Below are 102,366 nucleotides of genomic sequence, written 5' to 3' on the forward strand. Positions count from 1 at the left end.
GAATCGACTGTTAAACACTTAGACCATAGAAAAAGATATTTAGACCTATGGTTTTCAGATCAATACATTGTACTTCTGCTCAATTGATCAATAAAACATTACATTGATCTATTCCTCGTGTTCTATTGCACAACTTATGTTTTCCATAGTATAACAAAGAACCCTATTTTATTTTACCCTATTAGTTTGGCGCTAGAAAGAGAAGGATAACCAATATTATATGACGATGACTAGAAATAAGCATGAGCAAGCTTTAGCCTTTTCGGCCGACAACGACTTGCGAGTCTAGATTAAGGCCATGTAGAGGCAAATCATGAGATGAGCACATGCCAAGAAATTAATAACACCCCGCGGATATTCCCAAAATCATCTCAGAGGTCCAAACCATAAAAGAGAGGATGGAAAAATGCTCCAAATAGTTGGAGTAGAGCTAGAGAAGCTATCACAGCTCAAAGCCGAGAACTTAGTTTTTAAAAAGGAAAAATCACCCCTAAACACTGTAGGAAAGAAATGGAGAAGGTTCCAAATCTGTGTTTGACCTATGCAGCTTCTAGATACTCATTTTGGACGGGATAACGCGACTCGATTGGCACAACAACTGAATACAGAACCGGATGAAGGACCGGTGTTGCGGTCAAAACCATGTTAACACGACTGAAGATGATGATGATTCCAACTCGGATACAGATATGGAGATGCAGGAATCAGCTGCGGTCAAGAAATCAGAAAAAAATGGTTTACTTGGAAGAATTCTTCTTTAAGAAATTTGAAGCATTCCGATCAATGATAAAAGGTTTCCTGGTGTCACCCCTCACATTAGAAGAATTCCTCCTGATTCCTACGCTGACACTCCTTTCATGGGCAAGATGGCTTTGATTAAGATGCCGAGAAAATTTGATTTCCTGAATATGAGAATGTACGATGGAACCAGTGATCCAGACAACCATGTGCAAGGGTATCAGCTCAATTTTGACGAGACCAACCCTGCAATGGTATCACCTCAACTTACCAAACCAATCTATATACTCTTTCACAGCTCTAATCGATCAGTGCGTCGAACAATTTGCGAGAAACATAAACGTAGAAAAGACGGCGACGATCTATAGGAGATCTTCCAACATCCAGTTGAATCCCTTTTTCGCTAGATATCACATTTCAATCAAGAAAAGGTATCCATCCTCTGCTGTAACGCCTCAACAGCTATCTCCTCCTTCAAGAGAGTTCTATTGCCTGATGGCGACCTGAGCTGGTGAAATATCAATACAGATCCATAGAGGACGTATTGTCCCGGCCATGTGCACAATTTAAACGGGAGGAAGACTCTGAATACTGATCCAACCACTCACAAACGCATGAATTTAGGGCCACGAGGAATGAGAAGGTTGACAAGGACGACAAACCATATAATAAGCCCCAAAAAGAAGCAGGAGGCTTGAATCGTGGTAGATACCACAATCGACTTACATATTAAGCCAAAAGAATGGCAATGTCAACATGGGTCACCTCTGGATCCACGACAAAGGAGCCGTGCCCTATACCCTTCACCAGGTCATTAAATTTTCTATCCTATGGGGCATTAAGAAAATAAAGGGAGACAAGGAAAAATTCCACTCCTGCTACCAGACAACTCTAAAGGGTAAAACCGCGGTCTTAAAGAAATTACAGCACAAGACTCTGACCCACAACACATAGAGGAGTCAGAAGTTAAAGAACTATACAAGGTGCTTTTGATAGAAGAGACTCCAGCAGGAATCTCATGATCGAGTCCAAACTACTAAAAACTCTGAGGCACTTTGGCTGGTCCCATGTGGGCATGCCTAGCATAGATGATTTGTTGTGTTATAATCAGTTTTAAACTTCTTTTTGGAAAATAATGTTTGGATTTTGAAGGTATTTTGGCTTTTTTTTTTTTGCTAACCGAGTATCCTGGCCTCACCATGGTGGTCCAGACTAGAGACCGAAGTGAGCATGTATCCGAAGGTCACCAGGTGGCTCACCGTGTAATGGTCTTCGGTTTTGGATGCTGCAGCCCATATGTAAATTCCGCAGTGGCCAAGGCTCGAACCCAGGGGCGGGCACTCCAGCTGGAGTTCCTATACCACCAGACTAAAGCAACTTGGTTAGGTATTTTGGCTTTATGGGCTTCTTTGTTGTTCTTTTATTCATATATGATATACCATGGATTTTACCCACTTTCATCCATGGTATATCGGTGTTTTAGGAATTATCTATGTTATTTTGGAGTCATTTTAGTACTTTTATAGGTTCATAGACGTTTTAGAGAAAAGTGATGATTTAGGTGTATTTTGGAGATAAAATGAGAGGAAGCTCGAAGGTGGCCATTGAACAAGTTCGAGTTCGAAATTTTGATTCCACCATCGATCGATGCACACTATGTGCTATCGATTGACAGCGAAGCATGCAAAGTCCATCCGGCTTAAAATCCAAGTCAAGATATAAATACGTTAATCTATTTGTGAATGCCTTTATGTTATTTGCTATGAATTGTTTTGATATGTCCGAGTGGTTAATCTTCTTAGATTTAGGGTTCAAATAAGATTATGAAGAATCAGCCCCAAATACAGATTGTTGAGTTGTTTGTTATATCTATCATTTGAATTGTTTCCATTGCATGTGTTCTAGAGTAGTTAACTAGAACCTTGATATTAGGATAATTAGGCGCAAGCGGAAGCATGGTCTTCCCTTATCTTCCTTTAGTGCACCTTCTTTAGAAACCTTTGATTGGTAAAAAGCAGCCAAATAGGTTTCTATACCAGAATCATATACTCTTTGATTGTACATATATAAATTTATGTGTATATATAAATTATTTATTTATAGTTTTAATAAGATTATATATTTACATAGAATTTTTTAAAAATTATTATCTTGTTATATATCGATTTGTGTCATATTTTGAACCGGTTTAATTTAGGATTGAAAAAAATTATTAATTTATAGTGTTTATTAATTTATCTAGCATTAATATATAGAATTTCTACTGTTATATTTTTAGGATTGGAAAATCATTATATTATTTCTTTTATATACAAATAATTTTTTTGGCTCAGGTCTGGTGCTGATATAAAAGAAAACATTATCCTTCAAAAGAGGGTTGGGTGTCCGCTATATTACTTTTTTATGTTTTTTTTATTTGTTTATTTTGTTTCCAGAAGTGGAATCTAATATGTTATGATAATAAAGATAACTATTTAGCTATCAATATGACGTCAGCCAGCCGAAGATTATTTGTTTTGAACGTGTTACGTGTCATTGCATGAGGCTTCACATACATGCAAAATATATGCTCGCACGTAATTATCCATTGGGTTAAAATTTTCAATATTTTAGATTCGAAACACACCTAAAGGCTAAAGTCTAAAATGACTTTGATTAGAATATGTAACTAAAATAGAAGAATGGATTCTTTTGAACAACCACCCTCTCGCAAAAATTAGTTTTCACCCAAAAAAAATACAGAGAGATCAAACCACACGATGCATGGTGATATAATGACAAATGAGTTTAGGTTGATAAATAATCTAAGTTTAAAATACTTCACTATATTTTATGGTATATCATTCAGATAAAAACCAACCGTAACGATCTATTTGAATATATGAAAATATCTATATGTGGGCTGCAATTTCACTGAAATTTTCCATAAATTTGAGCTATTTTTAGATTAAAAAATTTATTGATGTTGTTAAAATTTGATAAGAATAACTATTGATGTTGTTAAAATTTTATAAAAACATTAAAAATTAAAATATTGATAAGAATAACTATTGATGTTGTTAAAATTTGATAAGAATAACTATTGATGTTGTTAAAATTTATAAAAACATTAATAATTAAAATATTTTTTTTCATAAAACTAAATCTTTTATCTTCTAGAGGTGATAACATATTAATATATATATTAGTTTATAAGAATTTGATGTTAAGCCTAATAATAGGTAGAGTATATATGCAATATATGCCTTTTGTGTTTTTAGTTCTTCTTGTTAAAATCAGTTTATATGTTGCAATCGTTAAATGATTTTTTTTTATAAGCCCTATCGGTTGATCATGTCATTCTCGAGAATAATGCACTTAGTGTTACAGAATGGATTAACCCGAAAATGTATCACATTGTCTGATCCAAGTTTAGGATAGCTTCCGATTAATACCATGAAGTAGACCAATCATCTGTTACAGTCCACCATGTAAACCACGGGAGCCAAATAGTCATTAAATGATTTTTGGAAAAACTAGAATTCCTTTTTTTTAGGAGAAATTTTATTTTTACCACTTTCATGGTATCACTTTTCATTTTTACCACCACTAAAGAGACATTTTCAAAAATATTTTCTTCGTTAAGTGGCAAAAGACTCTTATACAATTGTTATCTATATATATATATAATTAATCATTATTTAAATAAATAAATAAATAAAATAAAAAATATATTTTTTTTACGTTTTCGAATTATACTTTCTCAAATTCGACCTTTTAAAAAAAAAATTTTGAACTTTGTTTTTATTTTTTTTTACAAAATTTCTTTTTGAAAATTGAAATTTATGTTTGAAATTATTTTTATATATTTTAAATATTTATTTATATATTTATTTGAATCCTAAATTTCACATTTCAAAAATCTTACCCCACCCCTCAATTCTAAACCCTAAGTCTAGATTAGTTAACCCTAGGGGTATAAATGTTTTTTACCCTTCATTAAAAGTGAAAGGAAAAGTGATTAATGTAAATATGAAAAAAAAGTTAATATTTTTTTCAAATTTTTTTTTATTTTATTTTCTAAATTTCTTTTTGAAAATCGAAATTTATGTTTGAAATTATTTTTTATATATTTTAAGTATTTGTTTATATATTTATTAGAATTCTAAATTTCACATTACAAAAATCTTACCCCATCTTTCAACTCTAAACCCTAAGTCTAGATTAGTTAACCCTAGGAGTATAAATGTTTTTTACTTTTCATTAAAAGTGAGGATAAACGTGATTAGTGTAAATATGAAAAATGGTAATATGAATGTGATATTTATGGCAATTTTCCCTTTTTTTACCGAAAGAAATGAATTTGTAACATATATTTGTTCAAAACCTGATTTTTCTTTGATCAAAACGAAAAATTCATAACAACACAGAAAATTGTAAGCTAAAATATATAAGCAGATTGTGATTTGATTAGAAATAATTTATCTGATTTTCCTCCCATAAACTTATTTATGGCCATATGCTTGTTTAACCTTTTCTTTGTATTTTTTTATGTTAAAATACATACACTGGTTTTACAGACTTTGAATATAAATACATCGTTTTTTATTTTTATTTAATCTTTTGGGCTAACTATGAGGAATTTGTCTATGCTTGTTGCAAACTTAGATAGTGTCTGTAAAAGAGGTCGTCGCGGCCGAGGGAACCACAACCACTAGTTAGTGTCTTTCTGTTTCTGTCCTAAGATTCAAATGTGAATCTTCCTCTAGAGTTTCTCTAACTCTATGCTTGTTGCAAACTTTTCCAAACTTATGAGTTAAACCTCATACTTGTATTTTCTTATGCATTTTAATCGAAAGCCCTTTTTCAAAAAAAAAAAAAAAACTATGAGGAATTTGGAACTTTGAGTCGTAGTCTTTTCCATAGTCTAAAGCGAACATTTACTGATACCATTTATGACGTAAGCATTTATCCACGAAATTTCAAGTAGCCTAACAGCACCAACACATGCAATTAAACTAACTAGCCTAAATTTATAAATACATAAATTGAAGAGTTGAATTCTAGATAGTTAGTTGACAAAAAAAAAAGAATTCTAGATAGTTAAATATTTTTTCCTACCAGTGATATTTTGGAGATTTGTTTTGGTTATAAATTTCATAAATAGGGAGACGTTATTATTTCATATGTGAACAATTATATGATTTAATCTTAAGATAAATTTAATTTTTGATGCAAAATTAATAGATTTTTAACTATGTATATTTTGTAGATGATTTATTACTAATTAAATTATGTTCAAGTATATGATAAATGATGTTATAATTTAGAAAAAGTAAATAATTTTTAAAATTTTATTATTTATTGTAAAAGAGAGAAAGCATCTGACAAAGGGGGAATGAAATGAGAATTTTAGTTGACTAAAATAAAATAATGGAAATAATTTGAGTGTTCGCTAACAAACATGCAACGCTTCTCTCACAAGCGTAAGTTACGTTCCTGCATGGGACAAAACAACACCATGTTATATTATTTTTTTGTATAATGTTTTCATATTCTATTTTTTTTCTTAAACTAGTATTTTTTTTTCTTACGACTATTATATTACTTAAAATTAGGATGGTGTAGGTAGCCAGATCGGAATAGAACAATCAATAAAACAAAGATTTTATAAAAAGATCTTGTAGTCATAGTTAAAGAATCTGAAATCTGATTTTACGCTCATGGAATACAAATGATCTTGAAATCCGGGAAGCATATCTGCTGATCTCTATCTTCTCTAATTCTGTTACAAAGCTTGACCAAGTATGAGGCTCCATTATCATGGCGATTAAATCCTTGCAATATGTCCCGAAGCCTTGACATGTAGAATGCATACTCTCCATCGTCCATCATAGTGCTTCCGCTTCTGAATGTAAGGCATACTCTCGTCTTGGATAATTTTGTATCCCCATAAGTTGAACTTTTTCCAAGCTATCCATCCAAACCCATCCACAACCGCTGAACTGTGCAGTGGCTTTCCATGACCCATCTATCATGAAGATTTTACCCAAGCTTAAGACTTGAGGTTCCTCAATACATTGATTTTCCAGAATAGGTGGCACACTCTCGTTTGCATTGAACCAGACTTGACACTCACTCTCTACATAACGAACTAGCTCCAATGGATCCATGTCTATCCCCCTAAAGAGTTTGTCATTTAGGATCTTCCAAATTATCCAAGGATAAGGATCCCTGTCTAATTCTGGCTCGACAATGTTGTTTTTCTCTATGTTAGCATAAATACTTGATACCGGAAGATATATGAACTTGTTGGTGTCGCTGATAGAGACCAAGCTTATAAAGCTAGCGGGCATTCGAAGATGACAAGACTAATAGACTCTTCAGGTTCTCCACATTGTGGGCAACAGTTATCGCATCTCATATTACGACGTATCAAATTCCTCGTTACTGCCAAATGAACTGTTACCAATTGTCATATAAGATGATATATCTTTTGAGGCGCATTTATCGTTCAAGCAAAGGCTTGAAGCTTAGTCATACTTGGCTCCATTACCTTCTTCTCTTCCTCATACTTCAATAAGTTTTGAGGAACCCAATATCCAGATTTAACCGTATACTGGCCATTTTTAGTGTAGTTCCAACAGAAGGTGTCACGGCGATGAGTTGAACTTATGGCGAAACTCCTTATGAAAAGTATATCTGCAGGGGCAACGTAATCCTCCAGTAGCCGAACGTCCCATTCCTTTGATTTCTGATTTATAAAATCGATGACTCTCATGTTCTGGTGTAAAACTAGGGCTAAAGGGCGAGCCGGCATAGCTGGTGGTGTAGAGATCCAAGGATCTTCCCACACTTTGACCTCATATCCATAATATATCTTTTGACCTCATATCCAGAATGTATCTTTTTTTGATTCTCAATAGCAATAGCTTTCATGCCGCTGCGATACTAGTCCACACATATGATGGATTGCTTAACAAAGATTGTTTGTAAAGGCGAACTCATTATGTAGTATCTTCCCTTCAATACTCGAGCCACTAACAAATATGGGTTTTGAACAAGCCTTCATAGTTGTTTTATTAAAAAAACCAGGTTGAATTCATTGATCATATGGAAACCAATCATGCCCTTCTCCCTTGTTAAACACAGCTTTTCCCACTTTGCCTAGTAAATTCTTCTCTTTGGGGAGTTTGAACTCCACCAGAATTATGCAATGGCACTGAGGAGGGTTTCACATATCTCCAACGGGGATAAGAAGGTAGACATAACATATGTCGGTAGAGCTAGCAGGATAGATTTAATCAAAACTTCCTTGTCTCCTTTGAAAGCTATCTTCATGTGTATCCATTCACTTTATGCATTAATTTGTCCTTTAGAAATGCAAAGAATTTGCATTTGGATCTGCTCATATCTTCTCGAATTCCTAAGTACCTCCTCATTTTTCCTTCGTTCTTAATTCCAAGTGTATCCTTAATCTGCTATCTGACATTTGCATCGATCCTCCTACTAAAGAGTGAAGAGGATTTCTCAAAGTTGATACATTTCTCTGATGCTTTTCCATATTTTTTAACTACTTTCATCACTTATTCACACTCACGGAGTTCCGCCTTACAGAAAAAAAAGGCTAGCATTAGCAAAGAGAAGGTGGAATACCAAGGGGCATGTGCGTGCAACACACATCCTTTTTTTCCTCCCTTGGTTCTCTACATGATTAACAAAACTAACGAGCGCTTTCGTGCATGAAATAAAGATGAAAGGAGACAAATGATCTCCTTGACGTAGACCTCTCCGGGATAATATTTTCCCTTGGTTGACCATTCATAAGCACTTTGTACTTAATTAAAGTTATACAGTTCATAATCCATCCAATCTATGTATATGAGAATCCCATTTTCCGCATTACTTCTTTAATGAATGACCACTCCATCCTATCACACGCTTTACTCATATTTGTCGTAATGGTTATCCTTTTATTGCGTCCACTAGGTTTAGTTCTCAGGACATGGAACATCTCTTGGACAATCATAATATTGTATGAAATCTATCTTCCAGCAACAAAGGCTGACTGAGTTTCTGAAATTCAGTCTTGTAGAACTTTCTTTAATCCCTGGCATAGGACCTTAGAGATTATCTTTTATCTAACATTGCACAAGCTTATGGTTCAAAACTTAGAGATATCATTCGGCTAAGTTGTCTTCGGGATTATGCAGATATATGTATCATTTAAGCCATTTACCATCAAACCTTCAAAAAAGAATTGATTAAACATATGAGTTAAATCCTCCTTTACAATATCCTAGAATTTCTGATAGAAGAGAGCTGTCATCCCATATGGCTTTGGCGCGTTCTCGAGATGCAAAGCAAAAAGAACTAATTTGACCTCCCATTCAGTGACCGGAACTGTAAGGTCATCATTAATTGAATCAGTTATCGTTGTGGATACCTCTAATAGTGCTTCCTCTATATCTTCTCGGTTAGATGACTCAAATATTTGCCTAAAATAATTAGTAAAAATGGCTACCAGTCCTTCCTCATCCTCTACAACTTTCTTATTTGTATCTAAAAGCTGTGTGATATTATTCCTTGCTCTCCTTTGATTTGTCAATGCATGAAAAAACTGTATTTATGTAGCATTCTCTTAGCAAGAAAACTCAATTTTTTGTACTTCTATTTCCAGAACATCTCTTCTACTTTAAGAGCATCTGATAGTTCCTTTAATGCTTCTGTTATTTTCTCAGTTACAGCATCATCATTTGAGTACATACCTTCCACCTTCTCTTTTCGATCTTCCTCATGCTTTTCTGAGTTTATATTGTGCTCTCTCCTCCATTAACTCAAGGCTTTGCAGCAGCTCAAAATATGCTCCACAATATTTGCATCAGGTGGAAGATCTGGAAATTTTCATCCCTCAAGAATGACTTGCCAAAGTTCCTCATTATCCAGCCACCTTTTGTCCAATTTGAATTTTTATTTATTTATTTCCTTATTAGTTTCGTGAAAATGTCCGCTAGGATTTGATGATGATCCGATCCCCAGAGCCTCATATACTTTACCGCAAAGTGAGAGAATTTCTCATGCCAGTCTTCATTTCCAATAGCTCTGTCTAGGCGACATCTAACAGTTGTTCTTCCTGCTCTCTTTCCTACCCATGATAACATGTTCACCGTAAATGGGAATTTCAACATCCCACAATCGCTTAACATCTGCCTAAAAAGTAAAAGTAAGCTGTCTGAACGTTGTCTTCCTCCTTTATTTTCATTATGGCCAGTGATTTCATTAAAATCTCCTATCATAAACCAAGGTCCATTTTTTGTTGTTGCGAAATGTGTAAGACGTTCTGAAACTTGTTCTCTTCTTTCTAGTACAAGGTGTCCATAAACAAACGTCATATAACTTTTATTCCATCAAAGACTGCCTCAATGTCAATCATTATGTTATTCGGAAATAAAACATTAACATGAAATTCATCCATAGAAAAAAAACTAAACCTCCGCTCAGACCAAGTGGCTCAACGATAAACAAATGATCAAACCTAAGTCAGCATGAATGTTTTGCAACAGCAAGCTCATGTTCTTCTTCTCATAAAGGAACACAAGTCATGGGTGATGCTTCTGACACATCTTTGTAAGGCATCAAACTGTGAGGTTGTTCACAATCCCTCGACAGTTCCAACTGATTGTCCTCATATATGATTTTTGAGAGGGTTTTTGGACCCATCCAAACCATTATCTTTGAGAGAACAGTTGCTTGCTTTACTCGTACCTATGTGTCGATGCCACTGGCTTTTACTTACCTCATATGAAGGAAAATTCGCTGGAGCGATTGGCGTGTTCTTGGTGAGCCTCTACGCAGGAACGCGGCCTTTTTGATCTGCAATATGAAAGGCGCACCAGCACATACACCCAATTGTGTTCCACTTCGGCTTGACGACTGACCTCTAGGTTTGCGACCCACCTTTGAACCAGAACTCTTCGAACTCACAGCATTTATCTCCATCTACTTAAGATCTTCTCCAAGTAAATCATTACCTTCATCATCACATACCATCCTCGAATCATGATCAGCGAACGCAATACTAGAAGATCCAAAAATATCCATATCCTGAAGCGCATTAATCATTTGGTCTTCATTATTAAAATTCTCATGATTCTCTTCCTCCATAGGAGAGAAAGTTATCGCCTTTACAACTTCACGACCACATATCATTACGTTCTCCTCGTTATGAAGATCAATACGAGAAGGAGTAACTATGGTGCTATTCTCCATATCCCACATCGTTGGGTTTCTCCCATAAAGTATCATTAATCCTTAGGGATACATTGCTAGACGAACCCTCTGAAATGAGAAACGGCTTTTGTGGTTTAAACCTACCAGCTTCCTCAGCTCGGTGCTACTTTTCTCGCCATTTTTGATATTTCTTATGCTCATATGGAGCATAAGATCTCTATACCGTGCAGTAAATGTCCTCACCGCACCATACTTGTCTCCATATCGATGTTTTCTCCACCTCCATCCTTATTAGTGAAGCCATGTCTATCATCTCAGACGTACCTATGATGGTCTGTACATTGTGCATTGAACGGAATAGCTTCACTGTGGTTCAGTTGAGAGCTCTGATCATTATATCTCTTGTCATAACGATCGTATCACGTCGCCCATTATGATCCGACAACAATTTCTGAGGAATACTATTATACTGAGGGAGTTGTACACGAGAAAAGAGATCAGTCTTAGCCAGCTGAGATTTTGTCTCTTCTAATTTCTTGGAGCAATATGACTCCTCATGAGTCATCAGACCGCAGTAGTTACAATGCCTGAACAACAATTCATACTTTATCTTGCTTGTCACTTCATCTTCGCTTGTGGATTGTACCTTTCTTGCAAACACAAGAGGCTTTCTTTAATCAACATCTATTAGCAGCCTACCCGCAGATAACTCCATAGTATCAATGTGACCAAGTCTCCCACCAATGTTCTTCACAGTCCATAGATGAAGAGGTATGCCGGTGATCTCCACCCAAAATGGGATGATCCAAGGATAGTCATCATGCACAATGGGTTCCCATCGCACCAAGCCAAACATACAAACGTTATAGTGAAAGGACCTTGCCTTAGAACTTCTTGAATGTCATCCTCTGATGAGAAATTAAACAAAAACTTCCCATTACCAAGATAATTTGCAGTGATACAATCTTCCATTTTCCATTGAGTGGGCATAAATTGTAACAGTTTCTCAACATTCTGATTTTTAGGATTGAGAACTTTTCCAATGAGAGACATACGAAACTTTCGGATTGTATGAGAATCATCTTGTTCCTCCAACATAATAGGCTCATCGTCATCCTCATAAATAATACCTTTCCCTTTTGTATCTTCCATATGAGCAGATCTAACACGGTTTGATGGACCCATACGAGGATAAGGTTTCACAAATCTACGTACGTAAGAGTCTTATGGAAAGATCCAGTAGTTGTATGTTCGACTAAATTAGTGAAGAAAACTCGAGATTGCGGTGTCGTGATGATGAAGACAAGATAACTAGATAGAAACGATGATCTGCTGCAGCCAAAAGGTGAAATCTAACGCCAAAAAACGTTTATATCAGAGGCCGCCATCTTCAATCTCACTTCTGTCGAGCATAGCTAGGTCAGAGAACCTGATTGATAGGGTAGGCCTGATGAAACCTTCGAGGTAGTGATACCTTCGATAGATCAATTAAAACAAGTAGATTCGATGAGAATCAGGAGATCCAGCAAAATCAACCGAAAACGTAACCAGAACAAAATGATGAACTGGTCGTCTACAAGCAACAACAACCGTAATACACCAATGAATGTAATGAACCAATACACCAAGGAGCGTATTGATCTGGAGGAGATCAAAATTTCAAAGAAATTTTGATCTAAAGAATCACCATTCCAGTCGCTGTAGAAAACCCTAGAGCGTTATTATCTTTGATTTTGTATTCTTTTTATTCAGCTTCGTACATTCCGTGAACCTATATACATGCATTACACTATTTTAATACAACGTCATATTGAACGCCGTAGATCGTATGTTTTAAAACATTAATTAATAACAAGATTAGTAACTAGGGTTATTTTCTGAAACCACATCTCTGACCCTCTCTATATATATTGGATGAATTCGTGTTCACGTGGTTAAAAAATTGAAACAATTTTGAATAGTGATCATTGGACACAACGTAGTGGCAATTTTAAACACATCGCTTTGAATCTGCTTTGAATAAGTATATTCCCGAGTTACGATGTTACTCTTTGTCATTTTGGAGAGAATTAGAAGGACCAAGTCGCGTCAGTTACACAAACAATAATATTAAATTGAAATTGTTATTAATTTCTGTTTTCTTGTGTATGAACTTTTGTTGTACCTATATAGCATCTTAATTACCATTTATGATTATTCTTGGTATTGAAATTTCTGTTTTCTTGTACAATATTTCTTTATGTTCTCCCTGTTTTAGTATAAATAATGTTTTCATTAATGCACTTGCGTTTGCGGATGATAATGATTTTTGGTGTTATATAACAATTACAAAAAAACTCTGTAATCTGTTTTATATTGTTCTAAAATTTTCAAAATCAAAAAATAAATTTCGACTAGCAGTTGCGGTTGTGATGGTTGTAGGAAATTAAATACAAATATATTTAGTTTAAAACTATAAATATAAAAATAATAATATTTAGTTAATTGTTTAAAAGTGAGATAATATAAATACTAATATATGTATTATATTTAAATTTATATAAAACTTTGAAACATCATATTTACTATATTTTTAACATTAATATATAGATATATATAAACCCAAAAACAAAATTTAAAATATAATATTAACTTTATGTTTAGTATAGTAATATCATTTTCATATATTATAATTATATAAAATATTAATATTGTTAATTTATTTATAAATCGTTATTGAACGTACTAATTTCTAACCGATGTACTAATCATACAAATCACTTAGTAACATTCAAAACTACAAGCATCCATAAACTCCCGCAACCTATGTGTTTTCACTAGTCATATCCTAAGTCTCTTTCTTTGGCTATTTAGCATAGCTCTTAGAACTATTTTATTATTGTAAATATAAATATAATGGAAATCTAGATAATCCATATATATTACTCTTTTAACTCCGCTGCAGTAATTTTAAACATTTTAGATTTATTGAAAATATTCTAAATTTATATTTCTAACTAGTACATAATAATGATGGAATTTTAATTTTACCACAAATTTAATATCAAATTAATGTTTAAAGATAACCATTTTTCTAAATAACTTATGTTTATGATAATCCTCCTAAATAATTTATATAATATTTAAAAATAACTTACAAAATATTTGAAAAATTGTAGTCAAATTATGGTATTTCAAGCAATTTCTCCATGATATTTAGATATCGTTCTTTATTTAAAACTAACTTTTGTTTTAGTTAAGTAGTAGATCATTTGTCTTAGTTAGCATGTTCGTCATTATGTTTAATGCGAATTTAAACCATTTAGTTTTCTTATATATATTCTTGACGAGAAGATGAATATTGATCAAGTGGAGTCTTCTGACCAACATTTTGTCATGATATCAAAGACAATAAAAATAGTCAAGGAATTGATGCAAAACCCTGAAATACCGTCATTCTTTATTTTTATAAACTTTTGATAATTCACTATATTATATGACTTATTTTGTTTTTTAGAATACTATTTGATTATCTAAATCATTTGGCTCAAAATAATTATATATGCTACATGAGTTTTACGTCATTTAATTAACCTGACTTTCTTTTTGGCTTCTACCATTGTTTAAAAAAATAATAAGAAGTACTGGTTTATGGTTTGAGTGTTTTAGACGAAGTTCTCATACATATTGTCACAAGAAACAAGACTTGAGGTGTCGAGTAATTCTTTCTCTCGGATATACAAAGGAATTCACAGAAACGGAAAATATATTGACGAAAAGCACCGCAACATGACAAATCACAACAACAAATTTAAAATAATTTAATCTCCTTTTTAAGGTCTACATTTCCCGTTTTTCCCCACTAAGAAAAATGAGAAAGTAAAAAATAAGACAGGGGTTACGAAGACAACTAGTCCAACATACAAAATTTGCCTATCTGAAAATAGAGAATTTTCTAGCAGTTGCCTTCGCCCCTTTCTGATTTGCTGCAACCATATTGAATCGACCGAGAGTTTTCGAACAAATTGTAAGCTTATTAGGAAAAGAAACGATGAAGACCCCTATCGTTAGATCATATGTTAGGTCAAAAGTGCCGCGGCTGCGATGGAATTCTGATCTTCACAACTCTTTTGTTCAAGCCGTTGAACAACTAGGTGGAGAACATAGTAAGCAGTTTTCTTTCTCTTCTAAAATTATAGTTACTAATTATCTCAAGAATGAAGAATTTCTCAAATTCTGTCAACAACATTTGTTCTAGTTCTAGTACTTAAAAGAAAAACATTTTTTTAAGTAAAGTTTATCAATCATGGAAATTGTATTCCTTTTGAGGTTATTTCTTTGGCTTCTGGCAGTCAAGACCCTTTTCTATTTCGTTTCACTCAAAATCAAGATATTTACAAATTTATTATCCTGGGTTGTCACATGCGTCTGAATTTCATATTTTTCTGAAAAATGCAGGAGCAACTCCTAAGATGGTTTTACAGTTAATGGATGTAAGAGGACTCACAATATCTCATGTGAAGAGTCATCTCCAGGTCCTAAAATTTGTATACATATAGCTACTTATAGATAACCTACCTATATCATTATACGTGTATTTATGAACAGCATCTTACTTTATAGATTTTTTTTTTTGTAAAACCATAGTTAATAGATTTTAGTTTGGATAACCATATCTCTTAGTTACTCTCCAACAGATGTATAGGAGCATGAAGTTGGAAGAATCCATGCAAGGTAAAAATTACATTTCAATTTAACATTATAGGATGATGTACGTATTGTATGTATTTGTTTAGGACGGTAGGACCGTACATTGATGTTCAACATAATGCTTGCATTTTCAAAAGAAAAAAACATAATGCTTGCATATACACATGCAATATTTGGCAGACGAGATATTAGCAAAGAGAAGTGTTAGAGTGACAGGAGAAGTGACTTGGTGGCAGTTTCAACAGTACCTTCATAATTATCAACGTCTCCGAGGCAATGCCAACCTTTTCCAAAATCAACTAAGGTATCGTCTAGTTATATATTAATTGAAAAGTTTATTAATATACATCTGGGGTTTTTTTTTGTCAACACTTCTTGGTTTAAATGTGAACCACAACTATATATGTATACATTTTTTATATGAATTTATTGTAGGCGAGAAGACGAAATGTATGAAAACATAATAACATTTGGAGAATCAAGTAATGGAATTAAGGACGTACCAAGTGACTATTTTACTTGCACGTCTCTCTATGAGTCTTCAAGGGTAAATTTTCGATGAATTTTCTGTCACTATATATATGGTTTATCGAAAGAAAAGAAATCATTGATATATACTACCAGATTGTTCTTTTAGTCATCACTAGTAAAATTTATCTCACTATACATTTCTTACACTATCATAAATGATATATATTATACACTAACATATACAGTTGAAAAATATATATATAAACTTGAATGATATACATATTTATATATAAGTTCAACATGCCATATATTATTTCCAAGTGTATTGCTCATTATATATGGTTTATCGAAATTTGTCTACCCTGTTTTTATAATTTTGTTTTTTTTATCAATTGTATTTAGTGAATAGTTATTTATTTTTGTTAAATATTTTGTGAGTTGATAACAATATAATGCTTATGCAGCTTGTAAGTCTAGTATAAACATGTAGTTAAAAGTGAAGCGTATATATGAAATTTAATTTCAGTAGATTATTAATTAGAAGCTAAATCCCGCGCGGATGTTTGATTTCATTTCTATATAGTAAAAATCTTATTTCTACATTTTAATAGTAAATATTCTTAACATTAACCATATTTTCAAACAAAATAATGTTATAGTCAACATGTATGGTTTTCTACTTTTTCTTCTACCACCATCTTTGCAGATAACTTCATGATTTTTAAAATCATATATTTGTTTACTCTAACTCAATAAAGTTTTGTAGTATATATTTTGAATTATTTTCACAGACACACACGTATATCACAAAATAAAGTTACACCTTCGGTTTATAAATTTAGATCAAAATCTAAACTATGCAGTTATAACAAAAAATAAAATAGTATAGGGGTGAGTCATAATTATTTCTAATTCCAAAAAGTTTAGCACCCCTGACAAATAAGTGAAATAAATTTTATAAATCCAAAAATATATAAAAATATTTGTAATGATAATTTCTATTAAAATAAATTTGTTCAAGAAAATTATCATGCACTATTATTTTTTATTTCTAGAACCAGGCCGTGACCGTCTGAATATTTTTTTTACTTCAAAACTTTTTTATACTAAATGGTATAATATATTAACAAATTTTATTAAAAAAAATTTTATATAACATTTTAAAACATAATAATTTTATTTATTAGTTTGAATATATTTCTAGAGCTTGTGACCCGTTGGCTTTAAATGTATTAACAAAAATTTTATATTACATTAAAACATAAATTTTTTTTTTACTTTGAATAATTATATTTTTGGGATTTTAATCATCAATTATATCACAGTGTAATACAATATTTTTAACTAATTGGATTTATATATATGAAAACACTATGCCAATAAATTATGAATACTTTATTTTTATTTATATATTATATAAATTGATTATGATGTGTGGTTTTTACTTTATTATTTATTACTAATAAATATTGAAAAATATTTATTATATTAGTACAAAATATTTAGGGAAATCTTTTTTGAATAAAATTTGATTTGAAATATATTATTTAAATTAAGAAAATATTGGAGGATTAAATCTATTGTTTAAATTAGGAAAAGATAAGCATACTTAGATATATGTTCAATAAATATCTCAATGGCATTCTAGTGTAAATAAGTAGTAAAACTAAGGGGATTTCTATTTTGTACTTGTATTTTAATAATATAAATTTTTGTGATTTTAATCGTCAATTAGATCACAGTGTACCATATAAGTAAATACAATATTTTTAAATAATTGGACTTATATATATGAAAACATTATACCAATAATGTATGAATAGTTTATTTTATATTTTTATTTATATATTATATAAATTGATTATGATGTGTGGTTTTTACATTATTATTTATTACTAAAATATTTAAAAAATATTTAATATGTTAATACAAAATAAATAGGGAAATCTACTGAGAAATCTATTTTGGTTAAAATTCGATTAAAAAATCTATTATTTAAATTATGAAAAATATTGGAGAATTAAATCTATTGTTCAAATTAGGAAAAGACAAGCATGCTTAGATATATGTTCAATAAATATCTCAGTGGGATTCTAATGTAAATAAGTAGTACAATTAAGGAGATTTCTATTTGTACTTCTATTTTAATAATATAAATAATGATATTTATAACGATGAAAACATGAAAAGGATTTTGATATCATCTTAACCGGCATGTGTCCATCTCAGCTTGCAAAAACAGAGATGTTAGTTTAGAAATAATTAGTTATATACTTTTGCTTTAACAGGTCCGAGTTAGTAAAAGTAAAGCTGATGATGACAATGGTAAAATTGTTTGTGATATTGGAGATGATGGTAATGTTGTTACTGTGTCAGTAAAATCAACAAAGGCTTCCAAAGGTGAAGAAGAATCGTCCCTTGAGCTCACTCTTGGTCTCAAGCCTTAAAACAGGAATTCGATATATGCAGAAACCGTTAGAATGTATCTTATTAATGCATGTATTTAAAAATATGTTTTTAATAATTTCTGTATACTAGTGAACACCATTGCACGTTGATGTCTTTCTACTGAGATTTTAAACCGACGACTGTATGCCGTTTCTTTGACTAAATCTGTACGTTGTCAATGGTAAACCAATATAAAAATTTTACATCTTTATTTTAGTGATTTCAGTAATTAAACTCTATAATCTATCTATCTTTTTTTTCTTCTTTTTTTGAATTATACAAAAATATTCCGACCTCATAGAAGTGGTCCAGACTAATCATGTGTTTCCACGTGTCGGTCTCATGTATTTGGTGATGCCGAAATGTTAATTCTTTAGTGGTCGGGACTCGAACCTTGGTTGCTTCATCGTATTGGGCTTTAATAACCCTAGGTTTCAGACGTTACCATGGAAAGATGTACGATAAAATCAATTCGAAGGAGTGGAGAGAGTGGTTTAGTAGTTGTTATCGCGATCATTATATGAGACTCTTGAATGCTAAAGAAAAACGTTACTTTCAATCGTCCGTGTGATTTTTTTTTCCTGCTAGACAACATTAGGTCTAGAAAGAATGGCCAGATTATTTATATGGGCTTTAGGCATACAGACCCTATAAAACCAGGTTAGTAAAAGGTCGTAAAGAAGTAAACGAAAGTTTCGTCTTTTCTTCAGATATATAGAATTGGATAGGTGTCCTCTTTTGCTCATATTTCGTGAAGATGTGGCAGCATAAGAGAAGAGAATTTTCTCTTTTATATATAACTACTAGTGGTATTTCGGTGCTACGCGCTGAGTTCGTATATTTTATTCTGAAATAAATTTACAATTCATCTTATGGTTTTAGTGAAGAAAATATGTTTAAAAATATATAAATGAAAATATGTTAAAAGAGAATGATATTTTTCCGATCCATTTGATAATGATTAGTGACTGTAATGTATTGCTTTGTTTTGAAGTTGCTTGGTGTAAAATAGAATAGCATAAGTGGTTGTGATTAATCGATTCAATAAAAGTATAATAAAAAGTAAATAATCGTAACAAAGTTAATTTAGTTAGAATTTAAACATAAAATAAAGTTGATGTTTTGTTTAAAGAACATACTTATAATGTTAAAGTACTATGTGAACAGTATATAGAAAACTAATCTGAATTTAAACGTGTGTAACCTGTTAACTATTAAATTGAGTTAATGCTTTGACGACTCCAATTTTTTTAAACATATGCATTTGTGGTTGTGGAACTCAGTCTGGCCGTGAAACCTTAAAATATATTCACAATATGACACCATATAATGAAAGAGTTATTAATATTTTATAGGTGAGAAAAAATCTTCCTTTTTCTTTTGTAACTGCGTGAGAAAATTTTGTTCTGGCAAAGGCAAATTTACCAAATGAGGAAAAACAATTAAATATATTGTTTTCAAAAAATGTTTTGACCAATCTCATCATTTGTTTATATTTTTTTTTCTTTTTTTACTAACATTGTTTATATATTATGCTATTTTATATATTTTGGAGAATTATTAAAGTCTGAAGAATGCACCGTTACCACTCACCAATGTATTTTTATTCTTTATCAATAGTTTTTGATATATAGGTACGACATTACATTGGTACATGTTTCACAAAAATATATAACTTGGAAAGCATGCAAGTTCATATAAGTGCAAATGTGTTAAAATAAAACGAAGCCTTGTTATAATAAAACTTGCAGAAATAGTTCAAACAGCCACAACGACATTAATGTAACAATAAAATAGAGAGTTTTGTTTTTTTTTTTTGTCACAAAGAGAGTTTTGTTTAGTAAGTATAGTAAGTGGGGATATTGCTTCGGCAACTATAGCTATGCCATGCGGGACTTCTTTTTCGATTCTCATGTGGGTCAAGTATGGGAATTGGGAATGGTAGATGCAGAGCGAACTAATCCTGCAACAATAGATGAGGATGGCTGATGGTTGGCAGTTGTAGTTTCACCACCTTCTGCTCGCACACCACTTGCTACCTCTGCCAAAGTGTTATCAGCACCAAGAAAGCCATTAGATGCTACCAGTTTCTCCATAGGCACATCATCACTAGGTTCCTGACCATCTTCCTGGTGATATCAAAGTGATTAAGATGAATATATAATTCAAAGAAATGTAGAAAAAATCTCAGTATTAGGTACCAACATGTATAACAAAGTCTGGGAATGGTGGATGCTGATTCTCACTGATGATACGGGGTATGGTGAAGGTCTAGTGCTTGGATGTGAAATTGAACTTGACTAACTTGAGCTGAAATATGCAAGTTTTTTCCACAATATCAGAGATAATCTGGGGGATCTCGTTGTATACATGAGCATTCACACCTGTACCTTGAACTCAGTGATGGATGAAAACATAATTTAATAATTGATATAACATAAATATTAAGGTGGGTTTCATTGCTATACTCAGATGTAAGAGAATTAATTAAAATTAAATGCTTGAAAGAGGGAACCTATACCAAAATCTGAGCAGCTTCAAATGCTTGAATGCTTGTTAACTTTACAATTTCCATATCAAAGGCCACAAACACAGCATCATCCTTCAGGTCTGATACAGACAGCTCCACGCGGTGCCTGTAGTGAGTGAATAGACACAAAGTGTATTGTAGAGTGAGGAAAATTTGGAAGGTAGCTATAATATCATGGATAGCAGAGCTTAAGTATTGTTACCTGAGGGCAGTCACAAAGTTGGTTTTATCACAGAAAAGGCATGTGAAAGAAGAAATCTCTCACTGTAGCTTTGTTGAACATTTCGAGCTTCCAATATAACACCATCCTTTATCTGTCTGAGTACCATTAACTTTGGCGGTACACAGAATAATCTGTTATAAGTCAGAGACAATTACAATTAGAAGTGATAAATGCGAGAGTAACATGAGAGTGTTGTAAATTTGACCTGAGGCTCAGATGTGATAACATATTTGTTTAGCTCAGGTATGGTGAGTGGTTCTATTTTCTGGGCGTGAAGCAACTTTGATGAAGAGGGTGTCTGGTTAGAGCCATCCCCAATCAATCTAAAGAGTTTTAATGTGGTAGCTTAGTTAAAGTGAGGCAAAATCATATGGTAAGATATTTAATGAACTAACCACTATGTAATCTGTTATTAAAATTAGAGATACTTACTTTTCATAGTTTTCTTTTCCGGCAGCTGCTCAGTGTCAAAGTAGAGATGGTTTCCAGATGTCCTGTTGAGGAATAACAGGCTTCATACTAGGGTGTTTGATTATTAAAAAAAAGGTTAATATGAGAACACAATATATACAATGCAGTCGAGAACATGTAGGGATTAATGCATGAGAGATTATAAATATTCAGATTTCTCACCTCCTACAAGCTTAGGGTTTATGCTAGTAACCAACACAACTTTTGGCTCAGAGCCGTAGCTGTCCAATTTGCTATGAAATGCGAAAGCTAAACCGTCAAACAGGCTAACACATACATTCACGTCCCTGTGTAGATTCAATGTTAATAATATTCATAAAATCTAAGTTCAGATATACAGTCAAAAACGATTAAATCTACAATTGAATTCCATGTACACAAAGTACCTTATGTAGCGTAAGCATGACACACTATGAACCGTGTGTTCCATCATTGATGATAGCAATTAACTCACCAAGTATATCTTGCAAGCAATGTTTTTAAATCCGACCCGGACACTGAACCGGACGACTTACCGGATTGCTGGGTTACTGGGTCGACCGCGGATGAACCGCGGGTTAATAAATAAATTAATTTTATTATATAATAATATATCAGCTATGTAAAATAAAAAAATAGAAACTAAAGTTTAAATTTTCTAAATGTTTTTTAAAACATAAAATAATAGTTTGGATATGTATATATTTTATGTTTAAAAACTTTTAGAAAATACTTAACTTTTATTTTTATATTTTTATTTTTATTTGACATACAAAATATCAAAAAGTAGTTTAGACTATTTAAAATTTTTTCCAACAAAGTAAGATTTACGACATCTAAAAAATCAAGACATAAAATTTATAAATATTTAAATGTCTAATTGAATAATAAATTAAACTTCAAATACAAAATAAACCAAAAATAAAAGATCATTGTAATAAAATGTCAATAACGGAAATAAACTAACACCAAATCACATCAACTAATTTTAGTTATCTCTACCATCGTTCACTTCATTTTCTTCAGGTGGCATAGTGAAACTGAAATCTTCATCAAAATCTAAAAATCACAAATATAAAACTGAAAAAGAAAAACTTAACTTTTTTTTGCCAGCACCTAACTTCTTAATTGTAAACTTAGAATATAAAACATAATCTAAAAACTTAATCAAAACTTAAAAAAATGAAGTAAAAGTTATTTATTGGTTCGACCGGTGGTTCAACCGTTATCAGGTTCCGGGTTTTACTGGATTTTTACGGGTATTTACGGGTTTTTAAATATTGGGTTTTTCATAAAATCCAAACCGGATTTTTTCTTGGTTACCGGGTTTACCGGTTCAACCGCGGGTCCGGGTCGGGTTTCAAAACACTGCTTGCAAGTTTACTAGTCCAATGGGGTGAATAATACGGTTACAACTTGTTGAGCAGTCAGATATAGAAGATCCAAAGCATACATGGTAGTTGTTTATTGGTATTTGCCAGTGCCAATAGATCGTTGTAGCTGTGGAATCTTCACCATATTGGACTTTTTATCCTCAAGTTAATCACCACCCGGCCATAAGTCCTTGTTATCTATCTATCTATATCTATTATAATAAAGTAGGATTGTCTATCTCCTCCTGCGTCCACGTCATCAAGGAAGAAGGAGCATTTTTGGACATGTGTCCTCTCTCTTTTACGTGATCTTTGTAATTGTTATTTTAACTTTTTGGGCTACTAATGTTTTTTTCGTTTATGGGCTCTTCATAGATGGCCCATCTCTTTCTAGGGTTTTTGCTTGCTGCGACCAGGACTCGGCTCCTTCTCCAAATCTCTTCGTCTTCTAGAAACTCAGACCATCACCTCTGTAACGTCATCCGTTTGTGGCTTCGATCTCATCATTTACTGCTTACCCATTACTCATTCCACTCTCTCTAAATTAAACATCGTCATTATCATCAAAAGAGGCCGCCTGAGACTCTTCACTATAAAATGGTACCTTCTCAGAGATGAATAGCCACAGTTGTACGAGATCTCTGCTTACGCGTTTAGTGACGTTACACAGAGCGATAACAAATTTCGGCTCTCTGATGCCGGAATTACAATGGAAAGATGTCTGGCTGCACCACCATGGACCGTCGTATGATATCCAAGCTTGACAGTACTTCTTGCTCTATCTTGAAGATCTCTTGTAAGTCTTTCTACATTTAATCTGCATAATTCTGCTTTCTCCGGGATTTGAAACTCAGATCTCATGATGTAGAATTATTAATTAACCCTTAGTCAAACCACTGGATCAAGGGAGCTTCATCTCATAGCTATCTCATTAAAAAGATGTTTAGTGAGTTATAGATAATACACAAATAAGGAAATCTAGATAAGATTAAGAAATTTGGATAAGTTTTTTGTTATCATATTACATTACATGTAGAATAAGAAAATAGTTTATATATAAATAGTTAATATAATTGTTCTATAAGAAAACCATAAAGAGTTTTAGTTTTGACTGAGTTTCTAAAATGATCAGAAAATTGTTCTTATAATTTTGGGAAATTACTCAAAATGACTCAAATTATATATGTAATGACTAGAATAACTCTTATAATTTTGTATCTACTAGAATAACTCATAAGGGAAACAAAAATACCAAAAAACCAGTCTAAGCTGCCATTATATTTTATTAATAGGAATAAATTTTAATTGTGTAAAAGCAAAAAAAAAAAATAGAAGGTCGACTTCTCTTTCTCTTTCGCAGCCGCATGGGACGACACCAAAGGAGATTTTTTCTCCGACACTTCCATCTCCGATCTCCGACACCTCTTTCTCCATCACCACCTTCGAAGGTCACGGCCGTATATCAATTTCTAACACCCCAACCCCATCTCGTCTTCCTGTTTGTTGTCGTCGACAAACCCTAACCCCACACCACCGATTTAAGTCACCACCGCATTCAACTCCCAGAAACTTGAATCCGTAAGTCATAAATCCATCCTAATCATGTTTGATGTTCCTTGTTGTTAACATCATTTGATTGATTGCATTTTTAATTTTGAAAACCCTATTTCACAAATCCCCTTTTCCTCTGAAGTTGAAATCCAAAAACTGTTTATTTGTAAAATAGACTAAGCATTGAATTCATAGATTAGCAATACGGTATTGGGTTTCTTGTTTACTGAAAAACCTTTGTTTCTATATAAGACAACAATGACTATTGACACTTTGTACTGACTGTAGCCGATTGTGTTAATTGTTTATTGCAGATACGGTATTGGATTATGAGGCCAAGGTTAAGACACATAGGATCAAATTCTCAATTTTTCTCGTGTGGGTGAAACTGACTCAAGACAAGACAAGAGAAAGAGACTGAAACATGCTCAAGACGGGAAATGATCAAGAGTGTGCTGAGATGGGGATTGACTGATCTGAGTTTTTTTCTCTATTGTAGTTGTGGGGCTTGTAACACTTAGCATCTTGGAATGAACGAAAGAAATTAGATACCTTGTTGTTCCCTAAAAGTTTATTGGCATTGTAAAGAGTTTAAATTGTTGATGTCATCCACATCCTCTTTTGAGCACACAGTGGGGTAGTAATAGATCACATCTTCATTTCCTTTTTACACTAACAAAGAAAACAAATGCAAGGTTTTTGGCTGAGCTGCGATGCATTGTGATTTCCATCATTGTGAGTGGAAGGGATAATACGAAAAAGAAAAATTGTTCATTCTTTGTAGTTTTTAACTTGGAATAAAGAAGGCTGATGCTTTTAATCTCTCACCACTTGTAATAATAATTTCGTATGTAAGAATGGATGAGGATCCATTGAATATGTTTTTTTATATTGTTTGTGATCCATGTTTCTCCAAGCAAAAAGATTGCAACAAGTGATTAAACCACCATGAAAAATAACAACTTGATAAGGAAGAAAAAAGATGAAAGAAAAGAAGACAAGTACCAAAATTTACCTAATTCTGGATCTTAATTATCCTAAAAATAAACCAGATTCAAAATTAATATAAAACAGGTCAAAATTCAACATTAAATTAAGTTCGGTTTACACAAACCCAAACTTTCGTCAATAAATCTACTACAACATAAATTAAAAAGTCTTTCACCACATAAACAAAAAGTCTACCAACAATTTTAAATCGAATATAAAACTCTGCCGTAAGATAATAAGTCTAACATAAAAAATAAGTCTGTACATAAGAAAATAAATTGACCACAAAGTCTATTTTCTATTCAAATCGGACAAATAACTCTGCCGTAGAAACAAATCTAACGTTTCTAAGAAAGTCTGACACCACTTTAACAATAGATTTATTTTTCTATACAGAGTTTATAAACAGACTTATTATTCGATAGATTTATTTTTTTGAAAATACATCTGCCAACGATCAAATGTTAAGGGTACTTTGGTAATGTTTTTTTTGTTATAACTATGGACAAGGGCAATTTCGACCAGAAAAATATTCTAATAATTTTCATCTTTTTTACAGAATTTTAGACTATTGAACTAGATTCTAGGACCAAGTTGGGAGTGGGGTGAAACCCACCTCCAATAACCACTTTACTGTCGATTATATCTGATTCACAACAAGAGCACAATTCTTTGTTTTTCGTTTGGAATGTTTTCCAAGCAACATTACATGGTCTGCGGAGAAGACAACTCAAGAAGGCATGGAGAAATCCCAACTCCTCCATTACACATAATCATGATAAGCAAGTCAGAAACAGAGCATTGTCCATTAGAGGAATGAAGAATGAGAACTAAGAGACTTGCCTCTCCGGATAATTCTCCGCTCATAGCTAATCAGCCGCAACACCATTTAGAAATTTCATTTTAGTCATCAGATAATGAAATAAGAAGTCCCACTCGCTGAAGATGATGATTTTGAGTATGAATAAAATTTATATTAGTTTCAAAATAAAATTTTTTTAAGCTATGAATATTATGGTATATATGGAAAGGTCGGAATAATAAAGTGTTTAGTAATCTGGATATTGATCCAAAGGAAACACTTAAATTAGCAGAATTGGAATCAACACTTTGGGCTGAAGCACATGTACTCACTGATCAGAAGAGAGAGCATCAGGTACAGACCAACCATATTAACAACTTCAGGACAATGGTGTTTTATAGATGGTTCATGGAAAGATAAGGAACTATTTTCGGGACAAGGCTAGTATAGTACCTTACCGGGCTTTGATGGTTTATTAGGAGCAATGAATGTAAATGCATGTCTTTCACCTCTTCATTCGGAGGTGGAAGCTTTGATTTGAGCAAATGAATGTATGAAGAATTTAAGACAGTTTCATGTTACGTTTGCAACAAATTGTTCTCAATTGGTGAAGATAGTTTCGGAATCAGAAGAATGGCCAGTATTTGAAAGTTATCTGGAAGATATCAAGCTTTTACGAAGAAGTTTCTTCAACTCAGACATCGTTCATGTACTTCGGACGGAGAACCTACATGCGGATAGCTTTGCACGCAGTGATAGGAAACAACCGTCTTTCGTCGTTCACATGGATGCGGAATTACCGATTTGGTTTCCATAGTCAATCTGAATCTGTGAATGTCTTGTTGTCAAAAAAACAAAAGCTATGAAATGATAGTCCGTCGACACATCTCATAAATGAGGAAACAAAAGGGAGGCAATATCCGTTTTCAGGTGACATATACAGTATATATATCTTGAAACAACTTTTTGATTCACTATTTTATAACTCAACGAGAACTCAACTCCGTGAAGACATTGCTCATTGACATTGTACCGTCTTCAGATTGACATTGACTTCCCGTCATAGCAGGAGCTTTAGGTAAAGGAATGATCATTGTTTCACTGCCAAACCAAAGTATTACCGAGCTCATAGTTGGTCTCTTTGCTGCATTCTCTTGAACGCACAATAAACCAATCTGGATCAACTTAATGATCTCGTTTCTCGGTTCATCCATCAGTAAAGGATCAATTATAATCTCAGGCTTTCCTTCAACCCATCTCTTCCATGCCTGCACCAAAAAATATTTGTTTTACATACTGTACATAAAGGCTTGAAGATAACAGAAAAATGGAAGAAGAAAGCTTACAAAAGCTGCAAGTCCTTCTCCTTCAAAGCTATTGTTTCTTTCCCCACTTATCATCTCTAGAAGCATAACACCGAAGCTATATACATCAGACTTAGCTGAGATTTGCCCGTGATTCAGGTATTCAGGAGCCATATATCCACTACATATATGCAAATTAATTCATGAATATTTAATCCAAAATTGTCTAAATATCCATATATTTATATGTGTGCTGATTGATATGCTCTTACCGGGTTCCAGCTATTCGTCTTGTTTCAGCACGAGTCTCATCAGCATCGAACAACCTCGCGGTCCCAAAGTCTGCAACTTTAGGGTTCATCTCTGTATCTAACAGGATGTTGCTTGCTTTCAAGTCTCGGTGAATAATCGTCAGCTGAGAATCTTCATGAAGATAAAGAAGACCTCGAGCAATGCCTTCTATAATTCGGAATCTCACATCCCATGTAAGAAGTGAACGTCTCTCTTCATCTGCACAGTTTAAAGAAACATTTTTTATAAAAGTTTCTAAGACTAAACAAAATGGCAGCTTTCTTTCGAATTCTCACCAAAGATAAAGTGGTCAAGACTTGAATTATGGACAAGCTCGTAGATAAGAATTTCTTCATCTCCTTCACTACAGAACCCCAGAAGCTTAACCAGATTCCTATGTTGGAGTCTTGTCAAAAGTGAAACCTCATTCTTAAACTCTGTATCTCCTTGTCCTGAACCTTTAGTTAATCTCTTCACCGCTATCTCTTGCCCGTTTGGTAATATCCCCTGAAACCGGTTTTCAAAATTTATTACCTATACAATATTAAGATCAATCATTCATTATTACAAAAATGTTATTTATACCTTATGTACAGTACCAAATCCACCTTGGCCAAGCTTATTTTCAGACGAGAAGTCATCGGTGGCTGTCATGATCATATTTAGATTAAACCGTAGCATAAATTGACCATCAGCCTCAGAGTACTCTGCACTGCCAACTAAAAGAAAAAAACAACAATAAGTCTTTCTCTCTTGTCTCAGTATTATAAAAATTTATTGGTCCACTATTGTTTATAAATAAAAATCTAATCACAAAGAACTTATGAATCAAGGTACACTTACTATTATATCCGTTGTTTGATCTTCTCCTCCCAGCAAAGAACTTTATGAGACCGATAAATACCAGAATATTGATCAAAGTAAGAACCACAAATATCGCTATGATAACCCAAGACCTTGTGCTTCTTCCTGAAAATTACAAACTCTTTTTAGTCTGTAAACTTACATATCATACTTTTACAAATTTTAGCAGTGCTTGAACTTATTTGAAATACCTTTCTTGTCGGTTGCAGAGCTCTCCTTTTCCTGAGCCGGAGGTCTTGGAGGCGCAGGAACTCTAGTAACATTACCAAAAGCGCCATGGAATGTATAAAAATCCCACCTGAAAAAACAGCTCGGACGATTGACCTCGCCTCCTTGTCTTCCCCAAAACTGGTTTTTATATAACGTCACGCATTCTCTTAAACATGTCTTGCAATCTTTAGAAGTTATGTCCGGTGTACACTGCATCAGCATGTACACATTCGGAAATTCGGTAAACTCGGCTTTTACGGCACCAAAGTACTTTATTACCGAGGAAGTTTCAGCATCTGTGGCAGCCTCGACAGTCCCGTTAACCATTCCATCCCACTCTTGTTCGAAAATGGTCATGTTGTTAGATGCTTCGATACTAAGTGGACTTGGGTATATAATAGCGGGTCTAAGCTCGAGTTTTCCGAAAGTTGAGGAGTTTGAGGTACGTACAAGACAAGAAACATTGTCTTCAACGTCTTTGTCCCACGTGAACGAATCCATGCGGTTCAGACAGTTAGTTTGTATACCCCGAGTCGCGCTTTGGACGCAGTTGGAACAAGCTTGTTGGTCATAGCCTCTTTGGCAGAGGACAAGAGCGTAAACTCTGTTGGGACTGTTGCCGAGTGAAGCGTTGTAGAATCCACCGTTAGCAATGACTTTATCAGCAAGGGTAGAGAATATATCGTCCCGGTTCTGAAGGAAGGTGCTGTTTGCATTGAAAAAGCTTCCGGCACACCCGACGGCGCTAACGACTTGGAGGTTTTGAAGGACAAGAAGAAGAACAGACAATAACAAGATCATCAACGCACAGCATTTCCCCATTTTTTTTAGTAATTACATCAACTTTTATTTTTCTTGTATTTTCGTGATTGCCAGGAAGTTATCGATTATTAGAGCCCCGATATATTTATATAGATGACATGAGAAAACGTGTAATGCTCGACTTCCTAAGAGCATCACCAACCAACTTGTGAGTTTATTAAAGTGAGTTTCTAATCTTTTAAATAACAATATTTAACATAGTACATTAAATAATTTTTAAATTAACTATTTAGTAAAGGACATATGACACTGGACTTTTTATGAGTCAAATATAAATAGTTGTGTATTTTTTAATTATTATTAATATTTTTGTCCTAGTCAAGAAAATGTTCATCATTGGTGGTCCTTGGCGGCTTTAACAAATATGATTTTGTATGGTTTGTAGGGTCAGTTGCAAGCCTGCAATCATCTAATGGGTCAATAATATACATATGGATATGAATTGCAGTTAGAAACATTACTACGCAATTCTGATCCTATGTTAATTATCTTCTTAATCAATTAGCTTCTTGTTTCATGTTCAGTAACGTTCATGATTAGACCAAAACTAAGTTTGTTTATTATTAATATGCAACTGTAGTATAGGTACCGTTGTCATTGTGTAATAGAAGGCAAACTTCCTCACAGTGGATGAATCCCTTAATTTATAATCATGTCCGCGAGGTGAATCGTCATAATTTAACTATAGAAATTGATGCAGCGGCGTGGATTGTATTTCTTTTTCAGCTTTGGCTTTAGTTTTCCTTTATTATTCTTGTTTTAGATAAAGTTGAAGGTTAGGATCAAGACTTTTGGATAGAATATTAGGTCATAATCTTTAATGACTTAGGATTTTTCCTATGCCTATATATATAGTGATCTTTAAATTTTGTAAAGAGACAAATTATTATTGATTTTATAAAATGAAACTTTGCTTTCATATATTGTTTACGGCTAGATCATAGGTAGGTGATCTCAACGTATTGAATTTCATAGGTTCTTTTGGGCATTCTTAGACTAAAAATTTGTTCCTACAACTATCGGTTACTCTATCAGTTGGTATCAAAATCAGTCCATTTGATTTCTCAATCAAACAATCGATCATGAGACCACACAAGACAATGACAAACAAACAGCAGGAAGAAGTTTGTCGGATGTTTGAAGCGTTTACAACAGGTATGCAAGCAGCGTTACAAGCCGCGGTTAAAAACATCCTTACAACGGTGCTTCAACAGCAACAAGAGTGCGACCAACGGGATGCCCCTGCTGTGAATCAACGCCAATCACCCTCAGCAACACAACGATCAACATATTGAATCAAACAACAAGGAGATACTGGACAACGTGTTCGCAGATCAAGGCATTGAGCAACATTGACATCGTGGTGTTCACTAAAACGATTGTTACCATGCTCAGGGCGAAGAGATCGACAACCGTTTCAACCCTCCAAATTGTTGGGAATCTAGTTTCCACTCGGATATTCCCGAATTGCATGGTACATTAAGCCTGGAAGACTTTACCGATTGGCTAAATACGGTCGAAGAGATTCTCATGTTCTGACAAGTTCCCGATGACATGCAAGTCCCTCTTGTCGCAACACGCTTCAAAGGACGAGCTATGGGTTGGCGGCAACAACTCAAATAATCACGCAGACAGCATAACAAGCCGCGTATCAACTCGTGGGCTTGTTTAACAAAGCACATGCGTCGAGCATTCCTCCCATACAACTACGAACATACCCTTTACAAAAAAAATCAAAATTTACAACAAGGTACACAAGATGTTGAGGAATACACAACAGAGTTTCTACATGACTTCTAGGATGACGTTAGGTGAGACCGAGAAGCAACTGATCTCACGATTTATCGGGGGGGGGGGGTGTTACACTCTCAGTTACTAGTCGCACTAGAACAGTTCATTCCCACTTCGGAGTCAGAAGCATACCAACGTGCGGTCTCCTTAGATCTCCAACTATAACCGTCTTGGACATCTTCCTCTCGTTCTCGTTTTCAACCTTCAGCAACGACAATTAATTCAACGCAACAAACGGACAGCACTACTCAACGTGCGATCCTCGCAAAAACATGAACCATTAGCGACACAATAGCTTCATCACGACCAGCACGTATGAATGTTCTACATTGCTTCTCTTGTAGTGAATGTGGTCACATACAAACTGTGTGTCCTAAACTAACTTGTGTACCTAGACAACTTACCAGGAAGTCTTCTCAGGTATTTTCGAGAATTTTTTTTAACAAAGAAAAGTTGGAAGACTTCCAGAGAAATCTCTTAAAACACACATAAAGTCAATTGCAAAACTAACCTCTATATTGACCAGAAGACTTCCATATAAGTCTTCTACGACCATAAGACTTACACAGAAGTCTTCTGGCGAACAGATCTTGAAAAAAAAAGAGTAAAAGACCTATTTACCCACCAGAAGTATCGTATAGTAACAAATCCACACAATCTTTCATGCTTGTCTTAATTACACACATTTTATGTATATGAACTTATTTACCCTTATTTTCAATGATCGAAACCCAAATCTACAAAATGTTTTAGATGAGAACTAAAACCGACACTGAGCCGGTTTAGAAAGGTTTACTATTTCTCAATTTGAGTTTTAACCTGTTTTTTTAACCAATTAGTATTAGACCAGTTAATACACTTTTAAACCTAGTTTTAAATTAAATTAACTCAATTTAATCAGATTAAATTTCAAAAATACCAAACCATAATTAAAAATGTCTTCCGTAACCCGACCCGATCTCCATCTTCTTCACCGACCATATCAATATGAAAATAAAAAACTAATATGTCAACTCCAGTCCTTAATTAAATCTGTCTTCTGAAACGTCTTGGTTGGGTGAAACAGAGGATTTGACATGGAGTCCATTTTTCCGATGAGCACTGGTTATGATCAATCGCTACATAAACAGAAGAAGAAACAACCGTCACCACCACCGTCTCAATCGTCGGTTCAGTTACGGAAATTAGAGAAGAAACAACATATATACTCCACCAACATCATTCAACCTCTAAGAGAACTCCGGATTAGCGCCGCTGCAGATACATAGCATCCCCACCTCCTCGCAGCAGAGGTATAGCCGTACGCTTGTGAAAAAGGCTCTGCAACATTCAAATTGCTGATTTTTTTATATAATTTTCCTCCTGTTTGGTTAATTAATTTCATGTATACAATTTCATTTAATAAAGGTGGTTGTTAAAAAATGGCGATGATGAGAGGAAGAAGAACATGAAATTGGGTCATTTATGAATTGAATTTTAGTTTGGTTTGGTTTGGTTTGGTTTTATTCGGATTTGGTTCTCTTTGGATTTGGGTTATTAATTTAGTTTGGTATTCAGTTATGATGTAAACCAAGAAAACCAACGGTTATGTGGATTTGGGTTTTGATCTTTGAAAATGGGGGTAAATAAGTTTATATACTTAAAATGTGTGCAATTAGGACGAACATGAAAGATAGTGTGGATTGGTTACTATATGATGCTTCTGGTGGAGAAATAGGTCATTAAGTCATTTCCCAAAAAAAGAAATCAACTTCGTACTTTCAACAAATTAGATTACTTGATTAGCTTTTCCTATCACACATAACTTCACCACGAAACAGACCCGCTTGTTAATGACCAAGAATCATGAGTTTGAACCTTACAAAGTTTAGGATCATAATCTTGAGTTTTTTTTGATGAATATAGAGAGAAAGTGAAAGAGATGTAGTTTCAAATTGCACTTGGATGCATTAAGAGCTTCAAATTGGTTGTTCATGGTGGATTGGTGGCAATTAAAATATTGTAAATACCTGATGAAGACGATGATGTTAGAGTAAAACACTCATTTCAAAAAAAAAAAAAGTAATGGTATTTTCGTAAATAATCCAAAATTCTGGAGTAAAATTAGCAAATGAAAGTTCCAAAAAAATCATGGGTTAGTTTTGTGTTTGACTTTTTGTTTTGAGTCATATTTGAAAAAAGCCCATTTACATATGATAATTTATATACATATGATAATTTATATTATGGTATTTTATCTCTTAATTATAGTATCATGTGTATACTATATTTTAAAAAAGAAAAAACATAAACAGTATTTAGAACAATTTAATCATGAAAATATATGTATAAAAATGAAATATATTGTTACATTTTTACTATATTTGGATGATTTCTCATTAGAAACATTTAAATTATATAAAATACTAATAAAATAAACTAATATTTTTATTAACTTGTTTAGTGTTACAGTTATAATAAATTTTATCTAAGATATAAATTATTTTGCTTACAATTTTTAATTATGGTAATTACCATATAGTTATTTTTTATATTTGAATATTTACAACTGAAATTTGTGTCATAATTTTATTAAGCCATGTTATAATTAGATAGAATATATGTCACCATTTTTAATAGGCCTTTTCACCATTTTTAATAGGTCCTGTAAATAGGTCCTGTCAGTTTTTTTAGAATGATTGTGGTAAAAATACCTAAAAAGTCAATTTTCAAATAAAATTCATGGGATTGTTTTCATTTGAAGTGCAATCAATCTAGATAAATGTTTCAAGTTAAATGTCTTAGCTAAGAAATTAGTACATGTGGTATATCGAAGCTAGTTGTTCGGATGATTTTGATAATGTAAGGTTAGTTTATTGCCAATAATGTAAACTAACTGTTGTATATTATGTATATTATTTTTTCCGTTAACAACATGTATTATAGTACGTAAAGATTTGTGTGTTTTGTCATAATGTATATGTCTAAAAACTATGGACTGTTTTTTTTTTCTTGTAAACCATGAGGTGTCTAGGCTTTCGCCCCAAATGAATTCTCCATATCCGAGATCGGCCGATGCTAATATCGATGATGTGGCGTAAACTATCCTAAGGATACAATAGAGCCTACTCCAAACATGCTTAACTGCAGAGTTCTGATGAAACTTATACTAAGCATACTTAACTGTAGAGTTTTATTAAAAAAGTGCAACACAAAGACTTTCCGAAAGATTATCTGTTATAGTACTATTCTCTCGTCCAAGCACATGTTTAACTGCAGAGTTATGATGTGATACATGCATTAGTGCTTTAGAAAAAAATGTATATTTTATGTCATAGTTGCATGCATTCTAGAGGAAGCACCATCGACTTCACCGGACAAAAAACAAAGCAATAGGAAGCATCTTGTTACTTTCATGGAATACCAAAAAAAAAGAAAGACTAAGACCTTTTCTGAGTTTATATTTCATATTTTATATATTTATATTAGTTTGTCCTTCAACACCATGCAATATAGTAATTAAATTTTTTACGTTTTGTCATAATGTATATGTCCACCACAAACAATGGGCTGTTTAGAAAAAGAATGTATATTATATGTCTAGTTGCATGCATTCTAAAGGAAGCACCATGGATTCACCAGTCCAAAACAAAGCAATAGGAAGCACCTTTTTACTTTTATGGAAAACCAAAAAAAAAAAGACTAAGACTTCTTCTGAGTTTATATTTCATATTTTATATATTTATATTAGTTTTGCGTTTTAGTTTCTACTTTTATGGATCAGAAATTGAAACTTAAGAAGAAGATACCCAATATTAATCGAAATTTCTATTGCAGCTTCGTTGACCATGTTTTCTACGACTTAAGTTGTGGTCCATTCCAACTTATCTTGAGTCATCTGGGTGGGTTTAACAAGCCATTCCTGCCAATTTTGTTGAAAAGATTTGTGGATATTTCAGTTAAGGTAGCAAGGGATCGCCCGCAGATAAAAGAAGTAAACAAAGCTTAAACCAAGCCAATACCTCACGAATCTCTATCTTTACATCTAGTCATCCTCTTCCCCAATCCTTAACTATGACTACACTGAATTTTTTTGTCTACCAATTTTCGAACATCTTTTGAATTTATTCTATGTGTATTGATGTACCTCAAATTTGTTAGTGCAAGATGACACTACAATAATACTGCTGAAACTAAACCAAAAGACAAAACAATTACAAGCAACACACTATGATTTATTAGAATTTCCTTTAAACAATATATTACAAAACCTTGTTTATTCAGCTTTACACGTCTAGTGTTAATATCCTAACACACGATACTGAAAGAATCTTAAGCTACCCGCTTATGTCTCTCTTCCATCAATTATTTCAGCCACTGCTTCAGCACGACCCAAAACACTTCCAGGAGCTTTTCTCTCTATATAATATCAGCCTCTGTGTCTCTGTCTCTCTACATACGACCCATATCTATCTTATATTATTCACCACGTTCCTGAAACCCTAGTTTCCAAGGCAACATGGATATGAACATATTCCATAACATTAAATGCAACTTTCCATTTCTTGTAATGCACTTATTCCTCTTCCTTTAAGTCCTAAACTTGCTCTTCAAGTTTATTCATCTTTCCTTATTTCCAAGATACTCTTTTGCTCTACAAATCTACACGATTTCAGCTCAGCACCCTGACTCCACATGGTCTTCACCACTCACCACGACGTCTACTTTAGCAACTACGTCAGTGAGTACTTCAGGGTAGACATCTTAAATCTTCAATCTCCCCCTTTTAGCTTTGTGTGACGATCAAGCATAACAATCTTCTGATTTATCAACCACGTTGCAACCATGTTCCTCACCTGGAAACTTCCACACCAAATGTGTTTTTCTTCCCCACGAGATGTGTACCACACCATGCTTTTCTCCCCCATGAGATATGCATACTCTGGACCAGAACATCACCATTCTCCCCCTGCTTGATTGCATACTAAGCTAAAACACAGATGCTTAGATGTCAAGTCTTACAGACCCATCCGTCCGTTTCTTCATGTATAATCATAACACAGCCCCTGCTGCAGCGGAATAACAAGTATTGCATCACGATCTAACGCACATGTCGAACTACCCTTCCACCAGCTTCTGTTGAGGACCTTGCTTCTGTCATGTGTCGTCTTCTTGACCATGAGCCCTTCCCCATCCACACCGAGTGCACTATGCACTCGTTGTTATTTTCTTGGAGTGATTTCACTATCACCCTCCTGAAGATCATCTCACATCACTTCCTGACGAACTTCGATCTCCTTCCCTTTTGTCCCACAAGCAACCTCGTTTCCTGGCTCCATGCTTGATGCTTCTTGATCAACCTCAAGATCACTTTTAACAGAGCTGCACCCTTCTTATGACGTCTCTTCCTTGACCTCATCAAGTAAGTCACTCTTGGCTAAGAGCACCTCTTCAACCTTCTTTGATTTAATGAGCGTCTTCTTCACCTTCTTGGCCATTTTTTTGCTCTTCTCACGAGCAAAAAAGTTCACCTTCTTGTGTCCAACCTTCCCACATAACCAACAACACATCTGATTTTGCTTCTTGCTTGGCCTGCATAGTTGCTGATGCACCGATCAGTCTCCTTCCTTGTACCAGCTCCACAACCATGCTTCAGAACCTCCTATCTGACCTTCATGTTGTTGCACTGATGTACTACTTTCAGCTTGTTACTCATAGCTACGCGCTGTAGAACTTCCTGTCTTACTCCTTATCGTACTTCATGACAAACTTCTTCGGCTCCACTTTTTGATGTGCTTCCCTGCACGAAGTGTGACAGCCCCTTGTGATGTACGTCAGTACTCTCAGCTCCTCGGTATCCCAGTTCCCAATTCGCCTTGGCTGGTTGTCCCATCGAGAGTATATTATCCAAGTCCGCTGTTGAGCATCCTGATCTGTTTGCGATTGTCGGCCAAATCACGTTCCAGCATCCTTGCTCTTTCTCGTTCATCAATAGCAACCTCTCTCAGTTTGCTAACCTCCTGCTCCAGAGACATTCTTCTCTTTCATAGCCGCATATTCTTCATTGGCTTCTTTTAGCATCTATATTAGCTTATGAGTCATATCCTCCCGTCTCAGTTCTGATCTTTGAGATTCAACCACTTGTTGTACATGACGTGATACTCCTCATCGTCTGACCAACATTTGAATCTGATTCCTCCTTGTGTGCACCAAATGCAACAAGATTTCTCACCACCTTTCCATTTTCTTCAGATTCTGAATCATAAGACGACTCCAATGAAACTCCTTTTCTCTTTTTTTGAGTTTGGACATTCACGCTGTGTGTCCAACACCTCTACACTCAGGGCACTTGAGTTCCCTTTGTTGTTCAACATGACAGCCAGTCCTCACATGACCAACTCCTTAACACTCGTAGCACTTGAGACCTTCTCTTCTTCTGAACTGTCGTGACCACCTCCTTGGCGACCATACTGATTCCTCCCACCAGAGGGATTCATCCTCTTACCAATATTCCTAGAAAACATACCCATTGCATCTTCAAAATGCAAAGATCTATCTCCATCTTTGTCAGCAACAAGCGATGTACTCCTTTATGCACCAGCTGACGTAGAGACTGAACTACTGTCTGTCTCCATCTCTTATGCCTTCAGCATTCCCACAAGCTTATCAAACTTGAGCTCATCCGTGTTTGTAGTCATCTGCAGAACCGCCTTGTGAGCTCCAAACTTCGTTGGAAGACAGCGTAGTAACTTCTTTAACAGCTTTTTCTCCTTGTACTTCTTCCCAAGTACACATGCTTCATGCGCCATAGCACTGAGTTTGGCACTGAAGCTTGCCATAGAATCATTGTTAGAGCACCTAAGATTCTCAAACTGCGACCGAAGATGATCGAGACGTGTCATCTTGACACTCTCATCTCCTTCAAATGAATTCAGATGTCCCACGCCTCTTTAGCTGAAGTACTCCCCTGAATCAGCTAGAACTGTTATGCTTAAACCGCTCCAAAAATCACCGACAATGCCTTTGCATTAAACTTAGGTGCATTGCGTTCTGCCTCTGACCAATCCTCTTTTGGCTTAGGCTTCTTCTCATCTCCTGTGACTATGGTAGGCTCCTCCCAACAAATTTCTACAGCTGTCCACACATATTCATTGATTCCTCGAATTATCTGCTTCATGCAAGCCTTCCAATGACCATACTGGTCTGCGTTCAACATGATTTCCTTCTGCATCAAAACAATCGTGACCATCTTCACCTTCAGGATTACACCGATAACTTAGGTGCCCCACTCTGATACCACTTGTAGGTGCAAGATGACACTACAGTATATTACTGGAGAAAGTAAACCAAGAGACAAAATAACTACAAGCAACACTTATGCTTGTATTAGAAATCTCATGAAACAATCTATTACAAGACCTTGTTTATTCAGCTTTTACACGTCTAGTGGTAATGTCCTAACACACGCTACTGAAGAATTCCTAATCTACCCAACCATGTCTCTCTTTCGTCAAGTACTTCGGCAACTGATTCAGCACGACCCAAGAACACTTCCAAGAGCTTATCTCTCTCTATAAGATCAGCCTCGGTGTCTCTGTGTCTATACAGACGACCTCATAAGTATCTTATAGTTATTCTCCACGTTCTTGAAACCCTAGTCTCCAAGGCAACATGTATGGACATCTTCCATAACAATAAGTGCAACTTTCTTTTTCTTAGAATGCACTTATTCCTCTTTCTTTAAGTCATAAACTTACTCCTCAAGTTTATTCCTCTTTCCTTATCTCCAAGATACTCTCTTGCTCTCCAAATCTATACGGCTCCAGCTCAGCACCTTGACTCGTCTGCTTCAGCAACTACGTCAGCGACTACTTTAGAGCGGACATCTTACATCTTCAATCTCGCTTTTCTCGTTGGATTTTTTCTCCAGTAGCTGGCGGCGTCTGTGGAAAAAGTTGTATTCCTTAATCACTTAAGTTGTAAGCACAACAATGTACTTTTTTGTCAGCCACAACAATGTAATTGTAACAGTTAATGTGTCAATCACACCTAAGTATTTCAAGAACAAAAGAATGCAAATTCATAATTAATCTAAGTCAAAGATGGATTTCTGAAGTAATAAAACAGAAAATAAGCAAATGAACTCAATCTCGATCAATTACTAAAAAAATAAATAAGCTTTAATTAATATTTAAAAATAGACTTATGGAGTTTCACAATTGATTAGGTGATCTAATGGTCATCTAGGATGTTAGTCAAACATTCAAATGTAAATCCTTAAGTCTAGAAACAAACAATTAGATTAACCCACTTCCTAATTTTAATCCTTATACTAATCATACAATTAACATCAATTCTCACTGGGTAAGCACATTCAAGTATGCATTAATAACTAGTCCATGCAACCACAAATCATATTAAGCATTAACTAGATCTGAATCTGCTCGGGTTACATTTTCAATTTTCTTAAAATAATTATATTAGATATAATACACCCGTAGAACATGTGTTGATTCATAAGGAAATGATAATTAATAGATAGATCCAAAAATCATGATTCATAAAGATGTATTAGATTTTGATCTAAGTTTAGAAAGCACGAGTTTATTTTTGAAATAAAATAAATTCTTTTAATATAAATTCTATATAAGATATTTTATAGGGTTGAGTACATTTACCCGAATACATTGAAACGTACCAAACTTAAAAAAAAAATCAAGTTTAAGATGAATTTCATAAATAACTGAGCATATCCTATATCTTTGGAACCAAAAAAATAGAAACCGAACTGAGAACCAAATGAATACATAAATTTTTAAAATATAAATTATATACCTATTAAACATAACTAAACCATTGTAAATTTTATACTATTAGTAGAACTATATGTGGTAATGATCACGTCATGTGTAAAAATGTTTGAATAATATGTCCTAAATTCATGGAAATTTATTGTTAGGGTAATTATATAGTAGATTATGGGAGAATAAGAAATGAGTTCATTTAAATTATGTAAAATATTTATATAGTTAGAAAAATATAAGGTAAGACCAAAAAATAGTTAAGTCTAATGAAATGGTCCAATAACCTTGTTTAAGTAGATTTTTTGAGAATCCTTCCCTTTTAATAGTTAAGTCTAATGAAATGGTCCAAAAAATATTTATTCTAAACATAGATAAGTTGTTAAGTAGTATAAAAATTTTAGTACATTTTTAGTATGTTTACTTAGTCCATGTTTAGAATAAATATTTATTCTTTGTGATTTGATTCAAAATTCGAAATGAATAAATATTAAATAACCGCTCTTGTATTTGGTAAAATACCATACTGACCCATTAGTGTGGGGTAAAGTATAATTAATTTGGTCAATTTTATTGTTAGCTTAAATGTAGTTAAATCCCAAAAACCAAAAGAATATTCTACTATTAATGAATGTTTTATTCTCTGTTAATATTATTGATATTATATAAAAGAAGACATGTAATCAACTTCGTATGCATTATAGTTATTAACATACATCCTTTGTACAGCTTTATAGAACCTACGATTGTATTTCCTCACACTTTTTACTACGCTCATTCTCAATCAATACAATTACAATACATGGTATTAACCTAAAAACACCATCGCTTGATTAATAAAATTATAACTCAACGTGAACTCAACTTTGTGAAGACACTGCTCATTGACATTGTACCATCTTCAGATTGAGATTCATTCCTTGTGAAAGCAAGATCCTTAGGTAAAGGGATGCTAATAGTCTCACGGCTGAGCCAAATTATTAAAGACCTCATGGTTGGTCTCTTTGTTGCATTCTCATGAACACACAACAAACCAATCTGGATCAACTTAATAATCTCGTTACTCGGCTTCTCTACCAAGAATGGATCAATTATAATCTCAGGCCTTCCTTCATCCCATCTCTTCCATGCCTAAACCAAAATATGTATTTATATATACAGTAGAACATCTATAAATTAATAATGTTAGAATTTTTAAATTTTATTAATTTATAAAGATTTTAATTTACAAACTTTCATTATTTAGATTTCTTATTTTAAGATATATTTATTTTATGATAAAAAAAAATTTGATTTTAGTGTATAAACATTAATTATTATTTATTGAAACTTGACATTTATATTAATTTTATTTTAGTATTTGGTGTATATAATATATATTGCATAGAACTTAAATTGGGTTTCAGATATAATATTATTAAATTTCATCAAAAATATAATAAATGTTAAAAAAATATAAAGATAATTTCATTGTGAATATATGATAAAAAAATATAATAATAGGTTCTTACTTATATGAAATATGTATACACAATTTAAAATTTTAATGGGACCATATATTTACATAGAATTTTTTGAAAAATTATTATCTTATTATATTACCGATTTGTGTTAAATTTTGAACTGTTCAAAGTTGAAACCGATGAAATTTATTAATTTATAAAGATTATTAATTTATCGAATATTAATTTATAGAGGTTCTACTGTATATTCTTACTTCGACAAGGGTTTGAAGATACGAAAGTAAAGACGAAGAAGAATGATATGTAAAGAAACTTACAAAAGCTGCAATTCCTTCTCCTTCAAAGCTATTGTTTCTTTTACCACATATCATCTCTAGAAGCATAACACCGAAGCTATATACATCAGATTTAACTGAGATTTGCCCGTAACTCAGGTATTCGGGAGCCATATATCCACTACATATATGCAAATAATAACGTTAATTGATGGTGCGCACATATTAATGTGTCTTTAAAGTTCATTAATATGTTTTTACCGAGTTCCAGCTATTCGTTTTGTTTCAGCTCGAGTCTCATTAGTGTCGAACAACCTAGCCGTCCCAAAATCTGCAACTTTAGGATTCATCTCTGCATCTAAAAGGATGTTGCTTGCCTTCAAATCTCGGTGAATAATCTTCAGCTGAGAGTCTTCATGGAGATAAACAAGACCTCGAGCAACACCTTCTATAATTTTGAATCTCACCTCCCATGTAAGAAGCGAACGCTTCTCTTCATCTGCAGATTTGAAATATAGTTTTTATTGTTAATAAGATCTTTTGTTGGAAACGGCTTCACACCTCTCTTAAAGTCCTCTTTAACTAAATATCGGCTCAGTCTCACTCATCCTGGTAAAAAAGAAAAAACTTAAAACAAAATTAAATAAAGCCAACTTAAATATCTATAAATAAATAAAAAAGGCATATCATTACAAAAAGGGCAATTATCAATAATAGCACCTTTGAAGTTTATGTCTCAAAAATATCACTAGAAGGAGAAAGTCACAAAAATGACATTCATTAAAGGGTAAAATATCCCTAATACCCTTGGTTTAAAATTAAATAAACAAACAAAAATAAATAAAAATAAATAAAATAAAAATAAAAAAATGAAAAAAATAATTTTTTTTATAGTTTCAGATTATATGTTTTCAGATTCGAAATTTTTATAATTTTTTTTTTCGAAATTTTTTTTTTATTTTTTTTTTCAAATTTTCTTTTTATAATTTAAAAATACTATTTGAAACTGTTTTTAAAATTTTTATTTTTTTTAGTATTTTTTTTTTATAAAATTTTAAACCCTAATTCCAAAACTCCACCCCTTAACTCTAAACTCTAAGGTTTGGATTAATTAACCCAAGGGGTATAAATGTATATTTACCTCTTTAATAAAACGTATTTTTGTGATTTTGAGCCTTGAGTGCTACTTTGGGAACATAAACTTGGTTTGGTGCTATCTTAGTCTTTTTCTATTACAAAAACGAATTTACAGTTTTCCAACACAGATTCCAAGAAGACCTAATTTCTACGAGCGGCTTGATACATTTTCAAAGGATATGTTGGAAGCTTTCGTATGATCCTACACCCTAGTTTCCTTAATATTGCCGAGATTCACTCATCAAATTTGAGATTCTAAAATGCAGCTGAGTTTCGATGTCTCACCGAAGATAAAGTGGTCAAGACTTGAGTTGGGGACAAACTCGTAGACAAGAATCTCTTCATCTCTTTCATGACAGAAACCAAGAAGCTTAACCAAATTCTTATGTTGGAGTCTTGTCAAGAGTGAAACCTCATTCTTAAACTCCATGCATCCTTCTTCTGAACCTCTGGTTAATCTTTTCACTGCTATCTCTCTCCCGTTTAGTAATATCCCCTGAACCCGGTTTTTAAGACTTGTTAGTCATTCAAGACAAACATCTAAATATATAATTAATTCATTAGGAAACATATTGTTACTACCTTATAGACCGTACCAAATCCACCTTGGCCTAGCTTGTTTTCAGACGAAAATTCATCGGTTGCCATTAAGATCATACCAAGATCAAACCGTAGCATATATTGACAGTCCGAATCGGAGTACTCTGCTCTACCAACTAAAAAAAGAAATAAGTCGTACCCTCTCCATGTAAGGTTGATTGATGCAAGAAACAAGGTAAACAAGGTACATACCCTTACCATATATTCCCTTGTTGAATTTTCTCCTCCGAACATAGAATTTTATGAGACCAATAAAGACCAAAAGAGTAATGAAAGCAGGCACAGTTATCGCGATAATTCCACCCAACCTAATGCCTTTTCCTGAAAATTATAACCATTCTTGTTCTTATCCCTCTTATCATTTTAAGTGACAATGCTCGAACTCATTTGTTTTACCTTTCTTGTCATTTTCAGGTGGCTGAACTCGAGGAGGTGCATGAAATATTGTTACATTATCAAAGGCACCATGGAAACGATATAGATCCCACCTGAAAAGACAGCTCGGGCGACTAACCGAGCCTCCTTGTCTTCCCCAAAACTGTGTTTTAAAATAAGCCACGCAGTTTTCCAAACATATCATGCACTCTCGAGAAGTTATGTCGGGCGTGCATTGCATCAACATGTATACATTTGGAAACTCCGTGAACTCGGCCTTTACAGCACCAATGTACTGAAGTAGCGAGGAAGTATTAGCTTCCGTGGCAACCTGGATAGTCCGATTGACCGTTGCTTCCCACTGCTTACTGAAAAGGGTCGTGTTCTTGGATGGTTCGATACTATCTGGACTTGGGTGAATGACGGCAGGTCGAAGCTCGAGGTTCTGGAAAGTTGTGTGGTTTGAGGAACGTACAAGACAAGAAACTTGGTCATCTACATCGTCATTGTTCCACTGGAACGAATCCATGCGATTTGGACAGCTCGTTTGTATATTCTGTGTTACTTTTTGGACACAACTAATACAAGCTTGCTCGTCGCCTCTTGTGCAGAATACAAGAGCGTGAACTCTATTGGGATTTTGGCCGAGTGAATCGTTGTATAATCTACCGTTGGCAACGACTTTTGAAGCAAGAGTAGAGAAGAGATTGTGACGATTCTGAGCGTAAGTGCTGTTAACGTTGAATAAGCTTCCGGCACACCCGACGGCATGAACAAGTTCGAGGTTTTGAAGGACACGAAGAAGAAAAGAAGCGAGGAAGATCATCAAAGCAAAGCATTTCCTCATTTTTAGAAATGATTAAACAAAAATTTTTTTCCCTTAATAACTTTGTACTACTTCGTTATGTTATATTATTTATATATGTGAGCAAAACCAATGACTAAGAAAATGTGTATTAGTTAAATAACTAGGTCTTGACCAATCTTTTTGTGTATTGACTGACCGTAAATAAAACGTTCATGTTTGACGGGATTTGAATGTATACAATAATTAGGAGGGATTACTAATAGGTTCAATTAGGCGTCTTACTTTGATGTGAGGCATAATTTTGAAAAACTACTCAATTTGCAGAGATTATTAATAGGTTTATGAACTGACTAATTCTGATTACGTTTTGATTATTGAAAAATCTTCGGCTGACTCACATATGTCCTAAACCCTAAATCCGAACTCTAAACCAATTATTCCCGTTTACTCATATTGATAGGGTTGCAAAATATCCCCTCCGTTTCAAATTACTTGTTGTTGTAGGGTAAAATTTGTGTTTTAAAATAATTGTCGTTTTATAATTTCAATGTAAAATTTATTTATTTTATATTTTAATATATTTTTTAATTGGTTGAAATGTGGTTAGAATGTATTGGTAATGATGTTTCTATCTAGTAAATATACAAAATTAAATGTTTTCTTAATCTGTGCGTCGAATCTGTGCGTCGAAGTCCAAACGGATAATTCGAAACGGAGGAATATGAATTTATTCATCAAATTTCATTGTAGGAGACATTATCTCTATCAATTTAGAGCATTCCGATAGGAAGGTCGTTATTGTCTAAGTAAATGTTTTTAAATCTAAATGTAGAAGATAGCGTTTGAACTTTTCATTTCATTCATACCTTTCAAGTGACGTGAGAAACGAGAAAAAGTTGGCTAAAAAGGCTGGAATTTCATTATTGTTTCTAAGCTAATGTAAGCCGTTGTTGACCAAAACATAGTACAACAAGTTTTTCATACTTGGCAAAATATATCAAAACCGAAATTTGGATTTTTTTTGCTATCAATAATTTATAGATTATATATTGTTAAATACTCCGTTCTTACAAAAAGATAGAAATTTTTAAGAATATATAAATCATAAAAGTCTATATTTATATATTCTTTAATCACAAAATTACAAAATTTAACTTTTAATCAAATTTATAAAATTACTATTGGTTTAACTAAAAATGATAATCACATAAAATAATATAATTATAATAAAACGTAATGTACATAAAAACATAAAAGTATATTATCATAAAATCGACAGAGTAAAATTTAACGTTCAGAGAGAGAGAAACTGAAAGAGGATTCCCGGCCGACGGCGAGGCTCCTTTAGCCACCGTCGGTCCGGTCTTTGTGTTTTAAGGTTTTCTCAAGCATGGGATTCAGTTTTTAGGGTTATAGATAGTATGGGTTTAGTTTCGGCGGCGCACCTCTCTACAGTGGCCGTCCGCTTTTGTTCCGGGAGGTGATGGCTTTCTCAGCATCTTCTTCGCCGGTCTCTGTCTCCGGGAAGCGGTGGCTTCTCCAGCACCGAGATCGCCGGTCTTGTTTCCGGGAGGCGGTGGCTCCCTTAGCACCGCTAGCGCCGGCTGGTTCTCTCGAGTCACCTCGATCTACAAATCCGAGCTTCTCTTGTTACTCTGCCTCTCGTTCTGAATCTGGTTCCGCATGCATGAATGTCGGAGATGATGAATCGATTGTAGGCGGCGTTTACTCTTCGAGAAATTCGTAGATCTGTCTACTGATGAGTCTCGGTAAGCTTTGGTTGGTTACGAGCTGCCTTGAAAAGTTGGTTTTGAATGGTTTCGTCCCAGATCCGATGACGACGTCGCGGTTAGCCGTCGTATCGTGGATTCCGGTGCCGAAGAAAGACGGTTGTGAGGCTCGCGCTCCGTGCGGTTTGAGCGGCGCCTATCTTTTTTTTAGGGTTTTCGGATGTTGGGCTGTTGGGCCCATAATTTTGATTTTGTCTTGTGCTGTTTGTAATTGGGTTTCTGGAATTATTTTGTAATGCTTGGGCTATGCCCTTTTGGATTTAATCCCTTAATGAAATTCAGAGGAAAAAAAAAAAAAATTAACGTTCACTTTTTTATTGGTTTTAGGAAACGCACATGTCTGTACTTTTCTTTGCTAGAAAAAATAATCATATGTATAGATGAGGGGTAGAGCCTTTTCTTTTACAATGAACATCTATAGGTGTTATTAAGTACTTGTACAATAGTTGACAAAAAAAAGTACTTGTACAATAATGATAATAGTATAATATATATTATGTTCAACGGAAAAGAATAATAGTATATTATATATTTTATTCAACAAAATATGATATATTACACATTATAAAAAGTAAGGATAATACATCAGAGCTAGTTGAGTACAATACGGACGTTTTTGATAATGTAGCAGACAAGTCTATTGCCAATAATGTAAGCTGGTAGTTGCATATAATCTATTTTATCTCTCAAAAACATGCAATAGAAGACTCAGACCTTTTCACTAATACCAGAGAAAAGAAAAAAGAAAAGAAAAAGGAAGCATCTTGACACTTTCATGGAAACCCAAAAAAAAGGAAGACCAAGACCTTTTTCACTAATTTACAGCAAATGGACTGATTCATTTTTTGGTCAATTTTCTTTGATTCACCTTATTTTCTTTCTTACTATCATGGTGTATGGTATACTTACCGATTTCGACTAAAAATCACCAGAATATACATGTTTTTTTAGTTTCAGCCGTTTTTTACTGATTATGGTATAATCGTGGCGGTGGAGCTCCGCCGAACGTAGAACCGGCGTGTAATCAGCCGCTCTGATAGCGTTTTTGAACACCGGTTTGAACTATTGAAGAGTTTCCCACGTTGCAAAAATACAAAATTTGCCTTAGGCCTTTTATCAATAATAAAGTGTATTTTATATGACACATCCTCGTTTCGCCATAGTTCCTCTTCTTTCTAACGCTATTCCCGAGGTGTCGCAACCTCAACAGTTCTCTAACGCCTGTTGATATACCATTGATTTTACGATATTTTTACCATAGTATATGTATTTTATTGAGTCTATTATATTTATTTGGAGTCTATTTTTGTGTATTTTCAGGTTCATATACGTTTTGGGGAACTTTGGTGATTTTTGAGCTATTTGAGTGTAGAATTGCACAGTCACGTCAGACGTTTATCTATGGATGGAGAACCTCCAACAGTGCGATTGAGCTCATCTTCTAACACACGATATAGATTTTAGTTAGCTTTCCAGTGCCACCAATATGAGGTCCATCTGACGGTTAGAACAAAAGTTATGCATGTTTTACTGAAGAGTGGTATGTGAGTACTCGCAAGAAGAAACTGTCGAAGATTAGAAAGAGAGTTGATCGACACTATACCCTTAGTGTCGCACGACATTGATACCAGAAAATGGGCCAAGTCTATTTTAAAACAGACTTAGGCCAATACTGCTCTTGGCCGACTTTAAACCCTACATATGTGTTTCTAAACAATTGTTTAGGCTAAGTTTTTTTTATTAAGGAGGGGTTATTGGTAAATGAATTCTTATGAAGTTTGAAAATTTTAAGAATCCATTGTTATTGGTTTTTATGTTTCAAAAATCTTAGTAGAATCTATTGTTATTGGTTTAAGAATTTTCAAAATCCATTCAAATCTCTTGTTATTCAAAAAGTTTAGTTATTATTGATTCCCTAATTCTAACTAAATCTAATGTTATTGGGAAACAAATTTTATTCATTTTTACTCATAAGACTCAACTTTCAAAATATCATATGTATCCATGTGATTTTCAAAATCCTTGTGATAAAAAAACTAGAAAACAAAATAATTATTCTTACCAAATATCTGCTACACCTTAAATCCAATTATATGTTCAAAACTATAATTCAGTGAAAAACATATTTTTAAGAAAAAATAGAATAATTATAAAAATTATAAAAATGCTCAAATTTGATAACATATAATTTAAAATTATATAATTTTTTTTAGTTTTGTTACTTATACATCTATACAGCAAGGGGAAACTCTCCAGAAATCGTAAGTGGGCTTCGAGCTGCATTTTAGGTATCTTTGGGCCGTCTTTGACTCGAAAACTTTATTACGGTTTCTTCGATAAAAACAAACTTTCCGCAGTTTTTCTCATAAAGTTTGACTGATGACTTCCAGTGATGAGAAACAAAGAACGGTTTAGCCATGGCCTACGGGAGATAGCATTAAAGAGTATACGAGAATGCATGGATTCGTGTCGTATCGACATTTTGGGAGAGTTAGCGACCGAGCTTGCCCGAAGCTCGGTCGCTACGTAGCGACCGAGTTTGGCTTGAGCTTCGGGCAAGCTCGGTCGCTTACTCTCCCAAAACGTTGATACGACACGAATCCATACATTCTCGTATACTCTTTAATGCAATCTCCCGTAGGCCATGGCTAAACCGTTCTTTGTTTCTCATCACTGGAAGTCATCAGTCAAACTTTATGATAAAAACCGCGGAAAGTTTGTTTTTATCGAAGAAACCGTAATAAAGGTTTCGAGTCAAAGACGGCCCAAAGATACCTAAAATGCAGTTGGTGATCTGGAAGCTATATTTGGTGTCTAGGAGTTGTGTGGCGACTAAGAGCTGTGTTGCTTGTTTTCTTTCTAAAATCTCATCAGAAATTCAGATTGAGACGAAAGGAAAGACAGTTCAGTCGAGGCCTAAAAAAGGAGGGCCGGGAAGGGATCGTGCTGGTCGCGATATGGCGAGCAGGGCTTGCATCAGACCGGTCACCATATGGCGACCCGAGCTTGCATGGAGCCGGTAGCCTTATGGCGACCCAGGCTTGTATCAGGCCGGTCGTCATATGGTGAGCCGAGCATGCATCAGGCCGGTCCCCATATGGCGACCAAGTTCAGTAGTCTCAGTCGCCATATGGCGACCTAGGCTTGTATTAAGCCGGTCGTCATATGGAAACCCGAGCTTGCATTAGGCCGATCGCCATATGGCAACCTCGGCTGACATCATCTTGGTCGCCATATGGCGACCTGGTTTGGTAATATCCCGGTCGCCATATGGCAACTTGGGCTGATGTCATCTCGGTCTCCATATGGCAACGTGGGCTGATGTCATCTCGGTCTCCATATGGCGACCTGGTTTGGTAGTGTCCTGGTCGCCATATGGCGACCTGGGTTGGTGAAGTTCAGGTCACCATATACTGACCCAATCCTGGGGTGCCTCAATCGAGTTTGTTGGGAATTTCTAATTCGGTTCGCTTCTGAAAGGTTTTTCGAGAAGATTTTTCCAGAGTCGTGATCTTAGACGTTGATTTCGAGATTGCCAAAAAAAATAATTCCAGAACTTGTGGTACAATCTGTTCATTAAAATTGATACGTAAGTTATGTTTCGAGAATCATTTTTCGGGTACTTTCAAGCACTGGTTCCGTCGTGACCGATTTTGACCTCAACATTGATTTAAATTGATTAAATCAAAATCAGTAAATAAAAAAGTTCATATCGGATCAATTAAAGTACGAACCCATGACCTGGATTTTAAAATAGTGCTTGGCGCTCAATGGTGAAGAGCTTTGTGCCTTGCACCATGCAGACGTCTTAAAAAAGACGTTAGATTTGTATACAACACGGAAAAGTGATTAACATAATAAACATGAAAACAGCAAGAAGCTTTAGAGAGAGATTAAAATAATAAACATGCACACAACATAGAACTTTAGAGAGAGTTTACTTTATTAAGAAACGACCAATATCTTTTTGGTACAAGACCAAAGTTTTTTTTTTTTTTGACGTCAACGGCCATTCTATTAATCAAGCTTGAGGTTGTCTGGGTAACCAGACCGGAATATAACAACCAATGAAAAGTAACTCCCTACGAAAGCTCCTAGCAGTCTTAGCTAAAAAATCAGGAAGCTGATTGCGCACTCGTGGTACATGGGTGATTTTGAAATCCGGAAAGCAAATCTGCAGCGTCTCTATCTTCTCCAGCTCTGTCGCAAATCTTGGCCACTCCTGGGGTTTATTTATCATTGCAATCAGCTCCTTGCAGTCAGTTCCAAAGCTCTGGCACGGTGAGTGTTGAAGCATGTTCTCCATCGCCCATCGCAGCACTTCTACCTCCGAATGCAACGCTGATTCACATCGAGTGAAGTTTTGTGTTCCCATAAGTTGTATGTCCTCCCTACTATCCATCCAGACCCATCCACATCCACTAAAGCGATCATAAGCTGTCCAAGATCCATCTAGTAGGCAGATATTACCCAAGCTTAAGACTTGGTTTACCTCATTTTTGCTGGCCTAGACTTGTGGCGGTATCATCTCATTAGCGTTAAACCAGGCTTGACATTCACTCTCTGCGTATCGAACGAGTTCCAAAGGGTCTCTGTTTATACCCCTGAAAAGCTTATCATTGCGAGCCTTCCAAATATACCATATTATCTAGGGATAAGGATCCATGTCTTGGTCTGGTGCAATGATATTATTTTTCCTCCAGAAAAGATAGTCCATGTTTGTGTAGACGCTTGCAACTAGGAATATACCTGGACTTGTAGGAGTTGCCGATAAAGACCATACTTGCAAGGCTGGAGGGCATTCAAATATTGCATGAGTTACAAATTCCTCTATTTCCCCACACCTTGGGCAATAATTATCGCACCTCATATTACGCCTTACTAGATTCCTCGTTACTGCTACCTGACCCGTTATCAATTGCCATATAAGATGGCACATCTTCCTTGGCGCTTGCAACTTCCAAGCAAAGGCTTGAAATTTAGTGATACTTGGCTCTAATATTTCCTTTTCCTCTTCTTGCTTCAATAGGTTCTGAGCAACCCAATATCCAGATTTGACTGTGTATTGGCCATTCCTCGTGTAGTTCCAGCAGAAAGTATCTCGACGATGAGTAGAGCTTATGGCAATACTGCGAATGAGTTGCGAATGAGTGGTATATCATCAGGATGGACATAATCATCTAGTAGTCTGATATACCTTTGATTTGACCCATTTTCATCCATTTTCATCCATGGCATATATGTGTTTTACTATATATATATATATCTATGTTTTCTACTCTTCTAGGTATGTTTACAGGTTCAGGTGCATTTCGGAGTAAAGCTATGACTTTGGAGCATTTTGGAGCTTAAAGGACAGTTCACCCGAGCTGACCACGTAGAGGTCGACGAGAAGAAGATTAATCGATCGATGCGCATCAGTGCTATCGATCGATACCAGGAGATGCCTCGACAGATGAAGATTAATATCGATCAATGTACACAAGTACCATCGATCGATGTCGAGACACCAGACACACGACATTTGGACTCTGCAGACTTAAAACCCAAGGCCACGCCAAATTACCAAAATGCCCTGACGATTTTGTAACCTAGTAGATTATATACTGCCTAAGTGTTTTGACGGCATAAGAGCTTTTTTAGACCTAGTTTTGTTACAAGTTTCATTTGGGAGAGAAGATCACTTGTGATTGGAACTCCTTGTTTTCATTTCTTTTCATCTATACTATGAGTTTCTATTCCTTTATTGTTATGAATTGCTTTGCTATGTCTGAGTAGTTCAATTATTAGATCCAGGGTCCAGATAGGTTTATGGGATTATCCCCAAACTATAGATCTGCCTTGTTGTGATATTCATGATAGATTTGTATTCATTGCTTGTTTTAGCCTTGCTAACTAGAACTTGATCATAGGATTGCATACTCAAGCACCCTTGTTATCCCATCCTGACATCTATCTATCATATTAGGACTGCTAGAGAGGGCTAACCGCCAATTTAGTATCTTAGTAGGGCATATCATACTCGCGCATAGGCCTGGCTAGAACCCGTCGATCGATGTCCTCAACTGACTATCGATCGACGTTGGCAAAGGTGTATCGGTCGACGTCTTAATAGACCATCGATCAACACTCTCTCGTCGTCGACATACTAACCGTTGAGACACGATATCTAGTCTGTTAACCAGTGAAACATGCGACAGCTGATCACTGAGTTAAGCGATTGAGCTCTAATATATCATGCATGCAACAGTTAGGCATCTATAGGTATTATAATCTCCAACACCTGAATAGTGGCACTGCATCTAATATCATTTCCAACCAAGTTACATTGTTACTATTGCTATTTCATTTAAACATTTACAACCTTTAGAATTAATAAACACTAGATTTAATTGTTCCCTAGCTCCTTGTGGATTTGATCCCTAAGTACTACATCTGAACCTCTTTTGATGAGAGTAACACTCCTTAGGGTAATTTGAGTGGTATCATAGTCCTGCATCCCACTCCTTTGATTCCTGATTAATGATGTCACTGACTCTCATGTTTAGGTGCATCACAGGCGCTATAGGTCTAGCTGGTCTAGCAGGTGTCGTTGGAATCCACGGATCCTCCCACACCCTGACGTCATAACCAGAGTGAATCTTCTGTCTGATCCCTAGCAGTAAAAGCTTCCTTGCTGCGGAGATGCTTGTCCACACATATGATGGGCTGCTAGTAGAGATCGCTCTCAATGGCGAGGTCATCCTATAATATCTCCCTCTTAAAACTCGGGCAACCAGTGAATCAGGGTATTGGACCAGTCTCCATAATTGCTTTGCCAGTAGTGCTAGATTGAACTCATGAATTAAACAGAAACCAATACCGCCCTCTTCTTTTGGTAAACAAACCTTTTCCCATTTCGCCCAGTGTATTCCTCTTTTTGGTGGATTCGAGCTCCACCAAAATTGTGCAATGGCACTAGCGAGGTTTTCACAGATCTCCTATGGGAGCAGAAACGTCGACATAATGTATATCGGAAGAGCGAGTAAAATGGATTTGATCATTATTTCCTTTCCCTCTTTTGAGAGCCATCTACCAGTCCATCCATTGACTCTATGCATAAGATTATCCTTTAGAAATGCAAAAAGTTTACATTTAGAGCCACTAATATCCTCTGGGATCCCCAAATACTTTCCCATCCCTCCATCATTGTGTATTCCAAGTGTATCTTTAACCTCTTGCCAGGTGGCTGCGTTAATCCTCTTACCAAAGAGTAAGGAAGACTTGTCAAAGTTTATACATTGGCCAAATGCTTTACCATATTTCCTGACTACTTTCATTACTTCTTCACATTCACGGAGCTCCGCCTTACAGAAGAAAAGGCTATCATCAGCAAAGAGAAGGTGGGATACCGAAGGACATGCGCGTGTAATACGCATCCCCGTTATCTTCCCTTGGTTCTCTGCATGATTGAGAAGGCTAACGAGCGCTTCCATGCACAGACTAAAAATGAAAGGAGACAAAGGATCTCCTTGACGCAGGCTTCTACCTGGAACAATATTCCCTCTTGGCTGCCCACTCATAAGACCTTTGCATTTGACCGACGTAATGCACCTCATAATCCAGGTGATCCATGTTTCAGAGAATCCCATCTTACGCATCACAGCTTCGATAAACTTCCATTTCATCCTATCATATGCCTTACTCATATCTGTCTTGATGGCCATCCTCTTATTACTTCCACTCGGTTTGGTTCGTAGGACATGAAACTTTTCTTGAGCAATCATGATATTATCTGAAATCTGTCTTCCAGCAACAAAGGCTGACTGGGTTTCTGATATCAATCCTGGCAAGACTTTCTTAAGTCTCTGGCATAAGACCTTCGAGACGATCTTGTGGCTAACATTACACAAGCTTATGGGTCTGAACTGAGCCATATCATTAGGCTTAGTTGTTTTCGGGATGAGGCATATGTTTGTATCATTCACACCATTGGCTATATGTCCTTCAAAAATAAATTTATTCACCATAAGAGTTAAATCCTGCTTGACTATATCCCAAAACTGTTGGTAAAAAAATACAGTCATCCCATCTGTTTCCGGCGCCTTATATGGATGCATAACAAAGAGAGCTAATTTAACCTCTCATTCAGAAACATGAACTGAGAGACTGTCATTCATTGATCATGTAATCGTCATAGAAACTTCAAATAGCGCCTCTTCAATGTCTTCTGGTGTATTCCTTTGTTGAAAGTTAAAACATAGAACAAAAAATAAAAATACAAACAATTTGAATCATCTTTAGTTAAACTAAAACTATAGTTAAAAGAAAGCAAAATAATAATCTTCTATTAAAATTTTAATAATTAAATAAATTATATTATTTGTTTTTTATTTACCCGCCCAACCGTTGGGCGGGCCTATCATAGTTTTAATATAAATATTTGTTGTTAAAAAAGAAGAAGTATATTTTATATATTTATTTAAGTTTTTTCCATTTAGTTTCTAAATCACATATATGAACCGATCGAATTAATTTGATCCAAATTTGGCGCAACAACATATTGATTGCAAACAAATTTATAACTCAGAAAAGTTATAACTCAACGATCCTCTTTATTCGGTCAGATGGACTTCCGTAGTAATTCTAAAGCTTCCCTTTCTAGGGAAAAAGAGTTGTATGAAATGTTGAATATTTGTGGTTCAGTCAGAACATCTCGTAAATACAATATACAAAAGCAGGGAGTAAACACAAAAGCAGGGAGTATCCGTTTTAGATGACACATACAATATATCAATCTGAAAACAACATTTTTGATTAACTATTTATAACTCAACGAGAACTCAACTCCGTGAAGACATTGCTCATTGACATGGTACAATCTTCAGATGGTGACTTAATCATTGTGAAAGCAGGAGCCCTAGGTAAAGCAATGGTGATATTCTCACTGCCAAGCCAAACAATTACAGAGCTCATGGTTGGTCTCTTTGTTGCATTCTCTTGAACACACAACAAACCAATTTGGATCAACTTAACGATCTCATTACTCGAATTCTCAACCAAGAAAGGATCAATTATAATCTCTGGCCTTCCTTCAGCCCATCTCTTCCATGTCTGAAAACAAATAAGTAAATAAATATATGTATCTAATAAATATATATAGTAAAACTATAAATTAATAATATTGAAAGAGTAAAATTTTATTTGTTTATAGAGTAATTAGTTTAAGAGAAAAGTTATTATATATAAAATATTTTTTATTAAAAAAAAAATATATATGTTTTCAAAATATTATACTCATTGATCAAACTTTATAAACTTGGCTTTTGTCTCTTTGTTCTTAAACTATTTAATTTTTTAGGATACTAGAGATATGTATCTTAGAAAATGTATGAATTTTTAATTCAACTCTAAAAATAACACTAACATGTTTTGTAATAACTAGATGATTCTCTTGTGATGATGCACATGATTAAATATTTACAAAATAATTAAATCATAATAATTGGTAAATGTTTGATTTCGTTGCTTATAATTTTTAAGTAGTTTTATACTTTATTTCAATGATAAATAAGATCATATTAGTCATCATTATGTTTCATTTAGGATATGAATTTCTATGTTTATTTATAAGTTTCAAGTCACTATAATTTATATTATCAAAAAATAAATTTGTAATAAATATAATTATTCTCCCATCTTAATTAGAAAAATATAAAGTAAGAAAAAAAAAATTCGTTTGTATTTATAAAATATACATATATATATTAAAATATTTGCTTTTATTTTTTATATTGTATTCTAAAAATTAATTTAAAATTTAAATGATAGAAATCCATTTTTAGTAATGACCATTGGGTATAATCTTTAATTCATCAAAGGTATTCTTGTAATTGAATTTTGTGAAAATTAACATGACTGTGAAAAGTAGGAAACTAGATTCTAAAATAATATTATAGAGATAACAAAAATAGAGATAAATTTCTTTTTATAGAAAAAATAACAATATAACTTCTTACTTATGTTTATACAAATTTATATAGTTTTATATGAAAATTTATATAAAATTCATATGAAAAATTATAATTTCTGATAATGGGATTATTTATTTATGTATAATCGTTTAATATTTATTATCTTATAATCTTATCAATTGGTGTTATCATCACCAAATAAATTTATTAATTTACTGTATTTATTACTTTGTTGAATATTAATTTATAAAGTTTCTAATTACATTCTTACTCTCCACATAAGTTTGAAGATAAGAAAAAGGAATAACCAAGAAGACTGATTTGTAAAGAAACTTACAAAAGATGCAATTCCTTCACCTTCAAAGCTATTGTTTCTTTTACCACTTATTATCTCTAGAAGCACAACACCGAAGCTATATACATCAGATTTAGCTGAGATTTCCCCGCAATTTATGTATTCGGGAGCCATATATCCACTGCATATATACAAATAATATCGTAAATTGATGGTGATCATATTTATGTGTCTTCAAAGTTGATTGATATGTTCTTACCGGGTTCCAGCTATTCGCTTTGTTTCAGCTCTTGTCTCATCAGTGTCGAACAGCCTTGCTGTCCCAAAGTCTGCAACCTTAGGGTTCATCTCTGCGTCTAAAAGGATGTTGCTAGCCTTCAAATCTCGGTGAATAATCTTTAGCTGAGAGTCTTCATGGAGATAAACAAGACCTCGAGCAACACCTTCTATAATTTTGAATCTCACCTCCCATGTAAGAAGCTTACGCTTCTCTTCATCTGCAGAATTTCAGTGAAGGATATATATGGGTAACTTTAGAGTTTATAAAAACTATAAAAATGTAGCTGCGTTTCGAAGTCCCACCGAAGATGAAGTGGTCAAGACTTGAGTTGGGGACAAATTCATAGACAAGAATCTCTTCATCTCTTTCATTACAGAAACCAAGAAGCTTAACCAGATTCTTATGTTGGAGTCTTGTCAAGAGTGAAACCTCATTCTTAAACTCCATACCTCCTTCTAAACCTCTTATTAATCGTTTCACCGCTATCTCTCTCCCGTTTAGTAATATCCCCTGAAACCGGTTTTGAAGATTTGTTACTCATCCAAGACCAAGATCTAAATAATTAATTATTTTGAAAATGTTATAAATACCTTATGGACGGTACCAAATCCACCTTGGCCAAGTTTATTTTCAGAAGAAAAATCACTGGTTGCCGTTATGATAATACCAAGATCAAACCGTAACATAAATTGACCATCCGCATCAGAGTACTCTGCACTACCAACTAAAAAACGAAAGAGGTCTTACAATCAACATTTGATGCAAGAAACATGGTACACACACTTACCATTGATTCCGTTCTTGGATTTTCTCCTCGGACCATAAACTTTGATAAGACCAATAAACACCAAAAGATTAATGAAACAAGGCACAACTATCGTGATAATTCCACCATACCTAATGCTTCTTCCTGAAAATTGTTAACAATTTTTTTTTAATCCCTCTTATCATTTTTCATATTGAAACAATACTCTTAACTCATCTGTTTTTACCTTTCTTGTCATTTGTAGGTGGCTGAGCCTGCGACTTAACTCGAGGAGGTGCATGAAATATTGTTAGATTATCAAAAGCACTACGGAAAGAATATAGATCCCACCTGAAAACACAACTCGGACGACTAACCTCGCCTCCTCGGCTTCCCCAATACATTACTTTAAAATATGCCACGCATTTTTCCAAACATGTCATGCACTCTCGAGAAGTTATGTCGGGCATGCATTGCATCAACATGTATACATTTGGAAATTCCGTGAACTCGGCTTTTACAGCACCAAAGTACTGAAGTAGCGAGGAAGTATTAGATTCCGTGGCAACCTTGATAGTCCGATTAACTGTTGCTTCCCACTGTTTAGTGAAAAGGGTCATGTTCTTGGATGGTTCGATACTGTTTGGATTTGGGTGAATGTCAGCAGGTCGAAGCTCGAGTTTCTTGAAAGCTGCTTGGTTTGAGGAACGTACAAGACAAGAAACACGGTCGTCTACATCGTCTTTGTCCCACTGGAACGAATCCATGTGATATGGACACTCTTTCTGTATATCCTGAATCACTTTTTGGACACAACTAATACAAGCTTTCTCAACGCCTCTTGCACAGAAGACAAGAGCTTGAACTCTGTTGGGATTTTGGCCGAGTGAATCGTTGTAGAGTCCACCGTTGGCAACGACTTTTGAAGCAAGAGTAGAGAAGAGATTGTTACGGTTCTCAGCGTAGGTGCTGTTACTGTTGAATAAGCTTCCGGCACACCCGACGGCATGAACGAGTTCAAGGTTTAAAAGGACAAGAAGAAGAAAAGAAGCCAGGAAAATCATCGAAGCAAAGCATTTCTCCATTTTTAGATAGATATTTTTCTTTTATTTGTACCGCTTAGTTATGTACACTATTTATAGGACAATTCTCTCAGATAATTTTTTTTTTTTTTTTTTGTTACAAATATAGTATTCAAAAACGAAAATGACTAAAATAATCTTTTTTATTTTGAAAATTTTAATATTTATTTTATTTTTTAAAATTTGAAACTCTATCTCCAAAAGTCTACCCCTTAACTTTAAAGCCTAAGTCTATATTAGTTAATCCTATGGTAAAAATGTACTTTTACCTTTTAATAAAACTTTTTAGTCATTTTTTTCATTGAAAATTATTTTTGTAACAAAAACTTAAAAAGTATATCCTAAAAAATTTCTCATATTTATATACGTGAGATAAGAAAAGTATTGGGTTACTTCCAAATACTGAGCAATTACGTATTGGTTAATTTCCGAATAAATGCCCACCCAAATTTTGAAGAATTTACAAATCAATTAAAACAGACAATCAGTAAATTAAGTTAGTTATATAAAAATGTTTTCTATTTTGAGTTCACCGATATTAGAAGGGATTCTTAATAGGTTCAGTTAGGTGTATAATGTTGAACTGACTAATTCTGATGACTTGGTTGTAACAATTGAAGAATCTTCGACTGACTCACATATGTCGCATGTTTAATTAGGACTGATTATTAATAGGTTCACTTAGGTAGCTCTAACGTTTATGTGAGGCATAATTTTGAAAAGACCGCGATGCATTAACTAATTCTGATTATGTTGTAATAAGTTAAGATTTAACGTCTTGGGTCTGATATATGATGGTGTATATGAAAAAGTTTAAAATTTATTTGACTATTTATATCATTAAATTCCATATATTTTTTCAATTATTTGTTTAGAGAGAAGTGAATAGATTGTTGCGGAGCTGAAGATTTTAAGAATGTATGAATAAGAATGATACCGTATAAATGAGGGCAAAACAATAAGAATAACACATCCAGGTCGCAAATAAAAGGACAATAAGCCCAAATAAGCGTTACACATTCATTGAAACGGTGATTGATTGAAACGTTACCGAAGAATCTTCGACTGGCTCACACAAGTCTAATTTTAGTAAATGAGGTTTTGGATTTTTCTTTCGTCTCAACCTTTCAGATGACGTGAGAAATGGGTACATATTTCGCATATACAAGTTTGCTAGGAATACTGGATTTTCATTTTATTTTTAGTAAAGTAATACGATATTGACCAATAACTAGTATAGTAACAAGCAAGTAGCTTCCTTTACAAAAAAAAAAAAAAAAAAAAAGCAAGCAAAGTAGCATTTCTTTTAGACTTGGAAAATTTATGAAATCCGAATTTAATTCGGGCAAAACAGATATGGAGTTATCTTTTGCTGTCTTATGAAAAACTCTTGTTAAATATAATTCAGAAAATTTGAATCCTAAAAGATAATATCTTAATTTTTTTTTAATGGTGTACGATATTGTTAAACCACTATGTTAATTACATCAATTCTCTTACAATCCTACATATTAGTCTCTACCCTTTATTTACGCATCTATTCTCACCAACTACATATCTTCACATGTCAACATTAACGATCATAGCCGTATACTTTTTAAGAGCATCTCCAATGTAATTCTTTTTTCTTCTATTTTTCTTCTAAGATAGAGTAACTATATAATAAAATAATTCTATATAGAAACATACTATTGGACCAAAAATTACTTTATAATAGAAATATTCTATAGTTGCATTAGAGATGGTTTAATATAATATAGAGTTTGACCCGCACGTCCATCCAAATATTTTTTCTAATTTATAAATGTATAAATTTCATATTATCGTAAATGTTTTAAATATATGATTTAAATTTTAGTGATATATATTATGTAACTCTGTAATCTTATAGTTTGGTTTTTATTCAACATTAGTAATATATAATGATTTTAATACATTTTAATTTGCGAAATTGTTATTACATATTAATAAATGCGCGAGTATGGTATAATAAATTAATCTGAAATAATCAAATATAGAACTCCTTCAAAATATGTTCTTATTTTAATTTCAACAGTTTCCATACAATACATTTTTAAAATTTATTTAGTTACACTATAAAAGATATATTTGCTTAGGATAATTAGTATTTAAATGTTGTGTTTAAAAATATACTTTAGCATCTATCATTTTAGTATATTTCAGGATTTTATAAATATACATATATATTTTTAAGTAATTTATCACTATTATTTTATTAAATTTTATTAATAGTAACATCTATATATTATTTTAGCAAATTTTATGGACAGAAGATTTTTTTGATGTTATGCATTAAGATTTCTGATTTTTGCTATAAAATTAAGACTTCAAAAAATTATACTATTTTTTAGTTTTACAATATAATTTTTTTTCCATTTCAAAAATTATTACTTGAAAATTTAAGATTTTAACTTTTTAAGTTTGGAATATTATCATTTTGAGTTTGGAATATTTATTTTTAAGAATGTATATTTGATCAAAAGATATTTAGAAAAGCACACAACTATTTTATTAGTTTGGAATATTATATGACTTTTGAATTTTTTATTACTAAATTAATGCAGTATTTTATGAAAAATGAAAATTTTGTGTGATTTTTTATATTTATATGAACATTTTTTATAGTTAAAATTAACATTAAATTTGTAGTTAAACTAATTTGTCCTTAATATATTTAATTAATTATTAATATTTCCAAGTAGCATATTTTGTAAATAACACATGAACTAAAGGTTATGTTATATATTATTATCTTTTGTATATAATTATTTATAGATAACATTTTATTGTGAGTTTTGAAATAAATAAATAGATAATAAATAATCGTAGGTATAAAAGTTTAATATATGTTATCAATTTTATTTTATTCTTGAATAAAAATATTACATGGTTTATGAATTTTAATGATATTTTATTTCTTTGTTTGAAATGAAAAAAACTTGTTAAAAATAAAATAGTTTAGTGTTTTTAACACTTAGTAAATCACCAATTATATCATCATATAATTTCTAATCTATTACATATGATGATCAACTACATGTAACATATGCGAAATTGATGAACAATTCCACATATAATGATTCCACGATGAAGCTCTCTCTGGAACACTTGGATAGATGGACGGTTCTACATGTATGACATCTTCTATTGTCATGCTCTCTCCGCAACAATCAGATACAGCAACGGCTCGGAATGCACTATAATAAAACCTCAAATAAGCTTTGCATCTAATAAGCAAGAAATTGCATAGTACGGGATTTGAAAACATTGGGGTAGAATCCTTTAAACCTTAACTACTAGGCTACATTAATTCAGTTTACTAATTTAATATTATTTTACTATATTTAATTCATATAGAAACATATTTTATTATAATATATAGACTAATAATGAAATTTATAAAACTAGCACATAATTTTTATTTTTATTTTTGGTTGATAATAAAATTTTAAATAATATTAGTTTATAATATTATTATATTATTTAAGAATTATTAAGTGCATTATCTTATAAAACTTATTTGATTAAAATTATGTTAGATTTTTTCTCAACATAATTTGTTATAACTAGCAAAATAAATGTTTAGTTAAAATTCATTTATTATTAATATATATCAATTATTAATATTTTCTAAAGATGTTATATATTTGAATGATTAATCTAATTAATTAAATATGTCATATTAAGTAATTAATGAAATGGTCCTACATTAAATTTTGTAAAGAAGAATAAATTCCCATAATATAATTGTACCAGATGACTAAAATTAAACAATTTTTTTTCTTATTTTAAAGATATTTCAAAGAAGCAGTTCACATTGGTGCTGAAGACAGTTTAGAAACGATAGTGGTACGCTTTAGATCAACAGATTGTCTTCCGCCAACGGGTATTTATCGAGTACCATCCATCCATGGATCTGTTGGTTAACATGGTAGGACCATAACTCATTGTTGGGGTCAAAATCAGTCAAGACGAAATCGATGCCTGAAAGTCCTCGGAAAACAATTCTCAGGAACGGTAAATTTCATATGATTTTTAACTAAGAAAGTTTACAATAAGTTCTGAACTTGTTTTATAGGCAATCTCGAATTCAACGCCTGAAATCACTGATCTCGGGGAATGCTCGAACTTCGAATGACAAGACATTATTCACGTCGGGTCACCATGTGGCGACCGAGACGGTACAAGTCTGGGTCGCCATATTGCAACCGGTTTTTCCGCACCTCGGGTTGCCATATGGCGACCGGATTGTCCGCACCTCGCCATATGGCGACTGGGACAATATAAGTCCAAGTCACCATATGGCGGCCGGATTGCCCACACGTCGGTCGCCATATCGTGACTGGGATGGTACAAATCCGGCGACCGGCTTGCTTACACCTCGGGTCGCCATACGGCAACCAGTAAGTACGATTCCGGGTTGCCATATGGCAACCGGCTTGCTACCAGCTATGGTCACCATATGGCGACCAAGACGGTTCGAATCCAGGTCGCCATTTGGCAACCGGGTCACTGTCCGTCCCTATCGCCGTATGGCGACACAACTGAACCTAGCCAACACTGTGCACTCTTGTCTTGTCTTCATAGATTTCTCTTTCAAGCTTCGGTCACATTGTCACTCGTTCCGTCTCGATCGGAGTTACCGTTGGAATTTTACGAGTAACACCGCCAAGACTTGTTTTTCTCGTATAGGTTTAAGTTGATCGTATAAAATGGCAACTGTTAACTTAACACCTTTATTGTCTCAATAATACGATTAATTCGGGCTATTCATAAAACCGACGTTATACCAAAGGTGATTTCTCGAGAAAATCGTAAGAACGCTTAAGTCGTAAAAAGGTCTGAAAAGGCCTAAAACACGGGTAGAAGCCCACTAATGTTTTCAATGAGAGTAAGCCCAAGGAAATTATGATGGTCTATTTTTTATTTTCAGAAAAAGATAAATGTTAAGTTTCATTTATCAAGTTTCGAGATAAATGTCAAAGTTTTGAAGGATAATGATGAACACTGGAAAAAAAGGAATATTTTCGCAAAGGGACAAACTTGACCCGAGGGAAAAAATGGAAAGCATAAACCGACCTAGGAGGAGTATATAAAGTATGCTAAGGCGAGAGGTGCAGGAGAGAGAACTTTTTACATCAAGAGCAAACTTAGAGCAATAGGAAAACTTTTCGTTTTTGTTATCGAGCTGAAACTCAACTAGGTTTCCAAGTCTTAGGTGGTTAGAATTCCTACAGCTCTTTCAGCCGAGGCTTACCTGTTGTAACTCTTATACGCAAATTCGGAATAAGACCTTTCTTTGCTCTTTTTTTATTTATTCAAGTTATTATTTTTGTCTGTTTTCTATTGTCTGATCACTTGATGTTTGGCTTGGCAGAAATCCAGGACCTCAGGGAAAGTTAGGTCCGCTTGACTTTCCTAATTTAAAGGAAATCGACGGTGTGAATTTCGGTTCCCACACTCACTTATCATGGAAGCTAAACAATCTCAACCTGAAGAAGTAGCCACCATAAGCTTAGCTTTGGCAAGGGAATAGAATCAAGCACATGCAGTAAGATCTGAACAGATCCAGAGAAGACAATCATCCTACTTTGACTCCATCTCATGCAAGACGGATGTGTCTTAGGACACACTCTAGAAGAAGGTTAAATTGGCCTTGGTTTTCTCAGGATTATCAGAACCTCTCCCAAAGCAATGTTCTATGGTACAAGATTTCGTCGACTCACCGTTAGTAGCACAGGCTCTGGTGGTCAGAGAAAGCTTGCGCATTGCGGAAGCTCAGGAGATTTCACATCCCCAAATATTCTCTGACAGCTCAATGCTCATAGGATCTGTTAACTAGAAGACACATAGGAAGGATTTGACGGGAATTATCAAAGACATCGACAGTTTATCCTCTGTATTTGTTTTGATTTTGTTTCTCCATATTCCCCATAAGAAAACTCAAGAGGCGGATGCTTTGGAAAAATCAGTCCTCAGAAACTCATTAGTTTTATAGACCTTTATCGTAACTAACCTTTGTGCCGGACTTTAAATTCAATTGCAATTTTGTGACAAAAAAGATGATTCACTTCCTTCAAAGATATATGAAACTTTTTGAAATATTATGATTAAAAAAAAATTTCACTATAATTAAGTATTAGATGTCATCAATCTGAATAGGTGTATGCTCTGATCGGGTCTGATCTACATGGGAAAAGAAAACACCGCTGCTTCTTTCCTCCTTGGAATAAAAATAGAACGCATGTTTCTGGATCTAGGAATGTAGTAAATGCTAAAACCTGCAAAACCGTCTCGTATAAGGCGGCAGGAGACTAGCTCGGAAGGAAAGCTCAGACAATCGATTAGATTCCCAATCATTTCAACCAGATCAGTGCAGTTTGTCTCTATATGTATCGTGGCAATATGTAAGTCATGTAAATAGGACATCACCTTAATAAGTCCTTCCATCTCAGCATGAAGGGCTGAGAGACTCTTATGGCATCCTTGAAGTCCAAAGTATTCAATTCCTGTTTGATCCCGATAAGTCCACCCTATCCCATCAATTTGGCAAGTCGGGGTTTGGGGATCCAGTGAGATGAATTGAAGAAGACGCATGAACTGGAGCTGGAAAAATTCCTCCTCTACTTCCTGGAGCTTTGCAACTCGCCAGTATTTTACTTTGATCGAAGCTAAGTGGAGTCTGTCTCTAGCAGAGCTCTCGTTTTCATTAAAAAAAAATTTCATTTCTCGCCTTCCAAATGTACCATAAGATCCAAGGGAAGGTGTCGATAAGTGGTTCCATATAGTTACGTTCCAAAAGACTTCTGCTAATGCATAACTTATTGGCAGACTTCTTAATAAGTCTTCTACTCCTAACCCTAAAATCAAATAGTTTAATTAGAACTAGATCTTGACCCGCGCCCCCGCGCGGGTGTTGGATTTAACTTGCGTTCAATGTAAATTTATAAACCATTGATTTTATAAAATATCAATTTATATTTTTATATTTTGGAAAATATATTTAGAGTATAATATATTATATTATAATATAAATGTTTGCTAATAATTTTTTATCTGTACGTAATATTATATTTATAATTTTATAACTTGATACAATTTGATGTAATTATAATATTCATATATTAACCTATTGATTTTTTTGTTTATTTATTTAAAAATGATTTAATTTTTACAGTAAGTTTTTATGAATTATTATTAATTTTATGATATTTGGTTTTCTTGAAAATTGTATTGTAGCAGATTAATATATACTATATATTATAGTTTGTGTTTTTATTTCAACAAAAAGAAATAACAATTCATTGTAATTAATTAATTAATTTTTTTTGATTTTAAGTGAAGTGGCAAATTTGTAAATAAGAAAGAAATGCAATGGCTAAATGTGTAAATAAAAAGAAATATTGAATATGGTATCTGTGTTTCCAAACAATTCTCATTTAATTTGCTATCCAAGTTTCCAAACGACAGAATCTGTAAATAATAAAGAAATACAGTGACTAAATATGTAAATAAAAAAAATTAATCTGCTATCATTGTTTCCAAACAACTTTCATTTAATCTACTATCTAAGTTTCCAAACAGTACCAAAAGGTACTTCAGTTTTAATAATATAGAAGCAATAAACACTTCATTTAACATAAAATCAGCTTATAAAAAATTTAATATATACAAAACTAAGTACTTATATGTGAGTTTTTAATTTCAAAAAAAAATTAAGAATCCAAAATCTAACCCTAAAAAATACCAACACTACTTAACATATGTTACCAAACTCTAATAAATGGACAATCATAACTCACAATCTATATTCATTCATTTATTTAAAACAAGATTCAATTTTATTAAATATAAATTTTACACAATTTCAACCTATTTTCCATCAAAATATTTTTCAAAATTTTATAAACTGGTTTTAAGATTAAACTAGATTCTGACCCGCGCTTTGAAAGCGCGGGATATTTTTTTTTTGACGCTGATTTATTACGATCTTACAATTATGATATAGGAAAGATTACATAGACGATTCGACAACCGACAATACTACCTGCCTTATGAAGACCTACGCCTAACTGCATCACCTGAGCCGTCCTATGAAGATCCATGCCTGACCAGATTTACTTGCACTATGTTGAAGATCCCTTGCAAGCCTTTCCTCTGTAGTCTGTGCATAATTGTTTAATAAACCGCACTCTCCGGGACTTGAAACCTGGATTTCCTGTAATCTGCAATAAATTGCATAGTCTGGGATTCGAACCCCACACCTGGGTGTAGAAGCCTTTAAACCTTAACCAATAGGCTATGGTGCTTCCACGTTAAATGATAAAAAAATTCATTAACAACGTTATTAATGTTTTGTATATTTGTAAGAATTTTTTTTCTATTTAAAATCAACGCTTTTAAAGCGGATCCATGCCCAAATGTGAACCAGTAAATCCATATCTAATCCAATTTTCGCTTTAGTAAATATTCATTATTTTATAACCCTATAAAATTTGAAAAATGCTAAGGCCCAAAGCTAATAAGATGAACCAATGGGTGACTGATGTGTAATCCAACTTGATTTAATTTTTGACAGTATTTTTATTTAAACTGTTATTTTAAATTTAAAAAAATTAATTACAATATTTACATTATATATTTAAATACTTATTAGTTTTAATCTTATTGTATTTTTATTATGTCATAACTCTAACTTGTTATAAAATTGTTTAAATGGTCTATTTATATTTTAACAATGTAAAGAAAATTGCTTTAAATTTTTACTATATTTTTTAAACATAATTTTTGTATTTTAATATTGATATATGCATTTATATGTTAAAATGAAATAAATTATTGACTAATGGTTCACCCGCGATCAGCACAATAACCCAATGACCAAAAAGATATATGATTTATATACTAATTCTTTGTATTGATCATATCCCAAAAGTTCGTATAATTTATTGGTTGCTTCAATGAACATGGTATAATCGAGGATTAGGTAAATAGACACTTATATTTTTAAGGTTAACTAATATAAATTACTGTTTAGATTTAAGCGGTAAAGTTTTGGAGCGGGATGGAGTTTAAGATTTTAATGAATAAATATGTATATATTTAAAATTTAAAATAAAAATTTTAAAATAGTTTAAAAGAAATTTTCAAATGTCAGAATAAAATTTATCTATTTATTTTAAATAGTATAAGGTTGTAGTCAATTTTAGACACAAGTTGGATCCAATTTTGTGATTCTATCTTCATAATATTGATTTTGACACCCATTTCTAATTATAGAATTAACTTTTTTTCTCAAATAAATATTGACTTATTTATTATTATATTTGTTATAATAGTAACATGTATTTTCTGAAAAGTGAGATTAATTTTTGAATTAAAAATAACTTATGTATTTTAAAATTTAAAATTAGTGTTTTTTCGCCAACCCAAAAATATTAAGACTTAAATTGTTGATTTTTTTATTTAACGAAATCTTTTGTTTGTCTAAAAAATATGTAACAGTTTTGTCTTGTAATCAGTTCATACTATAAGGCCATAATTTAAAGCTGGCCGATTGCCTATTTTGAGAGCAAATGTTTTGAAATATATTTTGTTTACTTATTGTTTATTAAGATATTGTGTAAATAGTATTAATGCTAAAAGTCTCGCCATACTAAAGAGATTATAAATAATGTTGATTCGGCAATATGTTTGATATGAGATTTAATATTCTGTTTTAAATAGTTTTTATAAAATTGATTATATGGTGTTATGAACATATACTGCGAGAATATTTGTTGAATAGTTAAACCAGATTTCTCTTTAGTTTTAAATTAGAAAGATTTTGCCTATATTCTACCAAATACTTCAATAGATACCAAGTAAAATACTGAATATTTATACGAAATTGTTTCTATATATCCTCTATTATATATGTCGTGGAGTTATCGAGAAGTGTTCTTGGATATCAATACAATATCATAGAAGTGCTATTGGTTAAAATGTTATTATATAGATATATGTTTGCTAATATGTCGTGGGGCAAAAAAGAGAGAGTCAAATATCATATAGATGACCATATAACCTGTTAAGATAACAGTTAGTGAAGATGTTAATAGACTATATGTTAATAGTATCAATATGTCGTGGAGTCTAGATATAATGTCATAGATTAAATATACGTCAATTATTTCATATATATGTTTTCTCTATCAAATCTCCAATTCTGAAATTATACAACCTGCAGCTGGTAATTTATATCTATATATAATAAATCCAAAAATCTATTTTTCTATAACTTGAATAAACTTGATTCACAAGATATATGATTTACTAAAATCACGCCTTATATTCTCTAACAGTATAAATTGGAATATCCTAAATCCGCGACCTTTTTTTTTTTTGCTATATATACATCACATTAACCTCAAAGCAAACGCGCAGATTTCAAAATGTTTCTCTTTTTTTTTTTTGAAACACAAACGTTTCTCATATAATGTCTTCTAAGAAAAAGATGGTGTGCCTTGATACGATTAGGCCATGGGAAACAACTTGATTGATCGAAGCCAAAGTAAGTGCAAGTAATCCACCCCTGGAAGCAAACAAATCCGGCTTAGATCATTTTCACTGACAAGAAGGTAAACTGAACAAATACATAGTCATTTTAATTCTATTGTTTTTGAACTTTTTGGAAAAGTTCATGTCATTTTAAAACTATGTGATTTGATCAGGATATTCAGCGTTTGAAACATGATAAAGTTTATACGAAGGTAATAAATCAGTCCTTCCGTTTACCAAACATATAACCGGCTATCAAAACAATTATAACAATATGAGGAGTGAGTCTTTTAGATGGTGATATATAAAAGAATACTGAATCATCTCAACCTTGCAAGAACCAATACAACATTAGCATTGTAGAAGATGGAAACGCAGAGAAGCTTTTCAGAAGTGGCCAAAACGATTATGTTGGCTCTGCTGTGTCCCATTTTCTTTTCCCACAATGTATAAGCGATGAATTACCCACTTGCTAACACAACCCAGAGCATAAAACAAAAGGACAAACCATAAAAAGAATATTGGGGGAAAGTGAGTAACAATAAATGTAGACATACCTTTTGTTGTTGAAAATCTTCAGTACCCAAAGTGTTAGAAAAATCATCGAGTGTGGACATTGCATAATCACAGCTTTGTTGATAAAGATCATAAACACTGAAGCACTGCAGTATGGAACAGGTGCGAGTAAATTGCATATCAACTAACAATACATTTATCAACAAAAGAGAAAATTGTACATACAGTAAAGTCCAAGATTCAAAGCAAGAACAATTATATTTATAAGCTGGAAATACATAAGCAGAGAAAGAGAGTTATGGGAAATAAAAGGTGCAAAAGGACCCTCCACATAAGTCTTTTCCTCAGGGTCAGATAAACAGGCAGAAACACCAATGTGATGGAAGCCTTTTCAGGTTATCAAGACTCAAATATGATTAAACTGAGCCCAATCCCACAATTACAGACAAAAGGGTTAATGATTGGCTTCCTTGAAAGATCTGAGTCAAATAAGGTATCCATTCAGTACTAACGATTCATCAACATATCAATTTGGGAAGACAAAGAAACTATTGTCTGTAAAGATATTGCGGAAACATAAAAAGCTTAAACTTTAAGCTCTTTAAAGATGGGTGAAGGACTCTGTTCACTGAGAATAAAACAGGGTAACTGAACCGAAATCGGACTAAATAGATGTCGTTTAGAATTATTAGGGATTTTGTGTAAGATGTCGTTCAGTATTATTAGGGATTTAGGGTATATTCGCTTGTTTTTAATGTATTACGAAAATAAAAAGAATTACGAAAATACTTATTCTAATTAAAAAACATAGGTTGAAATTATTTCAGTGGCATAGATTGTAAATCCTTTAAAACTCAAAGGTGACCTCAAAAAAGGCCTTTCAGTTTTAATAGTATTGATGGTTGAGTAAACTTGTGGAGAAATCTTCTCTAGTTGAAAACTTCTCGAGAATCTTATGGTTGAAGACTTCATTGTCACGAAAATTTTTCAGGCTTATAACAGAAAAAAGTGTTTAAACTTTTGGCTAGTTATAAATAGATAGCAGTAATTTCACTACTCTTTTATGTTATTTTTGCAGTTGATTTAATTTATGGTATATATTTATTATTTACATTCAAATTCAAGTTTTGGGTTATTTTTGCAAATTACCCTTTAAAAATATTTTACACTATATATTAATCTTTGGTTGTGTTTTCTCATCAATTATTTTTAATTTTAGTTTAATGACTAAAAATATAAAAATTCCATTGATTAACTATTTTTATTTTGTTCACATGACTTTAATGAAATCAAAAAAATAATTTGGAAATATAATTTTCATTTTGACTATGTATTAATGTTTGATTGTGGTTTTTCATCAATTTTCAGTTTTTTTAATTTTTGAGTTTAATTACCAAACAGAAAAAATTTTCATTAAATTGATTATTTTATATTTTGTGGGTTTGAGTTTAATAAAATCTGAAAACAAAAATGTAAAAAAAAATTCTCTTCTTATAGAGTTTTTATTTATTCTTGAAATAGATATTATTAAATTATATTATCTTCTTTAACTAATTTATTTTAGACTGTATATTAATCTTTGGTTGTGTTTTCTCCACAATTATGCTAAATTTTAGTATATTTTTTTGATGAAATTTCATATTTATTGATCAGAGGGAAATTTACAAAAGAATTGGCCTAATAAAGAATAAGAGGTCTAAAGTATCATAATTGCAAAAATAAACTTAGAGTCAAGGTGACACTTCAAACCATCTGCAAAGAAGGCCTTCCAACTTGTGCCCCCGGCGATACTTAAGAGAGCTAATGCGATTGCGCATTGTCTTATCAATAAGACGCGTCATCTGCGATGTCGTAGACCACGGCTTCTGGTGTCGTCGCCCATTCCGTTCCCTCCATATACTATAAATGGTCAGTTGAAATACCAGTCTGACCAGCACCGAGTCAAGAGCAGGAGTGCGAGTTCGCTGAATAGACAGCAGAGTTGCAGACCAGTCTGGATTCATCCTTCGACCAAGTAAACGTCCTGCCACATTATCCCAGACCGTGTAACTGTAGGGGCACGCAAAAAATAAATGATCCCTAGTCTCATCGGGTTCTCCACACAGAGTACAAGGTTGAGTGATTCCCCATGTACGCATTCGATTTCCGGTGGACAACCTATTTTTAACAGCCAACCAAGTCATGAAACTGTAACGAGGAATCCCTTGCGTAAACCACACAACCTTACACCAAGGTACAATCTCACGCTTATCTCTGATCTGCTGCCAAGTTTCTGAAGTGGAAAACATACCCTTGAACTGATCATCAGACTGCCTCCAAACCACGATATCCTTACCATTGTCTGAGCAAGGAACTGGCGCTTCTTTTATCCGATGGCAGAGGGAAGGAAATAGTCTCCCACGGCGCTCCCTAATATTCCAGCCTCCATTAGTAACGACCTCTCCAACTCGAGCATTGCGTGGAACACCTAAGTGCATTGGACCGGCGTCGCCAGTAATATCTATGAGCTTCCCCTGATCAAGCCAATTGTCAAACCAGAAGAAAGCATCATTTCCATTCTGAACAGCCACCTTCAGAAAAGGATATGCAGTGTCTCTAAGCTTTAGGAGTTTACGCCAAATCCAAGAACCCTTTTGGTTATCTTTCACATCCCAAAAAGAGCTGTCTCGGAGTAGATAATGCTGTACCCAAGACACCCACAGCGATCCTGCTAGAGTAAACAGCCGCCAGATCAATTGAAGGGAGAACACCACTTGAGAATCTCTAAGTCTCCGCAGACCCAAACCACCTTCATCTTTCGGATAGCAAAGCTCTGCCCAAGCAACTTTCGCCTTATGTGATTGGTGTGGTGAGCCAGACCAAAGAAAAGCACTACACAAACTTTCAATCTCATTCAGACAAGCAGCAGGAAGGATAAATGCGGAACTCCAGAAGTTGACAATGCTTGTAATGATAGACTTGATCAGCTGAAGCCTGCCTGCAAAGGAGAGACTTTTGTTTGACCAAGTGAGCATCCTACTCCGAACTTTGTCAATCAGAGGCTCGTAGTCATGCTTAGTAAGTGTCTTAGTAGTCAAGGGAAAACCCAGATAGCGAATAGGCAAAGTCCCTGTGCTAATACCTTTTCCTGTTGCAGCAACACTGAGAGCTCCAGATGCATCACCAGAGATAAAGATAGTAGACTTGGAAGCATTAATATAAAGACCAGAGACATTTGCAAACTGATTCATGACCTCCATAACTCCATCTAAAGAGCTAGTTTTCCCATCTGAGAAGACGAGTATGTCATCAGCAAAGCTCAGATGAGAGAGCTTAACCCCAAGGCAATGCGGATGATACCCAAACTTCCCTTCCTCAGCTGCTTGATTCAACATCTTGGAAAGAACATTATTGAGGATGACGTATAAATACGGCGACAAGGAGCAGCCTTGACGGATTCCCCGAGCACTAGTGAAAAACCCCTCCAGACTACCGTTAACAGCTACCGAGAAAGACGCAGTTGAGATGCAAGCTTTGATCCACATAATGAACTGATCTGGCAGATTCATGGCCTTAAGGACTGAAACAATGAACGTCCACTTAACTGTATCAAAAGCCTTCGCAATATCGAACTTGATAGCGCATCTAGGGGAGGAGGTAGTCTTATGATAGCCATTAACCAGTTCAGATGCTAATAACACGTTCTCCAGTAGAAGACGACCCTTGATGAAAGCGCTTTGGTTTGGTTCTATAGCATCAGGAAGTATCTCCCTAAGGCGGCGAGCAAGAATCTTCGAGATAACCTTATATAGGAGGTTACAACAGGCTATGGGACGGTAATCCTTCATAGTCAGAGCAGCTTCAGTCTTCGGAATCAGTGAGAGAATGGTTGCATTGATTCCAGAGGGAAGGAATCCAAATAAGAAGAAAGACTGCACGGCAGTGACAAAATCTTTCCCAAGAACCGGCCAAGCAGCTACATAAAACTCCTTAGTGTAACCATCAGGGCCAGAGACTTTATCATTTGGCAGCGCGTCCAGAGCAGATTTGATCTCTTCTCCACTTACGGGAGCAACCAAGTGAGAAGATTGGGGGAGAGGACAGCGGTAAGTAAGCAAATTCTGTAGAGATTCCACAGAGATCTCCTCACCCTCCTGATGAGTCTGTAAAAAACGCTGGAAATGAGAGACAGCTTCTCTCCGGATATCCCCAGGAGCAGTTAGAATCTCTCCCGACGTGGTGGTCAAGGACCGAATGGCATTTCTAGATGCACGAGATTGAGCAGCACGGTGAAAGACTGAAGTGTTCTGATCCCCAGCATGAAGCCAACGCAGACATGACTTCTGTCTAAAAAACTTCTCCTCAATACTAGCCAGCAAGTTCCATCGCTTCGAAGCTTCTGCTTCAGCAGCTAAGGTCTGAGGGTTGGGGTCTAAGAGAACCTGATTCTGACAGTGGCATAGCTGCTCATACGCCTGCTTTGTTCGGGCGGGGAGGTCACCATAGTGATTTCTATTCAGGGCTCTGAGGTCGTTCTTCAGAAGCTTCAGTTTCCGGTGAAACATAGTCAGAGAGCAGCGTGAGTGATATAACACAGGGGAGGAGTCCCAAATATTTTTAACTGTAGGCAGAAAGTCCTCATGATCCGTGAGATAATTAAAAAATTTAAAAGACTTCCTCGTGCTGTCAATGGAGGCAGACGTACGTATCAAACATCTAGCATGGTCAGAGACTCCTCCTGCATCAAAGCTAGCATAAGACTGAGGGAAGAAGCGTAACCAAGCTCCGTTGATTAAGGCTCTGTCTAGTTTTTTCCCTATCGGATTGCCTTCTCTCTTGTTCCACCATGTAAAGAGAGCTCCCACGTAAGCTAAATCCGTAAGCTCACAATCTCCACATACTTCTTGAAACTCCCTCATACCTCGCTGATCCGTTAGATAGTCCAATGACCGAGAATGCTCCCCAGAAGCAAGCGTTTCATTAAAATCACCAATTAGGATCCAAGGCAAAGCAAGATGAGAATAAGCAGCTTGAGTTCCCTTAATCTCTTCCCATAACCTCCTTCTCTCCACCATACAAGTAGACGCATAGATGGCAGAACAGATAAATTGCTCTCTTGTCTCTGGGATTTGTATTGCACATGTTATGACTTGTGCACTTGCGTGTAGTCTAGTGACCACAGCCCTACTAGACCAGCAAAACCAGATCCGACCTAATCTGTGGTGATCGTAGTTTGTAATAGAGCTCCATCCAGGCAAAGCAGCAGTCATACAATCCGCATGTTTATCCTGTTGGACTCTCGTTTCAATAAGGCATCCGAAAGAGGGCTTTTCTAGCTGTATCCATTTCCTTACTGCATCATGCTTGCGCGACAGATTGAAGCCGCGCATGTTCCATGCGAAAAAAGACGTCATAACTTCCTAACGGAAGCTTTCTTTGATGAGGCATGAACCTGCGCAAACTTCAGGTCCCTTGTGCGGACAATCTTCTTCTTACTCGTTTTCACCGTGCTGGCAGCATTATGAGACGCCCGCAACTGCACCGTAGAGTTCTTACGTTGCCGTTGAGAGTGATCAGCTATACTTTGACCAGTGGTATCAGCAACAATCTCCCCTTCCTCTGTGTCAGTTTGCACCTCGTTATCAGATTCGCCCTCCTCAGCAATATCTGCGAGAACATGGAACCGCGATGGAGACACCGTAATAGCACCACTGTCTACCTTTCCACCGCCTGCTACTTGAGAAACCAAAGACTTCCCAAGTTCAACCACAATACCATCACCACCTTCGAGTAACCGCGACTCAGCCACAGGAGTTTTCCCTGACTGGCCAACTTCCACCATTCCAGCACCCAGGACAATAGAGTTGAGCATGTTGTTAACTTCCACTCCATTTCCCAAAGGAGCATACGGTACAAACTCCTCCAACTCCTGGATGAGATCAGAGACAGGGTTAGTATATTATGTATTAATAATTAGTGCCTATTATGTATTAATATTTTTTTATGTTTTTATCATTTTTTCTTGTTAATTTTGTTAATCTTGAGTGTTATGATAAAATAAAACAATATGAGTTTCACATAAATGTTATTTTTGTTGACGTTGGTTTGATGAAAGATAAAAAAAAATAATAGTTTAAATAGATATTACTCTTTCTTGTTCTTTCTTGTTTATTTTTGAAGTTATTATGTATAATTCATTAAAAAATTTTTTTTGATAAATTGATGTCAATTTTATGGATTAAAAAAATATTAATTAATAATATTGTTATAAATATTTATCAATAAATTTGTATAAAAATAATATTATAAAAATATGTTGAAATTAATAAATTTTTAAAGTTAGGAAGATGTTGCCTTTGAATATTATTTTGAAAATTTATATGTCATTTTTTAAAAAGAAGTAACAACTTTATTTATTTATAAAGATAGTTCATCTACTAAAGGTTTTTCTTCATTTTAAGTATTAATCTACAAATATGCATTATTATTTTTTTGTGTTTTATGAATGTAAAATTGTATTCAGCCAAGAAAAATCATCTTTTACAATTTGTGACATTCGTTTGAGAAAGAGACAGATTACATCTTTTGAAAATCGATCTTAATACCCATAGGTGAACCACCTAGGGCTTTGCTATACGGAAGACATGTTTTCCACCATCACTTTTGTTCTGTAAAATTAATTCATCTATTTGTTTTACGAAGCTTGTACTTTTCTTTGTGAAATTTGATGATATTTTATTATTTTTATTTAGTATTCTATTTGTTAGACATATACATATGAGAGGCAGAGCTTATAAATATTTGTACAATAAGGATGATAGATATATTATTTATTCTGTTCAACGAAAGAAGATATATTACACATTATAAAAATAAAGATAATAAGTGCGAAGACATAGTTCAACTAATTTTTGAAACTGAAAAGCAATAAAATTATTAATACGGAGGATTTTGATATTTTAAGATTAGTTTATTGTCAGTAATTAAAGCGGGTTTGTTGTATATTGTGTATATTTTTTTGGCTCTTCAACAATATGCAATAGATTATAGAGTCAATTAGCTAAAAAACCATAAAGAAGTTAGAAATTAGATAAATACATATGATGTGACAAATTATGTGTCTATGAACAAAGATATCAAAAGAGTAGGCATATTTCTTACCTATGGCTAACTCAAAAAAATCTGAGAGGGGAGGTTGCTCGAGATTTAAGGTATTGAGTTAATTATGGGAAAAATTATGTATATGGATATAATTTCACTAGATTATAAGGGCAGCCACAGAATTTTTTTTAACAAAGTTTAATATTAAAATAATATAATCAATAAATAATAGACAAGTGGCAAACGCTTCTCATCATTTTGGACAAACTCACTTCCTTACAAGATGTTCTCTTGTCTCTCTCATCCCTTCTCCATTTTTTTATTTTTTATGTATTATCTTTTATATATTAATTGAAAAACATTACAATATTTTTTGTATCCACATCTTATTATTAAGATGATTCTTAGAATCTATAAAAAAACAGGTAGTTATCTAAATATACATTCTACTTTTTTATTAAACTAACTATTTAATTAGTAATGTACAAAAGAATGTTCTCCATATTTTTTTAAAAAAATAACAGCTACAAAATTACATAATACGATTAAGATATATATGACAATTAATGATTATGAATAATAAAATTTGATAACAATTTTTGTATCATCCCTCTTTTTTTTAATTTTATATTATTTTAAAAAAATTAAACATTCACATTAACCATATAATAAAAAAATTAAACCTTTTTCTTGTATGCTATATTTTGAATCTCTTAAAATGACTATTAATTATTAAAAATGTTTAACGTTCTACATTGAAAATTTTATGATCAGTGGTTTAACTTTTAGTTATAAAAAGATACAATTGATTCATAAAATCATATAAATATGAAGTCTCATAAATAGATATATATATATATGTATTGTTTTTTTATTTTTTAAAATTAAATTATATACCATATAAAATACATAAATATGTTAATTTGAAATTTGCATTGAAAAAATATCACATCGATAATTGTGATTAATGTTTAAATTTTCTATAACATCAAATATACAAATTTTAACAAAATCATGAGTAGGAAGTATCAATTATATATTTTTATATTAATATAAATTATATATCTATGTTAATATCATTTAAATTTAATTATATATTATATAAAATAAATAAATAATTTTTTTGATATATTTGTCAATATATTATTGTAAATAAAAAAGATGTATTTTTTTTATTTATGTTACACTAATTTAATTATAAACATAATAAATAATACTCCCTATGTTCCTAAAATATCCATATTCTAGTTTTTTCACACATTTTAATAAAATCCATTAAATTTGCATAATTGTTTGTGTTTATTTTCTTTCCAAAATTTTAAGCCAATAAAAAATTAATTAGTGCAATTAAGATTTTTGAAGTTTGCAATTAGTTAATAAAACATGCATTAAAAATGTAAAAAATTAATATTTTGAAAATAAAAAATTTCTCTAGAATATGTATCTTTAAAGAACGGAAGGAGTATGTAAAATCATTTGAATACATAATGTTCATTCCACGCAAGGTGAAAGTATTATTCTTAGTTCTAATTAGTAAGAAACCTACTGAGAATTACATCAAAGCTGATGGCCTAAGACCTTTTCACTAATACCCGAGAAAAAAAAAACAAAGCAAAAGGAAGCAACTTGATACTTTCTTGGAAAAGAACAGAAGACTAAGACTTTTGCACTAGAACACAGTAATCGACTGATCTTTTTTTTGAATTTTTTTTTATTCCTTTTGATTTCTAGTTTGTGGATCAAAATTAGAAACGTCGGAAGTAGAATAAATGGATATTATCAGAACTTCGGTATCATTTTCTCTACGACTTTTATTTGTGGTCCAATCAATTTTTTTTTTTTTTACAACGAAAGGCTATTCTATTACTCAAACTTGAGGTGGTCTGGATAACCAAACTGGAATAGAACAACCAATAAAACATAAGTATCTATAGAACGACCTCGCAATCTTAGCTAAAAAATCCGAAATATGGTTTTGCGCTCGTAGGATGTGAGTGATTTTGAAGTCCAAAAAGCATATCTTCAGAGTCTCTATCCTCTCCAATTTTGTTGTAAAGCTTGGTCAGGCATGGGGCTCCTTAATCATAGCAATCAAATCTTTACAGTCTGTTCTAAAACTTTGACATGTCGAATGCTGAAGCATATTCTCCATTGCCCATCGTAGCGCTTCCACTTCTGAGTGCAATGCAGACTCTCGTCTCGGGTAATTCCGGGTGCCCCTAAGTTGAACCTTCTCCAAACTATCCATCCATACACATCCACATCTACTGAATTGTGATAAAGATGTCCAAGACCCATTTACCATGCATATATTACCCAAATTTAAGACTCGGGGTTCCTCAATATTTTGAACTTGTGGATTAGGTAACACCATCGCATTGGCGTCAAACCATGCTTGGCACTCACTCTCTGCATATCGAACTAGCTCCAATGGGTCACGGTTTATTCTCCCAAAGAGCTTATCATTTCGGACCTTCCAAATATACCATATTATCCAGGGATAAGGGTTCCTGTCTAATCATGGTTCACCAGTGATTTTTTTCCTCCAAAATAGGTAGTCCATATTAGCATAGACACTCGGCACCAGAAAGATATATGGACTTTTTGGTGTTGTCGATAGGACCCAAGCCTATAGGGCTGGCGGGCACTCAAAAATTGCATGAGTAAATAATTCTTCTGGTTCTCCACATCGCGGGCAATAATTATCACATCTCATATTGCGCCGTATCAGATTTCTTGTTACAGCCACATGACATGTTATCAATTGCCATATAAGATGACATATTTTCTGAGGCGCCTTTATCATCCAAGCAAAGGCTTAAAGCTTTGTTATGATGGGCTCCATTACTTCCTTCTCTTCTCCAGGCATCAATAAGTTCCTAGCTACCCAATATTCAGATTTAACGGTGTACTGGCCATTTTTAGTATAGCTCCAACATAAAGTATCCCGACGATGAGCTGAGCTTATGGCCAAGCTTCTTAAAAGAGGTATATCCACAGGGTCAACATAATCCTCCAAAAGCTGCATATCCCATTTCTTTGATTCCTGATCAATAAGGTCGCTAATTCTCATATTCAGATGCAAAATTGGGGCTGCAGGGCGAGCCGGTCTAGCTGGTGTTGTAGGGATCAAAGGATCCTCCCACACTTTAACCTCATATCCATAATGTACTTTCTGCCTAATTCCCAATAGCAGTAGCTATCGAGCAGCTGAAAAACTGGTCCACACATAGGATGGATTGTTTACAGAGAGTATTCTCAAAGGAGAACTCATGTTATAGTACCTTCCCTTTAACACGCGAGCCACTAACGAATCAGGGTATTGGATTAGCCTACATAGTTGTTTTGCCAGTAAAGCGAGGTTGAACTCATGGATCATACGGAAACCAATCCCGCCCTCCTCCCTAGGTAAACATACTTTTTCCCATTTTTCCCAGTGAATTCTTCTCTTTGGGGGATTTGAACTCTACCAAAATTGTGCAATGGCACTTGCGAGTTTTTCACATATCTCTAGCGATAGCAAAAATGTAGACATAACATATGTCGGAAAAGCTAACAAAATCGATTTAATCAAAATTTTCTTTCTTCCTTTTGAGAGCCATCTACCCGTCCATCCATTCACTCTATTTATCAGTTTGTCTTTGAGAAATGCAAAGAGTTTACATTTAGACCTGCTAATATCCTCTGGAATTCCTAAGTATGTTCCCATACTCCCTCGTTTTGTATTCCAAGCGTATTTTTGATATGTTGTCTAACATTTGCTCCAATCCTCTTACCAAAGAGTAGAGAGGATTTGTTAAAATTGATACATTGACCTGAGGCTTGTCCATATGTCATGACTACTTTCATCACTTCTTCACATTCACGGGGCTCCGCCTTACAGAATAAAATGCTATTATCAGCAAAGAGAAGGTGTGATACCGAGGGACACGCGCGTGTAACGCGCATACCCGTTATCTTCCCTTGGTTCTCTGCATGATTAAGAAGGCTAACGAGCGCTCGTGCATAGAATAAAGATGAAAGGAGACAAAGGATCTCCTTGTCGAAGACCTCTCTCATGAACAATATTTCCCCTCGGTTGACCATTCATAAGAACTTTATACTTAACCACAGTGATGCAACTCATAATCCATTCAATCCAAATTTCCGAAAATCCCATCTTCCGCATAACAACTTCGATGAACGACCACTCCATCCTATCATACGCCTTACTCATATCCGTCTTAATGGCCATCCTTTTATTCTGTCCGCTTGGTTTTGTTCTCAGAGCATGAAACATTTCTTGGGCAATCATAATATTGTATGAGATCTGCCTCCCAGCAACAAAGGCTGACTGGATTTCTGAGATCAGGTTTGAGAGAATTTTGTTCAGTCTCTCGCATAAGACCTTAGAGATTATATTGTAGCTAACATTACACAAGTTAATGGGTTGGAACTGAGACATCCGATCCGGCTTGGTTGTCTTTGGAATAAGACAAATGTTTGTGTCATTCAAACCATTCGCCATATCTCCATGTAAAAGGAATTGATTAACCATATGAGTTAAATCATCTTTCACAATATCCCAGAATTTCTGATAAAATAGAGCTGTCATCCCATCTGGGCCCGGAGCCTTCTCTGGGTGCATAGCAAAGAGAGCTACTTTGACTTCCCATTCAGTGGTCCAATCAATTTATCTTGAGTCATTTGAGTGGTTTAACAAGCGCCATCCCTGCATAATTTAATGAAAAGATGCAGACAAATCTAGATTATGGATTTGATTCACTTTTACCCATAATTTATAAGTGTTTTAACTACTAATTATTATATTATAGAGTTTATTTAGTATATTGATCAGGAGTGATTTGGAGAAAAGTGATGATTTTGGAGCATTTTGGAGATATTTGGAGTAAGCACCCGAGATGACTATCGAGCTCGACCATCGGTCGACATTGAAGATGAATAATCGATCGATGTTCACATCTTGTCATCGATCGATAGCGAAGCGCACAAAAAACCCAAATCTTCACCAATTTACAAGATTACCCTGACAAGTTTTAAACTAATTATATAAGCTTTGCCAACATGTTAGAGGCAAAGTGTGTTTTTTTGTTTTACTGATTTTAAAGCAAAGGTTTTCTAGAATTTTTATTAGATTGGATAGAAGATCCAAAGAGGACTTTAAATTCAATTGCAATTTTGTGACAAAAAAGATGGTTCACTTCATTCAAAGATGTATGAAACTTTTTGAAATACTCTGATTAAAAAAACTTTCACTATAATTAAGTATTAGATGTCATCAATCTGAATAGGTGTACGCTCTGATCGGGTCTGATCTACATGGAAAAAGAAAACACCGCTGCTTCTTTCCTCCTTGGAATGAAAATAGAACGCATGTTTCTGGATCTAGGAATGTAGTAAATGCTAAAACCTGCAAAACCGTCTCGTATAAGGCGGCAGGAGACTAGCTCGGAAGGAAAGCTCAGACAATCGATTGGATTCCCAATCATTTCAACCAGATCAGTGCAGTTTGTCTCTATATGTATCGTGGCAATATGTAAGTCATGTAAATAGGACATCGCCTTAATAAGTCCTTCCATCTCAACATGAAGGGATGAGAGACTTTTATGGCATCCTTGAAGGCCAAAGTATTCAATTCCTGTTTGATCCCGATAAGTCCACCCTATCCCATCAATTTGGCAAGTCGGGGTTTGGGATCCAGTGAGATGAATTGAAGAAGACGCATGAACTGGAGCTGGAAAAATTCCTTCTCTACTTCCTCGAGGTTTGCAACTTGCCAGCATTCTACTTTGATCGAAGCTAAGTGGAGTCTGTCTCTAGCAGAGATCTCATTTCTATTAAAAACTTTTTCATTTCTCGCTTTCCAAATGTACCATAAGATCCAAGGAAAGGTGTCGATAAGTGGTTCCATATAAGCCACATATTCTTTCCTCCAGTAAAAGATGTCCATGCTTGGGTAAATAAAAGTACTTGGGAAGAAACCCGGAAGAGACGGATAGCCTGGTAGAGCCTAGACTTACAAGGCCGGGGAGAATTCAAAAAGAAGATAGTTTATAGTTACCTCTGAGTTACCGCACCTAAGACAGCTCCTATCGGTACCCACGTGCCTTAACGCAAGTCTCTTTGTCGTCGCAATGCAACCTGTGAGCGCTTGCCACATAAATGTTTCATTTTCCCTAGGATCCGCACACTCCACACATGTCTCTATTAACTATTGATGCTCGGTTGATCAACCAGAGAATATGTGTCTTGTAATCTGTTCTCACATAGCAATTCATATCCATATTTGACATAATATACTCCAGATTTTGTATGAAATTGCATTTGGATGGATACACTTTCGACTGCCAATTGATCTTCTAAAAATTGGCGTTGACAAAAAAAGTATGAGATTGCATAATTAAGTGTTTCTCCCAAAAAATTGTGTCTTTAGTCTCAAAATCATATTTGGAGCTGATTGTGTGCTGAGAAAATGAATCTTTTACTGATCACATGCAATACCATGTGGTGTTTAAAGATGTATTGATGTTTAAAGACCATTCATTCGAAAAATTTAGTCATTGTGTTGTTTGTTCACAACCTTGCCTATATTTTCAGGTTCGTCATTCATGAGTGAATACAATGGCTAAATGTTAAACAGGTCGGGTAGTATTAAGAAAATTATGCATAATATAAACATTAAGTCCCCCATCAAAGCCAACATCCACACCCGTGCTGCTCCGGCGGTCGGTGGTTCGCACTCCCGATGATGGTTCCCTTAGGTCTCGTTTTATGTCTCTCCGGCTTTAATCGCAGTTACTTGGTACCTTGGTGAGTGTGTCTCCAGATCGGGTTTAGGTGATTTGACGAGTGGTTGTTTCCGACTCACGCCATCTATGCTCGGTTGGAGTTTCATGAGTGTATAATTATATGAGATAAACGTGAACTAAATACCCACCAATTACTCCATTTCCATCATATAAACTATATTCCACCCATTACACAGATGTCAGCCATGTAGTGTTGGCGTTTCCACATTCCAAGGTAAGAAGAAGCGGAATGGCTACATTTAAAACTCTATTGACAAAGCACAAAACAAACCTACTACCGAAGTAGTGTTTTACAATTGTATGCCGATCATGTTCAACGAGGAAAAACAATAAGATATGTTCCAAATGTGAAAACATGAAATATTATCAGTTAACAAAATAGTTAGCCGAGCAAACAGTCCAATTTATATTAAAAAGAAAAAAATATTGCTAGCTGCACGAACAGTACACCACTACATGATCACACATCTAGACAATAATAATGTATTAAATACTACATAAAGTATATGAATCACTTGAAAACATCACTAAACTATGAATTATTATATTTCTAACATCATCAATATAATTTTGATAACCATAAAAGTGTTTGGAGTTGCAACCTGACAATTTACCTTGATGCTAAACATATTTTAACATGTTCTAACATGTTATCTCATGTTATTACTCATGTTATTTGTTGTATAACATTGCATTTTCAATGATAGATCTATGTGTGTGTGTTTTTTTTTTTGATAATTTGGATATATATTATGTTCCATTTCCCAAAGAAAAAATCACTTGGTGATGCCAAAATTAAAATCTGACACATTTTCTGATATTAAAATTATATTGATGGTATTAACAATATAACACATATTAGTTCAGGGATTTTTCTCAAGTGATTCATATAGCTCGTGTGGTTTTCAATAGGTTACTTTTGTGCAGATATGTGACCATGTGGTGGTGTATTATTCTTGTAGTTGGCAATAATTTTCCTTTAAAAAAGTAGATATCTAAATCTAATATTATCATGTTAATAACTAAATTCATGTCCACATTTTGAAATATACTTACTCTCTATTGCATAAATTAGTCCACATTAATGCCTCCTAAAAAAATGGTAACGAACCAATAAATTCTAAATTTTAAATAATGCTTGTTTACCTTTGGACCTACTAGAAAATATAGGCTCTTCATTGACATCAATCTTCAAAACCAATGGTTTTAATATGACACTAGATTCTGACCCGCTCTTAAAAGGGCGGGAATATTTTTTGTTTTAATTTTTTGGAGAAATTTAATTTTTATATTTTGTGTTTTTTTTTGTAATCATATTGTATTTAAATATATTTACCAAAAGATATATTAAATTATATTAAATATGTCAAATTGCATAACTATACACTTGTGTCATATGAATTTCAAAAATTATTTTAAAAAAATTTATTCCTAAAGTTTGCAACATATTATATTTTCTTAATAGTTACCTAACATAATTAGTCAAAAATATTTATACCCAAAAAACCGACACGGAATTGACCCAAAAATCAAAACTCTCATACTCTTTTAGACGTAGCCTATATACTCGAACGGTTTTTATAGACTTGACTGAAAACCGAATAAATTTTTTAATATTTTATGTATATATATATATATATGTAAATGAGCTAATATGGTCTTCACTAACTTTAAGTTAAATCATATTTGATAAATATTTTTCAATTGAACAACCTATTTAAAATCCACTAAATTAATCGAGCTTATATGTATATTTATTTCTGTTAAAAGTCCACTTATAAAAATTAAATGTCACTAAAAACCTGTTCCATCACTAATTAATATTAATAAACTATATTTTTTGAAAAAAATTAGATAAATTTTAAAGTTTTATTTTATAGTAAACAAACTTAAGAAATATATTTCCACCGGTTTATTTATATATATATATATATATATATATATATATATATATATATATATATATATATATATTCATGTTTTAGTATTATATATATATCAATTTCTGATTTAGTTGTATATGTATTATTATGTAGAATAAACATATTGGATATAAAATGAACTTACGCAGAAATTATGATGTAATCATAGTATCAAGTAATATATTAGATGCTTTGTCGTTGCGTCAAGAACAATAAAGCATTATAGAAAGAAGTTGGTTCCGAATATATTGGAAGGAGTTGTTTTAAAATATGTATTAACCGTGTATAGTTAGTTATTATTTTTATATATTTAGATTTACATTTTAAATTTCAGAAAAAATATTGGACACAACCTTTATCAACTGGTCATGTTGCTGTTTTAATAGAATAGATATAACTTATAAACAACGAACCCATCAGGAGATCATAAATTCTCAGCTAAGATAGTAAATATGTCGTTAAATGTAGGGGATTCATTTTCGTTGTCATCACAACATATGGTAACCACCAGAGTTGAAAAGCTTCAGTCATCAGCATATCCCCACATATTGCTTCTTCATAACTCCCACCAATTCAGATCACACTGTGTTCTCACCCAATTTATATCCCTCGGCTATAATCCCTTCCATGAACCCCATATTAGCATCCATTCCCCCACATGTTGGAGGCAAGTTATGCAGGCCAACATTTAATTGGAAATACATGTCCACTGACCCAATTATGTCAAATGACTGATCAATTATGACTAAAATGAGAGCTTTCGAGATAAACAGATTTTTTTATATAAAAAGACAAAAAAATCAATTAGGTTAAAAAAATATAGGTGTAGAAGATTTCTCAAAAATTCTACTAGTGCATTGCCATTTAGCATGCTAATGCATTACAATTTAGCATACTTCTGATAAAAGTTTCTTAACCCTATATTTTCTCTACGTTCCAAAAGACTTCTACTAATGCATAACTGATCGGTGGACTTCTTAATAAGTCTTGTACTCCTAACCCTAAAATCAAATGGTTTAACTAGAAAGCAATAAACACTTCATTTAACATAAAATCAGCTTATAAAATTTTTAATAAATACAAAACTAAGTACTTATATGTGAATTATTAATTTCAAAAAAGTATTAAAATCCAAAATCTAACCCTAAAAAATACCAACACTAATACACTACTTAACATATGTTACCAAACCCTAATAAATGGACAATCATAACTCACAATCTATATTCATTCATTTATTTAAAAAAAGATTCAATTTTATTACATATAAATTTTACATGATTTCAACCAATTTTCCATCAAAATATTTTTCAAAATTTTATAAATTGGTTTTAAGATTAAATGGATGAGTAAACTTGTGGAAAAATCTTCTCTAGTTGAAGATTTCTCGAGAATCTTCTGGTTGAAGACTTCATTGTCACGAAATATCTTCAGGCTTATAACAGAAAAAAGTGTTTACATTTTTTAGCTAGTTATATGTAGATAGCAGTAATTTCACTACTCTTTTAGGTTATTTTTGCAGTTGATTTAGTTTATGGTATATGTTTACATTCAAATTCAAGTTTTGGGTTATTTTTTCAAATTACCCTTTAAAAATATTTTAGACTATATATTAATCTTTGGTTGTGTTTTCTTGTCAATTATTTTTTATTTTAGTTTAATGACTTCCATTGATTAACTTTTTTTTTTTGTTCACATGACTTTAATGAAATAAAAAAATTAATTTGGAAATATACTTTTCATTTTGACTATGTATTAATGTTTGATTGTGGTTTTTCATCAATTTTCAGCTTTTGTTTTTAAATTTTGAGTTTAATGACCAAACAGAGAAAGTTTTCACTATATTGATTATTTTATATTTTTTTGGTTTGAGTTTAATAAAATCTGAAAACAACAATGTAAACATTTTTTCTCTTCTTATAGAGTTTTTTATTTATTCTTGAAATAGATATTATTAAATTATATTATCTTCTTTAACTAATTTATTTTAGACTGTATATTAATCTTTAGTTGTGTTTTTCTCAACAATTATGCTAAATTTTAGTATATAATGTATTAATAATTAGTGCCTATTATGTATTAATATTTTTTTATGTTTTTATCATTTTTTCTTGTTAATTTTGTTAATCTTGAGTCTTATGATAAAATAAAACAATATGAGTTTCACATATAAGTTATTTTTTGCTTACGTTGGTTTGATTAAAGATAAAAAATAATAGTTTAAATATATATTACTCTTTCTTGTTCTTTCTTGTTTATTTTTGAAGTTATTATTTATAATTCATTAAATTTTTTTTTTGATAAATTAATGTCAATTTTATTGATTAAAATAAAATATTAATTAATAATATTGTAATAAATATTTATCAATAAATTTGGTATAAAAATTATAGTACAAAAATGTGTTGAAATTAATAAAATTTTAAAGTTAGGAAGATGTGTCCTTTGGATATTATTTTGAAAATTTATATGTCATTTTTTAAAAAGAAGTAACAACTTTATTTATTTATATAGGTAGTTCATCTACTAAAGGTTTTTCTTCATTTTAATTATTAATCTAAAAATATAAATTATTTTATTTGTTTTTGTGTTTTATGAATGTAAAATTGTATTCAGCCAAAAAAATCATCTTTTACAGTTTGTGACATTCATTTGAGAAAGAGACAGATTACATCTTTTTGAAAATCGATCTTAATACCCATAGGTGAACCACCAAGGGCTTTGTTCTACGGAAAACATGTTTTCCACCATCACTTTTGTTCTGTAAAATTAATTCATCTATTTGTTTTACGAAGCTTGTACTTTTCTTTGTGAAATTTGATGATATTTTATTATTTTTATTTAGTATTCTATTTGTTAGACATATACATATGAGAGGCAGAGCTTATAAATATTTGTACAATAAGGATGATAGATATATTGTACTATTCAACGAAAAAAGATATATTACACATTATAAAAATAAAGATACTAAGTGCGAAGACATAGTTCAACTAATTTTTGAAACTGAAAAGCAGTTAATAAAATTATTAATACGGAGGATTTTGATATTTTAAGATTAGTTTATTGTCAGTAATTAAAGCGGGTTTGTTGTATATAGTTTATATTTTTTTGGCCATTCAACAATATGCAATGGATTATAGAGTCAATTAGCAAAAAAACCACAAAGAAGTTCAAAATTAGGTAGATATACAAGATGTGACAAATTGTGTGTATATGAACAAAAATACTATAGTGTGAGATTTAGGGCATTGAGTTAATTATGTAAAAATGGTGTATATGAGATACAATTTAACTAGATTATAAGGGCAACCACATAATTTCTTTAACAAAGTTTAATATTAAAATAATATAAGTGAATAAATAATAGACAAGTGGCAAACACTTCTCATTATTTCGGACCAAGTCTCTTCACGTTCTCTTGTCTCTCTCATCCGTTTCTCCACTTTTTATTTTTTATATATTATCTCTTATATATTAATTGAATAGCATTGCAATATTTTTTTGTATCCACGTGTTATTATTAAGATGATTCTTAGAATCTTTGGAAAAACAGGTAGTCATCTATACATACCTTCTACTTTTTTTAATAAACTAACTATTTGATTAGTAATGTACAAAAGAATATTTTTTATTTTTTTTTAAATAAAAGCTACGAAATTATCTAATATGATTAAGATATATATGACAGTTAATGATTATGAATAATAAAATTTGATAACAATTTTTGTACCTTCCCTCTTTTTATTTAATTTATATTATTTTAAGAAAATTAAATAATCACGTTAACCATATAATACAAAATTTAAACTTTTTCTTGTATGTTATTTTGAATCTCTTAAAGTGACTATTAATTATTAAAAATGTTTAAAGTTCTACATTGAAAATTTTATGATCAGTCGTTTAACCTTTTTGTTATAATAAGATACAAATGATTCATAAAATCGTATAAATATGAAGTCTCATAAATAGATATTCATATATATATATATATATATATGCATCTTTTTAAATGTTGTTTAAATTAAATTATATACCGTATAAAATACATAAATATGTTAATTTGAAATTTGCATTGAAAAAATATCACATCGATAATTGTGATTAATGTTTAAATTTTCTATAACATCAAATATACAACTTTTAATAAAATCATGAGTAGGAAGTCACAATAATAAATATTTATATAATATAAATTATATATCTATGTTAATATTATTTAAATTTAATTATATGCTATATAAAATAAATAAATAATTGTATTGATATATTTGCCAAAATATTATTGTAAATAAATAAATAGTATTGTTTTCATTTATGTTCTTATTCTAATTTAATTATATACGTAAACAAACACAAAATAAATAATATGTATTATCATTTGAATGCATAATGTTCATTGCATGCAAAGTGCAAGTATTATTCTTAGTTTTAATTAGTAAGAAACCTATTGAGAATTACATAAAACCTGATGGCCTAAGACCTTTTCACTAATACCCGGGGAAAAAAAAACAAAGTAAAAGGAAGCACCTTGATACTTTCTTGGAAAAGAAAAGAAGACTAAGACTTTTGCACAAAAACAGAGTAATCGACTGATTTTTTTTTTGAATTATTTAATTTTTTATTCCTTTTAATTTCTAGTTTGTGGATCAAAATTAGAAACGTCGGAAGTAGAATAAATGGATATTATCAGAACTTCGCAGCGTCGCTTATCATTTTCTCTACGATTTTTATTTGTGATCCAATCAATTTGTTTTTTTTTAACATCGAACGGCCATTCTTAAGTGGTTCAAATCAATTTATCTTGAGTCATTTAAATGGTTTTACAAGCGCCATTCCTGCATAATTTAATGAAAAGATGCAAACAGATGATAGACTATGGATTTGACCCACTTTTATTCATAGTTTATAAGTGTTGTAATTACTAATTATTATATTATAGAATCTATTTAGTATATTAATAGGATCAAAAATGATTTGGAGAAAAGTGGTGTTTTTGGAATATTTTAAAGATATTTAGATTAAGCACCCGAGATGACCATCGAGCACGACCATCGGTCGACATTGAAGAAGAATAATTGATCGATGTTCACATCTTGACATCGATCGACAGAAAAGCGCGCAGAAATCCCGTTTGGTCTCAGCCGACTTAGAGCCCAACTCTTCACCAATTTACAAGATTACCCCTGACAAGTTTTAACCTAATTATATAAGTTTTGTCAACATGTTAGAGGCAAAGTGTGCTTTCTTTTTTTACTGATTTTACAGCAAAGGTTTTATAGGATTTTTAGTAGATTGAAGAGAAGATTCAAAAACATTTGTGATTGAACTCCATTGATATCTATCTATTTATCTATGCAGTTTTTATACCTTTTGTTGTTATGAATTTCTTGGTCATGTTTGAGTAGTTCTGTTGTTAGATTTAGGGTTTAAATAAGTTACGAGGGATAAGCCCCAACTATAGATTTCTAAGTTGTGATATTCATCATTAGGATTGTCAGTAATACCTGTTTCTAGATTAGTTACCTAGAACTTGTCCTAGGAGTTGTAGACATAAGCGATAACTTGCATATCACCCTGAATCCATCCTAACTAAGCTAAGATTGCTAGAATAGGCGAGAGCTGATCTACAAAGCTTATTGAGCATATTCAATCCGCGAATTAACGCTTGACCAAGAGCGTCGATCAATATTCCTATCGAATAATTGGTCTATGTTTCAAAAAGTGTATCGATCTATATTCCTATAGAATAATCGATCGACACTGGTCAATAGACAAACCTAGAAAGCGAAAGCCTAAGGGTTTGTTATTAAGTGTTGAGCTCTATAATATCATGCATACAACTTATTAGGCATCTGTAGGATTTTAATCCTGAATTCCTGAATAAAAACCCTAGTCTAGCTATTTTCATTTAAGTACCAAAACCTCAATCAATCAATCGAGCAATTACTTGCTCACAAACCTGCACATTTACATTTAATTCATTAAATAACGTAGTTTAACAAAGCTGATTAGATTTATTAGGTTCCCTAGCTCCCTGTGGATTTGATCCTAAAGTACTACAACTGAACCTCTTATTTGAGAGAGTAATTCACTCATTAGGGTAATTTGAGTGATATCAAATTTGGCGCCGTTGCCGGGAAGCTTTGATTGCCTTATAGATTTAGTCTTGTTTAGTCTAGGTTTCTTCTTAAAACCACTTTCTGACACAAAAAAAAAATTCTTGTATTTCCAGGTACATGCCCAGCAGTACCAGAAGAAACAAGAAAACTCAACTGCTATTCTCATCAGATTCTGCATGCTCGGAGCGTTCAATCCGCAAAGGAATACGTTTCTCATCGATCGATAATAACACTTGTTCGTTCTCAATTTTTGTCAGCCACTGTCGACCTAAACACCAGTCTCGTCGAACGACACTTGCCACCACCATCGGCCGAAGACACTTTTCTTCCGTCGACCAACATCTTCCATCAATCAATACTGAACCGCGAGACATGGTTGCGACCTTGATACTTTTACGTGATGAGAGGGGAGACCTTCTTGGCCATGAAGGTCATCTGCGTAATGCAGCAGGTCAGAGGATAGACGCTTAGGGGGCTGCAATCCTTGAGTCTGATACTGATGCTACAGACACTATTCTACCTGTAGATGAGGCTGCTCAACCCAAAACGTTGGCTGATTACAACTGTCCAGATCCGTTCTATTCCAACAGATCAACCATTCGTCCTCCAACTATTCAGAGGGAATATTTCGAGTTGAAGCCACAGTACTACACACTCGTGGGACATACACCCTACTATGGGTTATCTCAGATGCTTCTTATTGGCCATCTGGAGAGGTTAGAGGATCTTATATCTGCTATTAAAGTCGAGGGAGTCTCTGAGGACTACCTCCTATGAAAGCTCTTCAAATACTCACTTGCTGGAGATGCTTCGCATTGGTTTAAGCAGTTACCACATCAAGAATGCATTTCTATGCAACTTCTTTGATGAGGCGCGTGCTGAAGACTTGAGGAGCAAGATTGCTACATTCACTCAAGAGCCTGCAGAATCATTCAGAAGCTCCTGGATCAGATTCAAGTCTTATCAGAGAAACTATCCACACCATGGATTCAATAAAGTATAACTGCTCAGTACTTTCTACAGAGGCATCGCGGTGCAGTATCAGATGGCTCTTGATGCTTCCGGCAATGGGAACTTCAAAACCAGGAATCCAGAGGAGGAAAGTTATTGAGAACTTAGCATCCAGCAGCAGCACCAAGAGTACTGATTTTGAAAGGAAGAGATCTACAGCCATTCTTGGGAATGACCAGATGGATTAAGTGAAGGCAAAACTGGACAGTGTTCACAAGCTTCTTAGGAAGCAGGTCTGCTTAGTTGAGGATGCAGAGGATAGAACATAGGTAGAAGAAGATGTCAACTTCATTGGTGGAATTGGATTCCAAGATTCTGGAAACTAGAGTGGAAGCAAAAATTCCTATGAAAATATGGGTAATTTCAACCAGAGTTTGCAGCACCAGAAACCCTACAGAAACAACTACAACAACAACAAGGATTATGGAAACTCCTACTACCAGAAGCCACCATCACGGTGGACTTCAATGGAAAGATTGACTCTGTCTGCACCAACCTAAACACAAAGTTTGAGACTTTGAGCACTCATGTGAAGAAGCTGGAGATGCAGGTTGTTCAGACAGGAAAAGCTGTTAAGAGGCAAAAAGCCTTAACAAGAGGGATAAGGGATCATGTGACGAAGCACCACGTGAATGCCATCATAGATGATGATTTTTGGCAAGTGGTGAAGCAAGAGAAGCTGCAAGAAGGAAACTTCAAAGTAGAAAGCTCGATGAGTTTTGGCGGTTCGTATTGGTGTCGATCGACACCGGACTTCGAACATCGATTGGCGGTCTTCAATCAGAATCGATTGACAGGCTCTCTAGAGCATCGATTGATGACACCTATGGAGTCGACCGCATCCTGCAATACAATGAGACTCCTGACTCGCGAGGAGTTCGCAAAAAAACATCCACAACCGCCCAGCCCTGTTTATGTCAAAATCGATCGACATTCTGATACTCCTGTCGATCGACAAAAAGAGACCGCCATCGAGCGACAACCTCCAGCACCCATCGATCGATGCGCACCTCTTACATACCGAGTGCAGATGCCAAAGATAGACGTTGCACATCTCAATGCACTCAGACAACAACCCAAACCTTCAGATAACCCACCAGAGGCCATCAGGACACCTTCAGATGATGCAGTAGATCCTATGGAAATTAATAGGGTTCATATGGGAAAAACCTCGAGGAAAAGAAAGGAAAAAGTGGCAAAACATTTGAAGAGGGGGAGCTAATGAAAAGGAAAATGAAAGTTTCCAAAAGAAAGTCTTCAGGATTCCTTTACAAAAGCCATTCGAGGACGCTTATTTTACCCACAGATTGTGGATGTTCTTCGGCGAAACCAGAGAGACCGAAGAGGACATTAGGAAAATGTTCTGTGAAGCTATAGAAAAGATGAAGAAGAGGATTACACTGAAGAAAAAGAGTGATCCTGGGTAATTTGCAATACAATGTACGGTGAAGGATATTGAGTTCACACATGCCTTGTACGACACAGGAGCATCAGTCAGCATCCTATCTAGGGTTATGGCAGACCATCTGGGTCTGCAGGTGGAGCCTTCCAAAGAATCATTCACTTTTGTGGATTATTCTCAGAGGAGCTCAGGAAGAATTGGGAGAAACCTAGAGATGAAGATTGGTAATGCGCTAGTTCCAGTTGATTTCCATGTCTTGGATATCAAGCTAAACTGGAACTCTTCTCTATTACTTGGGAGAGCTTTCTTGTCGACAGTAGGAGCAATGTGCAACTTGTAAACCAACCAGTTGTTCATGACTCGCATAGATCCTCATGTTCACTACAACTTTATTCCAGTCAAGAAGCTACAGACGTCCTCCAGAAGAATTGATAATCCAGGACTCATTGCAGCATGCTACTGTGGAGCTGAGTACGAGATAGAATACTCGGCGTCGATTGAAACTCACACAGCCACATCAATCGACAGTGCCCACCATAAATCGACCGACACACCAAAAGAATTATCGGTCGATAGTAGTCTAGACGATTGGGAGAATGACTACAACAACCCCACTATGGCAGTACACACTAGACACACCATGCATATGGAGGAGTATGATAAAGATTATGAAAAGGAACAAGCTATAGAGTACAAAGTCGTTCTTGATGAGGAAGATAGATTTCTCCACCATTCCTCTTGGAAAAGGAATGTCTCGTCGATCGACGGAATAGACTCAAATGATCGACACTCATCCTCATCCGACAAACCAAAAACGAACATCAACCGACATTGCCTACTACCTATCGATCAACACTGGAGTCGACCGTGTATGAGAAGGAGACTACTTGATTGGCAGTTGGGAATATGATCACCATCACGAAAGCTATGCAGTAGAAACGATAATTCATGAGCCAGGAGCAGATGAACTTCATGAGGGTTTCACATATGAAGAACTTCTCAACATGCAAAGACATGATGAAGCAGAACAACACCGAGCAAAAGCTATTGGGGAAAGAACACGTTTCACCCATCCTATCGACAGAGCAAACCGTCCATCGATCAACGACAACCCTCCATCATCGATCGACATCCGTCCGAAACCATCATCCACTGTAAGCAAAAACCCTAATTATGATAACCAGTATCTAACACATGATGAATTTGGTATTTTCATGGAGCAATAAATGGACATGCACTGCAAGTATCCAGAGAGAACATTGAAGACATTCTTCAGATGGCTAATGGAGCAGATAATCTCTTCATCAAACAATGCACCGTCCCAACACGTCAGCAGAGGGTTACAAAAGAGTTCTATGACACAGCTGGTGGCATAGAAAATCACTTCAAGCAGAAGTATGAACATCTTACTCGACAGTCGATCGACGTTGACGTCCCTCCGTTGACGACAAACGTCCAAAATTTGGCAGAAGAGCCTTTGACCTTTTTGGAACTAGGAAATTCTACTGGGAAGAGAAGGATGAGTATGGAGTCTACAGAGACGATCAGGGATGTGCAAGAGATGTGGAAGGACACATCATCAATGTGTCCAAGGATGATATTAGAAAGCTAATGCAAAGATCTTCGAGAGATGAGCACATCTACATATGTCTTCCAGAACATGCTAGCTCATTCACACAGACTAAGCTGGTACCAGAGATCTACACCAAGGACAAGATCAATGAGATGTTCTATGGAGTTTGTGGATCCAAAGAAAAGAATGAAGGTGATTTCCAGATGAAGCTTGATAGTGTTTACTATCCACTGAATGATAGCCTCAGTTGGTTGACTACATGCACAGAGGAGATGAGGCAAGATATAGCTAAAATTCAGCATGCAGCCGACAAACATCGACCAGCATCGATCGACAAACACCACTCCACATCGACCGACGACGACCCAAAGAAATCACAGCCGATGAAGTCTCAACCAGATATTCACACCAGAGAAGAGTTTGATCAGTTGGTCGAAGAGATCTACAGAACTCTGGAAACTACAGAACAGAGGAATGATAGGAGATGTGATGACATATATTTCCCAATGGACCTTACAATGAAAGCTTTGAATTCTCAGATAGAAGCAATACAAAGGGAAATTAGTGGAGATTCAGAGTTACATTGGCCGTCGACCAGAACCATCAGCATCGATCGACAGACGCAACAACAAATCGACCGACATTCATAAACAGACATCGGTCGACGAAGCTACAAACCGAGGCAGGCTAGTACCAAAGGTGACATCAGACATATCTGATACACACAACCATGGAGAGTCTTGAAGATAGATTGCAGAAGATAGAAAACACAACTGTAACAATGAAGGAAAAATGGTGCAGAGGAGATGAAGCAATGCGAGACTTCACTAGTACCTGGTTCAACAAACACAGAGAAGAGATGGACACTTGTTTCTCAGCAAGTTCCAGCTTTCAACACTACTAGCCAAATCACCTCCAAAGTCAAACTAAATGACTATAACAAAACGCTGAGTGGGAGGCAACCCACTATTAGATAATATTTAATTGATTTTCATTAATCTAGTATTTATGTTGGTTTTTATTTTATTGCAGGTCATGAAAAAAAAGATCCGAGTAGACAATTACCGTGAGTATCGACCGACGAAACACTGCCGACATCGATCAGCATAATATCCCCTGCTGCAACCAATATCAACACCTTTACATCGATCGACATCCATCCCGGTCTGGAATATTGTTCTAACTTGTTATATTAAGTACTTATGATTTAGTTATCACCATAACTACGACTGAATATACATTGGGGACAGTGTAGTTTAAGTCTGGGGGGAGGTTTACTGATAGTAGTTTATTCATGAGTCTTACTAAAATGTTTTCAAAAAGTTTAATTGAGTCAAGAAGGAGATGATGAACTTATTGATTTTACTTGTTATCTAACCACACCATTCTAAACTTACTAGTTGCACATAGTACTAAAGATACCAAAGTGGATCAACCTGTCAACTATGTTACACTTACTAAGAGTGTTTGAAAGAACCAAAGCTGACCTCCAACCTAATTGAGCTCAACTCTGCTTGTCTTGGGGCTAGATATACATGAGATCAGATAAAGCCTTGTGTAGATTATTCATCATTCTCTCTCTATTTTCGAAATATAGATAAAATTATAGATATAGTTTAAAATATATATATATATATATATTTATGCAAGAATTGAGGTTGGTAGAGGGGATTGTCATACAAGATTTTGCTAAGTTGTTGACTAGATGAACTTGATTTCTAGATTAGGATATGGTATAGTGTGCTTCTGAGACTAGGACTGTCTAAGATGTTGATTCTAAGTTTACGATTATGTGCGTCCCTGCTGTTTTCAAACCTCTTTCAGAGAGACTGCCTATGTATTTTGCTTGAGGACAAACAAAAGGGTAAGTCTGAGGGAGTTGATTGACCATGGATTTGAGCCACTTTTATCCATGGTTTATAAGTGTTTTAACTACTAATTATTATATTATAGAGTCTATTTTGTATATTTATAGGATCAGAAGTGATTTGGAGGAAAATGATGAATTTTGAGCATTTTGGATATATTTAGAGTAAGCACCCGAGATGACCATCGAGCTCGACCATCGGTCGACATTAAATAGGAATAATAGATTGATGTTCACATCTTGACATCGATCGACAGCGAAGCGCGCAGAAAGCCTGTTTGGTCTCAGCCGACTTAGAGCCCAAGTCTTCACCAATATACAAGTTTACCCCTGACGAGTTTTAACCTAATTATATAAGCTTTGCCAACATGTTAGAGGCAAAGTGTGCTTTCTTGTTTTACTGATTTTACAGCAAAAGTTTTATAGGATTTTTAGTAGATTGAAGAGAAGATGCAAAAACATTTGTGATTGAAACTCCATTGATATCTATCTATTTATCTATGCAGTTTTTATACCTTATTGTTGTTATGAATTGTTTGGCCAAGTCTGAGTAGTTCTCTTGTTAGATTTAGGGTTTAAATAAGTTACGAGGGAAAAGCCCCAACTATAGATTGCTAAGTTGTGATATTCATCATTAGGATTGTCAGTAATGCATGTTTCTAGATTAGTTACCTAGAACTTGCCCTAGGAGTTGTAGACATAAGCGATAACTTGCATCTCACCCTGAATCCATCCTAACTAATCTAAGATTGCTAGAATAGGCGAGAGCTGATCTACGAAGTTTATTGAGCATATTCAATCCGCGCATTAACGCTTGACCAAAAGCGTCGATCAATATTCCTGTCGAATAATTGGTCTACGTTTCAACAAGTGTATCGATCGATATTTCTATAGAATAATCGATCGACGTTTCAACAAGTGTATCGATCGATATTCTTATAGAATAATCGATCGACACTGGTAAATAGACAAACCTAGAAAGCTAAAGCCTAAGGGTTTGTTATTAAGTGTTGAGCTCAATAATATCATGCATACAACTTATTAGACATCTGTAGGATTATAATCCTGAATTCCTGAATAAAAACCCTAAGTTTAGCTATTTACATTTAAGTACCAAAACCCCAATCAATCAATCGAGCAATTACTTGTTCATAAACCTGCAACTTTATATTTAAATCATTAAGCAAACTAGCTTAACAAAGATGACTAGATTTATTAAGTTCCCTAGCTCTCTGTAGATTCGATCCTTAAGTACTACAACTAAACTTTTTATTTGAGAGAATAATTTACTCCTTAGAGTAATTTGAGTTATATCAACAGGTCTGCATTAAAACATGTCCATGACAAAAGATTCCTCCGTATTGCAAATAAGACTTATAACCAAATTAGTAATTACCAAACCAGTTGAATCATCAGAACCATCTATGTGTTCTAACACTTTTTTTATTATGAGATTATGAATCCTTAAGATGTTGTGGCATCCTTTGAAGATATAATTAATTGTGGTCAGCCTCCAAGGTTAAACTTGATAATAGGTTTCCTGAAGTATAAGAACCAACCACCCTTAGCAAAGGGTGCAAGTTCTGTAAAATATTGATAGTATTAGATCATTTCCAAAATAAAACTTTATAACTTTAAATATATAGTTTTTTGCGTTCTAAAAAAATTTCAAAACTTCAAATTTAGAATTTTAAAAGTAAAAATTTGTATTTAAAATTTCACCATTCAAAATTTTAAATATGAAATTTTATCTATTTATTTGCATTTCTAGTCCTTACAATTAATTACACATCATATATATGATTCTTATGTATTTTTTCGTTTATTGTTTAAGTCCTTCAAATTTTAATCTCATAAATATGGCTTTTTCCAATATGGCTTTTTGAAAATAGTTATTTTATTCAATCATCCTCATCTTTTTCTTTTATTTACAATATGTCATTGTCATCAATACATCAACCACCATAAACAAACAATTTCAAACTCTAAATGCACTTAAAATCAACATCGACATCTTCATATTTTTATTTTTTACACACACAAACCATTTATCTTTCACTTCCTCTTTTATTTCATCCCAAAATTTCAACTTATAATTTAATTCAAAATTTATAAGCTGACTAGAGTTACTCAAGTTCATGATTCTTGGTCAAGAACGAGTGAGTAACTTTCATTAAGAAGTGTTGTATGCTTGGAGAAGCTAAATAAGAACCTCATTGGATCTAACAATGATTTTTGAATTTTTTTTTCCATATCTGTTCACTAGAAGACTTTTGTGTAAGTCTTGAGAAGACTTATACAAAAGTCTTCTGGTCAATGTAAATGTTAGTTTTGCAATTGAATTTATGTCTGTTTATTATAGATGACTTCTCTTGAAGTCTTCCAACTTTTCTTTGTTAACAATAAGATCTCGAAAATACCATAGAAAATAAAAAAAGTTAGTTTTGCGATTGACCAAATTATGTGAGAAATTTAACTATTTCTAGAAGGCTTACAGGGATGTTGGGGTCAAAATCGGGCATGACGGAATCAATGTCTGAAAGTTCGTAAAAATTAGCATGAACGTTTTTACGAAAAGTAATCTTCGTAAAAAAATCTTTACGAAGAGCCTTGCGGTAAAATCTTGGTCAAATCTCAATCGAACCACTAAATACCGATCGTCCGAAGGTAACAGACATGTATCCAAATCGGCCATGGACAAGTTCAAGTATGGCCATCGGACCACGCACAAGCCAAGCTCGGTCGCTTGAACCGTTTTCTTTCGTAAAAAAAGAGGGAGTAGGTACGTATACTATACTCGTATACTCCCAAACTTCAAAAACTTTTGCAAATCGTCAGGATAACGATTTTGTCAAAGCAAATCGTCCCAAATAGGCAAAAGACAATCTAAAATTCGTCTAAACGCTAGCAACATATCCAGACGATCATGAACATAATCTCAAAGACTATACATCATTTCTTGTCGCAATCATGCGTTCAAAAAACATGTACCAGTATCAAACTGAAACTCGACGATTAGCCAAAGTATTGAAGCCCTTTCCGGCTTTAGAAAGCCAGTTTTGTTTAAAAATTTCTACGAGAGATCTTCAATCACCAAAGCATTTCTTTCAGTTTCCGTTATACCAAGTGAGTCACGGAAAAGCATCGAAAACATTTGCGATGAAGAAAACTCAAGAATAGATGTAGAATCGTGCACATTAAAAGGAACACTTTCCACCCGATGGTTAGAAATCTTCAATCCACCTCTGGTTGACCAATTTGTTCCAGAAACGAATGTGTCATGAGAATCCTCTCAAAAAACCTATGAAAAACGTTCTGCGACTAGATCGTAATGAAATTAACTTCGGTAACACTCCATGAGTAACTCCAAACAACTTTCACCTAAGATCGAAATCACAGCAGAAACATTTCTCGCAAAACCCGCAGAAACAACGCTACTTTGACATATGTATACATATCACCGATTTACAACCTTCATAAAACCGGTCCCCATTACTTACGCGAAAAATCCTTCGTACAATCAGACCAAGTCTTACGAAGAAACTTTCTAAAGTTAAATTAACATGCTTTATGAAAAAGTATGTTTTGTGTAGCAAATGCAAACTTGTAAAATCTGATTTTCGATTGTCAATCTAAACTTTATCTCTTTGCATTACTATCTAATATGTCTCATTTTTTAGCCTTGCGGCTCGCTGGCTTCTGCTTTTCTTTTCCCTCGATCACATCCGAGAAGGCAGTCATCCCGCCGCTGACTCCACACTGGTTATGTAGCAAACCTCTTGGGCATCGTCATCCTCAGTCAAAAAAGACTCGATTCTCATAAGACTATAGGTCACATTATAAGAAATATTCGTCGTATAACTGAAACCTAGAGTGGAGAATCGCTTTCTGCGACTATCGGCCATATTAGCATGGATAACCCCCGACAAACTTGACCTATCAATCTCGACAAGCACTCTTTGGCCCTCGGTCAATTAAGCCTTCCACTAAAGGTCCAAACTAATACTTGACATCCCCTTTAAGGACGATCGTAAACTAACATGACCATAATGTTAACACGAAAGTACCGCGGTCTGATGCATGACCTACAACGTCCTTGGCTATCTGAGTGAACACATCCTTCACGCCAAGCCAAAGTATTTGAGAAACCATCTCTCCATCACTT

General features: G+C 33.9%; 5 protein-coding genes and 1 long non-coding RNA gene across 8 annotated transcripts; 2 read left to right on the forward strand and 4 right to left on the reverse strand.

The window, feature by feature from the left end:
• Window positions 1-11,697: 11,697 nt before the first annotated feature.
• On the reverse strand, window positions 11,698-12,132 carry LOC125584323. The gene has a single exon (XM_048752662.1). It carries the CDS (start codon window positions 12,130-12,132, stop codon window positions 11,698-11,700), a length of 435 nt encoding a protein of 144 aa, XP_048608619.1.
• Window positions 12,133-12,526: 394 nt separating this feature from the next.
• On the forward strand, window positions 12,527-20,180 carry LOC125586864 (protein PHOSPHATE STARVATION RESPONSE 1-like). The gene is made up of 6 exons (XM_048756654.1): window positions 12,527-15,092; window positions 15,385-15,461; window positions 15,624-15,660; window positions 15,817-15,940; window positions 16,072-16,183; window positions 18,396-20,180. The coding sequence occupies exons 1-6, from the start codon at window positions 14,978-14,980 to the stop codon at window positions 18,552-18,554; spliced, it is 624 nt and encodes a 207-aa protein (XP_048612611.1). The 5' UTR covers window positions 12,527-14,977; the 3' UTR covers window positions 18,555-20,180.
• An 86-nt stretch (window positions 20,181-20,266) lies between these two features.
• On the forward strand, window positions 20,267-25,310 carry LOC125586870. The gene is made up of 2 exons (XR_007323395.1): window positions 20,267-24,709; window positions 24,997-25,310. It is a non-coding gene; the product is annotated as an uncharacterized LOC125586870 (long non-coding RNA).
• Window positions 25,311-27,332: 2,022 nt separating this feature from the next.
• LOC106430044 (putative cysteine-rich receptor-like protein kinase 39) lies at window positions 27,333-30,037 on the reverse strand. The gene is made up of 7 exons (XM_013870819.3): window positions 29,125-30,037; window positions 28,913-29,038; window positions 28,655-28,788; window positions 28,366-28,576; window positions 28,051-28,288; window positions 27,821-27,959; window positions 27,333-27,742 (listed from the first exon to the last, which is right to left on the reverse strand). Exons 1-7 carry the CDS (start codon window positions 29,963-29,965, stop codon window positions 27,461-27,463), a joined length of 1,971 nt encoding a protein of 656 aa, XP_013726273.2. The 5' UTR covers window positions 29,966-30,037; the 3' UTR covers window positions 27,333-27,460.
• An 8,267-nt stretch (window positions 30,038-38,304) lies between these two features.
• On the reverse strand, window positions 38,305-45,283 carry LOC106430063 (putative cysteine-rich receptor-like protein kinase 39). 2 transcript variants are annotated; one of them, XM_013870839.3, is made up of 7 exons: window positions 44,408-45,283; window positions 44,210-44,332; window positions 43,994-44,127; window positions 43,697-43,907; window positions 42,536-42,773; window positions 42,317-42,455; window positions 38,305-41,667 (listed from the first exon to the last, which is right to left on the reverse strand). In XM_013870839.3, exons 1-7 carry the CDS (start codon window positions 45,231-45,233, stop codon window positions 41,386-41,388), a joined length of 1,953 nt encoding a protein of 650 aa, XP_013726293.2. In that variant the 5' UTR covers window positions 45,234-45,283; the 3' UTR covers window positions 38,305-41,385. The 2 variants fall into 2 exon arrangements, with proteins under 2 accessions (XP_013726293.2, XP_048612619.1); XM_048756662.1 differs by having other exon boundaries at window positions 44,204-44,332.
• Window positions 45,284-55,664: 10,381 nt separating this feature from the next.
• Window positions 55,665-59,419, reverse strand: LOC106430076 (putative cysteine-rich receptor-like protein kinase 39). Of its 2 annotated transcripts, XM_048756670.1 has the most exons (8): window positions 58,635-59,375; window positions 58,505-58,538; window positions 58,300-58,422; window positions 58,103-58,236; window positions 57,815-58,022; window positions 57,492-57,729; window positions 57,275-57,413; window positions 55,665-56,077 (listed from the first exon to the last, which is right to left on the reverse strand). In XM_048756670.1, the coding sequence occupies exons 1-8, from the start codon at window positions 59,340-59,342 to the stop codon at window positions 55,796-55,798; spliced, it is 1,866 nt and encodes a 621-aa protein (XP_048612627.1). In that variant the 5' UTR covers window positions 59,343-59,375; the 3' UTR covers window positions 55,665-55,795. The 2 variants fall into 2 exon arrangements, with proteins under 2 accessions (XP_048612627.1, XP_013726305.2); XM_013870851.3 differs by having other exon boundaries at window positions 58,505-59,419.
• Between the last annotated feature and the right edge of the window lie 42,947 nt (window positions 59,420-102,366).

This window comes from Brassica napus, chromosome A2, assembly GCF_020379485.1.
Source record: "Brassica napus cultivar Da-Ae chromosome A2, Da-Ae, whole genome shotgun sequence".
In the NCBI taxonomy this organism is placed as follows: domain Eukaryota; kingdom Viridiplantae; phylum Streptophyta; class Magnoliopsida; order Brassicales; family Brassicaceae; genus Brassica; species Brassica napus.

Coding starts and splice junctions, on each gene's coding strand:
- LOC125584323 (XM_048752662.1), bottom strand. CDS start 12,132: ATGGGTCCATCAAACCGTGTTAGATCTGCTCATATGGAAGATACAAAA.
- LOC125586864 (XM_048756654.1), top strand. CDS start 14,978: ATGAAGACCCCTATCGTTAGATCATATGTTAGGTCAAAAGTGCCGCGG. Junction 15,093..15,384: donor ACAACTAGGTGGAGAACATA/GTAAGCAGTTTT, acceptor TGAAAAATGCAG/GAGCAACTCCTAAGATGGTT. Junction 15,462..15,623: donor ATGTGAAGAGTCATCTCCAG/GTCCTAAAATTT, acceptor ACTCTCCAACAG/ATGTATAGGAGCATGAAGTT.
- LOC106430044 (XM_013870819.3), bottom strand. CDS start 29,965: ATGGGGAAATGCTGTGCGTTGATGATCTTGTTATTGTCTGTTCTTCTT. Junction 28,789..28,912: donor ATCAAACAACGGATATAATA/GTAAGTGTACCT, acceptor TTTTTCTTTTAG/TTGGCAGTGCAGAGTACTCT. Junction 27,960..28,050: donor AGACGAATAGCTGGAACCCG/GTAAGAGCATAT, acceptor GCATATATGTAG/TGGATATATGGCTCCTGAAT.
- LOC106430063 (XM_048756662.1), bottom strand. CDS start 45,233: ATGAGGAAATGCTTTGCTTTGATGATCTTCCTCGCTTCTTTTCTTCTT. Junction 44,128..44,203: donor CAAGGGAATATATGGTAAGG/GTATGTACCTTG, acceptor TTCTTTTTTTAG/TTGGTAGAGCAGAGTACTCC. Junction 43,908..43,993: donor GATTTGGTACGGTCTATAAG/GTAGTAACAATA, acceptor AACCGGGTTCAG/GGGATATTACTAAACGGGAG.
- LOC106430076 (XM_013870851.3), bottom strand. CDS start 59,342: ATGGAGAAATGCTTTGCTTCGATGATTTTCCTGGCTTCTTTTCTTCTT. Junction 58,237..58,299: donor ATCCAAGAACGGAATCAATG/GTAAGTGTGTGT, acceptor TTCGTTTTTTAG/TTGGTAGTGCAGAGTACTCT. Junction 57,730..57,814: donor TCTTGACCACTTCATCTTCG/GTGGGACTTCGA, acceptor GAAATTCTGCAG/ATGAAGAGAAGCGTAAGCTT.